Source organism: Lichenostomus cassidix, chromosome 15 (genome assembly GCF_008360975.1).
Source record: "Lichenostomus cassidix isolate B80296 chromosome 15, HeHo_3.0, whole genome shotgun sequence".
Taxonomy (NCBI): Eukaryota; Metazoa; Chordata; class Aves; order Passeriformes; family Meliphagidae; genus Lichenostomus; species Lichenostomus cassidix.
The window spans coordinates 4,411,852-4,541,058 of NC_139496.1; the positions used below are offsets into that span (position 1 = coordinate 4,411,852).

At 50.1% G+C, this 129,207-nt stretch overlaps 2 protein-coding genes across 4 annotated transcripts; both read left to right on the plus strand.

Annotated features, from left to right (window-relative positions):
- The first annotated feature begins 3,400 nt into the window (after positions 1-3,400).
- On the plus strand, positions 3,401-60,248 carry GRK3 (G protein-coupled receptor kinase 3). Its single transcript, XM_085075689.1, has 21 exons — positions 3,401-3,878; positions 16,473-16,549; positions 30,449-30,522; positions 32,568-32,669; positions 33,448-33,522; positions 34,486-34,547; positions 35,586-35,637; positions 36,256-36,347; positions 38,179-38,278; positions 42,862-42,940; positions 43,339-43,469; positions 44,099-44,193; positions 45,025-45,132; positions 47,134-47,200; positions 47,396-47,496; positions 49,001-49,067; positions 49,518-49,613; positions 51,794-51,956; positions 52,676-52,812; positions 53,695-53,808; positions 54,335-60,248. The coding sequence occupies exons 1-21, from the start codon at positions 3,766-3,768 to the stop codon at positions 54,494-54,496; spliced, it is 2,067 nt and encodes a 688-aa protein (XP_084931815.1). The 5' UTR covers positions 3,401-3,765; the 3' UTR covers positions 54,497-60,248.
- Positions 60,249-61,241: 993 nt separating this feature from the next.
- Positions 61,242-112,876, plus strand: MYO18B (myosin XVIIIB). Of its 3 annotated transcripts, none has more exons than XM_085075688.1 (43): positions 61,242-61,377; positions 62,404-62,461; positions 63,075-63,232; positions 63,325-64,536; positions 64,746-64,812; positions 64,958-65,070; positions 65,246-65,422; positions 66,155-66,353; positions 67,395-67,537; positions 68,118-68,218; positions 68,598-68,661; positions 69,934-70,078; positions 73,317-73,481; positions 74,281-74,371; positions 74,588-74,780; positions 75,822-75,902; positions 76,697-76,847; positions 76,962-77,121; positions 77,724-77,907; positions 78,723-78,915; positions 79,443-79,552; positions 81,096-81,161; positions 82,385-82,513; positions 82,764-82,907; positions 84,065-84,154; positions 85,198-85,317; positions 85,487-85,595; positions 86,037-86,161; positions 87,323-87,477; positions 87,672-87,795; positions 88,728-88,922; positions 89,021-89,131; positions 89,436-89,540; positions 91,073-91,219; positions 94,241-94,354; positions 94,711-94,827; positions 95,490-95,573; positions 96,560-96,697; positions 96,897-97,082; positions 103,639-103,772; positions 104,630-104,791; positions 110,104-111,377; positions 112,195-112,876. In XM_085075688.1, exons 2-42 carry the CDS (start codon positions 62,425-62,427, stop codon positions 111,374-111,376), a joined length of 7,572 nt encoding a protein of 2,523 aa, XP_084931814.1. In that variant the 5' UTR covers positions 61,242-61,377; positions 62,404-62,424; the 3' UTR covers position 111,377; positions 112,195-112,876. The 3 variants fall into 3 exon arrangements, with proteins under 3 accessions (XP_084931814.1, XP_084931812.1, XP_084931813.1); XM_085075686.1 differs by having other exon boundaries at positions 61,246-61,377; positions 112,156-112,876; XM_085075687.1 differs by having other exon boundaries at positions 61,246-61,377; positions 76,700-76,847.
- Positions 112,877-129,207: the final 16,331 nt, after the last annotated feature.

The following is a 129,207-nucleotide window of genomic DNA, read 5'->3' on the forward strand; positions in this document are numbered from 1 at the left end:
TTGTTTCCTAATTAAAACCCAACCTCCTCATCATGTCAGCCTATTTGCAAAAGGGAACATGATGATGATAAGCTACGTTGAGGCTTTACCTGTCTGAGGTGGCTGAAGTGCCTTTGTTAAGAGTATTCAGGGGGAAGCTGGAGAAATCCTGGAGATGCAGGGCTGTGGATCTCCCCCCACCCTGAGATTTGGGGTGCCAAATGCAAGGGCACTGCGAGGGCAGAGGCTGCCTTCTGTAAAACTGCTCCCTCTGGAACAGACAGTGAATAAAAGCAGCAGCAGCAGCCATGGCCATTAATTACTCTATTTGTTTTCCACATTGCCTCTCACCACTTATTAGTGCAGCATTAAGGAGATGGGTTGCAACCCCAGCGTGGGTGCAGATGCTGCAGAGGAATGAATTCCTGTGGGATTGGTGTGGATGTGCCTCCCACTGGAGGGGAGAGGGGCCAAAGCCACCCCAGGGCCTGGCAAAGTGCAGAATTTGGCAGGTAAAGGGGATGGAGTGAGGCTGTTTCCTTGGGATGCTGGAGGCAGTGAGGCTGTGGGATGGGGAGTGTTGGCATTGCCCTGCTTTCCCAGGAACAGTTTGTGTTTCTTTCTGTCCTACTGGCCTCCAGGCACTTCAGCACTGCTGCCTGATGAATCCTTATACTCCTTAATTCTCTTAATCTCAACCTACGTGCATTTACTGGCAGTATATTAGAAATATTAGTAAAAATAGAATTAAAAATAATATTTAATGATCTTGTGTGTGAACATTCCCCTCGAGAGATGTTGTTGGCATCAGCATAGAGCAGAAATCTTATCTGATATGGGATCTGGCACAGCTTGGAGGGCAACAGGACTGAAGTGGTTCTGTCCTGGGTAATGCAGGACCATTATTGTGATGGGATGGTGTCAGTGTGGGACACACTAATAAATCCACAACAGCCTTGTAGCTCCCTGTAATATCATCTGTCATCCTGTGAAGCAGAGCAGGGCAACATTAAACATTTAAATCTTACACAGATGGTAGGAGGAACTCGCTCCTCGGAAGGAAGGAGCAGCAGAGGCGACGTTGGGTTTCCTGGCTCTGCATCCACTGCAGCCCAGCCAGGCTGAAATTGATTGAGCACTATCCATCACCATCCACAGAAATGTCAGGAGATGCTTAAATGCATTCAGGGTGTATCGTGTTCTGACCTCTGCTAACCCTGGCATCGATTAGCTCCGGGTTTCCTTCACCTGGGGGAATCCCCAGAGCACTGTTTATAAACATTCACAAACACCAAACCCGACACACGTGGCATAAAACAAAACAAGAGCAACACAAACACCTGGGATGCAACACAGGCTAAGGAAAGCTGCAGGCTTGCACTTGGGGAATTGAACTTCCCTGCAAAAGAGGAGTATGGCACTGCCTGTTCTGCTCATGTTGGGGAAAAAATCACGTTTGATTCCACTCTGTTGTTAAAAAATACCCGTCCTAGCAACCTTTAAAATACCTGAATATAACAGATATAAATATACAGATATAAAATAATATATAAAAATGCCTGTGTTTTACACACTGCTAGAGGCGAGCATGAACAGCCTGACCTGGGCTGCCTCCCCAGATGTGCCACCATCTCTGACTGTGCTGCAGTCACACTTGGGACATCAACAGTGCAGAGAACACCTCTGCTTGTCCCCCACCACCACCCTGGTGCCAGCTGCTGCTGCCACACCAGCACCAGCTGAAACTCAAAAGCAGAAAGAAGGGAAAAAGTTCCTCAACTTGGCCTTCACCAGACCTCACTTCCTAGAAACTGTCACCAGGAACGTCTTTGACGTCTACACAACAACAATATCCAGCTAATAGCGGTGAAAACGTGGCACAGGAATAAGTAGGAGAGCATTAGGAATCCTAAGGGGTGTTTTGGTGGCTGCTTTTGCTGTCACCATTGCTGTAAAGCCATTCAAATATCTGACCAAGCTCATGCAGGCGATGGTTTCTGTTTGCTCGGGGTGTTTAGCAACACCCTCAGGTCAGAGTCAAGATCCTCCCCGTGTGCTGCTGCTTCATTTCAGGAAATGAAACCCAGCTCCTTCTGCGGAAATACTGGCCAGAGATGGGCAGAGGGGCTGCAGGAGCTAAAATTTGGGAGCCCCCCTGGGAAGAGCCAGCAAAAGGTACTCAGATTGCCAGGCTAAGGATGTGGTGAGAGGAATTTCTCTCCCATCACACCCCTGCAAATGGAAAACCCACGTAGAGGTTCTGGAATGAGCTTTGGAGTGAGGTATGGATTGAACCAAGGAGCCACTGGAACCACAGCAGCCCAGAGGATTTCAGGAGATAAAAAAACTCCTTTCCACGCTGCAGCTTGGATCAGTGAAACCTCTAAACAGGGCTGGTGGGAGATTTCACCCTGAACTTCCAGGAGGGATGTGCCTAAATCTTCCTCCACTTCATTCTACCCTTGCTTGGACATCCTGAGCCTCAGCTTTGCTCTGGGGCAACTGGTGGAGGAGAAACCTTCCCCAATGGATCTGTTCCGGCGAAAAGTGTTGGCTTAAATTAACATTTTCAAGAAAAAACAGGTTCTCAGACGGTTCATAATGAGGCACACGGTGAAATCCTCCCAGCTGTATACTCTACCTCGCTTTAATCAGATCATTAACTTTCATAAAGATGTAGGCAGGAGGAGTGGCGGCACTTGAAAAGAGCTCAAAACACGCTGAGTTTCAAACTTCAGACTTGTCATTGACTTAGCCTTTCATTGAGCCAATTATTTATGACATATTTGACGAAATTCAGCAAAGAAAGCACTTGAAATCTGCATATCTGCTTGGCTGCAGTGGAGCTACTACTACATGAAGGAGGAACATGAGCGGGGAGCTCTGCTCAGAGGACACCTGGGTGCCTTGTTTTGCATCATTATTTGCCAGCAAATGGTTCAACGGGGTGGCACACAGATGCTTGTATCGTGTTTTTGTTGTGCAGGCGTTTTAATAAATGATGAGGGAATTAATTCTGAATTTATGTGTCCAGCTGGGTGCTGCGGCTGGCAGGGAGCTCAGTGCTCCGTGGTTGGCTTTGGCTCTGGTGGAACCATTGAATCCCACAGCGATTTGGGTCGAAAGAACCTTAAATCCCATTTCTGCGAAGGGACACCTTCCACCATCGCAGGCTGCTCCAAACCCCGTCCAACCCGGCCTCGGACACTTCCAGAGTGTCCAAACCGCAGCTTCTCTGTGCCCCTCAGGGCCTCCCCGCCCTCACCGGGCAGCCCAGACCCCGAGCCGTGCCCGGGACAGCGAACCCCGCGGCTGCCCTCACAGCCATCCCGGCGGGCTCTCCCCGCTCCGGCCGCCGCCGATCCATGTCCGGATTTTCGGCGGCGCCGCGGGGCAGCCCGGTCCGCCCGCCCATGGCCGCCGCGCGCGCTCCGAGCTGCGGGCCCGGGGCGGCGGGGGCCGCGCAGGCTGCGAGCGGCGGGGGCGGACCGGCCGCCGCCATGGGCCCGGCGGGGGCGGGCGGGCGCTGAGGGGGCGCGGCGGGGGCTGCCTGCTTCCTTCCCTCCCTCCCTTCGCCGTCCGTCCGTCCGCCCGTCCGTCCCTCCTGCCGCCCGCCCGCCCGGGGCGCAGGGCGGGAGGCGGGAGCGGCCCCCCGCTCTCCGCACACGCGCACCGGGAGCCGCTCGGCCGCACCGGCGGAGCCGCCGCCGCCCGCCGCCAACCCCCGCCCCGGGGGCGGCTGCCCCGGCGGAGCCTCCATCTGCAGCCCGGCGGCGGAGCGGGAACATGGCGGACCTGGAGGCGGTGCTGGCCGATGTCAGCTACCTGATGGCGATGGAGAAGAGCAAGAGCACCCCGGCGGCCAGGGCCAGCAAGAAGATCACCCTGCCCGAGCCCAGGTACCGCCCGCCCCGCCGCGGCCCCGGCCCGGCCCCCGGCGCCCTCCCCGGGCCGGACATAACGGTCCGGCCGTGCCCCGGCTCCCGCGGCCTCCGCCGGCACCGGGTCCGGCCGTGCTGCATGTGTGGGATGTGTTGAATGCGTGTGTTTATTTGGCACAACTTGTGCGGGGTCCCTCGGCGGGTGAAGGGGGGACCCGGCTCCCCTCGGGGACGAGCCCCGGCAGCTCGGGGGTTTGTGGATCCCCAGCGCGGCGCTCCGTGCGGCGGGTGAGGAATTCCGTCCGGACCGAGCGGCTCTGGCCGTGCTGCTCTGCAGAGCGATTTTTCGGTGATGCTTCACGGGGTTTGACAGGGGATGCGGGAGGAGGACGGGGCCGGAGCTCGCCCTTAGCAGGCGGCTCACGGAGCAGAGGTGCTGGTGCTGCTCTGGGCTCCATCGCCCGACCTTTCCCGGTCCCACCGAGGGAGCACACACAGCCTTGGCACAGCCGGGGTTGTTTGCTTGGTGCTTGGTGCTAAAAGCAGCTTTCCTTCCGCAAAAACAGCTTTTTCCCCGTGGCTCTGTGTGTGTTATAAAATCACCTGTGCATCGCTTATTTATTGCTGAAATTAAAACCAAGCTTTTCCTTTTTTCCGTGGCTCTGGGTGTGCGTGTGTCAATGTATATGTATATGTTAAAAACGAAGATTCAGCCAGCGAACAAAATACTGCAACAGGAAAAATCTAAACCAAATTTTACTGCAGAATGTGTAGGCAGTTTGGAAGCCTGCTGGTGGCCTAGCCTAGCTGTCTTCTGTGAGCCAGGGATCGCTGGAGCCCTCTTCCCACTTCTTCACTCGTTTTCCTGCCTTTCTGCTGGAATGCTGAGCAGCACAGGGAGGCTGCAGAGCAGGGGAAGGTGAAGGTGCCCAGCCTGTGTTTATCCTCCTTGCAGGAGCAGTGAGACCTCAGGTGATGAAGTTTAGCTGCTGTGTTTAAGGTCTGGGTGAGGATGGTGTTGCTGGACAGACAGAGGTGCCTGCTTTTCTCGTGGTATGTGTTTACACTTTCAAAACCAGTACAATATCAACAGAATTTCACCTTCCCTATAAGCCTGATGTCCAGCTTTGCTGGTGGCTTCATGTGTCTCAGTGCTGTGGTGATGTCAGTCCTGTCCTCGATGATGTGCGGCGGTGCTGCTCCCTGTCCCCAGCAGGGATATGACCCCTGTGGGCAGGTGAAAGGTGGGACATGGAGGCTTGCAGGGCAGGATAAGTCCTCCTAACACCAGGAAAAATATCAGCACAGTCAGTGTTTGTGGAGAAGCTCCAAAGCTGCTGCCTGCACCGACATCCCTCGTGCCTGGCGTGGCGGAAGCCTCGTAGCAAGCACAGCACGAGGCCTGAGAAACCTGCTGTGCTTTGCTCTCCTGCTCCAGGATTTACCTGCTGTCAGGGTTTGGTGGTTTCCCTGAGCTGGGAGAGATGCTTCACCTGCTCCACGAGGTGGGAAAGGCAGCCAGGTGCCAGAGGAAGTTTTGTGCAGTAGGAGGAAAGGGGAAAGGTTCGGTGGCCAAAGCACCTTGGGCTGCCTGTGAAAGAACCTGGTGGCGTGGGATATTAAAGGAGAAGGATGGTTTGCCACCCTCCTCGGGCTGTGGGGCTGTGCAGGAGGTGAGAAGCCTTCAGTGTACATGGTGCTGTGGGACAGGGACATGCCAGGCCCTCAGCACAGAAGCAGGAGGAAGCACAGACATAACTGAGAACTGGGACTTACCTCAGCCTGGGACCACAAACGGCTCTAGGGTGCTTGAAATGACTGAACCTCTCAGCTTCTAACTGAAACCAGGGATTTCCTCATACAGTAGGAAATTGTGACCGTTATTTTGGTGTCAGATATCTTTGTGCTGGCTCCTGGCTGGGTTTTTTTGATCCCCCTCATTAGAGCAGACATGGTGTGCTGGGTATACTGAAATATTCTGAAATATCGCTGGCGAAGTGATTCATTTAAAATGACATAAATCGGCTGGTTAAAGGCAGGTTGATATAGTAACAGTAAAAAAATACAACACACAGAGTCCTCTCTTGTTTGAAATCAAACAATTTTTCCAGATATTCGTTATATCTGTGCCTGTGAGCAGCTCCTCGGAGGAGCACAAGCTCAGCTCTGAAACGCTGGATGCTCAGCCATCCCCGCCATCAGTCGTGGCTGTCACTGGGACAGAGAGCAGGAAGGTCACTGGAATATCACATCCACGTTTGAAAATAAATGTTCCTGCCTTATTGCAGCGCTCTGCTCACAGGGATGTGTTGATTTGTCTCTGGTGGGCAACCACAGCCCAGGGACAGGTCCTGTGCACCAGCCTTACCTCCTCGAGGAATATTACAAAGGTTTTTACCCCTTGTCTCCTTGCTGGAGTCCAATACACCTGTCGGCACCCTTTTATCTTTCCCAGATAAGGCTGAGGCTAAATGCAGCAAATGAGTTTACTGTAATGCAAATTTGAGGGGGCTTCCTGTTTACAAGGAAATAGCTGTAGTGCCGGCAGAATGAATTCCAAGGCTGCAGGCCAAGGCTTAGCAGCAAATAAACTATGAGGGTGAAGAGTTTATTGGCCGTAGGGCTGATTATTGCTGAGTTTACGTGAATTATCCTCAGACTGGTTTTGTCCTGAAATCGTTAAATGTCACAGTTTGGGGAGGAAGGAGAGAAAACCCTAATGAGCCGGGGAGTGCCTGAGGAAGAGGATTAGTGTGTTTTTGTTTTTTTTTTTTTAAGCACCAAAACAAAACAACCCTTTTTCCATCCTCTGTCATCTGCTTTTCCTTCCCTTCTGCATTTCCTCCTTTCGTTCCTAAGAGCCTTGCCAAGAGCTGTGAGAGCTGTGGTATCTTTGTGTTGTACATTGTTTCCTAAAAGCCTGTTTTTCAGGGAGATTCGCATGGGTGGGCAGAAAGGCTGTCAGAGGCAGAATATCCTGCTGAAATCAGGCCTGGAATGGGAAGGAAGACAGCCCTGTGGAAATATGAGCAAATGTGAAACCCAAACCTTATTCTGCAGAATGACTCTCAAATATCTTAAATGTTGGTGGGAAAGGAGTAAATTAACTGCACTCTGAATTTTTTTGGCTATTCAGCAGACTGCTGAGATTTTTCACTTTTCCATGTAAATTTTACATTTCCCTCATTTTGGTCGAAGGGAGTGGAAGAGCACTATAGAACAGCTGTCTTTATTTGCCAGCAGCTTGTTCTGCTTTGAGTAAAGGATTTGTGTAACGTGAAGCTGAGAAAAATGGTCCAAGAAATCAGGTAACAAATGGGAGAAGGTTCAGGGCTCGCAGGAGCCTCGTGTGCGCCACTGGAAAGTTGACATTAAACCTTTCTTACTATAAACATCACGTAAGCTTTGGGTGCTTTTGGTATCCAAATACCACGGGCATGGTAACAAAACACAGCATCCATCTGTCCAGGCTTCTCTCCCCGAGGTTGTGGATGTTTCTCATCTCTCCTTTTCTAACCTGCTTTCAGTAATTACCTCTGTTTCAAGTTAATTCTGATTTTTCTCCCAATCTTTTTCTTTGGTTTCCCGCGTTCCCCTGAACTGTGCTCTGCTGGGGGAAAAAAGACAATGTTGCAGTCACTTTTTTGTTAAAAATCATGCTTTTAATGTGACATTTTTCCTCAGCAATCATCCCATCTTCACTTGTACAGGTGCAGACTGGCCTTTGGTACCCAGCAGCTTTTCGTAGGGTGGTTGATGTGCCCTTTGCTTCCTTACCCAGTATTCAAACTAGCTTGTCTAGAACTCTGATTAAGGGTCATTGAAAACACAGAGGTTGATTTGCCTTCCCAATTCTATCCTGAGCTGTTTGTGATTTCTTTTCCTCCTCCGTTGGTGCTGAATATTATCAGAAATCCAAGCGACATCTCCTGCTCAGGGTTAAGCATCATCGCTCTGTTCTCTCTTGCTTCTGATTTTGTCATTCCGTTCTCCTGGCCTTACTTTGCTCTTTCTGTGGATTTCATTTCTTTATTTGAGGTGGCCTTCAGGGAGTTCTTGCACCTCTTGAAGCTTCTGTAAATCTCTTAAGTTGCAGGCTCACACTCGCCTGTCTCTGCTGTCAGTCTGGGTGACTTTGGCGGTGTTTTCTCTGGCATTGTTGAACGCCTCCGTCTTGTGTTTATTCATTTACCGTGCTGTCTCTGGGAAAATTTTCCCGACAATTGGGTGTGTAATTTTCATCTTTGTTGCTATTCCGCCCATGTCAGCCCTCTGTGTCTCTCTCTAGGTGCTTCTTTGTTGCTGCTAGAAAACTGTTTAGTTTTGGGCACCTTCCTGGGCAGCCCTTACAATGCTGGACCATCCTTTCCCTGAAGAAATTCTTCCTGATGTCCAAAATCTGAAGCTTAAATGAATAAACTGAAACTTATTTTACTACCTAGCACTGCTAGTGTGAAAATGCACACGTGAGGGTTCGTTGGGAGCTGCTTGAGGAAGGGGCAAGACTTGCTTTTTTCTGAACCAACAGTGCAAGAAAGGCCGAACACTTGTGTTCACAGTAGTGAAATTTTGGTTAGAAATTCAGCCTCCCTGCTTTGCTGTCCACAGAAGTTTGTGGTCGGGAAGGCAGTAAGAAATGGCTTTCTCAAAATAATTTGATGTGCACACAGAAGGCTGAGGCTGCTGACAACGTGCACTTGCTTTTTATCTCAAATTAGTTTTGTGCTGCAGCACTCTTTTTGGGAAGAATGCATGGCTAGGGATGGACATGGCCTGATATACCTTTGTTTGCATAAAGCACCTTGGGCAGGTGCAGGAGTTGAAGTTGGATTTTCTGTTGGATTTTTTTTCCTGGCCCTCGACTGTCTCAGCTCCTGAGCATCCGGTGCTTGGAGCATCTCTGGGCACAGGAAGGAGAGATCTGGAGAGAGATGCTCCAATTACTTCTCCCTGGGGATGCTGCAGGATTGCAGCGTTATGTTTTGAAGCATAGACCTTCCCTCGGGCATCGTTACCTTAATTAAGAAAAAAGGTAAATAAGGGTGATCTGGGGGGAGATCAGTGTGCAGCCTTCTGTTGCTGTGCTAAAAACGGAGGGAGGATTCTAGATGTGTTTTTGGGGAAAGCTCCCAAAATGTGGTGTTGTTTTACAGGTGTGATCTGGTGCAGGTGGGCAGATGTTTTTTCAGTAAAATTAATCAACTTTATAGCTCTTACTCCTTTTATAGCTGATGGCTTTTCAGTGCCCAGTCTTGCCTGTGTGAAATGGTTTCAGCCAACGCTGGAACTATAAGATCAGGACATGAGTGTGTGCAGCCCTTGCTTTCTGTTCTGGTGAAATCATGTGGAATGGCCTGGTTTAATCTTCTTATCAATAATAGCTTTATTTTGTTGGTGATTAATAAAATTAGTAAAAAGTCTATCAGGAGCCGTCAGGTCCAGGTGCATAAAGCAAATAACATAACTTAATTGAACTAAATTGGTGCAAAAGCAGCAGTTTCTAGCTTAGAAAATACAGCTGTTTTCCACAGGAGCTTCACCCCATGCTTATCCAATAAAATAATTCCTATATTGACTAAACACCTATATAAATGAATAAATAAATAACAATTTTTGAAAGCGTTTGAAGGAACACAGAGCCCCTCAGCCCCCTTCCACTGTGCTAGGAATTTGTCCTGTCAGCATGTGTCATGTCCTATTGAGGAGGGGAAAGGGAAAGGGTGGATTTTGGGGAATCTGGTGGGGCTGTGCAGATCAAAGCCATCATTAGGGACTTGGTCTGAGTTGTGTGACAGCAGACAGTCACCAGCTCTGCCAGGATCTCTGCACAGGAGCTGGGAATTGCTGGATGCTCTGGGGAGTTCTACCTCTGCACAAGGTGTGTGTGAGAAAAGAGCTCCCAGCAGCTTCTGCATCCTCCCGGGAAATTAAAAAGCTCCAGGGAAGCTGATAAAACACTCAGTGCTTCAGACCTTGGATAAAGACAGCCCTGTCCCGAGGGGCTAAGAGCAGAATGAGTGTGACAGCTCCAGGGATGTGGCTTGGCTGCTGTTGTTTGTTGAGTTTCTGCCTCAGTTTCAGCGGGGAAAAGGAGCTCTGTGAAACTGAGTTTTAAAGGGAGAAGAGGGGTGGTGGTGAATGGAGTTAGATCCAGCTGGTGCCCAGAGGATTCAAGTTGCATCAGGGGAGGTTTAGGTGGATATGAGGGGAAATTCCTTCATGGAAAAGGCTGCATAGGGCAGTGGTGGAATCCCCATCCCTGCAGGGATTTGGGAGTCGTGTGGATGTGGCACTTGGGGATGTGGGTCAGTGGTGGCCTTGGCACTGCTGGGGGACTTGGTCTCTGAGGGATTTTCCAACCTAAACAATCCCATAACTCAATTAAAAGAAGACAGAACGTGTGTGGATGTTTTACTTTGATGTCTCTGGGGATTGCCCGGGCAGCCATGGGAATGGGACACAGCTTTGGGAGTGACATTCCTTTTTGAGCATTCTTCAATCTGGCTTCTCCATTTCTTCTCTACCATCTTCTGCTCATTTTCATGTTTGAGGCAATTCTGTATTGTGCATCAGTCCTCTGATTTTTTTATTAAGTGTTTTGATTTTTTTTTGTTTTTTTTTTTTACCTGAGATTTTCCTAATTGTTCAAAATTACAAGAACATTCCTGTAGTTTTAACTTGTTGTTTAAAAGAGCTTTGAAAGATCTGATTCCTAGGCCAAATATTTCATCCCAGTTTTCACTTTTGATCAATCTTGCATTGCTAAACCTTTTAAATGCACTTGTACAAAGAGAAAAAAAACAACCCACTTTTGGCTGTGATGGCTCTGGGCCATTCTGCCATTGCTTTGAGTTGTACTTGTTGACCCTGTCATGCTTTCAGTTCAGAGGCCTTTGGGGCAGGATCTTTGGTCCAATTTTAGCAACTTTATGATGGATTTGGATAGTGGAAATAAACATTTAAGATCTCTGTAAAATTGCATCCTGAGCCTATAAATGAATAAATAAATCAAAGGCGTTTGTCAGTGTTGGCCGTAGTTCTTGGTCTCTCAGTGAAGGTTTATACTTGCTACTTGCAAAGAAAGTTCTAAACATTTGAGATTGAGAGAGATTAGAAAAAACTGGCACGTCTTCAGTAATTTTGTATTTGTTTAAAAAAAAAAGTAATTTATGATTGGCGAGTGCCTTAATTGCAGGCAGAGCGAGGAGATGTGATTTTCCTCTGATTTTCCTTTCTTGTAATTTCTCAGCAGCAGCAATCTGGTGGAAGGGCAAGTCCTTGACACTGCAATTTGGTGTAATTATTCCTGAAAAATTCATGTACTTAGAAGCTTTTCTATTAGTTTCAGATTTCAGCGCTGATAATGCCGGGCGATCCTCAAGGATCTCGGGGCTGCTTTGGAGCTACACAGCTCCTGCTTTTTGTAAACTTTCTCCATGAAAATCATTTGCATAAGTGAAGCTGCTGATGCTGGGACGGGAGGGAGGTGTAGGCAGGTTTTGCTGAGCTCTAATCCCTTCCATCCCACAGGGCTCTGGGGTGAAATATGTTGCTAATCACCCACGACAGTTCTAAGAGCATTAGTTCACCGCAGTGAAATGACTTGGCAGTGGCTTGGTGTGAACTTCAGGGGGTGTCAGGGCAGAAAATGGGGCAGAGATGGGTGGGCTTGGGACAGAAAATGGCAAGAGTGCTGTGGAGGTGGGGTGTGCATGTGGTGTGATGTGTTTGTGGAGGGAAAGCGAAATTTGGGGTCACTGATTGCTTTGTCAGCTGATGAGACCATGCACTAATTAATAACTGACTCAAAGAATGATTTGCATTGGGAAAGATCTCCAAGATCGAGTGTGATTCTGTGAGTGTACAAGTAATAGATAAATATATCAGTTTAGATGGTCTAATCATCCTTTCTGGCTCTCTGTGCTGCGAATTTGCCCCACGAACTGTGGGAAACCTCAGTGACAATGTGTGAAATAGCTTTTTACAGCGCTGAGAGCAGAGTCATTTGGAGAAGTATTGACTTCTGCTGAACTTTGAGCCGGGTGCAATCTGAGAGAGGAAGCAGAATGAAATGGGTTCAATGGTTTATGAGTGTTCAGTGTTTATTATCCCTGACACAGGAATAAATGGAGGTGGCTGTGGTGTGGAGATGAGATGTTGGGGGTGCAGAGAGTGGACAGGCACTGCCAAACCTTGGCAGTCAAAGCACTGACCGTGGAGTTGATGACTATCTGGCATTTTCTTGAAATAATTATTAATTTGGTCGTGCCAGGAACCATCAGGAGCTTAGTGTGCTGTTGGATAGAGGAGCCACACGTGGCAGAGGGATGGTACCTGCTCTGACGACAAAGAGGAGGGAAAAAATAAATCCAGCTTTATTTTACAGACTGGGGATCTGAGCAGATCAAGTTTATGACCTGCTTGTGGCGATACAGGAAACGTTGGTAGAGTTAAATCCTGAACTCTGCTCTCCTCAGTTGCTGTGAAGCTGCTGTTTCATTCTTAGTTTTGTTTTTCTGTTCTCCTGTTTCTGTTTCAGCCTGTTGGAGAATATATTAATGGCTGGAACTGCTTATTCTTAATGCAGGTGTAGCTCTCTAATGCTGGCTGTTGTTTTTCCAAGCTGTGGTGTGCACGTGTGCACCAGATAACATCCCACAAACCTGAACTCTTATTGATTTACAAGAAAAAAAATCATCTGCTCTGATGATAAATAATTCAAAGCTCTTCTAAGATCCAGTAGCAGGGAGGTCAGTAGTAAGGAGCTTCTTGACCTAGTTCCAATAGTAGGAGTATTGTATATATGGATACACCCTGTTGCCTCATTCTGTGCCCTTTTCTGAAGTGTGAGTTGCTTTCAGAGGAACTTCAGGGACAAAATCTGAGTGAAATGGATAGCAGAACTTTTATAGAATCAGGGAATAGTTTGGGTTAGGAATGACCTTTAAGCTCATCTTGTTCCAACCTCCCTGACACAGGCAGAGACACTTCCCACTCTCCCAGGTTGCTCCAAGCCCTGTCTAACCTGGCCTTGGACACATCCAGGGACAGCCACAGCTTCTCTGGGCAACTGTGCCAGGGCCTCAGCACCCTCACAGGGAAGAAATATTTCCTAATACCTAATTTAAACCTCCTCTTTGCCAGTTTGAAATCATTCCCCCTTGTCCTGTTGCTACATGCTCTTGGAAAAAGTCCCTCTCCATCTTTCTTGGAAGTATCAGAACGAGCGCTGTTTGTTTTCCTCTCCTCTGTAACTCCTGGTTTGTCCATATTCCTGCATTCAGTGGGGTTGTGCTCCAACCCCATGGATGGTTCCTCAGTTCCAGTGGCCATCCTTGGGCTCAGTGCTGGCAGAAGTTTCATTTCTCCTGCTTGGCATGCTTCTCCTTGCAGTCCCAGGCTGTCACTGCTCTGTTCTGGAGGAACAGCAGGAGTGGCTGTTGTTGTCCAGTGCTGCAGCCAAGGACGAGTCCTGGCTTTGGCTGAGCTCTTCCTGCTTTGCTGTTCCTGCTGGAACTCGTCTGGGGGGGAGAATCATGGATGCTCTAGCCATACATGGCCTTCTCTCTGTTAGAAAGGACATAATGTGTTTTCTTCTTCATTTTTCAGACGTGTTTTCAAGTAGACATTTTCCGCCTGCGCCGACCTTGGCACTGCCTGTGCCCTGCCAGGCTGCTTGCAGACAGCGAGAGCTGTTTAATTCCAGAATGGAGTTTAACCTTGAAGGCTGCTTTTCAGGGGGTTTCTTTGATCAAAGCTGGAGTAACTAGAGCTCCAAGGTGCAGCTTGAAGCCCCTTTTAACAGGCTTTTCAGGTCATGTTTGAAATAAATCCCTTTTCTGGGCAGGTGGAGGAGCTGATCAGGTTAGAGTGACCTGTGCTGCTGGCAGGGTTTATGGTTTGATGAGGATGCAGATAAGTCATCTTCTGCCTGCTCCACTTCTTTTCAGTGAAGATAAAGCTGCTCAGAAAGAGGTACTTGAGTCCACCTTGCATATCTCATCAAATTTTAGACCTGACTTTTGGCTTTTCCTGAGCATACTTGTCGTGGTGCTTCAGTTGACTTGTGATATGTGGACGGTAAACGGAGCATTTCTGAATTTTTTTTACTGTTTGCTGTTTTCTCCCTCTTTGAAATGACAAAAATGTATGAACAAAAGGTTTTGCTGCAGTCCAGTTGGATGTGCTTTCGCTTCTGAAGTCTCCCTGGATTTCGTTTTTAGCCAACTTTTGTTTCTGCTCCTTGTGAGTGCTGCTATTAAGGTGGATCATGCTGTGAACTGAGATGAACTCGTGCAGAAACGGCCACTTCTTGCATTAGTGCGTGGTTTGTGGTGATGGCATCTCTGGCCAGGGAAAGCTTTTCAGAAATGGCTGTGTTTCTGTGAAATGCAGCTTTTAATCCCAGATTGCTGACGTGTAGGGCAACTAATGAGTCGATAGACTAAAGCAGAGAGGGAACCTTTTTTTCCTGTTTGTGGAATGTGCTAAGTTCCATTTTAAAATTTTCCATCCTCATGAGGGATACATGGACTCTGCGTCAGTTCTTTGAACTCCAGAGGATTTCTACCTGTAACTTCCACGTAAGAATTAGGAGGTGATTATTCTAGATAGTCATAACCCACTCCATGTAATTTATTCCTATTTATTCCTATGGATAAATAGAAATTATTTCAAAGGGGCGTGAGCGTTGCTGAGGACCTGGAATGCAGCGTGGACTCCTGCAGCCTGTGATCATCTTACAGATTTGTTCAGATTCTGTGGCTGCAAAAGACATTTTGTTCCTTTGACGTTATCCATCAGACCAGAATGGGATGTCGGGAGAGGAGGAGGCGCTGGAGAGGTTTGCTCCTTACACAATCACTGTTTTCCTGGGCGCTTCAGTCACACGTTAAATTTTCATTATCTTCTCCCATTGTCTAGACCGAAGATCTGTTGATGTAATTTCTTGCAGTGCACCCGCTGGAGCAGAGGAAAGCTTTCTTGGTGTCATTATTATGAGAAAGGCTTATTCTGTTACTGCTGGTCTGGTGGGCAGTGGGAATGGGACGGTGCTGGGGGGTGATGGCAGTGCCAGGGGGCTCGGGGAGGAGGGGAGCTGTGGGAACTCGTGCCAGCCTTGTTCATCTCCAGTGGGTCTTCTGTAAGTACAGGGGGATGAGGTGAAGGGCTGTTTGGCAGAAGATTTAGGATATTAGGAAGGAATTGTTCCGTGTGAGGGTGGGGAGGTTGTGGCTTAGGTTGCCCAGAGAAGCTGTGGTTTCCCCATCTGTAAAGTGTCCAAGGCCAGGTTGGAAGGGGCTTGGAGCATATCTGGAAGGGGCTTGGAACAACCTAAGATAGTGGAAAGTGTCCCTGCCCATAGCAGGGGGTGGAACAAGGTATTCTTTAATATCCCTTCCAACCCAAACCATTCAGTGATTCCACGATCCCTTATTTACTTCTTCCTCTTCATTTAAAATCAGTATTTTGTTTAGATTGTTAAAAAACACAGAGAGCAGACCCGGTTCTTAATGAACAAATAAACAGCAAGTTCGTCACTGAATAATTTATGATCTCAAACCTGATTAACAGTGTTCAGCCCTCCCAGTTCTTGTCTGACTTGATGTGGTGTTTGGCCTCCAGAGCTCTTGCTTTGGATCACACTGTTCAGAGATCCATATTCCATGTGGGATTTGGAGATACACAGAAAACTATTAATAGGATATTTTCCTACATGGGGATTTAGGGCTTTCCAGCAAAGTCCTTGGCTTTATTACAGACTTCTTTTCTGGTCAAGTCATTCAGATTTCGTGCTTCAGGTCCTCCTGTGAGGAAGAGTGTGGATACTTTCTCCTTCATGGAGGAGATTTGGGAAGTTTCTCAGAATTTCTGATGCCGTGTGAGCACACGAGAGGGGACATCCCTGAGGCTGGCAAAGATTAGGTTCTCAGTCTTGCTACTGCAGAAATATGAGTGATATTTAATGGCCTTGTTTAGAGCATGAGTACTTTGCACAGGGTTATTTTTATAATAATAAATAGTGTCGTTATAATAATAAGTAGTATAATCATAGTAATAAATAGTATGCATGAAAATATTGATTTTAAAGTTGGAAACTGAGAAAGTCCAGTGGAATTTTGACTTGATGCTGTGACAAGAGTTGCTTTACCAAGGCCCAGCATTGACTTTAAAATTGATGTACTTGTATTGTTGCCCATATGAAATTTTTATAGGCATTATATTACAATGAATATTGAGGCTACTTGACACATAAAGGAAATCTTTGTTAATGTGGTTTAAGTGAGTGATTGTGACATTATAAATTAGGCAAAGTAGATGTGAAGTGCACTGCAGCCAAGCAGGGCCTAATGGAGCTGCTGTTGGCTGGTGGTGTGGTTAATCCCAGGCAGCTCGGGGTGCCTTGGGCAGTTATTTTACATTTCAAACTAAACCTGAGATGGGAATAAAGAACCCAAGTGGTGACCAGGGTGTCCCCTGGGAAGTGACCCCAGGGATCAGCTTGCTGGAGGCCAGCCAGGGCTCCACCTGACTTTTTTTCAAAAGTTTAAAAAAAGCAATTTCAAGTAACTTCTCTTTCCCCCTCTCCCTTTTTCTTTTTTTTTCTTTCAGTATCCGCAGTGTTATGCAGAAATACCTCGAGGAAAGGGGTGAATTAACCTTCGACAAGATCTTTCATCAGAAGATTGGTAAGTCGTGTCTCAATAAAACGTTACTTGTGTAGGTATTTTCAAGATCAATGTGGTTTTTGCATTTCTCTCTGATGCCTGCTGAGAAATCAGTGCTGTAGAGTGTCTGAAGAGCACTGCAGGATGTTCAGGACTTAGGGAAACGTGGGTCTTCAAGAAGATGAAATGTTGTGAAAGGGAAGAAGACGAAGCAAGGCAATCTTTCAACTTCAGGTTCTGGAAAACTACAGGGAAAATAATTAAATTATTTGGAAACACCGAGGAGAAAATTATATTACTTGGTATGGGCTTGTCAACAATATAATGTGTCACATCAGTTAAACTTATTTTTCTTTGCAGAGGTAATGAGCCTGTTGATCAGGGAGCAGGGGAAAAGATCCCAGATGTGTTGTCTTGACCCTCTGACATCATGTTCTTGCTCTCAACACGGGGGGATGTAGCCTGGGTGAAACTGCTGGGAAAATGGACTTGTGGAGCAGTTGGTCAATATTCCCTGGAAGGGTGGATCCAGGGAATTTGCATGGGAAAATCAGAGATCAGTGTTTAGCTAACTGTGAGTGCTGGAGTGAAAATTCTCCGTGTTCTGCTGTGACACGAGGACAAGGGCACGGAGACAAAAACTCCATAAACCAGGGGAGGGGGAAAATGCAGTGAAATCCAGCAGTGTCCCTCCTCTCCACCTGTGCCAGAGCAATCACCCAGGCACAGCGTGGGGACCCTGCAGCAGGGACTTGGCTGTGACATCCAGCCCTGGGCTGCGTTGGCTCAGCTGGATCACACGACTAAATATAAAATCAGTGTTGTAGCCAGTGAGGCATGTGAAATAATCCTCTGCTGGCAGAATGTTGTGTCCATCCTGGCACTGGATTAAAAAAATATACATGGACCTGCTGGGAAGAGTCCAGGAAAGAGCAGTGGGAATGAGCAGACCTTGGCTGAGCAGTCTGTTAAATCTGACCTACAGGGAAGTATTGAAATAGGGTGTGATGTGGGCAGTGCAAGGGAGAAGTGAGGTTGAACATGATTCAAAACCAGAAAAGCTGTTGCAGAAATGATGAGGTTACTCCGTTTTTCAGAGCTTTAATGTGTCAATGAAAAAGAAAAAGATCTGGATGTGAATAAAAATTAAAATTTTAGTGGTAGGGTGGGTGATAAAGCTGGGAATGGATTTTGTGAGGGGCTTGTGAGAGCTTTGTGCAGTAGATTTGAGGAGAGGGTTGGCTGGGATAGCACAGCTGCTGCTGTCTTGGAAAATGGGGAATGGGCTGGGAAGTCTTGAGGAGGTCAATGATTTTATTCCTGTCTGAAATGAGAGTCTAGTGAACAAAGTTTTCCTAGGAAAAACTGGTGCTGGAGGCATCTTTGGGCTGGTTGAGCTTTTACTGTCCTCTCTTCTGCTGCAGCAGAAATGACCCAAAGCCTTCCTGCTTGCCTGGCAGCGTGCAGCTCGCTGGAGTGGGAATTTTAGGTATTGCCAGCTTAAAATAATCAGTATTCTTGTGTCTCACAGTGTCATTAATGGCTCTCAGAGCCACTGGAAGTCTTGGGGAGCTTTCCAGTGGGTTTCAGCAACTGGAGCAGTCTGTACTTGTGCTTAAAACTTTTTATTGTGGCCCAAACTTTTGCCAGGTAAATGCAGAGATACCTTGTTTACTTGTTCTGACACCTCAGTGTGTGCTTCAGCTCCAGTGCCTGTGCTGAATCATTAATATTTTGCTGTAGCCTGGCAGTTGCAAAATAAGCGGAATTTTAAGCAACCAAACACAGCCTGATTTCAACCGAGTCTCTTTGGGGGCAGTGAAATGAAGAAGTCCTTTTTTTTTTTTTTTCCTCTATAAAAAAAGAAGTCAAACAGACCAACTTCTATGTAATGGATATTTCTATTTATGTAATTGAATACTTTTCATTACCAGTTACAGCGAGGACTGTTGCAGTTATTTTGATAAGTTACAGCAATTACAGTTAGGTAACTGGAACCTTGGAAGGATTAGATCTTTTTTTTTTTCCTCCCCATGGTGGTAGTAGCCATTAAACCTGGAATTTTAGAGCCCAGAATTTCATTAACATATTAGTTTCTGTGCACAGAGGAGAGGTTTCCTCCTCCTCTCCCCGGGTACAGTCAGAGCAGGACTTGCCTTGGGTTACCTGGAAATGAGGAGCAATTCTGTGAATGCTGTGCAGGAGTTTCAGTTAATTCTGAAGCTGAAGTAGGATTTAGAATGGAATTAAAAAAAAAGATTAAAGCTAAACACGGCTGTTTTTAACAGCAGACTTTGCCTTGCGCTGGAAAATACAGTATTTCCTTACTGTGGTTGTTCATTTAAATTTGATTGCCTTTTCTAGCGTGTTCTTTGCCATTCAATTAGCTCTGTTTCCAGACATTAGCATAATTGCTTGTGGTAAAGTACCTGCAATTTTAGGCAAGCCTTACGCAAAGGGCTGCGAGAAGAAGTACGAGGAGGTAATTAAAAGTCTAATCACCTTTTTGTTCTGCTCGTTGTCTCTTTGTGTGAGTTGGGATGTGGTGAGACCACAGGTGGGGCAGGTGTGGGGGGAAGCTTCTCCTGCTCCAAGGAGTTTCCATGAGCCTCGATTTCCAAATAATTCTGCTGGATCATCCCTTATTGCCAGTTCTCCTGGGCTGTTATTTCCTCAGCTAAGGAGCCATCCAGCCCTCCCTGCTTTATCCTTATAAAACTGCACTGAGCTCCCCAGTTTTTCCTTGGCAACTGCTCTAGATAAGAACTGTTGTTGTTTTTTTCTTTTTCTTTTTTTTTTTTTCCCAGACCTAAATTCTTCCTCACAGCTCCAGGTCACTGCTTTTTTTTTTTTTTTTTCTTCCCTGTTTTTCAGTATCCTTTCAAATGTAAACCCAGGCTTTGATCAGCTGTCTGATAGGAGGGCTCTGATGTCGGTGTGGAATTGTTCCTGTGGATGTTTCCCTGTGAATGTGTCTAAATACAGTGCTTGCTCTCATCACCTGCAAGTGTTTATTCTCAGTGAGCCCTAAAATCCTTTTAGGGTCAGTGCTTGCCAGAGGTTGGCCCAAATTCCCTTCCTGCCAGGTGTGCAACTGCAGGGAGTCACAGGGACAGCTCAGGCTTGGGAACCAAACCCTTCAGGATGAGAATAAGAGCAGGAAGCTCATCAGGGATGAAAACAACCCTGAGGCACCATCAGATTTGCATAAACAAGCGTCTGTCCCCTATTTACATCTCTTCCCTCAGCCAGGCAACCAGGCTGCTCTCATCCCTCGGTGCTGGCACTGCTGTTTGCCCCCTGAGTGATGCTCCAGCACCATCTCGAACTCTCTAAGAATGTCCTGGTGACTCAGAGGACGTGGAGCTCGCAGAAGCACCCAGAAGAGTGCTCTGGCAGCCCAGCCCAGCCGGCTGTTCCTGCAGAAGCTGCTTCCTCCACAGCAGAAGCCTCTTGGGGAAGTACAGGCTGTCTCGAAGCCGAGTGCGTAACCACCTTAGCCGGTTTGCTTTCACCACATCCTGTTTGCTACAACACCAGATCAGGAGTTTCTTTAGAAAAAGAGACGTTTTGGAAGTGTTGAAGGCCAGGTTGGATGGGGCTAGGAGCAGCCTGGACTGGTGGAAGGTGTGGGGGGTGGGATGAGATGGGTTATAAGGTCCCTTCAAACCAAACCATTCTGTTACTCAATATCCCAATATCCATAATCTCCATGTGGAATGCATTCTGCTTCACATCTGCGTTAAAACTGCACGTTGAGTCCTTGCCATGCTCCCTTGCCCTGTGGGGTGAGGACCTTTAGAGAGCCCCTGTCCTCAGAGGGTAGCTGGGGAAATGAGCAGATCAGGGGCTGCTGCAGCCAAGGTGCTGCCAGACCTTCAAGGGAGTCCATTAAATCATAATATTGCTTTAGAACAGGATTATCCTGGCTATTAAATGCTTTGGAGCAAACTTGCTGCCAGTTAGGGTTCATTGCCTCTTGTGTCTGACTCTGAACTTTCAGACAAACTGCATCTACCTGCGAGGCAGGGAATGCAGCTGGGTTAGAAATCCTGGGATGTGATGGTAAAGCATCCTATTGCTCCATGTCTGGCTTAGGTTCAGCCTTAGGTTCTCTGGTGACTGCCTGGGTCCCTTATGAAGGCAAACAGGCTGTTCTCATCTCCTGAAGCTGGTGGGACGTGGCAGTTCCTTCACACCCTTCTCAGTTTCTCATCTCTTGCAGAGCCGTTGGGTTTGGGTCTGGGGGAAGGATGAGAACAGGACGTGTTTTAGCTGTTTCAGCAGCTGGTCTTGCTGCAGTGTAAATTTTTCACCTTGCCTAGGAAGTAACTTGCAATTTTTTCCCCCCCGAAGGTGGTTCAGTTTTATTTTCATGAAATACAAGAACTAATTAAAACAACTTGTAGTTGACGTAAGAAGCTACAAACCTTTTCTTTCCCCTTATTTACCATCCACTTTTGCAGAGTGAGGGATGATCTTTCTGGGGTGATTCATTCCACTGTCTTCCATATCCTCCTCAACCAGCTCCAAGCTGGAGGTTTTCCCAGCCAGGGGAAGCATTTTGCCATCTGCATCAGTGCTGCTTTTCCTACCCACGGGGCTCCTGGGGGATTCTCAGCCCCTTCCCTGCTCCCATTGTCCTGATCCAGCTCAGCATGGATCATGTTTGTTCTGTAGCTCCTTAGCTGAGCTTCCAGAATGTTCAGTCAGATTTGTAGCTCCTGCACAGGAGATTTTCTGCCTGCCCTCCTCAGTTTGAGGGAAATGCGCTCAAACTGACCCTTCTGGCTGCTGTTTCCTCCAGCTTGGTCATGACAACTTTCTGTTGAACAAAAAAAAAATAAAAACCCAACCAAAACTAGAGTGAGAACAGCTACAGCGGTTTTTGGGGGTCAGTGAATCATGCTTTCTGTTGCTTCTGTCTCTAGTTATGGACTCATATTTCGTTACTTCAGAGCTTTGGTGCTAATCATTAGATAGGAGTTAAAATCTGTTGAGAAAAACATTCTTGTTCTTCCTCTTTCTGCTGGCACCGCGCTCCCCGAGCTGCCTAAAAATAACAGGCTGGGAAAAGTGCCTCCCTAGAGCATTATTTAAGCTATTGTTTAATTTAAGCAGAAGATCTATGTGCTGTTGGCATTCTGGACTAATTAAATAGTCCTCTGAGGAAATAACAATGAAGGCAATAAAACTTGGTCGGGAGTAAAGAAAAGCACCTGAGTTTTTGGCTGTGAAGCGAGCAGGGATGACTTTTCTGAGCTCTAGCATGAGCACTGTGATAATTTTGCTCTTGATGTTAAATAATGTGCAGCTAAGTAGCAAGGACATCGTTTCTTGGTGGGTTTTCTGTACAATCAGGGCCACAGGTCGTTAGTTCAGTGGTTTTGCTCTGGATTCTGGTTCTGACCTGGCAGCCACCACTCAGAAATAGGCACCACCAAAATTAGGAAGTTGCCTTCCGAACAGAAAATGGTATTTCAAATGCTGTTTGAAGACTGATCTTATTTTTCATGGCGTTTTTGATTTTCAGTACAAGACCAGCCTGGGCCATAGGTTGTGGACAAGGCTGCAGGAGGTTCTCAGGGGGCTGTGGGAGCATTTCTGTCCTTGCACAGCTCTGTGATCAGTTAAAAACAACCCAGAACCCAAACCACAAGGAGACCTCGGAAACGGTGTGGCTGCAAACTGAAACAGAAACCGTTAACGTGAGACATTTCACAGGGGATTTGCTCCTCACACCATTCTCTGCTTGTACCAAACGGGGGTGGGGGGGACAGTGAATGAGAAAATCCACATTCTGAGCCTTCTAGAAGTTGATCTGTTTTGCTGTTTGCAGTGTTTCTCACCAGATGTGTGTTAGGTTTAAGATCTCTTTATTATGTCATAATTTCAGTGTTACTGGAAGCTACATTTCTTTCAACATTTTGTGGTAAAATAAAGTGATATTTGGCGTGAATTACATCAAAGATCATTTCGAGGGATGTTGCTGAAACTCCCACTGTAGATTTTATGTGCATTGGAGTTGCCTGTCTTGCTGTCAGGGACAAAGAGTATCCAAAGGCCACTATCAAAGTGCATGTATTCATTTTGGATTTTCTTTCGATGATAAATAATTGAGCATTTCTTTGTTGGGCTGCAGCCTGATCCCCCTGCCTCCTTTTGTGGGGGGTTGAAGATGCTTACTTGTGTGATTTCCCAGGGGAGCTGCAGATTAAATCTGAGCTTTAAAATAGGAAAAATATATATCCTATCATCTGGAACGTCACATGATGGATAGTGTACACATCCTGGTAGATTAGCATTTATATGCAGTACAGTTCCTGGAAGATTTAAGGCTTGGGGAGAAAGTCTTTATCTCAGCAGAGCAGTGCAATTATACCGTTCTTGGGTTAAATTATCAATATTTCCAGGCAAACTGGCAATTTTGAACTGAAGTAGTATCATAGGAGAAGAGAGCATTAAGGAATATCACTCTATTATGGAGAGGACAAATTATAAATTATTTGAATGCCATTTCCCTTGGATGTTTCACACACAAACACAAATGCCTGCCCTGCTGTGCACCTGCCACAGGTGTGTTTGGTTTATCCCTGGAAGCCTGTAGGAAAATTCCTTCCTGTTGGATAAGAGGGACCCTGGGTGGTTGGTTCAGCTCTCTCCAGCTTTTCCTCGAGTTCCCTTTGCTGTGGCTTTAAACTGTGGCAGAGGGGTTTAGGTTGGATATCAGGGAAAATATATCAGGATATCACTGTGGGATTGTTGGGGTGTCTGTGCAGGGCCAACAGTTGGGTTGATGATCCCTGTGGGTTCCTTCCAACTCTGGATATTCTGTGATTAATACTGTGCAAAGTGACTTCCATCCCAAAGGTTTTCTATCTACTTATCCTCACCTGGGCTTTCTTTGCCTGTTCCTGGTGGAATCTTCTCCTTGTGTGAACCACTGGTATATGCAGTACAATTCTTGGAAGATATGAGGCTTGAACCACTGTTCACACACATCCTGATTTCCTCTTCTTCCCCCCCAGCAATTCCTCAGTCAATCTGAAACAGTTGCCCTCCCATGGAGTTTTTATCAATGTGTCTTGAAACAGCTCACGGACTAATTAAGCCTCTGAGCACAACTGTGAAATAGGGAAATATTAGTTTGCCCTGTGTGTAAGGTGGCATAATAGCAGCTTTAATGAGTTTTAACTGCATAGCTGTGTATTACTAATAAAGCAGATTCTCTGGGCCTTCCAGTGCTGCTCATTCCCCTCAGTGGGATCACTCAGCAGTAACAGAACAGCTCAGAGCCAGCACCAGGCAGAGTCTAAATTACTGGAGCTATTAAGTGTTCTCACTTTCAGCAGGGCATTTAAGGAGTGGAGTGGTCAGAGAGTTGCAGAGGAGCTGGAGAGCTCTGGCTATCAATTATTCCAGGGATTAATTTCCATATGCTTTTATTGATCCATGCCAACATCTGTCCTATAAAAGAGCAGACAGTGCCCTGTCCAGCCAGGGCCTCTGTGACATCCTGCTGGATAGGTGGGGTCAAAAATATGCAAACCAGTTTTTTTTAATGTTTCGAGATACTTCTGCCTATAATTGCTGTGATTAAAAGAGGAAGAGCAGCAGAACCATCTGTTTCTGAGCCTCCAGCTCACAGCAGCTTTCTCAGAGCGCCAGAATGAACCAGAGGAAGGCTCAGAAATTCCTGTAGGAGAATCAGCTGGGCTCTCTCACTGTTGTTTTAGTGGTTTTGCTGCTCTTTACCTAAGTGCTGTGTGTATTTACTAACTGGATAGTGCCGGCTTTGTGTTTTGATTTTGACCACAGCACAACAGCTCCTCAACGCTGTGGCTGAACAATTTGACTCTTCTCAGCGGTTCAGATACTGAGCAGAGCTTTGCTGAGGCAAACACTGGCAGCCAGGGACTTGAGAACACCCTTCTGTTGTGGAATTACTCCATGTCTTCATGAAATGCTCCTGTCACCTTGCTCCCACCTAAAAACCACAGCCGGATCTGGGCTCTTCCTGAGGAGCAGAACTGCAGCTCCCAGTGGAGTTGGTGTGTTCAGTAATTGGTAACAGTGAAGTTCACAGCTCAGAGCAGGGCAAAGAGAAAAGTGGGATTCTCAATAATAAAGGGGTATTGGCTTGTGGTGTGTAATGAATTTTAAAATGTTGTATAATGGAAAAATACAGATCGAGAAAATAACGACTTGTCACGTCCTTCAGAGGGCCTGAATTGTGGGGGAAGAACAGAGACAACAAACAACAATCCACCACTATGAGGTTTTTTAGCTGCTCCTGCTTGTTAGCTTGCTCATAGTTTGCTGGTACCTTTTGTTACCAGTTGCAAAGGGGTGGGAGTTTCTTCTATTTACAAGTGAAGAAAGAAGAAAACCTCAAGTGCTGTGTATTCCTTGATGAGATTTAGTGAAGGAATTGAATCCCATTCTTTGCAATAACTGATTGAAATGAAATGCTTCAATTCTGTGTTTAGTGGTCCTTTTAAAAACTAGAATCTTTTTGTGTATCTCTGTTTAGTGTTGTTACTCCTCCATCTTTCAGAGGAGCTTTTTCTTCTATAAAACCCTCTTTTTTCTTTCAACTTTGATACGTTGAATGCCTTTGATACTTGACTTCAATCAGCTGAAATCTGCATGTTGAGGGAGATGAGAACATGAAAGATAGGTTGTAAATATGGTTCAGAGATTACTTTTCCCTATTTTTTTCTCTCCATGGCTTAAAAAAATGATTTGTCACATGTTCAGTGTCCAGAGCTACTATTTCATGAGGATATTCAGAGAATCCCTGAGTGCCTTGGGTTGAAAGGGACCTTAAAGCTCATCCAGTTCCACCTTCCCCAAGCCATGTCCAGCCTGGCCTTGGACACTTCAGGGATGGGGCAACCACAGATTATTATTATTATTATTATTATTATTATTATTATTATTATTAGGCTGCTTTGGGCTTTCAATAAGTCTGTATATTCCCTGCTCTACCTGTGTCAAACCTCAGGCTTATGAGGTTTGACACAGAATTTGGGAATATTTCTCTACTGTGTCCCCAATATCAGTGCTGGAGGAGCAGCTCAGCTCTGCTCCTCTCCCTGCAGGAATTTCAGGCATGCACAAGTCTGGTGCTCACAAAGAGGGCTGATCAAGCTTGAACAATGATTTCCCTGGGTGAAAAGCTATTGGAAAATACGCCTGGAAATCAGAAGTTTCTTTGACAACACTTAAAACCTTTTAGCCAAAGCTTATTTTCGTATAATGATTTCTAGACGTCATTAAACAAGCTACCTGGCAACTTGCAGCCTAATTTTGAGCTCAATTTGGTTCTGTTCTGGGGAAATTGTTCTGTGCTCCTCACCATTGGATGTACATCCTCTTGTGAAATACAATTTGTTCTTTCCCCCTGCTTTCTATGCACAGGAATATGTTTCAGTCTGTTACAATGTATTATTTTTAATGCAAAGTGAATGAACATTAGGCTCAATTAGGAAAGAATAGATGAGGGAAAGTAAAGTAGTGAAATGTGTGGTGCTTTCTGGGCTGGGAGGGTTTTTGTGGCTTTGGACCTTGCCAGAGCACAATTCCTACACAGTTTTCCCTGGTAATAGCAAGTCTTTTTGTTCCTGGAGAAGGAAATTGGTGGTTCTCTCAGCTCTGGAGCTCTTAGGCGGCCTGAATTCTGCTGTGCAGTGGCAGCTCCGTGTGGGCACTGAATAGAACAGGAGTCTGAACCTGCAGTTGTTCTGGGACAATTGCAGGCTGCTGGGAATTCCAGTTTTAACGTGGTTGAATAGTAGATTCTGCCCCAATGTTTGTCTGTGAGCCAGATCTGATGGATCTGAAGGTCAGTGAGGGACATTTCAGAAGGTTGAACACATCCACAGCTGGATTTAAACACAGCAATGCTGTAATGTCACTGTGGTGTGGTGGCTGAGCTTTGCTGGCAGTTCTACATGAGAGACATTTCTGGGGAGGAGATGCCCCACAATCCCCAAATCATTTGGATCAGGAAAGCCCTCCAAGACTGTCGAGTCCAGCCTGTGATCAATCCCCACTCTGTCACCAGCCCAGAGCACTGAGTGCCACCTCCAGCCATTCCTTGGACACCTCCAGAGATGGGGACTCACCTGGGCAGCTCATTCCAGTGCCTGACCACCCTTTCCATGAAGAAATTCCTGCTGATGCACAGCTTGGAGCCTTTTCCTCTTGTCCTGTCCCTTGTTCCCTGGCAGCAAGAGAGAGAGAAGTCCCTTACTTCTTGCTGTTATCCCAGTTCACGCAGCAAAAAACATCAGGAGAAAAATCTTAGAGTGACTTGGAGACCTTTAAGTGCCTTAAAGAGGGCCAGCCCCTGTGCTGCAGACTTTGCAGAGAGCACCATCACACATTCCCAAAGCTTTTCCTGCCCGGGAGCTGTTGGCCAGAGCGCTGGGAAAGGAGTTTGTGTCTGGTGCAGATGTCACTGCTGCTTTGTTTGTCAGGATTCTGTATTTATACACAGCACGTTTCGGGAGGATTTGGAAGCAGCTTGATATTTTTGTTCTCTAATTTGCTATTTTGCCTACTAGAAAGAGGCTACATCAGCGTTTTGGACCATGTTCAGGCCTGCTGTAAATAGATGCAGCTTCCTTTCAATCAGTGACATTGTGAACACTTGTATTGGGGCTAAACCTGGCTATTTTTAGCACTGCTCTCTCACCTAGTCACTCCTGTTTGCTTTAATAAGATTTTTATTTACTCCTGTTAAAAGGTTACTTGAATGGGATGCTCATAAAATTCCGGTTAGAATTAGATAAGTCGTTTTCTCCGAGTGTTTTATGGTGGAGCTCCTCGTTGTTATTTTATTTTATTTCTTTTTTCCGTGCTCTCAGCTAATTGCCAGGGATGATGAGGTGGTGTTGTGGCTGCAGGTGACCTTTAGACTGCTGGAGGAGGCAGAGGCCAGTGCTAGCCCCTGTGGCATCCTGGGGGGACATTGGCAGAGCCACAGACTGGGAGCAGAGCAGGAAAATGCCACAGAAATGGGAAATGAGAAGGTGATTTTAATCCAGATGAGCAGCCCTAGTGAGGCCACATCTGGATTGAGGTGTTCAGTTCTGATCTCCAGTGTTCAAGAAAGACAAGGAGCTCCTGGAGGGGTCCAGTGGGGAGGAGTGTGGAGTGTGTGGCTGTTCACCAGCAGCATTTGTGTTCTCTGATTTTGGGAAGGGCTGAATTCTGGAGAGAAAAAAACAGGGGTAGAGGGATGCCATTGATCAGAGTCAGGATTTCATGCAAGATTCCTGAGGTCATGCTAGAAAAAACATAATTATTTGAAATTAATACTGGAGTAAACATTCATGCTCTTAATGGGTTTAACTTAGTTCCTCTCCTTGTGCCCTCCAAGATTGTGAAACAGACCTTGTGCAGTTGGGAATGAGCTCTAGGAATACCTGGTTGAGTGAAAAATGAGTTTCTGGCTGATCATTTTTCACTCAGGTCAATACCTGAGCTGCCTCACCTGAACCTGCTCTCCTCACCACCCCATCCCTACCTGCTCCTGAGCCTCTGGTGAACACCAAGCTGCAAACCTCAGAGGTGCCTTCATCCCTCCTTGACAGACATTTTGCTTTGGGAATTAGAGTCAGTGCAATTCGTGGCACTTGGCAAGTTTGTCTTAGGATTTTCCATGCAAAGATAAAGGGGAAAATGATTGTCCAAAGACAGGGAAGGAAGGAGGAGGCTGTGAGCTGGGTGCTGCCTTGTGCTCTGTGTGTATATTATCGATACCATCCATCACTTTGGTGTTACCAGAAGAAGCTCTTAAAAATATTTTTCATTTTCCCTTAACAACCAGTGATCTGGTTGTTGCAGAAATTATATAGTTATAGCAGAAGGAATCTGTAAAGCCAAAGCTGTCAGCATCTTTATTTCATAAATAATTGCTGGTTCTTTTTAGCTGTTACTTAACGCTATCATTTTATTAATTCCTGCTTTCTGTTCCCGGGCTTATTTTTCTGTGTGCTGTTAACTGTGCTTATTGTGCTCCTCGTCAGCTCTCCCTGAACTTCTTAAAACTCCTGTCACTTACTCAATGCTGCATCTGTCACTTCGTTGTGCCATTATGTGAGAGCTGCAGTTTCTGGCTGATCATTTTTCACTCAATCCAAGAGCGGCAGCAAAGGAGGAGATTTCCTTTGTGCTGCAGGGGAAGTGCAGGGTCTGTTGATAGAATGGGAGGTCGAAACAGAAACAATTCCAGTCTGGGGAGCATTAGGCTCTAATTGGATTCGTCTGAATCACAGAATCACAGAATGGTTTGGGTTGGAAGGGATCTTAAAGCTCATCCAGTCCCAGGGCAGGAACACCTTCTACTATCCCAGGCTGCTCCAAGCCCTGTCTAGCCTGGCCTTGGACACTTCCAGGGATCCAGGGGCAGCCACAGATTTGCTGGGCAACCTGTACCAGGGCCTCATCACCCTCACAGGAAAGGATTTCTTCCATGTATCTCACCTAAATTTCAATTTGAAGCCATTTCCCATTGTCCTGTCACTCCAGCTCCTGGTGCAGAATCCTCCTCCAGCTTTCCTGTAGCCACTTCAGATCCTGGAAGGTGCTTTGATGTCTCCACACAACCTTCTCTTCACCAGGCTGAAGAGCCCCAGCTCTCAGTCTGTATATTTTGGGTGTATCTGGGTTTTTGCAGTGCAGTGCCAAGGGGCCTTGGGGAGGAGCAGCCCATGTCCTGTGGCTGCATAAGCCTCTGATTGTTCCCTGTGCCATGGGCTTGGGAACCTCTTCTTTCTCTGCCATAATTAAATTGAAAAAGTTTGGAAAATACTAAGCAGGGCTGGAATGTTTGGCGTGGCATTGCTGGAAATGTGTGTTGGTATATTTTCACACTCCTCCCACAGTTGTCTTTGTGGTTTATTGTTGTGTTTTTTTGTTGTTTGTGGGTTTTTTTGGGCCCCGGCCAGGAGCTGGGACTAGGCCAGGGATTTTTCTTTCACTGCATTCAGCGCTGTTTGTGCCACTCTTCAGTCTCTTAATTACCCAATCTTTGGTTCATTGTCCTAGAAAAGTTCAGTCCATTCAGCAGGATTCTGCTCCGTGCTGCCACCGGTTCCGTCATGTGGGAAATAAGGAATTCGAGTCAGGGCCCCAAGTTTCACTTTTTGTCCTCAAAAAGCCAGGCTGGCAAGGAGAGGTGAAGCTGCACGGCCTGGCTGGGGAGATGGGGGGACTTTGGGTGGGTTTGGCAGTGATGGGGACATTTGTGACACAGATCCCTGTGTGAAATTCCAGGGTAGCAGGTGCCAGCTCAGAGGCAGGGAAAGACAGTGCTTCTGTGGGATGAGGCTTGTGACAGTGCATTAAAATGCTCCTAATGGAAGATTCTCATCTGCAGCCTGCTGGGGTCATGCTCTAAATTACTTGCAAAGGAACTGTAAAGACCCTGATGTAATTTATTGAGCAATAAAACCCATTAGAGGTAACACGAACCGGTAATTCTGAAATGGGAGTGCAGAAGAGGTTGTGCTGGATCAGTGAAATGTAGGTAAATCTCTTGCAAAAAAAAAAACCCAACCCAAAACGTGAATAGTGTCTAGTTTTTACTGGGGAAAAAAATAGGAAGAAAATACGGTCTGTGGAGAGGATCAGCATATTTTGGTGTATTATGGAAATGCCTCATAAAATCCTCAGCAGGTAGAAGAGAGAATGGGCTTAATACACCTGTGGGAGGTGAAGGAGGCTTGGGATCCTTTTGTGCTGGAAATGAAGAGCTGGATGGCAATCAGAATCCTAAACCTTGGCAATTGGGGATGTTCACACAAGTTTATACAGCCTGTGGTGAAACCTGGGTGGTTTCATGAGCCTTTTTACAAGTCATCGGTGCAATGAGACAGTTTTGAAGATTTTTCTGTTTTTTCTTTCCAGGATTTTTGCTCTTTAAAGACTATTGCATGAATGAGATCGATGAAGCTGTCCCTCAGCTGAAGTTCTACGAAGAGGTAAGTGCTGCTGGTGGAAGTTTAGGGCTGTGCAGGGAGTGAGGCTGAGGGATTCTGTCCCACTCCTGCTGCACCAGGGAATTCTGAGAGGGAAGGAGAGGCTGTGACTGCTCCAGGTGCTGCTTTCAGTGCAGATATGCACATGCCTGATGCTCAGGGTTATTTAGAGCTGGAATAGCCTTGGCTGCTTCACTCTTGAGATGATAATTTCACTTTTTTCTTGCTATCAGCACAGATAGCTGGTATCAATTTGGAGATCAGTCTTCAGTAATGCTCTGTTCCCCACTCAGATCAGATACCTGCTGTCAATAAAGAATCTTTTTCTATCATTTCCATCTCTTTATACACTGAAGATATCACTGTCATAAGTGATCCGAAAAGGCCTGTTGTACCAGATTATTTAGCAAGATATTTTTAGCTGCTTCTTTATCTCTGAAACAATTCGAAATTGTATTTTTAGGTTATTAGCAAAGTGTTGCCTCAAAAGAATTTCAGTGCTTTGTCATGTACTTCTGGAAAAATCCCATTAAAGATATTTAAAGAGAGGTTCATTGTGTTTTCCTCTGTGACATACCGGATCCAGGAGCTTTTCCTTTTTTTTTTTAATATATTTAATTTACTTGCTGCATTTATTTCACATAGAATAATCTGAGTACATTGCTACATTAAAAATCTCTTGATGTAGAAGAGCTCAGTACTCCAGGGATTTCATATCACTGCAGCTGGAGTCACGATCAGGCATTTAACAGGATGAGTGATTCATCCCGATCGGTTTCAGGAGGAAAAGAAAAGGAATTTAAAAAGGGGGAAAAAAGGAAAAAAATAGCTTCTAAATACTTGAAAACAAATGCATTCTGATCCTAATTTTTGAGGAGATCCTCAAGGCTTCCAGGGAAGTACCTGATGATGGGGATGCTCTGCTGAGACCCCTGAGCACTGGCTGCAGATTTGAATCCTTTACCAACCAAATATTGAGGGGCAGGAGGTTGTACTCGAGTAAGACAATCAGATATCTATCAGGCTTCCTCCTGCACTGCTAATTATTTTGTGTCGTTGCATTAATTAAAAGTGTTTCTTGGGCAAAGATGGTTTGAGTCATTTTAATTATAAATTGGTATCAAGGGGGAAGCGGCACAGATGGCAAATTGGGGTGGGATTGGTGCCTTATCATGTCAGCAAACAAGAGCAGTACAGCTAGAAAGATACTGAGTTTAATTAATGTTCCACCTCCAGAGGTAGGTTGGTCCCAGTTTGTCTCTTGGTAATTGGACTTGATGATCTTGGAGAGTTTTTTCCCCCAACCTAAGCAATCCTAGGATTCTGTGGCACAGAGCAGATCTGCTCACTGAGGGTGTTTGGATCCCAGGAAGTCAGAGCTGAGTCTTTTCCCCTAAAAATCTTGCATGTTTTTCTACATTTTGTCACTCCTGGAAGAACTCTTTCCCTAAATATGCTCCAGAGGACCTTTGGACCTTGGTGAACTTTTTGTTCTGGAACTGGTTGTCAGGTTTTGTTCTGTAAATGAACCGTCTGGGATTGCTGTTGTTTCACCTGGAACACTCTGATCTCCTACAGCACACCTGAGGAAACTTGATATATTTTGTAAAACTGTCTTTTAGGCACCTTTAGGGTTCAAATCCACAACGCAGCTGAACTATGTGAACATTTTGAAATGTGCTTTATATTCTTTCTTGGACGTCTGTACCTGACGTGCTGTGATCACAGAATCAGGGAATTGTTTGGGTTGGAAGAGCTCTCTTGGCTTATTGAGTCCCAATGTTCACTGAGTGCTCAGCATGTCCCCAAGTGCCATATCCTCTTAAATCCCTGCAGGGATGGAGACTCCACCTCTGCCTGGGCAGCTGTGCCAGGGTTGGAAAATTCTAATATTAAAGAGAAATCTCATCTGCAACTGTGCTGTTGCGGGTGATTTTCCATTAATAAAAAAAACCCAGTAAAATAAAACTTCAGCCCAAGTCCTGTTTTGTTCCAATGAGTGAGAAATCATCAGAAAACGTTTGCTGTGTCCTTGCCTTGTGCTGCAGATCAAGGAGTACGAGAAGCTGGACTCGGAGGAGGAGCGGCTGTCGCGGAGCCGGCAGATCTACGACACCTACATCATGAAGGAGCTGCTCTCCTGTTCCCACGTGGGTATCCTGCCCTTTTTCCCCTGCCTAGCAGCTCTTCCATCCATTTCCCTTTCAAATCCGGGCTCTGGGTTTGGCCAAATTCAGAATTTTTTTATTTTTTGGAGGTGTAAAGGTTGGTGCCGTGCTGCAGTTTTTATTGAACTTAGTGGCGCGCAAAGGAAGTATCAGGAGATTTATCTGGTTTGTGTTTCTTTAGACTAAATCTCTGTTTCCAAAAGGATGAAATAAGTGCAGGGTGTGTGTACAGAGATGTGCCACATCTTTATACTCTGAAAAATACCTGTTTCCTCCAGCTGAAGTTTGGGCCTATTGATCTGTTCTTCTTGTGCTCTCATTTGAAAGAAGGATTTGCATGATGTTGTACCCTGGTGGTATCATGTTTTGGGTGCAGGGTTTAAGCTTTTTTTTTCTTCTTCTTCTTTTTCAAAAAGGCATGATTTTGTTAGTAAAAAATCCGTGTCAGCTTCTGGCTCTGGAGCTGTCCCAGTAAATGAGATTTTTCATGGATCTGTTAAAGGAGGATCATCACCCCCTTTGATTTTTACCTTCCTCCTCATCTTCCCCTCTCCTACCTTTCTGCTTTAGAATAATCCTGTTACTGGATCATTCTGCACATTTCACACTCACATTCACTCTAATATACCTGTGGGAGGCCCTATTGATTCCCCCTGGGGTTGGTGTTTCCATGTGGGGGAAAGAACAACAGTGCTGTGACCTGAAAAGAAACTCCTGACAGTTCCAACTGTTTGAAATCTTTCTTTTTCTTTTCCAAAAGCCTTTCTCAAAACAAGCTGTAGATCATGTACAAACACATTTAGCCAAGAAACAAGTGCCAGCCAGCCTTTTCCAGGTGAGCTTTCACAGTCTGAACATTCAGCTTCTCTGACAGAAAGTGACTTTGTAGATGTTATTTAAAGAGACAGAATAAATGGGACTGGTATATATTCTGTGCTGTAAGTGGGATTGAAATGCTTTTTTCCAAGTCAAAATCACAATTTGCTCTTCTTATCGATAACATTTTAAAGCACATTTAGAAAAGCAAACTGTGCCTTGGTGTGCGAACAGAAGAGTTGTTATAGTTGTGTAATTTTAAGCCATTAAATGATTTAGAGTAAATCACTTTCCATCAGGAAGATGCTCATCCTGTCAGGGTGAACTGAGCTGCAGCAGTGGAGAAATTGTCTTATCCATCATGGGGGTGTTTGGAAGCTCGAATGTCTTTTATCTAAATCTGGTGTATTTTTATATGCTGGAAAAATGTGGAGGTTGCCCCTGCCTGATCTCTCCTGTGCTCCTGAGCTGTTCTGGCTCTTTCATGAGCTGGAAAGTGGTGCCTGCAGTGCTGGGTGATGTCTGAGCACTAAATGGGGGGAGGTTTGGCCATCAGAAACCCAGGGGAGGGATTTCCTTGGAAAAACTCACCTGTGAATGGAAGGTGCTGATCTCTCAGCAAGGACAGAGAGGAGAGAAGCACCACAAAGATGAGGGAGCAGCTTTGGGAAGATTGGATTCCACAGGGGTGACAATGTGTTGTTTAAATACATTTGAAAAAATAATTTTTTGCCCCAACACCCCTTTCCCTGGCAAACCCTTAAGGTTTTCTAGCTCGTGAAAATATTTTATATTTGACTTCAGGGCACCTGCTCAGATTCCAAAAGCCAAATAAAGCTAAAATGCTTCCTTGAGGCTTCTTAAGGACAAGGCAGTGTGTGCTGGAGCTATGTGGGGCCAACGAGAGTTCTCTGTAATGGATGGGATTGAAAAAAAGCCATTTATCATCTAAATACTAATTGTGTTTCCTCACCCTTTTTAGCCATATATAGAAGAAATTTGTGATAGTCTCCGAGGAAAAATATTTCAAAAATTTATGGAAAGGTATGAATGTGGAATATTACCTGAATTACCTGCCTAATGTAGTGGGAAGCCAGGTCCCTTCAGTGCTGCTGTAAATAAGGCTAAAAATATGTATTAACACACTATTAATCAAATGGAAGCTTTGTGAATAGCCAGCTTTGTGGGATATCCTGATTAATGTCAGAATTTATGACTGGAACAGCTGGAAAGTTGAGGGATTTCTCAGTCACACCAGGGAGAGCTTGGAGTTTGGGCTTCAAGGTGTGAAAAGGCAGAACTGGGGGTTTGGGGATTTCTGTGAGTGCTCATCACTGGTGTGGAACTGGGAGAGCCAATCCTGGGGGTTTGGGACTGAAACCTCTGGAAATGAAGGTGGAATAAGGAATTCCTGCTCCTGTGTCAGGCTCTGGAAAGCTCAGCTACCACCCAGGAACATCCAAATCCACTCTTGAAACTGGTTTGATGCCATTCTGTGGTAATTATAAAAATGCCTCCATAAAGCTGTTATTTCTTCCTTTGAAAATAAATACTTAATTATTCATGTAGGAATAAGCAACTATTTTATTTTTTTTTTCCCCCAAAAGCCTGTGGTATTACTGATGTTTTTCCTATTTTAAGATAAAATGAGTTTAAAATGTTCCTTGGAGTATCTGGAGGTTCATTAACATAAATCCAGCTGCCTCTGTTTTCTTATAATTATCTTTCTCTGGCTGTAATTTAAATCTTCGTTAACTCCGAACGCAGTTGTTTAAAATTTGAAAACCATCTGCAAGAGAAATGTGAGGACACACTGAGCCCTCACAGAGAGAAGGTTATCTGCTCTTTTTCTCTCCCAAGGATGTAAAACACAGAGTGTGCTCTGCCTAGGAATTGTTTTTCTTGGTGGGGGTAAGATTACAGTTGGTGAAAGGAAGGCTGTCATTTATTAAATACCACCCCACGCCCTAGCTCAGACTAGATTTTTAAATATCAGACTCTTGACATTTCCTGTAATACTCAACACAATAGTCTCAGACAACTTTTAAACTTTTTTCTTTTTTTTTTTTTTTTCTTTTGCAGTGACAAGTTTACTAGATTTTGTCAATGGAAAAATGTAGAGCTAAATATTCATGTAAGTACTTACAAGTATATTTATCTTGTCAGAGGCTGATACAGGAAAGAGAATGTTCAGTTTTGAATCCTTGCTCTGCAAAGGCCTCATTAAGGAGGGTGGTGGATGTCACTGCTCTGCTATTCTTAGGCACAGCCCTGATGATTCCTGTCTGGACGTCCCCTCTGCCTTCCTCAGTTAATAGAATTGTGATTTTTTTAATGGCTGAAAGAGCTGAACTGCCAGAATTGCTGCTCTTTATCACTCCCAGTCTATCTCCCTTTCCCACTCCAGTCCTGCTGTGATCCCAACACCCTCTGAGCCCCTTCCCTTGGCCTCTGCTTTTGTCCCTCTGCACCTCTCTGTGACAGCTTGGGCTGCAAAAATAGCCCTGAATGAGACTGGCAGTTTTTGGGAACAACAACTTCATTCCCCTTATTCCTACTTCACACTGTAGTGCTTGCAAGGACACTGAAATATCAGCCATTAAGGGGCTCCTTTTCCAACACAATAAATGCTGTTGAATTACAGTCGAGAATCTCAACACATTCACAGATCATTTAGATGTTTTCACAGTAAGTTTTTTTTAATGCTGGAAAAATGAAGGTTTTGTTTTGTCGTTTTTCTTTCCATTTGCAGCTGACCATGAATGATTTTAGTGTACATAGAATAATAGGAAGAGGGGGATTTGGTGAAGTGTACGGCTGCAGAAAAGCAGACACTGGAAAAATGTGAGTATCACACACTGGATGGCAGAGGTGATTGTAAACTCTGGACTAGTGAGGAAATCCTTCCAATCATTCCTTAGGAAATCACTGTGAAGTGATTTCCTAAGAAATGATTTTACATTACGAAGAACTTTACAGTGTCACATTGCTGTAAAGTTCTTTGTAATGAAGTTTTATCCCCAGAGATTCTCATTCCAGACTAACTTGAGGCTCACTTTGCTCTTGGATCCTTTTCCATGGGGTTATGGATTTAACCAGTTGTTCTCAATATCAATCCATTTCTTTATTTACACCCCACTCTTTCATCTTGCTTTTCTCTGAACAGTTTTAGCCCATCCTTAAACATTTCCCTTCCCTTTTCAGGGCATGTGTGTGCTTGACATCCCTGATAATAATAAATGGAAGACATCTTCATGTTGCTATTATTACATTCAGTATTTCTGCAGTGACTTCAAGTATTTGTATTAATCCTCTTACCAACAACGCTGGCTTTATTCCTGCTTCGCTGCTTTTTGTCCATGTACAATTCTTTCATTTGTCCATGTACAAAAATAAACATTTTATTTAGCTTGAAGCACACTCAGCAGGCAGTTCTCAGAGTCCCAGCCATCTCCATCTCTGATCTGGGCTCTGGCAGGAGGTGGATAAACCTTGGGAAGTGAGAAGGACAGGAGAAGTGAAGCAAAGGACAGGTTTTATCAGATATAAATAGAGCAAGGGAAAGTGAAATGTGGCAAAACCAACCTTTTTTTTTTCAAATTTGAAGCAAAACTTTAGATGATGCTCAGCTTCTGGGTGCAGGTTTGGTTTAGTTCTTTCTTGATCCAAACCCATCAGCCCATGAATTTAAGATCCCTTCCCACCCAAGTAATTCTGTGATTTCCATCAGCCTTGAACATCCCCAGTCCCTCCCTCTGCTCAGGGCAGAGCAGGGCTTATTTTTACTCACCTTTCACAGGCTCCTCAGCAGGAACACATGAATATATTCCCAGTGTGGAAACCTAAAATTCACCCTCACTCCCCCACTGCCAACACATTGATGTCAGGAATGACGTGGCTGTTTTTGGGAGCTGGAGCCAAGGTGAGGCTCCAAAGCTGGATGGGGCTGGCACAGTGAGGCAGGGGATGGTGGTGTTTTCCTAAAAATCCATGGATCCCCATGGTTTTGGAGTCTTCAGGGGAGGAACACACATGTCCTTCTCACTGTTGTCTATTAATGAACTCACCCAACATCTTGGAAAAATACCCAGCCTGTATCATATCCTCCCGTGGTTGGTGGTTGTTAGGGTAACATCCTTTGTGAGCAAAATTTTATTAATTTGTATAGCACAGATGGTGGAAGACTAAAAAAGCTTTCTTGTGTGTATCTGACCTTTTTCTGAGTAGAAAGAAAATTAAGAAAAAAGAAATATATATAAAACACGCAGCGTGTGTTCAAGATATTGCTTTCCTGGTTGAGCTGAAGGTGTTGGAATTAAATGGAACCATGACAGGGTCTCTGTTATTTAATTCCTGTGGCAGATTCTTGCTTGTAGGTATGAGAAAATGAATATATGTTGTGTAATTCCTATCTCACTGTGATGGTTTGGACATGGAATTATTTGTTAAAGCGCATTTCTCTGTTAGGAGGCCTCTGCTGGAAATGTTTTCATTCTGGGAGATTTTGGAGCTTTTGTATTTAGCCTGAAATGATGTTTTTAGTCCTGGTTTAAGTCATTCAAGAGCTTTCTTACAGGAACCTGTAAATGTACATGGCCTGACTGCCAGTGAATAGTACTGATAGAGGAGTTTTTTGGTGCTTTTCCTGAATGGTTGTTTGTTTTTTTTTTTTCAGGTATGCAATGAAGTGTTTAGATAAGAAGAGAATCAAGATGAAGCAAGGAGAAACATTAGCCTTAAATGAAAGAATTATGCTGTCTCTTGTCAGTACAGGAGTAAGTATCACCATTTGTTATTCTTTCTTTCTTCCCTATAATATAAAAGCTGTTACATGTAATGCATATTCCATCAATTCAGTTGTGTGACATGCAAAAATGAACCCCCACTGGAGCCTCCCCCTGATTCTTGCAATGTGTCTGAAATGAGAAGGGAAAACCAAACTTGCTTTATCAGTTTGGGTCCTACAGAATGAGCATCTTTGCTGCAGAGGCTTGAGGGGGTGCCCATTTCTGAGGTAATTCATCCTCCCCCCACTCCTGGCTTTTTAAATACCCTTTTTTTAAGTATTTCTGTTTGAAACTTTTCCAAAACACGATTCTGCCTTGTAGAAAAGATTCCTCTTTCGCTATAGTTACACAGTACTTTTCTAGAATCTGAAATGCTGCTGCAGAGAAAACTCCATCCTCCCTTTCCTGTTACTCTGACATCCAGTTTTTCCCTTTTGCTTTTTTATGGACTTTAACTGAGTCAAGGTGTACCGAGCCAGTCTGCCCATCTAGTCTATATATAAATTGCATTAAAATTGGATTAATTAAAATCTAGTTAAAGTTGAAACCATCACCAATGCGTGCAAAAAGCCAGCACCTGCCTGGTGTTAGCCCTGGGTGGTGGCTGAGGTGTGTTGGGCTCAGAGAAATCCCAGGCAGGGTTGGAGGTGGCTCTGCCCTCCTTGCAGTGACACCATGGTTGCCATGGCTACGGGTGATGCTGGCAGGAAGGTTCATTTCCCTCACCTCGTGGTGCATGAATTAAACACTCAGTGTGGGAACAGATCCCCCGTTCCCAGCAGACAGGGAAGGAGTGAGGGGGAATGAGGAGGAATCGTGTGTGGTTTTGTTCCAGGCTCGTAGCTGAGGTGTGCAAAGAGCAGAATTCCCTGCAGGATCCCAGAATTCCCTGGGCTTTCAGGATTCCAGAATTCCCTGGGCTTTGTTTTCAGGGACCAGGGCTGTGTCCCCAGAGATCAGAGGATCTTTTCTGTGGGAGACACCTTGAAGATCCTGGAGTCCAGGCATTATCCCACCACTAAGCCAAGGCTCCAGGGAGACCTTAGAGCCCCTTCCAGTGCCTAAAGGGCCTCCAGGAGAGCTGGAGAGGGACAGAATTCCTTTAATCCCTGAACAGAAGTTGTGAATCTGGAGTGGCACGTGCCCAAGGACAAGAATTCTGCACTGCCCGGAGCAGAATGGAACTGGAAGTTCATCACAGTGCAGTTAGTCATTTAACTGGGAATCCAGCTGTCTCTGCAAAAGGCACAATAACAGCTGTGCAGATGACACAGCTGGTTGTGTAATCAGTTCTGTTAATCCACCTAAAGTTCTGGCATTCCTCAGCACTCCTGGAGCTCAGAGCTCCCATGCTGGAGTCGGCCGTGGCTGCGTGGTGAGAACAGCTTCCCATGGCTGCATTTCCAGTGGGTTCAGGAGCACAAAAGGCACCTCTGCAGAGCATCTGGGGACTCCTGGATGGGGCTGATGGCACCAAACTGGGCTCTGCAGGGCTCAGTCCCCGTTGGTGTGTTTGCTGTGTCACTGTGGTGTAACGGGGACAAACTGTCACTGAGCTTTGGGTTTCCTCTTCTGCAAGACACAGGCTCCTGTCTTCCCCTCCCACAGAGACCTTCAGGCTGCAGAGGCATTGTGAAATCCTCTGGAAGGTCACAGAGTAGGGAAAAAGATTTTACTTTCTGTTAAAATAGATTTAATTTCTGAAATAGCCAACATTTGCCTGATTTCTGTTCAAAAACTTGTGGGAATCACCAAGCTGGTGGTGAACCCTATGAAGAGATTCAGCCCCAAGGTGCTGTTTGTGGAAGGAAGTGGTTATTCCATCAATCTTTTCCTGAGGGTAGGAGGGCATCATTCCATCTGGCTGTTGCAAGACCAGGGGCCTTGCAGGGTTTTGCCTCCTCTCTGTTGTGGCTCCCAGTTTTTTCCTTCTGAAAAACCTCAAGCACTTCAGCTGCCTTACCCAGATCTTCTGAGATAATTTTACAAATGGCTGAATTTGAGATTCCCTCCAAGGGATGAGAAATACAATCACAAAATCCTAGGATATCCTCAGTTGGAGGTCACCCCAGCAATCCCACCCACCATGAGGAGGGAACAATAACCCTCTGAGATCAATAATCTCTTTTTTTGGGAGGAGAACAGGTTTTCATGTGTTTCAAGCAATGACTGGCATATCTTTGAGTGACAAGATATGTCAGGTCTGAGCTGCCCTCCAGTTAAAATGGGACCCAGCTGCTCTGTGCTCTGAAAACCTTTGTCCCCTGCTTGCTGTCACTTTGTGCCCCAAAGCTGAGTGCTTGGATTTCAGGGAAGAGTCAAAACCAAAGGTTTCCTCCTAGAGCACTTTTTAATGTGCTAATGTCTTTAAAATATCACATTTCTACATTTTTTTATGGCTGCTGTAATATTTTTTTTCCCTTCCACATGATTTATTACCACGAATTTGACTTCAGCAGTTCTCTGGACTCAATCCAGGATTGTTTGGATGTAAGGAACTCTTTCCAAACTGGTCTTAATTCACACATTAATGTCATTATGTTGCTTATTTTCATCAGAGCAGAAACTTGACTGCGATGAAAAATTGCTCTCCTGGGAAATTCGTTTTACTGCTTTATGTGTCCTTTAAAAAATAACTGTAGGGTGTTTTTTGTTTTTTGGTTTTTTTTTTTATTTTTGTGCTGTAAAATACTCTTTTGCTGTGGTTTTTGTGTCAGGAAAATACTGCAGTACAGCTTTTCTCCCTGTTAAACAGGGAGAGGGTAATGATGAAATTAGGAATGCTTGCACAAAAATGAGTTATGCATCACATTTACACTTCCAGATAACTTTTATTTTTAAAACCCATAAAAATACAGGCAGGCTATGTTCTGGTGTAGAAAAACGCTTTTATTTGTCTATGTGTGGTGCTTAAATTCTACCACTAAATCCTTCTGGGTAATTAGATTGCTCTAGAATTTTAGGAGCCCTGCTTGGGGACACTTCCGAATTACCCAGTCGATGCAGGAAATTAAGTTAATAATTCTGCTAAAGCTGTTGTTGTGAAGTTAAGTGACAGCTACAACAGTCCCCAGCACAGAATTCATAACCAGAGGTGGTACCTTGTGTTAGACACCACATCAGGCTCCTTATTTTGAGGGCCATTTAGGAATTTGGCATTTCTCCTGGACGTTTTGCAGGTGTTTCACACCCATCCCTCCCCTCTGCAGGGAGTGTTTGGGGTGAGCAAAACATAAAGTGCAGTTGGGTTGGAGCAGGGCAGGATGTACCCAAGCACTGTGGGGATCCCTGGGATTACAGTCAGGTCTATAAACCTTATTATTTCAACCTCATGGAAGGATGAAGGGGCTCTGAAGTGTCTCTGTCCCTCCCTTTCCTCTCTCCGGAGCCCAAGGCCACCGTGTTTTGCTGTTTCTAAATTGGGAAGGGAGGGAGTTCCTGCCAGAGATTCCCAGAGCTTTCCCTGTCCATCCTGCAATGCTGAGAGCATTGGTGGAATCACATGAGGCTCTGCATCCTGCAGGGTGTCCTGGGCTTCTCTGGGATCATCTGGGATCATCTCCCTGCCCCCTTGGAGCTTTGGGATCAGACAGGGCAGCCATTCCTGAAGGGCTCACTGCAGACTCACCAAACAGCCCTGCTTTGGTTCCACATCTTTCCATGGAAGGTGTCCCTGCCCGTGGCAAGGGATTGGAACGAGATGAGCTTTAGGGTTCCTCTCAACCCAGAGCATTCCATGATTCCATTCCATGAAGAAGAAGCTGATGAGGTGATAGCCACTGCCTGTTGATTAGCCAAGAGCCTGGTGGCTTGGATCAGCAATGGTGTGGCCAGCAGGAGCAGTTCCATTCTTCGTGGAAAGGGTTCTCCTGCCCAGGGCAGTGGTGGAGTCACATCTGGGAAGGCTTTAACATGTGGCACTTGGGGACATGGGTTGGTGGTGGCCTTGGCAGTGCTGGGGGATGGACTCGATGATCTCAGATGGCTTTTCCAACCTCAGCAATTCCAGTGGCCACCTGCAGCCAGCACAGGCCCAGGGCAGAGGAAGATCTGCCAGCTGCTGCTGTGGGGTTTTGAATGTATTTCATGGAGGTACCAGCATGTGAGCAGACCTGGGCAGTAAAGAGCTGTTTTTCCAGTGGGATTTTTATGGCTGCTTGTCTTAAACATGGGGTGACTTGAGGTTCAGGTGCATGTAACCCATCCCTGCCCTGGCTGTTCTGCTCTGTCCTCCTAAAGCTGCACCCACCACCCTCATGTTGAGGGTTTTGCACAATCTGGATGTTTCTGTTGCTGCTTCCTGAGCATTGTAACACTCCAGAATCCCAACTTCCTGCCTGGTGTGTTCACATTCCTTCACTCCTCTGTTGGAAATGCTGATGGGAGCCAAACACCTTCACTGTCACCTCATGGAGGGACAGTGTTTACCAGTGCAGCTACATTTCATGAGTGAGGATAGAACTTGGGAATACTGGCAAATAGCACAGGAAAAATATCAGATGTATTTTTAGCTTTTCTAAGTCACACTTTGCTTATTGCTCAAGGTGAGGCTCTTTGCTCTTCCCTTGCAGGACTGTCCTTTTATAGTCTGTATGACCTATGCCTTCCACACCCCTGACAAGCTCTGCTTCATTCTGGACCTCATGAATGGTAAGCAAGACTCATGGAGATGATGATGATGATTTTTACAAGAATTTTATCAGGAGGATTGTTGAGATGGTTGGTCTCTCAAGCCTGGGCTGCTCTATGAGCTGATTTACTCAGCTCTCCACAAACCAATGTGTGGCACAGCCTTGTGTGGAAATCCTCTGCTGGATTAGTCACTGAATGCAAATGTTTATGAAATCAATGCAGTTTAAAACAGAGTTTCAGGCTGACCAAATCTCTGTATGAGCTTTCTCAGCTATTTTGGTGGGGCTCTGTGCTCCACAGGTGATAAGAACCTACAAAAGTTCCCCCACAATGTCACCCTGTCCACCTGTAAGATTTTACTTACAGGGTAAGATTTTACTGTTTATTTAATTCCATCTCAATCCTTCTCATTTCAGGAGGAGATTTGCACTACCACCTCTCCCAGCACGGAGTGTTTTCTGAAAAAGAGATGAGGTTTTATGCTACTGAAATCATCCTGGGGTTAGAGCACATGCACAATCGCTTCGTGGTGTACAGAGACCTGAAGGTAAGGTTGCTGGGTGCCTCATCCACACAGGCAATCAGATACCTTCCATGGATTACCCTCCCTGAAACCTTTTCTTGGCAGGATTATTTCTTTATCTGCCTGTTTTTTGTAATAAGTTTTCAAAGTCGTTCTAATCTGTGCCATTATCCAGTTTAACCAGCTTGGGAGAGGCTTCCTTGGGGTTGCAGTAAATCCTGTGCAGTGTTGCTTATCTCCTCAGCTCCCTGATGGGAATAATTTAGAATATTCCCAGATATTCTGCCCAGAATATTCTGCCCAGAGACTTGAGGATAAAGGGTGTAAAAGCCTCACACAGACCCTGCTGTGAAGGAACCAAAAGCAACTTGAGACCAGAATGGATTATTCATTTATTGCCTGTTTTGTGTTTCAAACCTTGCCTGGTTGTTCTGTTATTCAGTATTCCATAACCCGTGGAGTTGATCGTAGTGCTCTGTGAGAAGGTAGATTTTTATCTAGAAAGTGCCTGGAATATTGATGTTAAATAAAAAAAAATAAAGCCAATTACCAGTTAGCAGGGAGTATTGATGCTCAAATTGCTGTGTTGTGAGAATTTGCAGTTGTGTCAGCTGGGGAATACAAAGCACTCACCTCCCTGTGTTGTTTTCCAGCCTGCAAATATCCTGCTGGATGAACATGGACACGTGAGGATATCAGACCTTGGGCTGGCTTGTGACTTTTCCAAAAAGAAGCCACATGCCAGTGTGTAAGTATTACATCTGGGAGCTTTGCTGCACATACAGGTAGTGCTAAATACATCCTGAATTTGTCTTTCTAACTTCACTTTGTCTGAAGGGGAGGAATGACACTTGTGTGTGGCCCAGGCTTGCTGAGCTGGAGGCTCTAATGAGGTTTTTTGGGCTCCTCTCCCTGTTTTCCTGCACAGTTGTAGCAGCTGATGTGTAGGCATGGCTGGGAGATGACACATTATTTCGGGATGATTCACTGCTCAGAGAAGAACCTGACTGAGTTAAAGTACCAGATTGCTTTAATTGTCCCAACCGGATAATTAAATATTCCCAAACTGCCTAAAATCCTGCCTTTATTGTGTCTTTCTGGATCTTTGTAGAACTGGAGGCAAATTATGTTCCTTTCTGCTTCTTGCCATCGGGGCTTAACTAGGATCTGAATTCCCAGAGTTGGGTGTGGATTCACATCTTACCTGGCACGTTTTATTCTTAGGTCCTCATTTGCCCTGATTTTGTCTCGGAATTTATGCAAAAAGGGAAACTCCAGCCTGTCACACCTTGAAAAATTTGCAATTCAGTAGCTTCTTGAAAAAAGTCCATATGTTTTGGTTATGTCAAGGGTAAAAGCAATACCTGCTGGCTGCTTCTCATGGTGCCCAGGGGGGAATTTAGGAGGGTCCTGTACTCACACAAGTGACACATGAGACCCACTGGAATCAAAATAAAAATGCTTAAAATGAATTCTTTTCAAACTGGGCTGTCTTATTAAGAAAACACTGATTTTGATTGGTTTTTTTTCCATGCTGGTGTTGGCTGTAATGACTGTTTTGTGCTGTTGTGCTCTGCAGAGGAACCCACGGGTACATGGCCCCCGAGGTGCTGCAGAAGGGCACAGCCTACGACAGCAGTGCCGACTGGTTCTCCCTGGGCTGCATGCTCTTCAAGCTGCTGAGGGGGTGAGTGGGACTCCTGGGGGGCTCTGTGGGTGTCTCTTGGAACAGCAGGACATCCTGTGTCTCAGATTGTCTGGAATGATCCCTCCGTGCTGACCCACGTCTGCTCTCCAGGCTAAACCAGCCTTTTTCTTGCAAATCTAATCAAACCAAACCCAATCCCTGCTTCCTGTAGTAGCTGCAGATGTGGGCTGTGAGGAAGGCAGGTCCTCTGTCTGCCCTTTGAACTGCTGCTGACAGCAATTTACTCCTCTTTGGCAGCTGGTAGTGTTTTAAATGCTGTGATGTTATTCCTTGGAGTGCACTAAGCAGCCCTGGTAAATCATGGGCTTCATGTTAAGAGGAGAAGCTCTTGGCTGCTCTGGTTCCTTTCTTTTTGCCCTTCAGCCTTCCCTCCTGCAGGGTTTGTGTTAGGTACAAAGTGTGGATCCTTCCATTTCCCTGTTACCTTATCAGTGTCCAAAGGTACATGGTAATTACAGCTTTGTCAGCAATTACCTTCTCATTAAACTTATGTGTGTAGAATTGATTAATACCATGGCATTGTCTGAGCAGTCAGCAAGCACTGGTGGGCAAGTGCTTGTTGAAAATGGCATCCTCGCTGGTAATGGCAAACCAGAAGAAATTTAAAGCTTTTCACAGTGCTTCTCTGTAAAGATTGATCATTAGGTCATCCTGTGTCCTCACACATAATTAATTATAAGCTTTTAGCTCCACTCCGACGCTGTACAAAGGAAGGTCAGGATGTGACTTGTGAATTGACCTCCAGAACTGTATCAATTTAACATTAATTGTGCACAAAACAGACTGTAAATGTGCAAATAAAGAAAGAAGGTTTAAATTGCCAGCCTTTGGGCTGTGATTCTCCCTGGCAGAGATGTTCAGGGTGGGATCAGTGCTCAGCCAGAAGCCAGAGCATTATTCACGGTGAGCTCTCGTTCCTCATCTGCTCTGAAGCCAATTAAACACATCCCAAAACAAGGGCTGGGCACATGGTGCCATTTCTGGGTGTTTGGTAAATTTAGTCTGGCACAGAATCTGCCCATGAGTCCCCAGTGAATCATTAGCTTCCCTGATCTACTCAGAGCCTCCTTGTCAGAGTACATGAGGCTGTGTGGGAATCATTTACCTGTCATGCTAAAAAGAGAAGAACTGAAGTCCTGGTCTGTCCATTGCACTCATCAATCAATTTATTTTTGAGGATAGAAGGAAAATAACTTGGGAGTAGCAGGTCTCCAGTTGAAACATGCTGGTACACTCTGCCATGTGGCAAGCCAGAATGCTTTAGAATTGCTAATTAATGGATTGATAACTGGATAACATTTTGATTTTGAAAAATATCATCCCCTCCAGGTTTTGAAGAAAAGAAGCAGGGAATATATCCTAAATGTAATTAAAATATACTACAATGCTGCTTCTTTCTTTCATGAAGGACTGTGTGATAAATCTCTAATGTGCCACGGTCTTCCTTAGCTTAAAGGAAAATTCAAATTCAAACCAGAATTATAAAGCAGGAAAGGGATAAAGCTGATAATTTACCAGATACCATCAGATATCTTCCCAGGGGCTGATGCTGTGGGATCTGGGATTACCTTCCCTCTCATGTCCTTACTCAAAAATGGTTTGCTTCATTCTCCCATGATGGGGAGTGGTGAGTTCAGTGGGTCATGCTCAGCTTCCCTAGAGAAATCCGTGGATTTAAATCCCTGAGGGTGATGGCTGCTTGGGGTTTCCTTCTTACTTGAAAAGTGTTCATGTTTTTAGGAGTCAGATGTAGTTGGTGAGGCATTTGAAACACATCTTTAAGGCCAGATCACTGTTTAGGAATTATCCAGATTTCTGCTCACCTTGCTGTGGATCAAATTGTTCTCCAGGATAGGATTAATGAGGGGGAAGGATGGGACTAACAGGATGCTCCACTCATTCCTGAGATTGGCACAGCTGAAATACTCTGATAATTCTGTGGCTTTACATTTATTAGTGTTTTTATTCTTCTTCCCACAGGCACAGCCCTTTCAGGCAGCACAAAACCAAAGATAAGCACGAGATCGACCGGATGACTCTCACCGTGGTAAGACCTGACCTCAATCACATCCCCACCTTCCCTGAGCTCCCATATCCCCCAAAACCTGCAGCTGCACCCCCTGCTCTCCCAGAGAGCTGTGTTTTCACATGGCAGAGCTGTTCACAAACAGTGTCAGAGCAGAGAAAGCAGAGCACACCACTTCCATCATGGAATATCTCTTTATACTTCCTTTCCCCACAGAATGTGGAGCTCCCGGATTCCTTTTCTCCCGAGCTGAAGTCCCTTCTGGAAGGACTTCTGCAGCGGGATGTGAGCAAGAGACTTGGATGCCAAGGAAGAAGGTAGGTGTTGTCTTCTCCTTGGACCTCTGCCTTGAAAAATTTCCACTTCTTCTGTCAATGAGTGAATTCATTTCGAGTGAAAATCTGCTTCCTGTTGTGAGGATTTTAATTTTGGAAAGAGAACATTCAAAAGTGCTGCCGCATGGAATTACATTTCAGCTTCCTTTGGTTTGGACATGTTTTTTGGACAATTTCTGTCCTTAAAACCTTTCCCTGAGTTCCCTGCAGTCATACTTGCATTGGGTGGTGTTCCTGCTTCTCATCCCTCGTTGTTTTTCTGGTTTTGCCTGATCTGTTTTGGCATGAAATCATATGACTTGACTCAGACATACTGATAGGGAAAAATTTATTGCTTATATTGTATCTGTAATGATAGGAGCATATCACACACACCAAAAAAAAAAATAAATTCCAAAACCACCAAGCAAAAAGCTGTGAATATTGCTGGTGCTGCCTGCGTCATTTCATTATTCTAAGGCAAAGAGCTTTTGTTTTGTTTCTTGACTACAAAACACTCCTTGCTTCTGCCAAGCTCACCTTGCTTGTAGCTCTTCATGGAATTATCTCCCGTTTACAAATTCAGTGTGAGACTGAGAGAGAAAACAAGGAGAGGAGTAAACAACTGTTGAGAAACCATTGGGATGTGTGATAACAGGTAACTGATGGTCACACCTGAGCCTGAGGCTTGCTCCAATTCCACTGGGAGATTCAGAGGGTTTTTGTCTCTTTGATAATGACCTGAGATTGCTTTTCCCTGGGGCCTAAGGAGTAGTTGATTATTTTCCCATAAAATTTGTGTAATGCGAAAAGGTGTGGAGTAATGTGGTTATTTGCAAGCAGTGATTGGGATCTGCCGAAGAATCGGTGTTTGGGATCTGACCCAGAGTGGTTTTTGGGATCTAACCCAGAGTGGTTTTTGGGATCTGACATAGATCAGTGTTTTGGATGTGACACAGAGCAGTGTTTGGGATCTGACACAGGACAGAGTAGTGTTTGGGATCTGACACAAGACAAGTGTTTGGGATCTGACCCAGGGCAGTGTTTGAGATCTGACCCAGATCCATGTTTGGGATCTGACACAGAACAATTTTTGGGAATTGACACAGAGCAATGTTCGGATCTGACTCAGATCCCTTTTTGGGATCTGACCCAGAGCAGTGTTTGGGATCTGACCCACATCTGTGTTTGGGATCTGACACAGAGCAGTTTTTGGGAACTGACAGAGAACAATTTTTGGGAGCTGACAGCAGAAGAATATTGTTTCCTGTTGGAAATGATGGAGTGCCATCAGGAGTTTTCGCCTGCCAGCCCTACAGTGTTTCCAAGTGTTTCCATGTGAAAATCTTCTCTCCTTTACTTAGAAATTCTTATGTTTTTCTTGCAAGAAGGAGCATTTTCACGATGTTCTCAAGTGATAGAAACGTGACCTTTGAAGGCTTTGTATTTCTTGAATACACTTGAAAATCCCCTTCATTTGTTGACTTCAGTCACTTCTCTTTTGCAGCGCACAAGAAGTAAAGGAACATCCTTTCTTCAAAGGCATTGATTGGCAGCAAGTCTATTTGCAGAAGGTAAAGGATGAAGACAGTAATTCTAGCTTACTTGGTAAAGCAGTAGAGGGAAAATAAACCCAAACAGGTACTTAACAGAAAACTTGAGGGTCACAGTGTCCAACTCATGTGCTCATTCACACAAATACAGGGAGGGTTGTTGATGAATATTCATTACTGCAGATCTTGCTGATTGTTAGGAGTGAGTTACTACATTTTCAGGGTTAAATCACTGTATGGTTTCCTCTGCTGTGCTGTCTCCAAACTGGGGAGTTTTATCCCCAGATTTTTGAAGGAGCTTTGATGAAAAGAAATGACAACAACTTTGCACTGAAGTTTAATTCCGGGGGGGACACCCTGGCACAGTCCAGTGTAATCTGTGCAAAAAATAAAAAGGTTGCACATAACTACAGAATGGAGTTAAATAATGCCTGTTAATTTATCTCTAATAATGCTGCTTTTAATTTCTAGTACCCTCCCCCCCTGATTCCTCCCCGGGGAGAAGTCAATGCAGCAGATGCTTTTGATATTGGCTCGTTTGATGAAGAGGACACTAAAGGCATTAAGGTACCCAACTCTCAGTGCTGGAGGGTGGCATTGGGGCTGCTGTGCTTGGCTTTCCATGTGTGTGTGGCATTCCTGTGCTTCAGGGCTCTTGATGTGCAAGGAATTCCTTCAGGAATCTTGGAGGTACCTTGGGCTGCTTCCCTGTTCGTTGTTGCTTGCCAAGTCCTTGTGTTTTTAGATTAACTGAAATCTACTTTCTTACCAAAAGTTTTGTGTGATAAAGGAAATGTTTCAAATGGTCGGAAAACAATTGGGAAAGCCTCAGATTTGCAAGAATACTTAATGGTTTGTGTGTTTAAAAGTTGTGATTTATTTCTGATAGCTTGGAGAAATTGAGCTAAACATTATTTTAATAGTTGTGTGGTCAGAGACTGCCAGGGGGAACCCTTAAAAATGCCAAACTATGTCATTGTCATAAGTTAGAAAAGTGGTAAAAGAAATCTTCAGGTTCTGATATTATCCAAATAAAATAATACAAATGAAATAATATAATGAAAATAATATAAATTTAAAAAATAAAAAAGGAGAGAAGTTAGAGCTGCTGGCCCCTTTGGGACTCACATGAAGGGGTGACCCCCCTGTGAATTCCTCCACTCTCTGAAGCTTCCCTGGAGCTTTGGGACAGCAGGGTTTGGTCAGTGCCCTTCATTGTTTTCATCACCCATTTCTGCAATAGATCAGACCTTATTCTTGTTATTACACGAGTGAGTCAGGAGGGAAACTAATTGTTCTTAACTTTATAAGCAAAAAGCTCCATTAAGTGCTCACTGAGCCTAAAAGGGAGCTCGTCTGTCAGTGTCACCTGCTGTGGTGACAGAAGTTGGCACAGGGAAGTGCAGAGAGCCCAGGTTGTTCTTTGTACCAGAAAATTCCACATTTTCAGCATCAATGCTACCCTAGCAGGATTCCAGTCTCCTGTAATCCTGCATTGCCAGAATTCAGAGGAACATTTTGCAAGGAGGAGCCTGGTGGTCTTTTTTATTCATTTAGGGGATCAGATATTCTCAATAACATGATTTAGTGGGAAGTCCTGTCACTGAATGTGAATCATCATCAGGTCAGTGCAGTGTCATCTCCAGTTTGATCTCAGAATCTCACAGCTCAGGCTGCCTGTAGGATAAATTTACCCTTGGGGTGAGTCAGGGAGGGATAGCACAGCCTCCCTGGGTTTCCCAGACTTCCAGAGGGGACAGGGGATGGGATGATTCCTGCCTGAGTCAGCTGGAGCTGCCAGCGAGGTGCCAGAAGCCCTCTCTGCCCTGAGCACCATAATTTGAACACCTTGCTCTCCTCCCTGGCCCTTGGGATTATATTTATCCTGCAGAGTGTCCTGCAGCCCTGAGAAGAGCATGTGAGCTGTGGGGTTTCTATGGGGAGCCAGCAGTGGATCCCTGTGGCTTTTCCCCTTCCTCAAGCCCCTGCAATTGCAGAGAGGTCTCTGGGTGTGTATTTTCCTGCTGGGATGTGGCCATGGATGTCTGAGAAGGAGGAGAATATCTATTCCAGCAGTGTCTGGCCTGACTGCAGTGGGAGAATTAAGCCAGTGCTGCATCCACATGGCTTTAAATGGATGGACACTCCACCACTGCCCTGCTCAGTGCTGGACAACCCTTTTTGGTTTGGAATTTTTTCCTAATTTCCTTCAGTGCAATTCAATTTAAGTGCTCAAAGGATTAGTGGAGAAAATAATCCTTACACCAGGAAAATTGGGGTCTGCAGCACATGCTGGTGAATTCTGAAGGTTAATTTTTGAGAATATAAAGCCAAGCTGTGGAAGTATGGAAGGAATTGCTGTGGAAAAGGTATCTTTTCAGTTTTTCATGGAATTTTCATGCTGAGGAAGTTTTTGTGCAACGAATTTAAGAACACTGCTGCTTACATTGGAGTAATTATTCGAATGTGAAGTCTAGAGAACATTATGGGACAACGTTGAGTGAGGATTTTAGAGCTATCCATCCAAATGAGTTTTGAGCAGGTGGCCTGTTCTCTGCACATAAATTAATATCTTTGCTTCAATTAGTGTCTGTGCTTCTCTTGCTTGCATCTGTTTGTTTTGTGAAGGTTTGAGTTCGATCCATCTTGTAAAATAATACTGTTGCATGGGTAACTATTAACTGTTGGGGATAAGAATAGTGAAAGTTATTAAAATGTTGGGTTTTTTGTTGTTTTTCTCTTGCAAGTTGCTTGATAGTGACCAGGAGTTATATAAGAACTTCCCTCTGGTAATATCGGAGCGTTGGCAGCAAGAAGTAGCAGAAACTGTTTATGATGCAGTAAATGCAGACACAGATAAAATTGAGGCCAGAAAAAGGGCTAAAAATAAGCAGCTTGGCCACGAGGAAGGTAATCTGTCCTTACACTTCTCTCCTCTTTTGCTGCTAGGTAGTAATTCCTGGGTTTGGAGTTGCACAGACTCCTGTTACTGTCATTCCTGAGAATCATTAGGATTCATTTAATCACTGTCGTGTTGCTTAAGATGTTTCTTAATGTTTTGAAATGCTGAATGATGACATCAGGCTTTGGAAAGAGATTCATGGAGTCAGAGTCCTGCAATGGTTTGGGTTGGAAAGGAACTTAAAGCCCATGAAGTGCCACCCCTGCCATGGGCAGGGACACCTTCCACTGCCCCAGCTTGCTCCAAGCCCTGTCCAGCCTGGCCTTGGACACTTCCAGGGATGGTGCAGCCATCCTTTGCCAGATCCTCACCACCTTCCCAGTCTGTGGGGTTTGATTTCCTGCCCAGGAGGTTTTGCACAGCAGCTTGCTTGGGGGTGTTGCATCAAACCCCCAAACTCTGGAGAGCAACATTCACTTCTTTTAATAACCTCCTCCAGTGAGATCCTTCTTTAAGAGCCAACTCCTGTCCTCGATCCCTGCACTGCAGCCACACCAGCTATGTATTTAGGGCAGAATTTTGGGCTCTGTGTGTGTGATGTGAACGTGCTGAGAGCACGGCAGCTCCTGTGCTCCATCCCCTCTGCACTCAGGCTGCACTCAGAGCTCACTCACAACACTTCAGGCTGCACCTCCTGTGGCTCTGCTAACCTCTGCTCTTGGTTTAGATTACGCCCTGGGGAAGGACTGCATCATGCATGGCTACATGCTCAAGCTGGGGAATCCCTTCCTGACGCAGTGGCAGCGGCGTTACTTTTACCTCTTCCCAAACCGGCTGGAGTGGCGAGGAGAAGGAGAATCCCGGGTGAGTGAGGTGCCCTGGGGAGCAGTGGAAAACACACCTGGAATGCCCAGGAGTTGAAGTTTTCTCTCAGTAAAAGCCCAGTGGATTTATGTAACCTGCCTGTGTGGCTTACACCACACAGGAGGAGACATAAAGTTGACTTGAGAAACCTGTTTGCTCTGTTTTGTTGTGTTTTTAAAGGATTTTTGGTAGTTGATGGTGTTGTTTTTCATTTAGGACCTCTGGACTATTTATACAAAAAAACACAAACTGGTAAGGTGGCAAATGCTATATAGCATTTTATTTCCAAGAAAATGCTATAGTGGCTGTAGTGTAGCCCAGCTGTGCTCACGTGCAGGGCAGATAATTTAATATAATTTAATATTTCGTTAAGGAAGGGTCTGGAATTTAAGACATTGTGTCCTCTGCAGTCCATAGGGAGAGTTTTCCTGCACACTGCTATGTGTGTTCTCTTTGTAAGTATTCAGTGCTGAAATATTTCCTCTCAGCTCTTTGAAATAGCAATATTGGCTTTTTTTTTTTTGCAATAACAGTAATGCTTGAAAAATGTATCAAATTATATGCAACTCTTGGGGGAAAATAGTGAATATTCTGTTTGCAGACACACCTATTTGTAGATTCTTATTTGATGCTGTCATTACTGGCTTTTAGAGTTGATATTTCGTTGTCACTATTGAAACAACCAAGCCCCTTGTAAATCTCTCTTACCTTACTATCTATCTTTAGTTCATGACCCAGCCTTCAGAAATAAATGTTTGTGTAATGACTCTTAATGTTCATAATTTAATTCATGTGGGTAGTCCAGGAAAATAAGATAGTAGCTTTATTTGATGGGCAACAGGGTTTTTTTTCAATTAATTGTCTACTCTCTTGCAAATGCAGCAAAACCTGCTGACCATGGAACAAATAGTATCTGTTGAAGAAACACAAATTAAAGATAAGAAATGCATCTTACTGAGAATTAAAGGAGGAAAACAGTTTGTCCTACAGTGTGAGGTAAGACTTGTTTTTTTGATAACTTGATCAGATTGCTTTGCATATGATAAACAATTGACAAGTTTTTCAGGTCGTCCTGTTGCGCGTTAACTAGGGCGCTTGGTGAAGCAGAGCTGACGTGTTTATCACACTCGAGTTTTGAAAGCAGGAAACCTGCAGCTATGCCAGTTCCTTTCATAGATTTCAGTGGTATTTTGGGCCAAAATGAGTTTGGTTTATTAGATAGCTGAAACCTCCCAAACGTCTCGAGCTCCTTGTGCTCCTTGTTGGCTCGTGTCTATCTGTGGCGAGTTGCTGGAGCTCATGTGTGGAAGGGGGAAGTGCTCAAATCCTCAAAAAATCCTCAAAAAGGCACCAGCTGTTATTGGGGTGTTGGAGAATCCAAGGGTTCCACATGGGCAATACCCAAAGTCGCTCATTCCCTCGGAAAATTAAAAGGAAAATTAAAATTAAAGCGCCACGTGAGAGAGAAGACGCTGTTGGCCGCGTACGATGAAGTGCCAAACTGCTTCTGTGTCTCTTGCAGAGCGACCCCGAGTTTGTTCAGTGGAAAAAAGAGCTGACAGAGGCTTTCACCGAGGCCCAGAGGTTGCTGCGCCGGGCTCCCAAATTCCTCAACAAATCCCGCTCCACGGTCGTAGAGCTCTCGAAGCCGCCACTCAGCCACAGGAACAGCAACGGGCTGTAGGACACACCGACCACGTCCCCACAGGGAGAGCTGCTTGGTGAACCTGCAGAGCGCCCCAGAATCCTTGTGAATGAATGACTTTGTGCAGTCCTGGAGGCGGGATGTGCTCGGGGGAGAGGAGGAATGCCGTGTTTACAGCGTGGGATCACGTCAGGACTCTGTCTCTGGAAGGGCGGCGGGGTGGACTCTGTCCCCTGGCAGCGCTGGAGGTCACCGGGAGGAGAGGCTGCTCCTTGCTCCCACGTGTCCCCACCCCCGGCGGGGAGCTCCGTCCCTCTGGAATACTGCTGGAAGGAAGAGGCTGTTTCCCTGCCGTGCCCCCCGGGCTGGGGGGTGGCACGGGTGCTGCTGGCCGGGTGACACTCCAGCTCCGGGTGACACTCCCGCGGTGACACCGGCCGGCCGCGGTGGGTGCCCCTCGCTCTGTCGTGTTGCCGTGTCCTTCCCGACCATTACTGCTGACTCTCTGATAACCTTGCTCCATACTGCTGATGATCAACAGTGTGTGACTCTGATGCACTTCAAAGTACTGAATTCTAACTGTCCTGTGGTTTAAATGTTATTGCTACTTCATGGGAGCGTTGAACTCGAATTATTCCCTGGGTTTGTTGTACTCACTAATAGTAGCTACCACCGTTTTGCTTCTTCTACGTATATGCAGTACTATAACTGACACAATAGAGTAATAATTGGTGAAGAGGAATTTATGGTAGCTTCATCTAGTGCTCTGTTGTATAAATTGACTATTTTAGCACAGTTTTTAAAAGAGCAGATTCCTTTTGACAAGTTTACAGTGAACATAAAAGACAGTTCTTTTTCCATTTCAGGTCAACTGCACTTTTTAAAAAATTCAAAAGAAACGAATTCAAATCCAGTGCATTCTAGAGCATGTGCTGGGTTGCAGTGTGTGTGGGTACCTCGGTACGTATTCCGGATCACTCCTCACTCCTGGAACTCGGGATCCTCCTCTGCTGTGTTCCCATAGCATAGAAATCCCCAGTTCCCTCTGGAGCACATATCACAGCTCAGCCTGGGAAAGGATCTCTCATTTTTCTGTCCTGAAGAGTTCAAAGTGTGCCCACAGTGAAACCAGTGTGAGAAAAACTGAGCATGGAGCTGAGAGGACGAGCTGATGGAATGCCAGGTTGATGTTAATTGTTTGTGTTAATTCTTACCTGAGGCATCAGGTGTGTTGTGTGGAAAGTCCTGCTGAAGGAAAGTTCTAATCCTGAGCTGTCCCACCCTTCAAGCTGGGCCTTGCCCTGGGTGCTGTGGTGGTTTGTAAGAGAGAGGTCAGGGCTGAACTTAAACCTTTTTTTTTTTTTTTTTCCCAATTCAGTGAACACCTTAGAGAAGATTTTTTCTTCCCAGCTACAGAGGTACAACTCTCACAGTCCCTGAAGACAGTGGGAATTGTGCCTGTGCAAGTGGGAGCACAAGTTGTGTGTGGCTGTCAGATCACCACAGAGTTCCTTGGAGAAAAGTAGTAAAAGTGGCTTTATTTCCTTCTACACGTGGGGCTGGGTTTGCTGCAGAGCTTGTGCAAACCCTGGCTGACCACCTGGGGCTACACCAGAAGGAAAATGCATTCTGGAAAATACCCCCTGTGAGTCAGTGGTTCCTTTCCATGTTTTTTTTTTTTTTTCTCCCCTCCATTTATTTTCCAAATTATTCCACATAAAGAGCACCAACCTCTCTGTAATTCCTGCTGAGCATCTCAAGAAGCATTGTCAGAGGTGATTGGTCAAAGGTTGGACTCGATAATCATGGAGGTCTTTTCCAACCTAAATGATTCCATGATTCTGTGTGTGGTATTTAATGGTGTTTGGGATAGAAAATGTCTCATCCTGCTGGCTGTTGTCCAGCTTTCCCTACAATACCTTGCAGTGCTCATATTTTTCTCCTTGATTTAGCAAAAAGCCCTCAGATGGTGTTAAAACCTGCTCACAGCTCTTGTGTAACTTGTTTTTACTTTCCTAGTCCTTGATCAGTTCCATTTTTCTCCTTCAGTTATTTTCCATGGCTGGATTTCACTCTCACTCCCTGTCAGCAACCTCTGGTCAGCAGATTCTGGTGCCAATGTCAGTGAGAGAGGAACAGGTCATCAGCTGGGAAATTGTGCCTCAAACCCAGAGATTTTATATGAAATGAAGGCTGTGTATTGATTTAGGGAAATACATATATTTTGGGATGTGATGGAGTTGGGATGGCCCTGGAATATCCTCATTATCATGCTTCTTGCTGCCCCATCCAACCTCTGATGGGAGCAGGGCAGGAAAAGATTTGGATTTCTTTAGCTAGCTGATTTATCAACAATTTAAAATATCTTTATTTTTGTGGCTTTTGTGCAGTTAGGAGGGATTATCACAGTGGCAAACTCCTGAAGGAGGTTGGGATCCCAGTAAGAAATGGAGCTCTGTTTGGAAGTGACTGGATGTGCTGGTGTGGAGCTGCTGGAATTGTTCCCTCCAAACCAAAAAATCCTGGATACTGCCTCAGTCTGCTCCTTCCTGGTGTAGGAACCAGAGTCTCTGAAATTATTGTTCTGGACAAAGATTCCTGGTGGTGTTATTTTGCAGGAAGGTCTTTGGCTGTGTGTTCAGGAATTCTCGTTTATTTGGTAATTATTTTGCAAATCCGTGAAACTGTTAAAGGAACATTTACTGTAGGGTTTTTTATGTTGTTTTTTTTTTCCAAATCTTCATCCAGGTGTTTGCCATCCCCTTCTCCAAGTGTAAAACTTCTTCCTCTTAGCTGTATTTGAGCTTTTTGTGTTTTTTCTCCCTGGTCCAGCAGATCCTCAGCCGCAGGCTCACGGGTTCTTCCCAAAGTGCTGCTGTGAGAGAAGCTGCTGTAGTGCTGGAGTGGATCCAGCTGGGATTGACATTCCTGGTATGTTCCCTCACCCCCCAGCAGGCTTCAAAAAATCTTGGAGCAGGCTAATAATAGCTGGAAGTGTGTCTGGGAAGGGAAGCCTGGCAGGTAGGGAGTGCAGCTCCAGGGAGAGACCTTGGCTTAGTCACGTTTGAGTTTTCCTTAATTTCTTTGGACTTTGATGATCCTTGTGGGTTCCTTCCAGCTCAGGATATTCCATGATTTCTGTGATTCAACACCTCCCCTTTAGAAACCCAGCAGAAATTGTTCCTCTCCCACTTCTATCAAGGGGGAAAAACCCAGAAATTGGATGGTGAGGTTGGGTTTGGCTTTGAGATAAATCAGGAATTCGCAGACCAGTGTGGTGTAAATACTGGTTTGTGCTAAAAAAGACTTGTTTTGGTTGTGATGTCCACAGTGGGCACTGCTGGTGCCCAGAGGATCTCTGGGGGTCAATATTCCCTGAACAGGACCAACCCCAGCCCTGGAGTGACTCTGCATTGTCCTTCCTTGGATTTCCAGTGAATCAGAGTGAAATCCCTGGAGCCCTGAGTTGCTCTTTCCCTGGCAGCTGGTCAGCTTTAGGAGCAGATTCCTCGATTCCACCTCCATATCCATGTCCTGCAGCCCTTGGCACGTGGCTCCTCCGCCTCTGAGGTGTTTGCACCCGAAATATCCCCTGGAGGAAGGACTGTTTGAAGTGTACAGTAGACAATAAATAATTCTAGTTGTGCTGATTCATGTAAGGAACGAGTCGGTTCTGCAAATTAAAGAGAAAAAAAGTAATCTGAAGAGCGTATTTTGACAAAGCATAGTATTAATTTTAATATTGTAAAGAAAGAAGAAAAAAGGAAAATATCTAAAATATACAGAGAAAATATGTATATCCAAATGTCTGAGGAGTTTCAAGATAATCTACTTTTGTTTCCTGTTGGTTTCTATTCCATGGTGTACATATTGTGTGGATGGAACATTGGCTGTTTTAATACTGTTGTTAAATTGTATTTTTATTTTGTGTTAAACTAATCATCACAGACTCAGCTTTATTTTGTTTATGTAAAGGTTGCTATGCTCTGTAGGTATAAACCCGAGAATTCTATTTTAACAGAAAAAAGCATTTTATATTATTTATTAAATACATGTTTCTCCAACTTCTGACATTCCACAGAATTTCTGAAAGCTCCTTATGCGTATGGAAGTAGCATCTCCTTTCAAGCAGGATCAGCCAGCTTTATTCTGTTTTTCATGATAAATTGGGGATAGATTCCCTGAGCCTGTGCAGCCTTTCTCTCCACACAGGGACTCCAGGCTCTGTCAGGAGCATCTCAGGTGAATCCTGAACTCAGAAACACCTGGAAAGCTCCTGCAAATCCACCCCTGGATGTGATAATTTCTAAATTTCCCCTTTATCCCTCAGCGTTCCCAGAGCAAATGTGTATTCTGTGCTGATTTAATGAGAATTAATGACTTAAACTGGGGGAAGGAGTGAGCTTGATGTTTGATCCAGCTCAGGCATCAGGGATTGCAGAGCTCTGTCATTCCGAGGGGCAGGAGTGAGCAGAGGGAGAGCCTGGAGGACCCAAAAATATCTTTACTTGAGATGGGATTGGTGTTTGAGGGGAATCACTTAAATACAGGATCCCAAGGTAGGAGCAGTGTCTGTCCTAAGGCTAGAGGAGGACCCTGCTTAGTGTCACATCCCAGGAGGGGAGTGACCACCCCAGGACCCTGCAGGGACTGTCCCTGGGGGTGTGGGGACAGTGACCCCCAGGCAGGACCCCCCTGTGGTGCCATTGCTCCAGGAGCTGCTGCTGGGCACATCTGGGCACATCTGCAGAGCCAGCCCCAGCACCTCCCTGCCCAGCGAGGTACAGAAATAGCCCTAAATTTATCAGGTCCCAGCTGCTAAAAATAATTCCAGTTATGAGTGTTGCAGTGCAGTTTGAGGAGCACTCGAGGTGTAACATTGTGTGCTCTGAATTCCCACCGTGGTGGGGCTGGAGGTCTGTGCTGGTCAGGGCTGATCCCCGTGGCATTTTTGGGGTGAAATGTGGCATTTTCCTGCTGCTGAAGTTCTGTCTTTGCTGAGAGGCTACCTGCGGTGGGGAGAGATCCCTGCCTCACCCCAAAGCAGTCTCTGCCTTCTTTCCCATTTCCCCCTCTGATCCCACTGGGTTTTGGGGTGAGCTGTTCCTAGAGGTGGGGAGGGAGCTGGTGGTGGGTGAGGCTGTGCCAGTGGCATTAGTGTCACCCCTGGAAAGGTGCTGTGGTGGGGACAGGTGCAGGAAGGTGGCTTTGTCCAGGCTTGGTCCGAGTTTGTGTGGCACAATGGGTTTCCAGGCTGGCTTTCCTGTTGGCATCTCCTCAAGGCACGAGCAAAGAGTAGCTGAGAAGACACAAAAAATACACATGAAAAACAGAATAAAGCAGGAGCATCCTCGGAGAGGGGATTTGTGAGCACTTCCAGTGCCTCCCTAGGTCCTTTAAATCAAAAAGGAGCAGATTCACACGAACAGCGACTCGCGATGAAGGAAACGATCGAAAGAGAACCTGTCCAAAAAATGTGTAATTAATGGTAAGCAAAGCCAGGATCTGTAAATAACTCTAGATATTGTATCGATGAGATCATTCCTTGTTTTCTGTACTTGGCTCTTTCCATATTTATTGTGGGGAGGAGGGTCCCTGGGAGCTGTGGCCTCGCTCCTCACGGACTGTCCCGGAGTTTACAGCCCCGTCGTGGGTGGTGTGCCACACTCGGTTCTTGCCGCCAGTATTTTTTTAACGGATTATTTTGGCACAGCTAAGCTGCTTCTGTGTGTTGGTCAGTACAACTGCTCTCCTACGCCCAGACCCCAATAAAAACCGTCCTTTGCGTGTGTGCCAGCGCCTCGTTCTTTCCGTGTCACCTGTCCCCTTCCTGCACGGACTGGGGTGCACTGGGCTGGACTGGGATGTCCCATTTGCCCAGCTGTCCCATGCACAGGTAAGTCCCTTCACTCCCCCCATCCCTGTGCATGGTGTTTGTCCTGGTTTTTCTGAGGGACACGCCAGCTGTGTCCTGCTGGCTGTGCCAGGGGCTGTGTGCTAGCTAGGTCACCGTGGCTGCGGTGCCACCTGGGAAGGATCATGGAAGCCACATCCTCGTGCTGTTGGGGTAGGTGAGATGCTTTGGGCAACCCTCAGTCTCCTGCCAGGTGACTCCAGACTGACCATCCTGTTTCATTTCTTACTGCCAGAGCTGGGCTTGCTGTGGTTGCCGATGCCCTGGGTGTGTCCCTGGACATTTTGGGTCAGTTTTGGGGACATTGCACCTCTGCAGCTGGAGATGCCCTAATCTGGTGCCCTGCACCCTGACTGAGTGTTGGGTGCTGGGGCATGTGGGACACAGGTCCTGCTAGTCCCCATGTGGTCACCACGTGTCCACTGTGCTGCTCCCCTCCCACCTGCCCTGGCCGGGTGCTGACCACGCTGGTGTTGCTGCCAGGGGCTATTTTGAGCTCTGCTCCCAGGTCCTTCTCCAGCTCGGCCCCATCTCGGGGCTGCTGGGGTAAACTGGGGTGCTCTGGGGTGTCCCGTGCTGTGCTCCCATCCCAAGGTATCCCCTCGGGCAGTGCCAGAGCGCCCTGGCCAGGCTCACACCAAACCAGAGCCGTTCCCCCATTTCTTTGGGGTGCAGAGGTGTCCACCGAGGAGGGCACAACCCGCGTGTGACCGGGGTGCCACACGTGTGCTGGGGAGGGCACGGGTGACACACGTGTCCCAGCCGGTGCAGGGGCCAAGCAACAGGAGGGCCCCGCGGTGCCACCTCCTCTCCCCAGCCGAGGCCCCGGTGCCACCGCCGCGGCTATTTTTAGCAGTGACATGTGTCACCTCAGCTGCCACCGCGGCGGGGGCGGGGGGAGGCGGCTGCTGACCCTCTCCGCGCTGCCGCCGCCGCTCGGGGCTCGCCGGGGTCCCGGTGCCGGTGTGGGACATCACATCACCCCCCGAGCCCACCGCCCCGCCAGGTACGGCTCTCGGGGGGCTGGGGGTGCGGGTCAGGGTCCGGACGGGCTGTCCGGGGGCCCCTCGGCCGGGAGGGTTATTTTTAGCTGGGAATGGATGGCGATAGCGGCAGCCCCGGCTTTGGGGTGGCTTCAGGCGCTGGGGAAAGGGACACGGCAGGAATGGGAATGGGGACTGCGCTCCCTGCGCTCTGCGGGATGGTGGCCTGGGACCCCTCAACGGCCTCGGCTCTTGGTGGCCCTGGGTGGCAGCAGGAGCGAGCCCCAAGCAGTGCCCAGACCCAAATGCCCGCTGGGGTCACATCCTGAGCGGAGGGAGCGCGGTGCCGGTGATGGTGGCCCTGGTCCCCGCTGGTGTCACCCTGGGTGCTCGCTCCGCGCCTCAGTTTCCCCTCCGGGCGAGCAGGACCGAGGGTCCCGCTCCAGCCGGGGGGTGACAATGCTCTGTCGCTCGTCCCCGCCGGGCTCTGCGGTGCCATCGGGGCCAGCTCTCCCGGGACAGCAGGGAGCGGCTGTGGGGACAACGCGGGGGCAGTTGGTCCCCGAGGGCACGTGGCGCTCGGGGCAGCCGCCCGGGAAGGCAAGTGACATTCCCCAGCCCGCTGCTGGCCGCTCGGGCGCTCCTGCCCTTTACTGTACAAGGAGATGAGGCTGCCGGAGAGCCGGGCGAGCCCCGGCGCGCTCGGTGCATGAATGATCCCGACAGGTGAAGCCGGGCTCAGCCCCGAGTGGGGCACCGCCGGGCTCCTGCGGCCACCCAGCCTGGGGCCACGGGGTCCCAACATCACCCCCGTGCCACCCATCCGCTGTGCCACCACCTCCTCGCCACGCCTGGTGGCTGCCAGGGCTGGAGGTGGCCGCTGGTGGCCGTGTCGTCCCCAGCAGTGCCACACCACCCATCCCCTGTTGGTGCTGTGGGCTCAGGTGGGCAATGCCCGGCAAGGTCACGGTGCTGTGGGGCCAGCAGCAGCCCCTGGCTAACTCTCTCCTCTCTCTCTGCCCGCCGTGTCCCCACGTGTGTCCCTGCAGCACCGTCCTGTCGCCGCCACCATGGCCATCTCCTCGCGCCTGGCGCTCTGGGAGCAGAAGGAAAGTCTCTGTCCAGGCTGGCACTGCTGGTGTTTCGGGGTTGGGGTCTGGGGCTGCCCGGGGGCTCAGCGCTGGGGAGGTCTGACTGCAGCAGCTCCCGGGGTTGCATCCCCACAGCTCCCTGTGCATTTCTTCATGCTGTGTCCGACCGGCTGGCTCTGGGCTCCTTCACAGCCTGAGTGTGCTGGTTTGAGTGGTGTTTGCCTGCCTGGGTGAGGCTGGCAGGCTGCAGGGTTTGCTGCTGGCGCTGCTGCTGGGAAAGCTGCGGGAAGCAAGGCTGGTTTTGGGACCTGCAGGGCTGCATGTGGCTGCGGTGATGCTGGAGCTGCTTCTCGCCTCGCCGCAGCCAGGGTGGTTCCTCCCGTGGCTGTGCCAGGCTGCTGGCACAGAGCAGAGCTGGCAGCACACGTTGGCTCCTGTGGCACCAACCTGGGCGCTTTTCTTCTCGGTGCTTCTGCTCCCACAGCATCCCCGACCCAGCCTGGTGGCCACGGCTGCCCCGTGGCCTCGCCAGGAGCCTGAGCAGGGTGATGCTGCTCAGCCCTGCTGCCACTAGCGAGCTGGGCTGCCTCCTGTCCCTGTCCCTGTGACCCAGCTCTGCTCCCCCGAACAGATCCGTGACGAGGACAGGGGGCCACCACCCTCTGCACCCCCCCTGCTCCTGTCGGTCATCCCTGGGGGGTTCATCAAGCAGCTGGTGAGAGAAACAGAGCAGGAAGCCAAGGCGGCGCGGCGGAGGAAGGAGAGCAGGGTGGGAACCAAGGAGGAGGTGAGCGCTGGGGGATGTCACACAGTGCCAGGGGGCTGGATGTCCCTGAGCGTCCCCAGGGGTCACAGCCGGCTCCTCTCCTTTGCTTGCAGCCTGTAGGGAAGGACGGAGACAGGGAAGGGGACAGCCCTGGTGGCCGAGGAAAGGGAGCCAGCAAGGGGTCACTGCGGAACGGGCTGAAGGCAGAGGGACAGGGGGACAAGGGGGTCGCAGCCCCCCCTGAGAAAGCTGTGCAGGGGACAATCCCCAGCAAAACCCCAGCTCCTGCACCTGGCTCAGCAGTGCCTGCACCCAAACCAGCAGAAACACCCCCAAAAAAAGCGGAGACCCCTGGCAAACCAGCAGAGACAACCCGAAAAGGAGCAGAAACATCCCTCAAAACAGCAGCACCTGTTCCCAAAGCAGCAGAGACACCCCCAAAAAGAGCAGAGACCCCCAAACCAGCAGAGACATCCTCCAAAGCAGCAGAGACATCCTCCAAAACGACAGAAACATCTCCCAAAATAGCAGAGGCTTCCTCCAAACCAGTGCAGACCACTCCCAAACCAGCAGAGACCCCTCGCCCAGGGGCTCCCAAGGTGGCAAAGCTGCTGTCCCCCTGGAGGAGCCCCAAGGAGCCCTTTCTGGGGGGCAGCCCCCCAGCTGCAGCCCCTGCATCCAGCCAGGGCCTCCAGGGCAGCAGCAAAGTCCCAGTGAAGGAAGGGGACACGCCCAAGGGGACAGTCCTTGAAGGCAACAAGAAGAAGGGGACAGTCCCTGAGAACACCAAGAAGGAGAAGGGGACAGTCCTTGAAAGCACCAGGAAGGAGAAGGGGACAGTCACTGAGAGCACCAAGGAGAAGGGGACAGTCCTTGAAAGCACCAAGAAGGGGACAGTCCCTGAGAGCACCAAGGAGAAGGTGACACCCTCGAGGCAAGAGGAGCCCCCAGCCAAGGGGAAAGCCCAGAGAGAGCTGTTATTAGCCAGGAAAGAGCCAGAGAAGATGAAGAAAGATGTTGGAGGTGGCAAGAAGGAGCCAAGGGAGATCAAAAAGCCTGAAAAATCCACAAACAAGTCAGAGGGGCTCAAGGGGGAGCCAGGAGGAACCCAAGGGAAGTCCACAGATGTGGGAAAAGAGGTGGGGAAGGTGAAAGAAGAGCTGGGAAAGGGTCGAGAGATGCTGAAAGAGAGCAAAGGGATTGGCAAGAGCACAGACAAGGACCTGGCTAAAGAAACCCCAGAAAAGAGCAAAGAGAAGAAGAGGGAGAGCACAGAGAAGGACCAGGATGAAGAGACATTGGGTGAGAGCATGGACAAGGACCAGGTAATGTGTTGGGGTGCTACCTGGGGTTTTGGGACGCTTTTCTGGTTTCATTCTCCTCTTCCCATACCTGTGGGTTTGGAACCCATCCTGGACCTGGATGGGTGGGCAGAAGAGGGACAGAAGTGTGGAAGTGTCCATGGGGCAAAAGCAACCTGTCCAGCTCAGTTTCCCTCCTGCTGCTGCCCAATTCCCCTTCCTCCTCCCCGCAGGCTCCGAGGGATGTTTGGTACGAAGCAGAGAAGGTCTGGCTGATCCAGCAGGATGGCTTCACTCTCGGTAACTCTCCCTCCTCTGCCCTGCCTTTCCAGCTCCGGGGATGAGACGTGTCAGGAGCAGGGTGGGCTCTGGGTGGGGTGGGATTTGCCCCCTTGGCATCTCCCCATGTCACAGCCCCTGGGGACACTCACAGCCTCTCGTTCAGCCACACAGCTGAAGCCAGACGTGGGGACACCCGAGCTGCCGGCGGGGAGGGTGAGGGTGCGGCGGGACGAGGATGGCACTGTCACCGAGGTGGATGAGGACAGCGTGCAGAGGGTGAGTCACCTCCCCAGGCTGGGCTGGTGCAGTGATGGTGGTCCCAGTGCAGGACACTGCCTGGGCACGGTGATGCTTCTGAAGCCACCGCGCCGGGCTGGCTGTCCCCGAGGTGTCGGGGGTTTGGCACAGCCCTGGTGTGACAGCAGAGCTCGAGGGGTCTCTGTCCCCGCAGACCAACCCCCCCAGCCTGGACCAGGCCGAGGATCTGGCAGCTCTCACCAGCCTCAACGAGTGCAGCGTCATGAACACGCTGCGGCAGCGCTACCGCGCCCGCCTGCCCTGCACCTACGCGGGACACAGCCTGGTGGCCATCGCCACCCGCCCTGAGCCCGCCGCCGCCGCCGCCAAGGTGAGACAGGGGACCCGGAGTGGTGGCATCTCCCTGGGGACAGTGGCGGAGGGCGCCGGGCGCGGCGGGGCCGGCAGGTGGCATCGTGGGACTGTCACAGCGCGGGGACACTCGGGACCGGGAATGGTCTGGGGACAATCGGGATCAGGGTTGCTCTGGGGACATTTAGGATCATGGTTGCTCTGGGACACTGTGGGCGCTCAGGGGACATTCCAGACCAGGGATGCTGTAAGGACATTTGAGACCAGGGATGCTCTGGGGACACTCAGGACCGGGGATGCTCTGGGGACACGTGGGACCAAGGTTGCTCTGGGGACATTCAGGACCACAGTTGCCCTGGGACACTGGGGGTGCTCAGGGGACATTCCAGACCAGGGATGCTCTAGGGACACTCGGGACTGGGGATGCTCTTGAGACACTCAGGACAACAGTTGCTCTGGGACACTGGGGACTAGGGATGCTCAGGGGACATTTGAGACCAAGGATGCTGTAGGGACATTTGGGACTAAGGATGCTCTGGGCACACTCAGGACTGGGAATGCTTTGAAAATCCTGATGGCCAGGAATTCTCTGTGGCTGCTTGATCTTGGGGCTGAGGGGGCTCTGAGGACACAGCCTTGGGGGTTTCTGCACGCTGGAGAAAAATCATCACCCTGGGTGTGAACACCTCCAGGATTTTCTCCACCAGAAGCCTGTCTGGGATGTGCTCTGCCATTCCCTCCCTCCCCACAGGCTCCCAGGGGCAAGAAGGACAACCTCCCCCCCCACATCTGCTCGCTGGCACACAGAGCCTACAGGAAGCTGCTGATGCAGCGGCAGGACCAGGCCATTGTCCCCCTGGGGCACAGCGGGGCTGGCAGGACCCAGTGCTGCCAGAGAGCTCTGGAGTACCTGGTGGGCACTGCAGGCAGCCTGGATGGCAGAGTCTCAGGTAGGGGAAGCATCCCAGGTAGGGGTGATGCCTTAAAGCTGGTGAAAATACGAAGCAGGCACAGCAGTGAAAGGAAAAAGGGTATTACTTTGGTTTTAATAGGATTTTAGGTGCACAGCTCATCAAAGGTGGAAACCCCCTGTACAATGTGTATACAAATTTATGGACTTCACATTTTAGCATATCTACCTAAAATCCCCCAATAAGAAACTTAACAAATGAAGTAATTGTCCCCCTATTCTAATTATCCCCCTCGTCAAGTGAGACTACAGCCTAGTTTACAAAAATATGCTCTGTCCAAGGTTGGAGCCTCTAGTTCTGAGATAGTTATGAATGTTTTACCTTCCCCCTTGGAGAATCCCCAAACTAAGCTAAGTATCAGACTGCAAGAGTTATAAACATGGAGGGCTAAGGCACAAGGAGCGTTTGTGAAGGGCACAAAGAAAGAGAAGGGTGTAAAAATGTATAAAAAGGGGTATAAAAAGAAAAGACAAAAATCATCAGGCATCAGGGGCAGAGTCCCAGGTAGGGACAGGGATGGATCTGGGTGCTGGGCAGGGGCAGCACACGGATCCTGTGCAAGCTGGGAGCACACAAAACCACACAAATCTACCTGATTTGAGCCCCTTAGGGTGGCTCCTGAGTGGTCAGTGTGGCTGTGAGTGCCACTGTTGCCGTCCCAGACTTAACAGATTTGCTGATTTGATAAACAGCAGGAGGGGATTACTCGAGTGACCACAGTGCTTGGGGCAGCTCTTTCCCACCTGCTCAGGTTTCTGGCTCTGCTCGGCAGGCAGCAGTTTCAGAGGGCAGGGTTGGGTTTCAGAGCTCTCTGTGCTCTCGCACAGGGCTGAGGGGTGGCCTGGAACAGGGTGGGCAGGATGTCCCTGGTGTCCCCCGTGGTGTGGGATGCTGACCCCATGCCTGGCCAGTCCCCAGTGCTGGGACAAACCCCAGGAGGAGCAGGCAGGGTGAGGCAGGAGGAGATGCCTCCTCCGGAGCTGCAGGGAGGCTCAGAAAGCTGAACTGCTGGTTTTGCAGTGGAGAAGATCCAGGCGATGTTCACAGTCCTGGCAGCCTTTGGGTCGGTGACCACCAGCCACAGCAGCAGCTCCACACGCTTCTCCATGGTCCTGTCGCTGGATTTCAGTGCCACTGGCCACATCACTGCTGCTCACCTCCAGGTACTGTCACCTGGTGAGACAGGAGGGCTGAAACTGGGGGTCCTTGGGGTGGGGATGTGCCAGGAGGAGTGATGCTGCACTCCCTGCTCCCCTCCCTGCTCCTCCTAAACCAGAGATACCCAAATGACCCCGTGGCAGGAGCTCTGTGACAGCACGGCAGAGTCCCCCAGCCTGTCCCCATCCCCGGCAGGGAGCTCAGAGCAGCGCTGGGATGAAACGTTGACGAGGAAATGTATAATTCAGCATTTCATTAGCAGCACCTCCCGGCCGCCCGGAGCTGAGCCTCGGAGGGCTTTTATCACCGTCAGGGCTCTTATCAAAGGCTCTTTAATCAGAGCTGCCCGTGGCCCTGAGCCTTGTCTGAGGGAGGAGAGGACTGGAGCTTTGTCTGCTCCTGGGGAGCACCAGGGCTTCCCACTGCTGCCCCTGCCCTGCCCAGGCACTGAAATGTTGCCTGGGACATGATTCAGCTTGCACAGCCCCCAAATCCAGCTGTGTCCCTGCGAGGAGAAGCCCAGCCTCTCCCTGGCAGCTCCCAGAGCATGTCCCCATGTCGCTGTCCCCTGTGTTTGCTCCCCAGACCATGCTGCTGGAGAGAGCCCGAGTTGCCCAGCAGCCCGATGGAGAGAGCAGCTTCAACATCTTCCCGCTGCTGCTGGCGGGGCTGGATGTGGCAGAGAGGTGGGTGTGGGGATTTCCCATCCTTTATTCCCAAATTCCCTCCTCCCATGGGGTTTTGAGACTCCCTGGTTAGAGATTGTGACAGCAATTGCATTAGTGGGTCTGCAGGGATCTTTATGCACAGAGATTTTCTATGAAATGGGGGAATTTCCTCATTCTTTTTTTGCCCCTAAAGGCAAAATTGTGGTGATAAATGAGGCAGAGATCCCTTTCCCTCTCACTTCTCCAGGCAAAGGTGTGCCAGCTCATGTGGCTGCATGGGACAGTGCTGGGGTGACCTGTCCCACCCATGTCCCTCAGATGGGGCTTTAAAGGGAGCTGGGGGTGCTGGGGTCAGCCAGGGAGGGAGTTTGACTCTCATTTTCTGTGACTGCCCCAGGACGATGCTGCACCTGCACCAGGTGGCTGAGAGCAATTCCTTCGGGATCAAACCCTTCACAAAGGTAGGGAGAGGGGGAAAGGCTGGAGCCTTGTCCCAGCTGCAGTGGGATGCTGCAGGGCACTGCTTTGTCACCCCCAGAGAAAGGATGACCTGGCTGCTGGGTGACTTGTGATGATGTCACTGTGCTGGGAGCACGGAGGGGAGGGAGGGAATGTTGGGATGTGAGGAATGATCTGCCCAAACAGCCCCCAGCACCCTCTGACAGCCACAGGGGAGATGCTGGGACTGGGGCTGCCCTGCCTGGGACCTCTGCTTGGGTTTTCACACCCACAGCCACCCTGGGGACAGATCCTGCCACTCCAGGGTCACCTACCCCTGATGTTCCCCTGCTGCAGCAACTCCCAGGGGCAAGAGCATCCTTTGGACAGCCCAGAAGGTGGAATTTAGGGGTTAAACCTCCACAGCTGATTCGCAGCTCCAACCCCTCATTAGTCTGAGCTGTTTGCAGGGTCCCAGCAGGTTGTCCCCGAGCCAAAGCGCTGGGATGAATTGCAGCAATTTGCAGTTACATCATCTATCGATGAATCCAATATTCCATCTTCATTAGGGAGCTCCTGCTCTGCTTCAGCGGCCAAAGGAATCAGCTGCTGGAGCAGCAGCTCCGGGCAGGGCACAGAGATGTGCTCACCCTGCTGATGCAGCAGGTTTGGGTTCAGAGATGGGGTTTTAGCCTCCTTTCTCAGCTCTGATTCCTGGGGATTTGCCATCCCAGCTGGGAGGGTTTTCTCGCTGATCCTTGCCGAGGAGGGATGTTCCCCTCTGGAGCTGGTGACCCCACAGAGCATCCCCAGCTCAGGGACTGCAGCAGGAGGTGGCCATGGTGGGAGGAGAGGTCCTGCTGCTGGCTGGGAGCTGCTCAGCCCTGGGCAGGTGTGTCTGGTGAGGAGTGAGGGGACAGGGTTGGATGGACATACTGGGCTGTGGAACGTGTCCCTGCCATGGCAGAGCTTGGAAGGAGATGACCTTTAAGGACCCTTCAAACCCAAACCCTTTGATGATTCCTTGATATAAAACACCCATCTCCAGCTGTGGACACTCCTGAAGTGCTAATTACCTGTACAAGGTGATGTACCCAGCTTGCTCCTCACACCAGGCACCTCAGGAACCTGCCAGGGGCTTCTCCACTTTGTCCAAACTTTTCTGAGAAATAGGAAAAATCTCCTTCTCCCATCTTTGCTGTCTTTCCTTGCTGTCCCAATGGCTTCACTCCCCCTCCTGTTGGGGACAGTGCCCAGCAGAGGCAGTGACATCCCCTGGCTGTCTCCCCCTGCAGCCTGAGGACAAGCAGAGAGCCTCGGTGGCCTTCTCCCAGCTCCGGGCTGCCATGGCCACCCTGGGCATCACCACCGAGGAGCAGGCAGCTGTGTGGCGCATCCTGGCTGGAATTTACCACCTGGGAGCTGCTGGGGCTTGCAAAGGTAAGGAGGTTCTGCTTCCCTGGGAGCTGGGAGGGAGAACATCCTGGCAGGGATCAGAGTTTGGGGCTGTGGGGATGATGTGTTTCCATTTGTGGTGGATCCAAGCTCTTTGTTGCTCTTCCTCCACGGTGGGATGTTGGTGTCCTGCCATGTGGGGGCTTCTGGAGAAGTTCTGACCTTGCCCCATGTGGACAGGACAGGCTGCTGGGTGTCACCTCATGCCAGCTCCTCAGGAAGGACCGGGGTGGGTGACTCCTTGTCCCCAATGACACCACGGAGGGATGGCTTGAGGTAGCACTAATTCCATCATCTCTTGAGTGTCTACCACAATAACTGAATTACAATAGGCTGAGTCTGGATGAAGATTGTATTTATAGAGACTTTGTTAATACAGACAAGCAGGAATTGCCTGATCCCTTACAAATTATTTTAGGACGTGCTCTAACCCGTTTTAGAGGCAGCCACATTGATTTACACACTTGAATTTATGAGGGCTGCATAAAGGCTGCCATAAACTCAGCCACAGACATTTATAAATGTCTCTGCAACATGTCATAACACATCTTATGGTAATTTATGCCATTAATCATTTATTAATTATTTTAAAAGGATAGATGCTGTCATGAGTTCTCTTTACAGTGAGTTCTCTTTTCTCCTTCTTTCTGGTGTTCTCTTTCCTCATCTCCATCTATACTAATGTCCTTCCAGCTTCTAAAGGCGACTCTATGGTCTCAGGCTGATGAGTGTCAGAAGGCTCTTGGCCAAAAAATTTGAAAGTCTTTTTGCCCTGTGAGTTTTCAGGAGAGCAGATTTTGGAGATGTGTCTCATTTTGGGAGTGCCCAGCTCAAGGGCAGGTGGAGGGATGGTCTCAGGGAGCTTTGATTTTCTCAGACTTCCTGCACATTGTGCCCTAAGCCCTCTGTGAATCAATCTGGGAGGGGATTGAGTGCTGTACCCAACAAATCCTGCTCGATTCTTTCAGCAGGAGCAGGACTGGGAATTGTGGATCCAGGCAGGGCTGTGGCTCAAGAGCACTCGGGTGTGGGATTAACAAGCAGAGCATGTCTCAGTGTCGCTCACTCTGGTATTGATTCCCCCACCGTGTGTCAACAAAAGGGGAGAAATGAAAGGAAATATGGATAAAAAATGGATCAAAGCTGGATGGAGCAAAAGTCTCAGTGGGGGCGACGACTCTTTTAATGTGGTTAAACCTGTCTCCCGATAGCCATCTCTTCCCTTCCCCTTTCATGCCCTTTGATGTTGTGTATTCCAAATCCTCTCCTTGAAATCTCGCCGAAGGGAGCCTCGGCGCTGCTTTTCCAGGGCAGTCAGAGCTCAGCCGGGCGCCTCCTCCATCCCCATCCGCAGCCACGGCCCTGGCACATGTCAAACGGGTCCCCAGCGTGGGCTAAAAGCACCTTTTCCCCTTCCCTCCTCACCCATTCGGTTTGTGCAGGAATAAACCAGGAGGGAACAGCACCACCTCTCCCTGGCTGGGGGTGGAAAACGCGTTTGCAGCTACAAAAAAAAAAACCGCCGAGAAGAAAAGGCTGAATTTCAAAAGCTCGTTCTGCTCCATCCCCGCTGCCTTTGAAACATATTAGAGCAGTTCTTTCAGTGGGAAAGCAGCCTGGCAGCTGGAGGCCAGCGGGGCACCCCGGGCACCATTCACCTGAGAGCTCCAATCCCTTTGTGGGCTGCAGAAAATCCCCTGCTTGCATTTATTTGCTGCCTTCGTGAGCTGGAGGGAGGTTTGGGGCGCAGTGGGGGTCGAGTTCAGCTCTGTCCTTTTGCTGGTTGATATAAAAACAAAGCCTTGTGGCTCCCCAGCTCCCTGTGGCCTTTCCAAAAAACACCTATAGTGGAGGTGGCTGTGATTCCAGCCCTCCTGGTGTGTCAGGAGTCACTCCAAACCCTCTGGCATCCCTGTGGAATCACATCCTGGGAACCCAGGAAACTGGGCATTGAGCACTTTGAAAATTGGGGATTGAGTTGGAGTTGAGCCAGGGCTGTAGCAGGAGGGGCTGAGATCTCCATGACTGGTGCTGACCCTGTGTTTTCCTTCTGCATCTCTCAAATATTACCTGGGTTGAAGTAATTCCCTGCAGGTGTTAAAGTCAGCGAGTTTTCCACTGTCACATCACACCCAGGAGGGCCATGTGGAGCTGCTGCTGCTTATAGTTCATGGAGGGAGAAATGGTGCCTGGGGGCTGAGTGGACCCTCTTGTTTATCCCAGGGATGCTGGAATGGGCAGTGTGGGATGCTGGAATTATAGTTTGGAATGCCAGCCAGGTCTGTGCAGCCCTGAGCCCCCAGAACTCCCTGGCAGGCAGAGCTTTTGTGTCTGACAGGAATCAGCATCTGTCCAGCCAGCTCAGACAAGAACAAGTGAGAACAGAATAAATCAAAGCCTGGAGTGTTGAGGCAATTCCTCTGCCTGCTCCAGCACAGCCCTTGATGTTGGAGTCCTTCAGTCAGCATAGGAAATGCTGGGAGAGGATCAAAGGGGAAGGGAGAGGGGGGCTGACTCTCGTGGGTGTGCTGTGAAGCACCCACAGCCCTCAAATCCTGCTTTGTGCATTCCCTTGGCCAGGTGAGGGTCCCCCATGGGGCTTCCCAGGATGTGGCCACCTTTCTCTCTCCATCCCAAACCATCTCCCCTTCCACCAGCCGTGTTTTAATGCTTATTTTAATTTTGAGCTCCCTGTGCTCCTCATCCACCACCCAAAAGTGCCACCCTGAGCTCTCTGGGTGACATTGGCTTCTCCTATTTCTGCTCATCCCTCCTGTTCCTGAGCTGTGCTGCCCAGCTGCCTGCACAGCACCTTCCTGGCCTGGATTTGTAAAAGGGTTAACCCTGCAGATTACTTCCCTATTGATTTTGATGGTTGAGCTGGAATTGTTATTGCAGAATGGCAGTGATGTGTGGAGCTCTGCTCGAGGGGAGGAACTGCTGCTCCTGGGATGCTGGGACAGCAAACACTGCTGGGACCTGGAAAGGTGATCCTGGATTTCCAGGGATTGGTTTGTAATCCCATCAGCTCCCATCAGCACATCTGCTGCTTTGCTCCACTGAAACTCTTGAAACACTGATGTTACCAATGCCAAGTTTTCTGCCTGTTCCCCGATTTGCCTTGGATCATTTTGATTTTTGGGTGCACGAGGGAGGGAATGGGAGCTTGTTGGTGATGCTGAGGCAGAGCTGGCCCTGGCTGAGCCCCTGTGTCCCTCCCCAGTTGGCAGGAAGCAGTTCCTGAAGTTCGAGAGTGCCAGCCGTGCCGCCGAGGTGCTGGGCTGCGATGTGGAGGAGCTCAGCACTGCTGTCTTCAAGCACCACCTGAGGCACATCCTGGCACAGGTGACAGCACGGGGACAGCCCCAGGCAGAGGAGAGCCCACCAGGTACTGGGATGCTCCATCCCTTTTTCCTTTATTTCTTGGGGAGAGGGAATGGTGAGGCAACACATCCTGTTCTTCTCGGTGAGCCGCAGTTAGGTCTGTTAATGTTAATTAAATCATGAAGTGTTCTGTGTCACATCACTGGCCTCAGCTCTCCAGCTGCCCCTGCCTGACCCTACTTAGGGACACGTGAAATCAGGTGAATTCAGATAAATGATGTGGCTTAAACACTGTGAGAGCTCTGCCTAGAAAAACAGGGAAAATCCCCAAACTCCACGAATGGAGCTGGGCTGGTGTTGTGCTCCCAACACCTGCATCCTGCATGGAGATCTGGATCAGGGATTGTGCTGCTGAGCCACTGTAAACCTTAAATTAATGTATGGATCTCATTCATGGAGGCAGATCCAGCAGGTGCATGGTGGGAGGGTGAGATATCATCTGGATTTCAGGTCAGCCTTCCCACACTCCTTAAAGGTTGGGCTTGATGATCCTGGAGGTCTTTTCCAACATTGATGATGATTATTCCAGGGTCCTCAGCAGCAGAATTCCAGCTGGGCCCTGCCAGTTATTCTGATAAAAGCCAGAACCCAAGGAAGTAGCCTTTGAAATGGCAATGATTGTATTCCTTAAACCCGCAAGAGGTGGGGGTGATGTGCAGGGCTGTCCCTGGAGTGATGCTGTGAGTTCTCCAGCACAGAGATCCAGGGAATCCCAGGCACCACCTCAGCTCTTTGAGGGCTAAACTTGGCTGGAAATAAATCAATAAATACCTTGTGTGTGTGCCTGCTCTTCCCTCCTGCAGGGCCAAAGATGACTGGAGCAGAGTGTGTGGAGGGAATGGCCTCGGGGCTCTATGAGGAGCTCTTTGCTGCTGTGGTCTCCCTCATCAACAGGTATTAAAGAGTGCTGGGGTTGGGAGTGAGGAGAGAGGCAAGGGGCAGGTGAGAGATTCCTGCTGGAAAAACAGGAAATGTGAAAATCTTTATATTGGGACTCCTGTGTCCTGCCCTGCTGTGCCACAGACACAGAGACCTGGCACTGAGAGTGCCCAGCTGGCCCTGCTTTGCTGCCTGTGGGTAAACCCTGGTGGTGTGTGTGGCTCTTCCCAGGTCCTTCTCCTCCCAGCACCTCTCCATGGCCTCCATCGCCGTGGTGGACACGCCTGGCTTCCAGAGCCCACGGCAGAGGAGCAGAGAGAGAGCAGCCACCTTCGAGGAGCTGTGCCACAACTACGTCCAGGAGAGGCTGCAGGGGCTGTTCTATGAGAAAACCTTCCTGGGGGAGGTGGAGAGGTACAAAGAGGTGAGGAGAAGGGGCTGAGAGGAGCTCAAAGCACCTTGGAGTGTTGTCTTTGCAACCCCCTATCCTGCTGTGGTGTGAGTGAATAATTCAGGAGCTTTACAGGTAGGGGTGCAGCAGAAGCTGGGGGTTCTGCATGGAGCAGGAAGCTTGAGCTGCCTCCCTCTTCACCCCCTGCCTTACTTCTGAATCCTCTTGGCTGTTTCTGATGTGCCAGAGATGTTCTCTTGGCGTTTTTGTAGAACCTGCGGTGGAGTGGGGGTTGGAATGAGATGATTTTTAAGGTCTCTCCCAACCCAAACCATTCTGGAATTCTATGATATACTCACTCCATCTCAGGAGACTTCATGCCCTTCCGTTGGCGCGGCTGGCTTTTTCTTCAGGGGATGAATAATAGAGAATAGAAAGGAAAAATGATAAATTATCACAGAAATAAGCTGCTGGGAAACCTACGGGCAGAGATGAACTTATTATAGGCTTGAAGGAGTTACCATAATGCCTCCAGCACTGGGAAAATAGCTGAATTCCCATGGTTTAACACTCACTCATCACTGAGTGAGGACAGACGTGCCCTTCCCTAGTGATGAAGATGTAATTGAATTGCTGCCTGGAATGCTGGAGGAGTTTTGCTGGGCATCTCTGGTTCAGGGTGAGGGAGGACCAGCTGTGTTCCCCCTGCCCTTCCTGGGGGGCTCCTGGTGCTGGGGATGAGCCCTGCAGCCCCTGGTGGGGAGGGACAAACCCCTGCAAGCTGCAAATTAAATAATGGGTCGCTTTCTTGCCGAGAAATTCTTACCAATTATACCATATCAATTACTGTCATATGATTTATGACAGTGACATATGTGACACCTTGAAGCAGCATTCCATGGGGAATTCTGCAGGGACAGCCATGGCCATGCCTCTGTGTCATGGCTCTGGTGGCTGCACCTCTCCCCTGGTGCTGGATCCCTGCCTTCCTCCCCACCCCTGCCAGAAGGATCTTCTCTTGGCTTCCAGATGCCACCCCATGACTGAAGCAAGCTTTTCAACCATGTTTTCCAGGAAAATGTTGAGGTGTCTTTTGATCTTCCAGAGCGCTCTCCACTGGCCACGCTGTCCATCATCGACCTGAGCTGCTCCCAGGTACCCTCTGCATCCACCTTGGGGTGTCCCAGAGCAACCTGAGGTGTCACAGGGGAGGGCAAAGCATCCTCCAGGACCTTTTTAAAATATTAGGACCCTTCCTGACTGAGCTCTGCACTCTATCATCCCTCCCAGGCTGGGATGTTGGGCTCATTTTGGGGCACTGTCACTGTGGAGGGTGATGTCCCAAGCTGGATAAGATCTCCTGGCTCTGCTCTGGGGTGGAGGACACAGCTGGGCAGTGGGAGCAGGCTGGAGGTGATGCCTAAAACAGGGCTTAGCTGAAACAGAGGCCAAGATAAAGTTAGGGGAATAAAAAGCAGACAAATTTGTTAAAGGTCTTTAGGTGCATTTAGGGCAGACAGAGCCTACTCAAGAGGTTACTCCCAAAATGGACCCCAAATCACGAGTTTTTCCCATTTTATAAGTTCTGTCTATTTAACATATCAAGCCCCCATTCTCCAATTACCCCTTCAGATGATGATGGCAACCACCCCAAACTTTCTCCCCCTGATTCACTGTTATTTACATATTTTGAGGCTCTGAGGCAGCCCCAAAATCCTTGGATTTTCCAACTGAGAGCAATATTTTCTCTACAACGCTTGGAACAGAGGTTTTCAGCACTTTGTATGAAGCCTAGAGCTACGCAGCAAAGCTACAGATACACGAAAAATAGAAGCTAAAAATCCTTAAGGCATCAGAGGGAGCAGGACAGAGGGAACAGGACAGAGGGAGCAGGACAGAGGGAGCAGAGCATGGCTGTGGTTGGATCCCAGAGCCCTCGTGTCTCTCAGCAGCCAAAGGTGCTCCCAGGCAGCCCCAGGGCAGCTCGCCAGGGGCTGCTGTGGATCCTGGATGAGGAGGTGCTGATCCCAGGCTCCGGGGATGGCACTGCCTTCGAGCGCCTCTGCTCCTACTTCGCCACAAAGGGACCTGACCAGGAGGGTGAGTTTGGCTCGGCTTGGCTACCCACCCTCTGCCATCACTGCCTGGCTTTGGGAATCTGGGCGATGTGGGTGATTAAACCCCTCAGCGGGCTGTTTGCTGTCACTGTCACAGGGGAGGGGCACCTGCGCAGGTGTGAGCAGACGCTGCACTTTGAGATCTGCCACCAGCTGGGCACAGTGCCCGTGCGCTACGACCTGACGGGCTGGGTCAGCAAGGCCAAGTTCAACCTCTCGGCCCACAACGCCATCCAGGTGCTGCAGAATTCCACGGTGTAAGTAGCAGGGAGGTGCCACAGTGCTAGAGGGTGGGGAGAGGTGGGATAGTGGGGAGGAGGGTGGGGAGAGGTGGGATAGTGGGGAGGAATTCCTGGTTGTGAGGGTGGGGAGGCCCTGGCACAGAGAAGCTGTGGCTGCTGCATGCCTGGAAGTGTCCAAGGCCAGGCTGGACAGGGCTTGGAGCAATCTAGGACAGTGGAAGGTGTCCCTGCTTTTTGGGGGGTCCAGCACAAGTCAGAGCCATGAGGTTTCACCAGCAGCTGCCCAGGTTTTCCCATTGCTTTGTGCAGCCTTGTAAACTAAATTGGAATTGAAAAGGAACTGAAGTGCTGCAGGTGTCTGTGCACACGGGGGGATTTGAACCTTCTGTTTGCAAGTTCTTGGCTCATTTGGTTTGGGCTTCAACCCAGAGAAGCTTTAACAGCAGTGAACAGCTCCGTGCTCAGACCAGAGAGCGTGGAGTGGGTGAGGATGTCCCAGCATCCTGGTGCACTTCGCAGAGCAGCACAAATCCCAAATTCGGGGCTCTGGGTGTTGCATCCCTGTGGAAGAAGCTGGGAAAGCCACCCTAGCGCCCCATCCCGTGTCTGTCCGGCAGAGCCGCGGTTCGGGAGCTGGTGCAGCCGCGGGCGAGAGCTCCTCTGTCCTGCCGCGCCCTGGCCGGGCTGGACGGGCGTTCCCAGGCTGCCCTGCACCGCAACGCCTGCCTGAGGAAAACCTTCGCCAGCAGCTTCGCCGCCGTGAGGAAGAGGTCGGTGTGCGCCCAGATCAAGCTGCAGGCGGTGAGTGGTGGCACTGGGACACTGGGGTTGAGGGTCGGGGGGGTTGTGACACAGAGCATCGTGTCCTCATGATGGTCCCTACCTACTGGGGAGCACCAAATCCCCCAGCAGTGACTTTCTGCCTGTCCCCATTGTGACTGTGGCCACCTGGGATGCTGTGCCGGCACTGCTGTCATTCAGGGAGAGCCTCCCAGGCAAACAGATCAGACAGAGTTCATACACAGATCACTCACAGATTGCACACAGATCAGGCACAGATCAGGCACAGATCACACACAGATCACACACAGATCGCACACAGATCACACACAGATCACACACAGATCGCACACAGATCACTCACAGATCACACACATTACACACACACCTCGCTGCTTTAATCCTCTTAAGTGCTCAGACGGTCACCAGCCCTCTGTGCTGGGCACATGCCAGGCTCCTGCTGCTCTCACACCTAATTAGGTGTCCAAACTCTCTCGAGGAGATGGGGCTCAGGCTCTGCTGATGCCCTGACCAGACCGTTTTGGGGTCTCACCTGTCCCTGGCAAGCCCCATGCCCAGCATCCCTCAGCCACGATGATCTCTAACCCTTCCAATCCAAACCATTCCATGATTCTGTGAATCCTGCTGATTTTTGTGGCCATGAACTGAAAACATGGGGCATTAGGAGGAAGGTCCTGCTCACCACCTCTGTTCACCCTCTGGCTGGATGAGCTGACCCCTCCACCTGCCCAGACACCCTGCAGGTGCACAGGGAGCATTTCCCACCCGTGCTGACCCTTTGTCCCTCCATCCCCCCGATCTCTGCTGCCCTCCAGGATGCCCTCACCAACCTCCTCCGACGGTCCCAGCTGCACTTTGTCCACTGCCTCCTCCCAGGAATGGGTGGGGAAGGGCCAGTCCCTCGTCCCCTGGGGCCACCGGATGCAGCCCCGGAGCTGGATGTGGTGGCCCTGCGGACACAGCTGGAGGGGACTCAACTCCTGGATGCCCTGCGTCTCCATCGTGTCGGTATGTCCAGACCCTGCCCTGGGCTGTGTCCATCCCACCCACTGCTCCCTTTGCTCACCACCTGCTTCTCAGCAGCAGGCAAGGAATCCCCTCAATCAGAAATTCCCCCATGCAGAAATCCCCTCCATTTTTTTCCCTGCTTTTTGCAGGGGTTCTGAGCCCCTCTCCCACCTGAGCTCGGTGGCTGCAATTCCAGTGGCAGAGCTATTCCAGCTCCCTGCTCCCCTTGGAGCATCCCTGCATCAGGCTGGACCTGCACTGACCACAACCACAGTCCATGCCACGGGGAGAGGGAGCTGTGCAGGAGGTGCTGGGCTGTGTCCTTCCTGACATGAGGTGCTGGGGTGGCATCTAGCTACCTTCAGCTCATCTCAATGCCCTCTCCCTGCTGGGGTTTCTCTTTCATGGCAGCTCCCCCGGTCCCCTCCATGCCCAGTGCCCCTTGCAGAGCACAGGATGTCCCAGCAGGTCCCTCCCCAGCGTGCCAGTGCCCTGCTGCAGCCCCCAACTCGTCTCTGTGCCCCCAGGGTATTCGGATCGGCTGCTCCTCACCCAGTTCCGCAGGCGCTTCCAGGTGTTGGCTCCGGAGGTGATGAAGAAGCACAACTCTGCCTACGAGGTGCCAGATGAGAGCAAGGTGTGTGCTGGGCTGGGGGACACGAGTTGAGACCCCCCGTGTGGGGCTGTGACAATGGCAGAGCTGTTCCAGCAATCCTCAGTGCTGCCAGGGCTGTCTTTGCAAAGTGAAGCAACTCCTGGAGCTCTTAGATTGGCTATTAGGAACAATTCCTTCACTCAAAGGATTGTCCAGCCCTGGAACAGGATGCCCAGAGCAGTGGTGGAGTCACCATCACTGGAAGTGTTCAGAAATCATGTAGTTGTGGCACTTGGGGACATGGTGGTGGCCTTGGCAGTGCTGGGGGAATGACTGGACTCAGTGATCCTCGAGGGCTTTTCCAACCTAATTGATTCCAGGACTCTAAACCCAAGACTACCCTCAGGAGCTCGGGATGAAGGAGAAAACCCTCATCCCACGATGCCTAAAAGCCCAAAGATCTCAGGAGGGAATGCAAGCATGTGCCAGTTTTATTTTTTTTATTATTTTTTTCCCAGTCAATTTGTAGCAGAACCAGGGCAAAGCCATCCCTGGAATAAGGCTGTGGACGAGCTGCGCAGAGCTGAGAGGAGCTGAATTAAAGCTGGGCACGTGCTGCGTTGAGCAAACTGCAGCCAGCATGTGCAAAGGCAGTTAAGACCTCGGGATTTAATAAGACAAGTCTGACAATCGGGAAAGGTCAATATTGCTATGAAACGCTGTCAGAGGCAGAGGGTGCCGTGTCAGCAGCGTGTAAGCAGGGGATTTGGAAAATCCCATCCTCCCCGGAGCTTGCTGCCACGGGGTTTTTGTCAGCTGGGAAATGCTTCCCGGGACGCAGCGTTAACCCTGCTGCTGCTGGCTCCACGGTGGAGTATTCCTTGGAATATTTCTTCCGTGGGTTTGTCCTTTGGGGAGGAGCTGAGTGAGGCTGACAAGGGATGTTGTCTGGAGTGAGGTATTAGCAGAGGATTTTTGTTACAATTTCTGGGGTTTTCAAACCATCCATCCTTCCATCCAGTGTTGCTGTCCCCGGGGGAATGGCTGGTGTTATGTTCGTGTGCTGGTGCAAAGCTCGGAGTAATTGAGTTCAGGCTTCTCCTTGGGATAATCTGCTGCTCAGATCCTCCAGGGAGATCTGTGCTGGTGGGCTTAGGGGAGAACTCATCCATTCCTCTTGCTTTTGGTTCTGTGGGATGAGCTGTTGGTGAGGTTGGCAGGAGGGGAGCACCGAGTGCAGTGTCACCTGTGTCACCTCCTGCCCACCCACCAAGGCCCTGCCAGAGCAGGGATGGCAGCAAAAAGGGGAAAATCTTGCCTGCAGCTCCAGATCTCTACTCCCCATCCTGCTAAAAGCCTCAAGGGAGGAAAGTCCTTGCGTTGGGATTTGGGGCTGGGCAGATGGGCTTTGGCAAGGGGAGGAGGAAAGCAGGGCAGAGCTGGATCTCCCTTATGGGCTGCCAGTGCTGGATGAACCCTTTCTGGTTTTCCGTGAGGACTGGGGGTCTCTGCACCCCATTTCAGCAGCTCCCAGCAGGCTGTGGGTGTTTCCTGAGCAATCCCATGATGTGTCCCTTCTCTGCAGGCTATCGAGGAGCTGTTCCAGGCGCTGGATCTGGAGAAGAAGAGCATTGCCATAGGACGTACCCAGGTAGGGTGACTGGGTGATGACTGGCACAACCAGCCCCATGCCAGGCTCCCCGAACTGGGGAGAAAGCCTCCCTTCACTGCTGCCTGTGGCACCAGGCAGGTTGGGAAACAACCTTGCTAAAAATCAGGGGAAAAAGACTCCTAAATCCCATTTGAAAGCAGTACCCAGGGTAAATCCTGTACCTAATTACCAAAATCCAGCCAGCCCCTGGTGGTATTTAAGTTCCTAATTACCACTGATGTCTCCTGGAACTGAAGGGGGCTTGGGCAGCTCGTGGGTTTGCTGCAGAGCAGGAACTGTCACAGCAAAAACATTTGAACTTCGATGTGACGATCTCAAAAGAAAAATTAATTTCACGTGCATGCTCGCCTTCAGCTCTGGAGTCTGTAAAGAAAGAATTCACTGAACGGTTCTGTGGAGCAAAATGACTTTCTTTTATCCTGCACTGTGCAGTTTGTAATTATCTCCTCCCTGGAACCCTCGTCCTTAATCAATAGCACGGTGGCAGCCCCGGTCACATCTCGTTAGGGACGAGTTCGCTTTGCCATCGCTTTGAGCATTGATTTTGTACCAACCGCGAAACTTGCGGGGCTGGGGAGTTAATTCAGACATTAACGAGGCAATCGAATGGGTGGTGGAGCAATCACTGCATCGGCTAGGGAGAGAAACTTTCCTCGGGATTGTGCTTTGATTCAATTTAGCATCGTTAAAATGCAGCTCTCAGCACAGCCCTGGCCTTGGCTGTGTTGCTCAGGGGTTATTAAAGCTGGGCAATGTGAATAGTTGGGGGATCCTGGTCCTGAGAGCTTCTCCCAGCAGTGACCCAGAGACACCTCAAACACTCAGAGATCCACACTGGCCTGGATTTGATGGCATCAGCAAATCTGTGTCATTTCTGAGGTGTTCCTGACCGGTTCAGAGAAACAAAACAATGTGGTTCATTTTGGTTTTGCTCTTGTCACACATCTTTGCTGTCACCTGTGTGTCACCTGTGTCAGAACTGTCAGAACCCACTTCAAGTGGAGGTATCCATCCATCCTTCCTTCCATCCATCCATCCAGCCATCCATCCATCCATCCATCCATCCCACACTGGGGAGAACAAGCAGCATCCCAAAGGAAAATTTTGAGGAACTGCACCTTGTGATGGTTGATCTGTCAAGCAGGAACAGGGAGAGGTTTCAGCCCCCAGCCTGGGGTGTGTAACCTGTTTCTCTCTGCCAGGTGTTCCTGAAGCCAGGGGTCATGTCCAGGCTGGAGAAGCAGCGGGACAAGCTGATAGCCCAGAAGATGACTCTGCTCCAGGCTGCCTGCAAGGGCTTCCTGAGCCGCCAGAAGTTCAAGAGGTTGAAGGTACTTGATCCTCATAACCAAATCTCACAGAATTAAATCCTACAGGTACTCATCCCACGGGTTGGGGGTTAGCTGAGCCCACCCAGGTCAGCACTGCTGGGATGTGACCAGAGCACCCAAAACTCTTTGGAGCTCCTTTTTGGGCACCAGCTTTACCAGGAGATGCTGTGCTGCCATTCCTGAGCTCCACTGCCACCGTCCCACCTCTGCTCCTTCCCGGCTGGGTGTCACTGCTGCTGTGTCCCCACAGATCCAGCGCCTTGCTGTTCGTTGCATCCAGAAGAACCTGGTGGTGTTCCAGACAGTCAGGCACTGGCCCTGGTGGCAGCTCCTGAGCCATTTGAGGCCTCTGCTCAGTGTTAACCTCGCTGAGGAGCAGCTCCGTGCTAAGGAAGTGAGTGCCAAGGGCTGGGATGGGATGGGTGGGACAGGACAGGACAGGACAGGACAGGACAGAACAGGCTTTTTTAGGGGCTCTGCCTGGTGGGTTGGTCAAATTGGAAGTCACTTCTGCCCAGGCAAAGATATTTTTCTGACCACCCTGATGTTGCCATTTTTTTCTTAGCATAGCATTTTTTGCCCTGTGTCATGAGTTTTGCAGAGTTCTGTGGAGGGAGAAGGGATTTCTTTTTCCTTAGAGGGACAGTAGCAAGCACACCACATCCCCCACAGTCAAACCCTATCCCAGGGTTCCACCTCTGCCCTCTGCAAGCTCCAGGGAATGTCTTTCCTGGACCAAACCCCTGCAGATGGGCTTGTCAGCCTGTGGGATGCTGGAAGATGAGCACTCAAACACATCTGTGACAGAGGCAGCTCCACTCTGTACTGTCCCCAGTGCTGTGCTGGCTTTCATCTGTGTTGTCCTGGGTGATGGGAGATGCTAATGGACATTTTTTGTCCCAGGAAAGGCTCCTTTCACCCCTCTGCACCCTCTGAGACCTGTGCTAAATTCCTAGTCCATCTTCCCTGGAGTCTTGCTCCTCCTCTTGCCTTAGGGAGGTTTCAACAAGATGTTTTCAGGCTGGTTCAGACAAAATAAAAGCTGCCCAAGCCTCTGTTTTTGCCTCCAAACCCACCTGGGATCCATCAGGCCTCATCATCTGTTAACCTGTGTTTTGATCACAACTCTGCACGTTCTGCTCCTGCTCAGAGTTGGACATCAAAGCAGGACAAGGCTGCACGGAGCAGCTCCTGCTGCCTGGGAAGGAATCACAGCCAGCACTGTGCCTTTGCACTGTGCTGTGATACCTGCCAGGGCCCTGGGACACTCCCTGGGCACAATCCAGGCTGTTCATCCCAGGCTTTTGAGGTTTGCTGCTCTCATAAAACATGCTCTACACACACCAAAGCTGACATTCCCTCCGATGGAATTCATGTCAGGAGCTGCAGCCCCAGCAATTTGCAGTGAGCAGCCTTCAAAGTTGCCTGGTAAATTTTATTAATAGGGCAGCTATGTCTCTTCCACTTATTTTGAACAGAAAACAAGGTTTTCATAAATAAACTGAGGATGCTGGAACTCTCCCTGTGTGCTTTCTTCTCAATCTTCCCTAGGAGGAGCTGGCGGCGCTGAGAAGGAAGCTGGAAAAATCTGAGCAGGCGTGCAGCGAGCTCAGACAGAACACAGAGCGTCTGGAGAGCAAGGTACAGCCCCAAAACCTTTGGTAGAGACCCCAGAATCTCTGGTACAGACCCCCAAACTGCAGAATTCCAGGCTGGCACCACTCCAGGTTGCCCAGAGAAGCTGTGGCTGCCCCTGGATCCCTGGAAGTGTCCAAGGCCAGGCTGGACAGGGCTTGGAGCAACCTGGGACAGTGGAAGGTGTCACTGCCCATGGCTGAGGTGGAACTGGATGAGCTTTAAGATCCTTTCCAACTCAAGCCATTCTGGAATTCCATGATCCCAGCTGGCTGCTGGTCCTCTGTGGGTTTTGCTCCTGGATCCACAGCTCCTTGTGACTGTGCCTGGGATTTTGCCAGGCATCATGAGGAGAAGGAGCTCCCGAGGTTTCTATAAATACTCTGGGTTTTCCCAGCTCCCTTGGCTGCAGCAGGGCCTGGCTGGGGCTAAGCTGCAGCTCTGCCTCACAGTGCCAGGACCCTCCTTGTCAGTGGGAAAGGGGTGAAGATGATTTAGTTTTAGCTCTTTGTTGAAGGTGAAATCAACCCCACGAGGCTGGGGATGCTGAGCAGGGTGACTGCCTCAGGGCAAACCTAGGAATATTCTGTCTCCCCAGGGAGATAAAGCCTGTGGGATTTGCTCACTGAGTTAAACTTGTGGGACACCCTAAGGAGCCTGCAAAATCTGAGGTGCCTTAAAATGCTGTCAGATGCAGGAAAGGAGTGTTGGAATGCTGTGTTTTCCCCTGGCCCTGCTGGCTCTGCAGCCCCTCACTGCACTGGCTGAGCAGCAAGGACCCCGTGCCTGTCTGCTCTGAGGAAAATAGAATTGATTTTCTGGATTAATAATTCTCCCCTTCACTCATCTGCTCCTGGTTTCAAAGGAGATTTAGCACAATCAAGTAGAACAATGGAGAGATGTGATGAGCTCCAGGCAGGTGGCACAGGGAGCCGGGGTGACACTGGTGACACCTCCCTAAACACAGGCAGAGCTGTCAGCACTGTGGGTGGCTGTGGGATGGCAGAACCCCACCCAGACACACCCAGAGTGACCCCCTGCTCCCCCAGATCATCGATCTGACCACGGAGCTGTCGGATGAGCGGTACAAGGGTGATGTCACCTGCCAGGCCCTGGATGGGGAGCGGGCAGAGAGGCTGCGGGGCACCCGGGAGCTGCAGGAGCTGCAGGTACCACAGCTGTGACAGTGGCAGTGCCACCCCCCCGACACAGCCCTCCTGAGTGCCCCAGAGCCAGATAGAGCTGCTCCCTTCCTTTCTCCCTTCCTTTCTCCCTTCCTTTCTCCCTTCCTTTCTCCCTTCCTTTCTCCCTTCCTTTCTCCCTTCCTCCCTTCCCCAGAGCAAACACGACCAAGTGCAGAAGAAGCTGGAGTCGGTGGAAAAGCAGCTGGAAGAGGCCCAGCAGCTGGTGCAGCTGCGGGAGATGAAGATAAGTGGCTCTGGAGGAGGTAGGGCTGTCCCTCCGGAGGCAGTGCATGCTCTGGGCATCCAGCCTGACCAGTAGGGCCACAGGGAAGAGGGCAGAGGTTTGTCATCCCCCCCAGCCAGTGCCACTCTGCAGCCCCTGGTCACCCCAGGGTGTTCTGTCATCATGCATTGCTTGTCCAGGGGGAGCTGGCAGTGACAGCTGGGTCACACTCAGCTCTGGCTGTGGTATGGGGCTGGGATTGTGTCTCGGGGTGCTGCTGGGGTGGGATGGGATGGGATGGGATGTGTACATGTTCTATGGGAGTGGGGCAGCTGTGGGCGCACAAAGCACAGTTGTGCCCCATGACCTCTGTGCTGCTGTCAGTGCCCTGTGCACTCCCCATGCCTGCCCCCAGCAGGGCCACAGGGGCTGGTCAAGCCCCAGCACCCACCCTGCACCCCTGGGTGTGTCTCGTTGGCAGAGGACGAGTGGCAGGTGAGGTTTGACTGTGCCCAGACCGAGATCGTGTTCCTGCGGAAGCGGCTGGCGCAGCTGGAGGAGCGGCTGGAGGCAGAGCTGGGCACCAGGACAGGGCTCGAGCAAAAGGCAAGTGCTGCCACCTGGGAGGGGACAGGGACACCCAAGGCAGACTGGGGACGGGGCTATTCCTGGAGCTGCTTGACCTCTCCCTGCTCCCAGGGCAGGTGAAGCTTCCAGAACTGAGGCTCAGCATCTCATCCGCTTCTTGTTGCTCCCACTGATCAGGGAAAACCAGACATTTTCTACTGGTCTGAGCTTCAGAAATCACTTTTCTCTAGCAAAATTCCACCTTGGTCAAGTATGGGTGAAGGCAGAGAGTGGGGAGGAGGAGTTTTGGGGGTAGTCTTTGTGCTGCCCTGGTTTTGGGAGCTAGACAGGGCTGTGCTCCCCTCATCTGTCACACAAAGAGCTGGCAGCTCCCGAGCTTTGCCCCGAGGAGGGAAAAAGCCAAAATGCTTCCCTGAGCAATGCCTGGGGACCAGGTCACTTCCCATGAGGATAAACCAAAGAAATAAAGATTTCTCATGGTACATTAAATAGTAATAAGAAAGAAGCTGAGTCTGAGGAGCTTGGGTAAAGCGAAGCAGCCCATTTGCTCTCAGTTAGTTTGGAATTACAGGCTCCATTAATGCAAGATTTTGCTTATTTAAAGCCATTCCTTAATGACTCCATTCCCTGGTGTGGGAGAGCTCTGCGTGCCTGTCCCAAACACAATGGGAATCCTTGGAGATTTTGGAGATTCCAGTCCAGATGCTGCTTTTTGCAGAGAAATGGGATCAGGCATTGCCCTGGGGCAGCTCTGCTGATTTAGCAGTGGGGGATTGGATGCTGCAGGCACTTGGAGGGTGCCTGGAGCTGGAGGGGTCACAGCACCTCAGGTTGTCCTTATTTAGTGAAAAATCTCCGGGTGAAACTGGGGACCGAAGTGAGGCTGAGCCCTGGTGGGGATTTTATCCAGGGAGTGTGTTCTGTGGGGTTTCTTCTCTGGGGGTTGTGTGGTGTCCATGTGACCCTCCTTTGTGGGACCATGGGTCCATGTGTCTCTTTCTTCAGGCTGCAGTGCCATGGGGTCTCTGGGGATCCTCTGTAGGTTCCCTCCTCCATGGGGTGCATGTGCTGTGGGGTCCATGGGGTGCACATGTCCATCTCCTGCGGGGTCTGTGTTGTCCCTATGTCCCTCCCTGTGGTCCATGTGCATGTCACAGCCTCTCTCCCCCCATCCCACAGCTGGCTGAGGCTCAGGCTGCATGCCAGGCTGCCCGGGACGCTGCCCAGCGGCTGAAGCGGCGCTGCCAACGCCTGGCCTGCGAGCTGGAGGATGCCAAGGTGCTGGCTGAGAACCAGCAGAGCCGCAGCCACGAGCTGGAGAAGAGGCAGAAAAAGTAAGGCTGGGGGAGTGCAGGGAGGGTTGGTGGTGCTGGAGTCACTGGGGGTTATTTTTCCATTCTTTTTCCATTATTTTCCCATTATTTTTCCATTCTTTTTCCATCCCGTTGCTGTGTGAGTGACACACGGTCTGATCCCAGCCTGGTTGGGGTTGGAAGGGAGTTCCATCCATGGATTTGCTCCCCTCCAGGTTTGACCTGCAGTTAGCCCAAGCCCTGGGGCAATCTGCCTTTGAGCAGAGCCTCCGGGAGAAGCTGTCCCAGGAGAACACGAGCATCCGCTGGGAGATGGGCAAACTCCAGCAGAGCCTGGAGGTAAGAGGAGACCCCACTTTGCTGCCTTAGACCCAGTTTTGGGAGCAGATTCAGAAGCAAAGCCATTGCTTTTGCAATTAAAGCAATTAGGAAGCTTGATTCCAATTTCTTTTAGCACAGTTCAGTGTTTAAATAACTTTCTCCTTCCAGAAGAAGGGCTGTTGCTATGTATAAGTGATTCCCATCCCGTGATTCAGCTGATCAGGGCCACCCCCATTTTCACAGGAGACACTTGGGCTCTTCCTCACATTCCTACCCCCAATCCTACCCATCTGTGCCCCATGGGATGGAGGCACAGATCAGATGCCACCAAGCCCCCCATGGTGGCAGTGATGCCTGAGACAGGCTACATGAAAAAGAGGCCAAGACAAGTTAGGAGAATAAAAAATGGACAAATTTACTAAATGCCTTCAAGGTACATTCAGGGCAAGAAAAGCCCATGGTGGGGCTACACCCCTAAATGGACACTGGGTCATGAGCTCCTCACCTTTTATAAGTTCTGCCCTATTAGCAAATAGGTTCCTAATTCTCCAATCACACCCTTAGGTGATGATGTTAATCACTCCAACCCTGCTCCCCCCATTTCACTGTTTACATATTTTGAGGCTCTAGGGCAACGAATGTGTCCTCGGATTTCCATTCAGAGAAATTGTTTTGACTAAAGGTGCTGGGAGCAGAGGATTTAGCATTTTATACTACACCAAAGCTAGAGATACATGAAGAATAAAAACTAGAAATTCTTAAGGCATTAGCAGGGGCACAGCTGCTGGGGTGAGGGGAACTTTTTAACTGCAGGGAACCCCCAGGGGACACAGCCATGGGAGTGGGAGGATGAGGATCAAGAGGGAAAAGCAGGGATGTGGCTCTTGGTGTGGGACAGGGACTGCCCAAGGTTCTGGGAGTGTCCAGGCTCTGATTGCCACGCTGCCCAGCACAAGGAGGCCGAGGTGGCCAGGCTGGAGCAGCAGGTGGCCGTGCTGGCCGGTCGAGTGCAGGAGCTCAGCACCCCTGGGGACAAGGACATGGTGCCAGCGCTCAAGAAGAAGCTCTGGGACCTGGAGGGCAGCGCTGCTGATCAGAAGAAAGAGCTGGAGAGGCAAACAGCAGCTGTTGATCATCTGGAGCAGGTAATGTGGGGCTGGAGGTGGCTGTCCCCACTGGGCACATCAAACCCAGGCCAGCACCTCATCCCCTCAGGGCTGGGCATCACCTCTGGGTGTTTCAGGTCCACGAGAGGCTGGAGCTGGAGATCGAGAGGATGAAGCAGATCCACCAGAAGGAGCTGGAGGACAAGGAGGAGGAGCTGGAGGACATGCAGAAGTCCTGCCAGAAGAGGGTGGGTCCTCCCCAGAGCTTCCCATGTCCCCAGTGCAGAGCAGGAACTCTTCCAGGGGTCCATATTCCCAGGGAAATGCTGGGGTTTTGCTTTCCCACCATCACCCCCATATAGCCTCAGTCCCACCTTGGGGGTCACAGCACCTCCAGAGCTTTGTGTTTGGGGATGATTTGCAGGAAATACCCTTTCCACAAGGTCATGAGGTTGGTGGGAGCAAACAGGAATTCCAGTGGCTCTGCCTTGCTGGGCTCTGGGGTTTTGAGGGGTGGCAGGCACTGAGCATGGCTGGGTTTCTCCCCCACAGCTCAGGCAGCTGGAGATGCAGCTGGAGCAGCAGCACGAGGAGAAGCAGATGGTGCTGCACGAGAAGCAGGACCTGGAAGGGCTCATTGGCACCTTGTGTGAGCAGGTGAGGGGACAGTGACCTCCCTTTGTGGGCCATGTCCTGGCTGAAAACACTGCCCTAAAAGTGTAAAAAAGGGATAAATAAGTTTAGCTGGAGCAGCAGCCTGGTGTTGGTGCATGTGCTCCCTTTTGTAAGGGAGAATTATCCAAGCAGGGGGAGGAATTTGCTCTTTGCTGGTGTTTCATGGGAGTCAGACTAACCAGGTCTAGCACTGGAGTGCATCCAACTCCCTAGAAAAGCATTTTATCCAATCCTTCTTGTTGCAGAGGAATTCTATCCCAGGCACATTTGGTGAACAAATCCTTTTTCCCCTCATGCTGCCTTGTCTCAGTGCCACTCACCCTGGCATGGAAATGAAGCACTGTGTCCTCTGGCCATTGGCACAAGCTGGATTTCACAATTTCACAATTTCACCAGTGCTGGAATGGGGAATGGGGAGCATATTTCAAGTAGACACAAAATTTTCTGATGAGGCTTTTCTGTAATAACCCTCCTGCTCCTGGCTTAAAAAATGTTTTGGGAACTGTCACAGGAAGTTGTGCTGTATCAAAGCAGGGGATTATTACATGTCCTGCTTGTTTGGTGAAGGAGAGCTGAGATGGATGAGGAGGCAGCAGGAGCTTGGGGGGCTCATGAGGAAAAGCCCATTTTTCCCTCCACCACAGTCCCTGTCATGGACAGAAGCTGAGTGACAGGAAAATGATGTGAGCAGGATCCACCTGATGGGATGGCAGGAGAGATGGTGGTGCTGCAAACACCCTCTGGTTTGCAGAGGACAGTTCATTAAAAAAGGGAAAAAAAACCAGCCAACCCAGAAAACTAATTAAGGAAATGGAGATGCCAATGATTTCTGGTTCCAGCAAATTCCAGCCAGCTCTAAACCAGGCTACGAGGTCAAATCCACACATGATTTTAGCCAGTGAACAGAAAATAGGAGAAGCGAGGGGGTTGAAATGAGAGCTGTGGAAAACCACCTAAATGGAAAATGTTCTTATACCTCAATTACGCTGAAAGCAAGCACTGCAACCACGTCCCTGTTTATTTGGTGGCTTTCTAATTCCTTTATCCCTGTAACCATGGTTGCTCTCCCTCTCTCCAGGGGGGAGCATGGAGGGTGGATTTTTTTAAGGTGCTCCTTGCAGTTGTGTGGCCAGGCTGTCCCTCTGGCCACAGGGGTGGCCAGTGGGGAGGATGTGGCTGATGGAGAGCAGAGGTGGGAACATTTTTCCCTTTGGTGGGGAAAAATCTGGAGCACCCTGGAGGTATTCAAGGAAAAGCTGGACGTGGCACTGAGTGCAGTGCTGTAGATGACAAGGTGGTGATCAAAGCCTGAACTCGATGACCTTGGAGATCGTTTGCGACCTGAATGATTCCGTGATTCTGTGAAAAAGGCAATATTTACTCATTGTTATTAAATATCGCCTTGCATTGGTCACAGCCTGGGGGGTCACAGCATCACCAAAACATCCCTAAATTGTGCGGGGAGCTCCTTGGGGTGGGTGGGAAGGCTCAGCCTCCCCCTGTCCCCTCTCCAGATCGGCCACCGCGACTTCGACGTGGAGAAGCGGCTGCGGCGGGACCTGCGGAGGACCCGAGCCCTCCTGGCCGATGTGCAGCTGCTCCTGGCGGCCCCAGCAGAGCCCGGAGCCAGCGGCCAGGAGCTGAAGAACCTGCGCAAACAGGTAGGGAGGGACCTGTGGAGGAGCGGGGAAGCTGCAGGGAACATTTCCAGCTCTCCCGGTTGGGCTGAGCACTGACACCCAGGCGGGCGCGTCTTTGTAAGGAGCATTTCTCTGTGATTAAGCCAACGGTGGTGGAGTGGTTTTTCCCCTTTTTTCCCGTTAATTACCTGCCGTTCGGTGCATTTCTCTGTGTCTCGTTCGGCCGGGCTGGGGCGGCGTTCCATAGGGATGCTGGAAGCGGGAGAGCGTTCTGGGGGATTTGCCGGATCGGCGGGGCTGAGTGACCTGGGGAGCTGCTGCAGCTCTGTGCCGGCTTGTGCCACCAGGCTGGGGACAACCTCGGCCTCAGGGTGACCTCTGGGTGCCCTGCCATGGGACAGGAGTGCCACGAGTGGGCCAGGTATCCCACAGTGCCAGCTAACGATGCTGGTCCTCTGAAACCACTCAGGAATTAATCTGCACTGTACATTTCCCCTGGAAATGAACGAATGGGGAAGCACGAGCGATTCCAGCAACATCCAAATGTAATTGGGAGGGTCGTTCTGCATAAATAACAGCTGTGAGCAGCAGCTGTTCCCAGCCTGTGCTGAGGGGCAAAGGGAAGGTGAGGTGGGCCTGATGGAGCCAGTGGTGTGGCTGTGCCCATTCCCGTGTCCATTGGGATGTCCAGGGGATGGCCATGGCTGGGACAGGCAGTGGGAATGGCCTTTTTTTGCACTCATGTGTTTTCTCTTTTATAATATTGACTCAGTGCTGTAGTGCTGCCATTTCATTAATCCCTCCATATTTCCAAAATCCCACTTTGGGGCTGCAGAGGTTGCACTGTCCCTGCTTTTCCCCAGCCCCTGGTGCTCTTGCAATGCTAGGGTGCTCCCTCTGCCCATCCTGTGGTGTCCAGTCTCATCTTACTGGGGAATAATGCCCAGTTTGTTTGGAGAACAGAGCTGGGGAAAGCTTTACCCTAGAGAGTAAAGTCATAGGAGGAATGGCTGAGGGATCTGGTGGGGCTCAGCCTGGAGAAAAAGAGGCTTAGGGGAACCTTCTGGCTCTGCACAGCTCCTGACAGGAGGGGCAGCCAGGTGGGGTTGGATTCTTCTCCCAGGAACAGGGAGAGGATGAGAGGAAATGGCCTCAAGCTGTGCCAGGGGAGGGTCAGGTTGGATATCAGCATCATTTCCTCATGGAAAGGGTGGTCAGGCATTGGAAGGAGCTGCTCAGGGAGGTTTGGAGTCTCAATCCATGGAGGTGGCACTCTGGGCTGGTGACAAGGTGGGGATCAGGCACAGATTGGACTTAATGACCTTGGAGGTCTTTCCCAACTTGAATGGCTCTGAAATTCTGGGATTCTTTCTCCCTGCACAGCCCAGTCCCCACAGCAAGGCAGGAGGTCACTCTCTCTCCCTGTGGCGCCATTCAGTCCCTCCTTGGCTCCCTCACTCCACAGCCTGTGCTCAGCTGCCTCATGTTTGGAGAGGAGCAAACATCCTGAATTTTGGGAATTTTTTTTTTTAAATTTTGCTGTGCCCACCAACACTGAGACTCTGCATGTGCTTAAAATGCCACATGATTTTTTCCGTCCTTTAAACTGCAACGATTTCTAATGGCATTCATGACGACATTCTCAAAAGCCAATGCATCCTACCAGCAACCCACGGACCTGCACCAGAAGAAAAACTTCTCTAAAATGCTACATTTCCGTTAATCAAAATCCATATGGCTGGAAGTGCAGCATTGTTTCTTAATAAGGCTGAGGCATCCATTTTATGCAGGTATTTAACAGATGGTGTTCACAGCAAACTAATGTTTTTCCACAGTTCATACATTATGCATTTTTTGGGGGGGGGGAATTTCAATTTATTCTTCCCAAGTGGGAAAATTCCATTACACAAAGTGAATTGGAAGCTGATGTTTAATGAGAGGTCCTGGAGATGCTTTTCTGTCCCAATGAACTACCAGGAGTTTGGTGGGAATTGTGGCAGGGGAGAGGCCAATCCGAGGGCTGGTTGAGGATTCAGCTCTTTCTGGAGCAGCTGGGTAGGTGGGAAAGTCCTCAGCCATAAATGCATGAGTGGCATCTTCAACTCATTCCAGCAAAACAAAGTTCTTCCTTCTCTACTCAAAGGTCTCAATCTCTCCAAACAGTGGAGGGAAATGAGCCGAGGATTTCTCCAATTATAATATTCCATTATTTCTTTTTTCTTTTTTTTTTTTTTTTTTTTGAGGGAGAGAGATAAAAAAAATAAGTAAACCCTGAGAAAACAGCCTAAAATCCCTAAAATTCTCAAACTCTCGCCATGGTGTGCAGAGCTTTCTATTGCTCCGGGGAACTCCACAGGGAAACCAGGAGTGGCACAGGAAATGAGCAGTGAACGGAGGGGTTTAGTTTTCTTTTCCATAAAGAAAAAGAAAGAAACCCCAGCGAGCAGGGGAAGGAACTGGATGTTCAGGTACAACCCACGACAACTCCTCCGCCCGGGCAGGAGGGAGTTTTTGGGATGATGCCGCAGCTTCCAGATGTTTGCAGCCCATTGAAGATCGCTGCGATCTTAATGGCTGAGCTGTAAAACCTGAGAGCGAATTAGCGCTTGTAAATGGGATCTTCCGCGTGTATTTGCAAATGCAATTTACGCCACGTGAAAAGCCCATTTGCAAACCCCCGAATCATGAATTGCTCTAATCAGGAATTACATGTAATTCACATAATTTTGCAAATTAATGATCCCGGCTCTGCCTCACCGAGGAAGAGGGAGGATGTGCCATCCAGGCACTGCACTCACCAGGGCAGTCAGTGATGTTGGGATCTGTGCTGGGAGCTGCCAAGGAAGCTTTGCTTGCCCTGTAAACCAGAAACAGACAGGCTGAGCAGCAGCACAGCTATAAATGGTCGAAATTCTGTGTTCCTTAGCAGGAAAAAGTGCTCTGTGGAAGTGGAAATAAACGTGGCTGTGTGGCATGGGGACAGAGCCACCAGCACGTGGTTTCTGCTCCTTTAATGATGTTCCTCTGCAATTTTTTTCCCAGTTGGAAGAGAGTGAAGCAAAGTGTGCAGAGGCCCAGAAATCCCAGCAGACACTGGCCCAGGAGCTGGAGAATCTGCACACGGAGATGGAGACCCTCAGCAGGAACAAGACCCTGGTGGGTTCCTGGAGATGTGGCCAGGAGAGGTTGGAGGGCACAGCCCCATCTCCATGGGTTTGGCAGCAATCAGCAGCTGCTTTGCTAAATCAGCCTCTACCAGGGTGTTTAATAAACCACCTCGGAGTGTTTACTACACCACGGAGTGTATTTACAAAACATCCAAAAGTATTTACTCACTGTCCAAGGATATTCACTAAATCACCCCGACTGTTTGGGGTGGATAAAATTCCTACAAGGGAGCAGCAACCCACAGTCCTGCTCTGCCTCTCCTGTGGGTTGGAGACATAATCTGGGGGGTTTGGTGGGTTCCCTGTGGGATGCAGGAATCAGTGGTGCTGTGGACCTTCCTGCAGGTGGACGAGCAGCTGTTCCAGCTGCAGCACGAGAGAGCTGACCTGCTGAAACGCATCGACGAGGACCAGGAAGACCTGAACGAGCTCATGGAAAAGCACAAGGCTCTGATCGCCCAGGTAGGAGCTGGGACAGCTCTCAGAAAGCCCTGCAGGCTGGCACAGAACAGGTTGGGGGTGCCCAGCAGGGTGGGGACAGCAGGACACAGATGCTGTGATGAGGAAGGGAAGGCTCATGGCTCCGGCTCCTCTCACCTGTACTTTTGAGTCTTCTTTCAAGAGGTGTTTTGCCTTTCATTTCAATACTTGGAGATTCATACAGCTACCTTCCTGGGTCCTTTTTTCATTTTTTCTTCCACCGTTTTCTCATGCAGAGGATAAAAAGTGCTGCCAGACAGCCCTGAGGCTTTCAGTGCCACATCCAAACTATGTCAGGCTCTCCCAAAGGATTGTACTGGGAGCTGAGGGACCAAAATCTCCCATGGGAGAGGGGCAGGCAGGCTGGCCAGACTGACAATTCACAGTCTGGTGCCCCTTGCAGTGCTGTTATGGATCTGAAAGGGTCCTGAGGACAGAGATGACAACATGATTTCTGTCCTGATCCACAAATTGTTTCAAAAATTAGGGAAGCTGCACTGAGTTGGGAGGATTAAACCCCACCAGGGCAGTCCAGAAGCAGCTCAGTGTCTCAGTGGCAGGAGGTGCAGGCAGGAACCATCCCTCTGCTCCGAGCCCTTGGCTCTGATCCTGCTGCTCCCACTCCCAAATTTCTTCTTCCTCAGTCAGCCACAGACATCGCTCAGATCCGGGAGCTGCAGACGCAGGTGGAGGATGTGAAGAAAGAAAAGCAGAGCCTGCAGGAGAAGGTAATTCCTGCAGGAGAAGGTAATTCCTACCCAGCCTGTGGCACCTCTGCTGAGGAGTGGGAGCTCTTTGGGCTGGAGAAAGCTTTTCCTGGCAGAGTTTTTGGGATTTACAGCTTCTTCCTCCTCCCCTGCTGAACTGCCATGGTTGGGATGGGATGACCCCAGGGCTACCCTGGGGTGGGGGCTGCACCCCCTTGCCTCTGTGGCTGTGCCAGCCCTCCTGGAGTGATGGATTTAATTTTGCACACATGAGTAATCCCATTAAGTTAAGTGCTTTATTGGAGCGTGGCTAAGCTGCCCAGGAATCAGAAGCAGGACTCGCTCCCTTCCAGGCAGAGTGGGTGGTGCTTTGGAGATAGGGCAGATAAAGGGAGACAAATTCCCCTAGTTCTAGGTCAAATTCAAAATCTGAACCCGAGCTGTACAGGGATCACTAAAAGGGCAGTTTCCTCCGGAGATCTTGGTGTAAGAACCGAGGAAACAGCTTGGTCCAGGCAGCTTTCCACAAAGGCTGTGAATTTTTACACCTGCTGTCCTCAAAGAATCTGTGAGGAGAGAAAAGCAAAAGAGCCCTGGCCACGTGTCCCTTGCCAGCAGGTTCTCCATTCAAAGCCACACAAATCTGGTGTCAGGCCTGTGAATTCGGAAAGCCACACGGAATTCATAGGCCTGGCATTTAAATTTGTGTGGCTTTGACAGCAGGGAAACCTTTGGGAAGTGAAGGCAACGCTTGGCCCATCACCTCAGGGGCAAGGAGAGGGCAATGCATTCGAGGGGCTCAGCAGAGGGGCTGGGGGTGTTTGTGGGATTGGGGTGGGGGATGTTTTTGAGATTGGTGCTGGGGGTGCTTGTGGGATTGGGGCTGGGCATGGTTGTGGGATTGGGGCTGGGGGTGTTTGTGGGGCCAGGGCTGTTTTTGGGATCAGGGCTGGGGGTGTTTGTGGGATCAGGGCAGAGGGATGCTCACACAGCCCCTGCTCTCCCAGCTGCAGGCTGCTCAGGCCAGGGCGGCCCAGCTGGAGCAATGTCCGGCCGAGCGCTCCATCGTCAGCCGGCAGGAAGCTCGGATCCGTGACCTGGAGAGCCAGCTGGACTTCCAAGCTGTGCAGATGAAGCGCTTCGAGGTACCTCCACCTCACCCCTGGTGTCACCACCTCTGCCATGGGGACAGGAACACCTGGGGATGGCTGGGAGGGACAGCTGGGGGCTGAGGCAGCCCAGATGGTTCGTGGCGCTGCTGTTACCTCTCCATAGGGATTTTTGACAGCCAACACGGCTTGGTGCTCATAGAGAGCTTCCTAACACCTTCCCCTCACACCCCAGGTGCTGGTGCTGCGCCTGAGAGACAGCATCATCCAGATGGGAGAGGAGCTGGAGAAGGCGGCCGAGTCGGAGGCACGGGAGAGGGAGAACACCAGGTACTACCAGAGGAGGATGGAGGAGATGAAGGCTGACATGGACGAGCTGGTGCAGAGGGAGCTGGAGTCCAGCCGCCGGCACATGGAGCTGGTGAGGGGTGCTGCTCCTGGGGTTTGGGTGGTCCTGTGGCCACCTGTGGGGGGTTTGGTGCAGCTGGAGGTGACCTCTCATAACCCATGGGTTGGTCTGAGGGCACCAAAAAGTCATTTTCTGTGTGTTGTGGGTCTGGGGATGGAGCTGATCCATATGTAGGTACTGTCTGGGTCCTGGATTGCTCCTGGAATTGCTTTGTATTCCTCTGCAGCCCCAAGCCATCGAACCAAAGCTGTCCTTGGGGACCCTCATGTTCCCTTTCTCCATGGCTGGGCTGGGAACCTCAGCAATCCCTCAGCTCCACGTTTTTTTTTGTGGGAAGGAGGTGGCTTTGCCTGCTCCGCTCATAGAAATGCAGTTCACACGTGGATGTGGCTCCTGGGGACATGGTGGGTTTGGCAGTGCTGGGGTAACAGTTGGACTGGATGATCTTAGAGGTATTTCCATCCTAGATGAGTCTATGATTCCAACCTCAGGTCTCTCCTGCAGCTCCTCATGCTGGTTCTCCTCATTTTGGGCAGAGCCACAGTGGGTGGGAAATGCCCTGGTCCTGCAGCAGCCCCTGAGTGGTGCCTGCTGGTCACAGGGCTGGGTGTGCCAGGGCTGGGTGTGCCAGGGCTCAGCCCAAGCACTGGATCCTCCTGGAGCTCCTAGCTTTGCCAAACCACCCCCATGGCTGCAGCTCAGATGGTGCCAACCAGCAGCTAAACTCGCTAAACCAGCGAGCAGAGCCCCAGCTGGGTTTGAAGAGCAGCAAAAATAGATTCACCTTCACTTTCCAGCCCTTTCCCAGTGCTGTTTCTTCCAGTAATCCGAGGGAAAGCCTCGCTCCTGAGTGGTAATTGAAAGATATTGCAGTTCTGCTGGCAGCAGGGCTGAATTAGGAGCAGTTATTTTATCAATAATCTTTTATTTAGCAATCAAGGAGATCTCAGCATTTGTTCTGCCCCGAGGCTGCCAGCCTTCCCGAGGGGAATGGTGTGAATGATTCCCCATCCTCTGCCTGCACCATTGTCAGGCTTTGTCCTTGCTCTGCCAGGCTGAGCCCAGCGTGCTCAGGCTGCCAGGACAGCCTCCCCTGGGCATGGAATGAGGTCGGAGCACAGCCTCTGATGCTCTGCAGAGCTGTGAGATGGTGGAGTGAGAGGTGCTGTGGGCTTGTAGGGCTCCCTGATCCTGCTGCTTTTGCTGTGGGATTGAGGGAGCCATGGCTGTGGTTGCTGTGATGATATTGGGTGTTTGTTCCAGCTCTGCTAGAAGGGTAGTGTTTTGAACATGGATGCTCTGGCTGTTGGGGTATTTCTTTTCACTGTGTTTTTGGGGTTGTGCTTTTGTTTTTAGAAGCTTTTTGAATGTTTCATACAGGGCTGTGAGCGATGGGTGAAGGAAATACAGGGACTTCTTGGCAATCTTGTGATCTCCCAAGGAAAGTGTGCAAAGAGGCCTGAAAGGGATTTTAGAGTCACTTCACTCAAATAAGACACAAACCCCCATAAACAGCTGAACTTGCAAGGCGGAACTGAGGGGTCTGGGGTTATCCAGACACTCAGATATTTGGGGTTTTCTGGCATCTGCAGGAGGAAGGAGCCAATGGGCTCCCCCAGACACACCTCCCCATCCCAGCTTCTCCATGGTGGTTGCTCCATGGGAATGGCTCCATGTGCACAGCCACAGCCAGGGACTGCTGTGCCATTCCTGGGAGCAGAGGCATCCCCCAGACTTCGTGTCCTCTTAAGAGTATTAAATAAACCATGGGGCAGAGCTGTGATCGAGGAGCCTGGCTGAGCTTGTGGGAGCCTGGTGGGGAACATCAATAGTTAATGGAAAGCCACTTATGGCTCTGCTCCTGCTAAATCCCCCATCAATTATAAATCCAGCGTGAATTATTCACTTGACATTACTTAAGTCATGCTCTGCTCCTAACAATTTTTTTTTTTTAATTTATTTAAATACATGGTGGTGAGGTTGTGGACTTGCTACACACTGTCGAGGTTTAAGGTGGGATGTTGAAGGGACAAATTTCTTTCACAGGCTGGGTTAGAAATCCTGTCTTGTTTCAGAGGTGCTGCCTGTATATGTAGATATATATGGCAGATATATGCAATATACAAAATAGAAGGCATTTTGTTCTCACAACTCATACTTATCAGTGGTGGAGGCACTGGAAAATCCCATGCCACCATCCCCAGCCAGGCTCAGGGCAGCTCTTTCCATACTTTCCTCATTTTCCACCTGGTTTAGGGCAGTTGGGAGGCAACCTTGTGCCATTCAGCAGGGAATATCCAGTGAGGAGCAGGGATGGGAGAGCTGGCTGCCAGGCAGATGGCTCTGCCTTATGAATTTTGTAAGAAGGATGGGTTTTGAACACTTTCCAAGCATGTTTGGTAATGGTGGGGGCAGGACTTGGCCTTGCTGGTCTCTCTTTGCTCTGGCTGCACATCCTGGGTTTCCTCCTTGGAGCTGGAGCTCTTCTTCCAACAAAATCTGGATCCCAGCCTGCAGCAGCTCCTTGTTTCTCAGCTGCTGTGCTGACACCCAGAGCTCCACAGGCCAGACCCTGGTGTCCTCAGGCTATGGCAGACTCCGAGTCATGGTGAGGAGTGAGGGATGGATTTCCAGCTTGGAATTAATCCTGGAGAGCTTCAAACCGAGCTCTGCTCTCTGTGTTCATCCTGTGTGCACTTATGTTCGTGCTTGTCCCCTACACCTGTCCCCTGGTGAGGCTGCAGTGCAGGGAAGGAGGGAACAGGGGCTGGAAAAGAGGGAACAGAGTCTGGGAAGGCTGGAGAAGTGCTGGGAGCAGGCAGGGATGTGGGATGATGAGTGGCTGTCATGGACAAGGCACCATCTGGGATTTCCCTCCTGAGGCTGCACTTAGAGAAGGATGATACTGCTGCTGGCTGAACTGCCTGGACAGCTTGGATTTCATGGGAGAAATCAAGCTTCTGGTTGAGGTTCTGTGATGGAACTCTGGGATAAGAACTCTGGAATGGGGTCCAGCTATGGGCAGGAGCCCCTTGGGTCCCTCCTTCCTGGAGAGCCGTGTGCTTCCTTCATGGAATTCTCAGGGAAAAGCAGGGGCTGATCCTGCTGGGATGAAGCCCTGGCTGGCTGATGCACAATTCAGGGACTTGCTAGGTCTCCTCCTGCCCCTCTGTACTCAGCACAGCTCTTTTGACCCACCCTGAACACACCATGGGTGCTATCCTAAATTCAGCTTTCTTTAATGAAGCGATGAAACTCATCAGCGTAATAATTAACTAATTTTACAGCAAACTGAAGTACAGGTGTGAAGAGATTCTTCACAAGTTTTTCTTGTGAGAGCCTCGGTGTAAATAACCTTTTTTCCCCTGTTTTTTTGCTGGCAGATCTTTGTGCCCCAGCCCCTCTATGGCCACGTTGTGTAACACAACACAGCCTGAACTCTGGGATTAGAGGTTTTTGCTCATTTGCAAACTTTAAAGCTTTTTGGGGTTTTGTTTTTTGGCCCTCCCAGTGAACTTGAGAAGCGAAGTGGGAGCTGTTTGTGCCTCCAGCCGGGAATGCCACGCTCCCACCCAGGCAAACACTCAGCTCCCAGCAGGGTCCCAGCAAACCCTCTGATGTTTCCACAGCTCTTGTCCCCATCCCCGCCTGCTCCTGGGTCTTTCCAGCTGCTCATCCCTTCAGAAGCGAATGTTTTTGAGGAAGTGTAACGACAATTATCATCAAAGGCAGCCAGTCCTTAGAGGTGAGGCTGGGTGATGGAGAAGCCAGGAGTGAAAGCTCGGCTGTGTACTCGCTAATTAGGGCTGTTTTGATTCTGCTTTGCCATGAAAGGAGTAAATTCCTCAGGAATCCATCAGCACCGGTGGCTGCTCACACACCAATTACACGGCGCTCGCCCCATCTCGCTCCAGCCTTCCACTGCGCAAATTTGGTCACTTCAAACTTCCTGAGAGCCCCGCGAGCTAACGGCTTAATTAAAAATAATAATGACGGATGAATTCCGCAGGTGCGCGCTAAGTTACGCGGAGAAAAGCGATCCAGATTGGGCTAATTAGATTACACTTCACTTGAGGTGGATGGGAGCGAGAAGAGGGTGTGTTGTCACAGCAGAAGCACAAACAGAAATACGAGGTGGTGACAAGGACGTGGTGCTGGATGCTCCGCAGTGCCAGCCTGGGTGTCCCTTGGAGTCCCACAGATCATCTCACTGCTTTTCTTCATCTCCTTTTAACTTCTCTTCAAATGCTTCTGAGGCAAAACGAGTTGGAAGAACACCCTCTTAAGGGAAAGAATGTTTAGAAATCCCATTCCATAAGAGATGTGCAGAACCCACCCCTGAGTGAGGGCAGGATTTTGGCTGTGAGCAGCAGCAGCAGCAGCAGCAGCTCCCTGTGGGTTTGCTGTTCCAGCCACCACTGAGTGAGCCCCTGTCCCCTTGTCTCGGGGAAACATTTAATCCAGGCTCCCTGTCAGCAGGGATCAACCTCAGCCTTCTAAAATCTTGATTTCTGACCCACCAGCAGACCCAGTCCTGTGCTCCGGGGTGATCTCTCTCTCAGTGTGAATGGGAGAATCCGGTTTGGAAATGTACTCAGAACCAGGCAGGACGTATATTTTATTTATTGGTGATAAAAGATACATCAGCCAGAGGTTCTGAGCTGGTCAGGCTGGTCCTGCTGTGCATGTCTGACTGGTTTGCTGGAAGCAGCCAGATATGCTGTGCCAAGAGGGATTTAACAGCAGAGGATGCTTCTTTCAGCCCTTCAAGTCCAGCCATGCCTCAGTTTGCCCAATAATATGAGTTTTCTCAACTGATATATTTTCCCCTTTATTTCTCCCCTTTTTCTGCTCAGAGGAAACCAAAAAAAGCAGCTCATCCCACCATGAGGATATCAGTGTTCAGCCCAGGAACTGTGTGAAAAGGGAAATGCTTCTTGGATTTACATTTAGATAGGAACAACACGTGTCAAAGTTGTCCAACAGCTCCCTGGGTGCCAGGGGCTTGGTGCTGGGATGGGCCTTGTCAGTTTGTGTTGTGCAGACAGCATTTTTCCATCTGAAATTGGATTATATTGGCAAAATTATTCCTTTCCTTGAGACAGTTGTAGGGTATGGAGTAAAACATGAGGTGGCTCTGTGGATGAGATTTGGGACAGCAAGGTCAGGGGGACCCCACAAGTCAGGGGGACCTGTCCAGCCCCCAGGACATTCTGTTTGCTGCTGCCACAGCCATCCCAGGGGATTTCTGTGTCCGTGACCAGAGGAAGCAGGGTTGGGGTGCTGCTGGGGAGCTGCTGCTCTGTGCCATCCCTGTTAATAACAGCAGAACAGAGGAGTGGAATTAAATGCAGCCACTGAGCTATATTTAATTGGTGCCATATCCTGCAGCCAAGGAGCTGGGTCAATGGAGGTTTTTATCAGCCTGTGGAAGGGCTCAGCTCTTTATCAGGCAGTGCTTTCTGCTCCTGCAGTCCCAAGGAGCTGAACACAGGCATGTAGGTACTCAGAGCTTGGGGCTCTTTTCTCCTCTCAGAGGTTGGTGTTTCACCCTGTGCCTTGCTCTGAGCACCTGAGCTCCTTTATAAAACACTTCCTTGATGAAACAAGTCCTTTCCACCTTCTGCAAGAGCCAGGAGGGAAGCAGAGGCCTCAGAAACACCAAGGTTCAGAAAACTTCTCAGCAGCACTGAGCTTTTCACCAATTCCAGCGCGTTCCTGTGACACCGTGCGACCCAAACAGGGCTGTTTCTCTGCATGTTTTGATGAACTGAGATGCTCTTCCCCTGGGGCCTGAGTGCCCGGTGATTCCAGGCCTGCCATTATTTACTGTGACAGTGTGCCAGCTCCTGTGCCTTGGCCTGTCGCTGATCATCCCTCACCTTGTCACTGCCGCCATGGCGATTTCACGGCTGGCAGCTTCAATCACTGCGGATCTGCTGCTCCCTCCTCTCTGCCCTGTGGTGGCTTAGGAACAGCGGGAAGGGTTCCTTCCTGGCTGGAAGGGTTTGGAATGTGATGGAGAGGGGTGCAGGGTTGAGTTGGTGTTGTTGGTGTTCTTGGTGTGCAAGGCTGGCGATGCTTGTGGGTTGTGTCAGATTGTAAATCCTGGTGTGGTTTGGGTTTCAGGGACCTTGAAGATCATTCAGTTCCACCCCTGCCATGGGCAGGGACACCTTCCACTATCCCAGGTTGCTCCAAGTCCTGTCCAGCCAGGCCTTGGACAGATGGGGCAGCCACAGATTCTCTGGGAATTTCATCCCAGCCCCTCAGCACCCTCCCAGGGAAGAATTCCTTCCCAATATCCCATCCAACCCTTCCCTCTGGCAGTGGGCAGCCATTCCCCTTTATGCTGTGACTCCATGCCCTTATCCAAAATCCCTCTCCTGCTCTCTTGAAGTCCCATCAAGCACTGGAAGGTGCTGGAATTCTGCAGTTTATATTCACAGGGTGCAGATAACCAGCACTGGGAGCACTGGGGTGGGCCGGGTGGTTTAACAGTCACCTCACTGGCAGTCCAGGTGCCACGTTAGGTGTCACCTGGTGTCACCTGGTGTCCTCTGTGCAGGAGCAGCAGCTGGCAGAGCTGGCAGAGGTGAGGCAGGTGCTGCAGGCTGACCTGGGCACCTCCATCCGCCGCATCGCAGACCTGCAGGTGGCCCTGGAGGGGCTGCGTGACAGTGATGACAGCGATGGTGACAGGTGAGGGACAGGGGGGTTGGGGGAAGCTGGGGGGGCTCAGCTGCTCTATGGTGGGCAATGCCAGGGTGGCTGTAGTTTAATGTCCTCCCTGTGTGTATGAGCCAAAAATTTGGTGTTAATGGAAGGTTTTGTGAAAAATGTCACCCTTGAAATCATCCTGTGTGGCCCAGCTTAGAGTGAGAAAAAAGGGTGGGAATAGCCCAATTTGAAGCACAGGTCGCTGGCAGAAATTTGTTGGTGCTCCAGTGCTGGGTTCACTGAGTGAAAATCCTGCTTTGATTATCTCCAGGAGCTGGAGGAGCCAGTGAAACTGGGTGGTTGGGTAGAGGGTTTTACTAGGAAAAAAAGGAGGAAAAAATCCCGGTGTGTTTTTCAGGTGTTATTTCTAAAGCCCTTCAATTTTCCCCTCTGCCAGGCAGCTAAAGGGGCGTCATGACAAATGGAGACAAAACAGATAAATGAGTTTAAAAAAAATAAAAAAAAAGAGAGGTATGCTTGTCACCATTCTCTCTGTGTGGTGATTAAACCAGAGAAGGATGAGATAGAAACCCAGTGGGGTACCCAGAGTCACAGCAGCTCTGTCACTGCAGCCAGGGTGGGGTTTTCCTGTCCCCCAAGGGCTACAGGGCACTTGGAAAAGCTTGATGAAATAGTGAATGGCAGCAGCAATGGCACAAGGACTGCCTGGAAAGGTGTTTTCTGGTGCCACAAACCAGCCAGAGCAAAGCCCACCAGCTGGTGGAGGTGTGAGGAACCCCCACTCTGTGCCCTCTGTCACCACCACAGTGACCCAGGGCCCCTCTCCAGTGTCCTCCTGCTGCACCTGCAGAGCTGACAGGTCCCTCCTGTCCCCTCAGGGATGCCTGCTCCACTGTTGGCTCCGTGCTCAGCCTGGAGCCCGCAGAGAGCGTCAAGTCCTGGCCGAGTTCCTCCACAGGCTGGACATCCCTGGCGAGCACCAGCATGGCCGGGAGCATCTCAGCACTGTCCGTCGGCAACCGCAGCACCCAGAGCCTGAAGTAAGTGACCCCCAGCCCATCCTGGGTGTGTTTTGGGGTGCTGAGATGTGAGAGCTTCCTTTGGGGTCCCTCAGGATGCAGTGCAGAACAGAGACCTGTGGTGTTTTAAGGTCAAAACATCAAATCGAGGAAGGCAGTGACTGCCATGCCAGGATCAGTGAAACACCAGATGAAAGTCACTACATCAAAAACATGCTTCAAGCAGGGAAATATCCCTTGATGTATTCTCTGGAGATAATTTAAAGAGGCAAGGCAGCCTATTTGAGGATTTGAATGCCATATGCTCGCTGCTCGCTGCTGAGGGAGAGGGATGCGTTTCTGCTGTTCTAATATCAAATATGTTAATTTTTGATGGTGATGCTGACAGGCTGGGAGAGAGCTGGAGCGGGGTCTGAGCAGTTGGACAGCCCAAATGTCCCTGCTTGGCTCTGTGGGTGCCCAGCCTCAATTGGTGCCCATCAGAGGGACCCCCCAGTCAGGTGAAAAACCCCAGTTCTGGATCACAGAGAAACTGGTTCTTTGTGTTTCATGTGTGAAGCAATCACATGGATTGAGTTTGGGAAAGCCCTATAAATCAGGATCTGGGGCTGCATTGTGGAGGGAGGTGGTGGGGACTGGGGAGGACGTCAGATCCCCTTGGGGAGGACGGAGATGGAGCAGGGATGGAGCTTTGAGTCCTGGGGCAGGGAGCAGAGTGGGGCTGGAGTGGTTTCAGAGAGCATCATCCCACTGTAGGGAAGGTGGAAAAGGTGCCAACCATCCAAACTCAGGGTGGGCAGGGCTGGCAGTGCCCCTGCTTGCAGCCCCTGTGACCTGAGGCCTCCTCACCCTGCTGCTTTCCCAGGCATGGTGTCTCAGGACATACATCACTCTTTTTCCATTTTTTCTCCCTGTAACCAGGGCAGGTGCCAGGTGGAGACTGTGCACAGCTCGCTGCAGCTCCCAGCTGCTCTGTACACTTGTTCAGGTGTGCAGGTAGATGCTCCAAGGCGATGGAATTTGTCAGGATTGTGGAGCACAGCTTCACTGCAGATATTAGTATTAATCTCCCTGCTCCGATTCTGGCGAGATCTGTCCCCACGGTCTCCACCTGCCTTGTACAGGAGAATCACTGTTGTCAGAACTGATGTTCTGAAGAGCAGTTCCCTGGCAGAAAACACCCTGGGTGAGCTGGAGCAGTCTGGGGAGGTACAAGGCAGAGTTTAAGAGCACTCAGGCAAGGCGGAGACCTGTGGGGAGATCACAGAATCCTGGAATGATTTGGGTTGGAAAAGACCCTAAAGATCATCTTATTCCAATTCTCTGACATGGGCAAGGACACCTTCCACAGACCAGTGAGGGGTTGGAGCCTTGAGGGCAGTTGGCTGAGCTCACTAGAACCCTGCACAATAAATAAGGTCCTTCCTCAGTGCTGCTGAGGAGACTTTTGTCCAAATGACCCAGCTCTGATGATTAATGAAAGGCAGAAAAGCAGGCATTGTGGTTAATACCTTATTTCTGAGTTGAAACACCTTGGATTTATAGTAAAAGATATGCAGGCTTTTAGATTGGACATCAGGAGGAATTTCCTCATGGAAAGGGTGGTCAGGCATTGGAAGGAGCTGTCCAGGGAGGTTTGGAAAAGCATCCCATCCCTGGAGGTGTCCAAGGAGTGGCTGGAGGTGGCACTCAGTGCTCTGGGCTGGTGACAATTGAACTCGATGATCTTGGAGGGTTTTTCCAACCTCTGGGATTCTGAAATTTGCTGCCTACCCATGGCCCTTGTAAAAATGCAAATTGTCCCAAGGCCTGGCCACAGGGTGGCCATCACCCTCCATCCTGGGGCTTGTGAAGGGGCAAATTGCAAATGCTGGTGTGGGAGCTGCGTCTGGCTGCAGCTCATCTAAGATGGAAATAGAGCGAGGAGGGGATGAAATGCAAACAAACAGGAGACGAGACTGGAGGTAATAAAAATGAGATCAGGGAAACGAGCTCTTCCTTATTAAGATTCCTTTGTCTTGCACAAGCACCCAGTAATGAAAAACGAGTCTTGCCCGTGTTGGCTGCTCAGCACCACATCTGGGGTGTTTGCTGAACAAACAGCTGCCAAGAGCCAGAAGAGAGCGAGGAGCTCTTATCACCCGGCTGCTTACAGGAGGGAGAGCTTTGATTAACGTTTCCTTTAATTCTCTGCTATTTAAATGCCTGTACAAAATGCTGGCCAGAAGAGCTAAGCCTCCATAAATATGCCACAGTGCAGGGTTGGAATAAATGTAATTTTTTTTTTATTAAGAAGCCAATTAAAAATTTTATGTATTTATTTTGCCCCTTTCCAGGGAGGTCAGGGTCATGACTTGATGGGGGTTTATCCAGAGGTGCAGTTAGGGAGTGGATCCACAGCCAAGGATCTGCCTCTCCATCCTGCATCCCGCAGGATTTTGGCATCCCCAGCCCTGGCATCACCCTGGGATCACCCTGACAGCAATTCCCCTCACAAAACCAGGAGCCCTGGTCCCAAGGCTGCTGGGGATCCGACACGTTTATTTTTAACCACGATTGTGTCAAAAGCAAATCATTACGTGGGAAACCGGGAGCTCTTGTGTAGATGACGGTGTGACAAGAAAATCCTCTTCTGACAGAAATGAGGCCAATGTCTCTTCCCTCCCTGAAATGGAGCTGTCTTGCCTTTATTTATGAGCTCTCAGGAAAAGCATCTCAGCCACACTTTCGGCCCTGGTCGTGTGTTGCAAAGCATGTGTGGATTTTATTGTATAAATGATTTCAACTAGTATAATTGTAATCACGCTAATTGCTATGTAATCTGCACTAATTATTGTTGTATGTCATTTGCTTTGGTGTGAATGGCAGATTGCAGAGCTCCGTTGGCTTCCAGGCACCTCCTGGGCTCAGCATCAGGCCCTGCTTTTGCCTTTTGCTGGGAAAATCATCTTCCCTGAGGATGATGGAGGAGCAGGGCTCTGCTCAGGGCTGGAGGAGGCTCATGGTCATTCCTCCTGCAGCTTCACCTTCCTTTGGGGCTGCCTGTGGTCATTCTGAGCTCTGGGAATTCTTGCTGGCGCATCAGCCATTTGCCAGGGATTTAGGGATGAGCAGGATGCAGGATGGGGTGTGACCAACTGGCTCTTGTGTCCTGCCTTGTGAGGAGGATGAGGAAAGCTAGCCATGATTTTGGGGCAGGGTTTTGGGGAATAGCCATAAGGGAACAGTCAAAGAAACAAATCATGGAATGGTTGGGGTGGGAAGGAACCTTCAAAACCATCCAGTGCCACCCCTGCCATGGGCAGGGGCACCTTCCACTAGCCCAGGGTGCTCCAAGTCCTGTCAAACCTGGCCTTGGGCACTTCCAGGGATGTGGCAGTCACAGCCCTGGGCAACCCCTGCCAGGGCCTCTCCACCCTCCCAGGTAAAAATTCCTTCCCAATATCTCATCTAACCCTGTCCTCTGGTAGATTAATTAGTGCAGAAAATGGGGGCTGTTGGGAGAGACAAGGAAGGATGGGGAAGTCTTGGCCTTTGGCTCTTCTGCTGGAAACCAGGGCATGGAGAGTGTGAGGATTGGATTCCAGGATTCCAGGGCTGTGTGGCTCTTGCCAGCCATGGAAGGTGGGACAATCCCACCTTTGCAGCTTTCATTCCACTGCAGACTCCAAAGATTTTCATAAAAGCAATACTTGTCCGTCATGCTGAACTGAACAATAAATACAGCATGTTCAGTCCTCGTTCACAGCCCATTAGTGGTTCTCACCTCTCCACTCACTTTTATCTCAGCCTTAAAATCCAAATAAAAACACTGACGCCGGTGTTTAATTTATAAAAGCCATTCATGCAGCACGCGGGTTACAACGTTATTTGGGAACGTGCAGAGTGAATGGAGCAATTTCTGTACAAATTCTCACCGAAGGATTACACCAGCTATTTAAATGAGATGCAATTTAGGATCCTAAAATCCAGCATTATTGAAATGTCTTAAACTATTAATCAGCTGCGGTGCTTCGGCAGAGTTGGCGTGAGATGGCCCTGAAGGGTGCAGTGATTCAGGGAGATGAAATCTCTGGTTAATTCCTTTTGTATTGAAAAATCAAATGATTTAGGCTGGTTTAATGAGCAGGGAAAGGTGGTGGATGCCAGGACTGGTGGGTACCAGGACTTGTGGACACGTCTGTGCCCAGGCTGTGCCAGTGGGGTCCAGGAAGCTGGAGCTGCTCCATTGCCCCTTCCCTTCTGCAGTCACACATTTCCCAGCTCTGGAGTTTGTCTTCAGCCCCATCTTGGCATGTAAATTATTTCACGGGTCAGCAGAGCCTGGTCCAAGCATCCCTCGTGGTGCCTGCATTCCCCGCTCCCACCCCATTCCCATGGCAACAGCAGCATTCCCAGGGCAAGAAGCTTCATTACTGCCATGAACAACTTGAGAACTTGAGTCCTGCTCCCTCCCAGAGATGGGTTTGTTATTTGGGTTTTGCTGCTTTGGTCTGCTCTGTTCCCTCTTTTTGCCCTCCACCTTTCTTTCCCAAATTCACATCCTCGCAGAATTCCCAGTCAGGCCGGTTCTGAGTTCTCTCAGCTGAGCAGGGATGTGGTACCTGGCAGTGGGGACACTGCCAGCAAGCAAATGGAGGTGTTTGGAGGGCTTGTAAAGTGTCCCATCAGGCCTTGGTGACACCAGTGACCCCAAACCTACTGGTGACTGCAATCCTTCCCACCTCTGTCCATCAGACAGGGACAGGCTGGGTGCTTGGCGTTAGCAGTGTGGATCCTCAGGGCTGAGCAGAGGTGGATCCCATGTGGTTCCTGCCCCAATCCTTGTCCAGGATGAGGTCCCACATGGCTGTCCCGCCTTTCTGTGCATCCCCTGCCCAGGTGTTTCAGGGCTCCTGAAGTTCAGAACTGTTTGAGCAGCAGCCTGGGTGAAACATGCCCAGCAATAACATTGAGATGCGTCGGGGGTGTGCTGCGAGCTGGTTTCATAAAATTTTAGTGAATAATCTTTGGCTTTGACAGAAATAAAATAAATCCTACATATTGCTGTAATCTGTCAAGAAAAAGGATATTTGGAGGTAAGTGTTGGCTTGGCAGGGCTGAAGCCGGTCACACCACACGCTCTGCATTGGGAATTACCCAGCCTGTCTGACCTGGGCTTCTTTAAGATAAAATCCCTGGGCATTGCCCAACTGCTGGCTGCAGCAGTGAGTTTATCCCGAGATTCCCATGCCAATGCTGAGCTTTTCTCTGCTCAGCCTTGTCCTTGCTGAATGACATCCAGGTCACTGGGAATCCCACAGTCTAAACTCACACCAATTTCTGTTGTCCAGGGTGAGCAGAGACACCAAGGACCCTGCTCCGAGCCGGCCGCTGTCCTCCCGGAGTGCTGCTGTGGATCCGGGGAGGACAGTCAGTCCTCTGCTGGGGGCTAGAAGATATGGAAAACCTCCGGCAGAAGAAGAGGAGCTGGAGAGCCCAAAAAAGCCCGCGGATAGGATAGGAGAGACCTCCCCATCGGTGCTGCGGCGGGGCAGCTCCCCGGCTCAGGACGGGAGGTTCCCCAGCGCGGTGTCGCCGCCGGTGCCCAGCAGGAGGAGGCTCTCGGTGGCATCGGTGGCATCGGGGCCGGTGCCCAGCTCGGCCGCTCTCTCCGAGTACGTGGAGGAGCTGCGGCGGCAGCGGGAGCCGGGGCTGCCGGCGCTGGGGGACACCTCTCCGCTCCCCATTTACCGCACCACCGGCGCCGCGGCCCTGCGGCGATGCAGGGCTGTGCCGGCGGCCGAGGAGCCCCCGGGGAGGCTGGAGGGAGATCCGGCAGGGGAAGGGGAGGGAGCAGGCGCCAGCCTCACCCGCTCCTCCAGCCTGCGGAGCATGGCCTCGGAGCCACCGGAGCCCCCGCGCTCCCCGGCGCTGAAAAGAGCAGCGAAATTCGGCTCCTACGACTCCCTCCTGCCAGCCCTCGACGGCTCCGGCCGCCGGCCGAGCTCCCCGGCTGCCGGGATGGAGGGGTTGGGTGTGCCGCGGCTGAGCTCCTGGAGGAGCTGCCTGGAGCCGTCGCTGGAGGATGTGGAGCTGGGGAAGGAGCCGGAGGGATTTCTGAGCTCCCTGTCGGGCGATGGGCTGGGTGAGGGGAAGGGGAGTGACCCCTTCAGCTGGCGAATACCCACCCTCAACTACGAGAGGAGAACCAAGGTTGACTTCGACGATTTCCTGCCGGCCATCCGCAAGTCCCGCTCCACCAGCAGCCTGGCCAAACCCCGCAGGGACAGGAGGGACGGCCACCGGCCCCTCACCGTGCGCTTCGAGGATGAGGCCATTGCGGGCACTCCGGAGCCCTCCGAGACCAAGGGCGCGGCAAAGTGCAGCCCGAACCCCCGGGAACAGCCTGGGGAGCTCTCTGACTCCTCGTCGTCCTCTGGCTCCCACCTCTCCTCGCGGAGTGCCGACAGCATCAAGCGCCGGCCGCAGCCCCCGAGAGGGGACGGCGAGGGGTCCAGCGGCAGAAGCAGCAGCCAGGGCAGCGCGATGAGCCGCCGTGCCGAGGCCGAAGGGAAGGAGGATGATGTCAGCAGCATCATGAAGAAATACCTGGGCAAAGATTAAGGTAACTGTGCTGAGCCGCTGGTGGCTGTGGGGACACGTTTGGGATGCTGGCCCTGAGCTGCTGGCCCTGAGCTGCTGCCTGTCCTCAGTGCCTGTGGTGATGCTGGGGAGTGTGTGGGGACAGGGTAACCCAGGACAGCAGGAGTTCCAGTGCTCCTCCTGGCATGTCAGAGCATCCCAGGGCTGCCATAGTGTCCCTCGGGGTGTGTGGCACTGGGACTGGGCCCTCCATACCTTTGCACTTTCAGAGCTGTGATGGGGAGTCAGTGGGGACACTGCTGGTGGAGGGACAGCCCCAGAACTGTCCACAGCACCAGCTCAGAATTCACTAGGGTTTCCTAAAATAGCATCCCTCAGCTCCCACCTCAGCACACATCCTCCCGAGACCTTCAAGTGCTCTCTCCTCAGGGGCCCAAGTTTCCCTTGGTGATTGGAAATCAGCTTGGGCTGGACACAGGGGGTTCCCTCTCTGGAGGACAGGGCTCCTGCCTGGCCCAGATATCCTTCCCCCAATCATCACCAGCCTCTGACACCCACTTGGGTGCCATGTCTGGATTGCAACTGACACTTGGAGAATTAGGATTTATTGCTGCAATCCAGGTTTGAAAGCAGAGTCCCTAATGAATGCGCCACAACTGTAATTAAGTGTTTAAAATAGATTAGAAAAACATTTTGTAAAACCATTGCCTTTAGAGTAACTTATTGGATGTCAAGCTGTGACCAAATTGACTAAGCCAACACACGAAGGGAGCGCGTGTTAATAAAACATTTCTTTCCAGGAAGCAAATTTGCATAATGCAACGTCCCACTTTCTGCAGGATTTGTTTCGATCAAGCACATCAGCCAGCCCTGACCTGCAGTGATGAGGAGCCACGTTGGGCACACGGCTTCCCTGCTCCTGGCAGATCCACCTCACGTGAGCAGAGACTGTAGATGGCTCCACAAAAGTCATGGGATGGTTCTACAAACTTTTTTGGTCTTGGACATACTGTGGTTTCCTTATGCTCCCACCCCATTCCCCAGCGCTGCAGCTTTGCTCAGGGCCAGCCGCGGGGACAAGGACTTTCCTGTTCTCCTGCAGTTGTTTGACTTGGGAGTTGGTGCTTTAATTAAAACCCAGCGGCTGCCACAGATGCTGAGGACATGCCATGGCTGGGGAAAGGCCATGCTGAGAGGAGCTGGAGGAACACCAAACCCCTCCTTTGTAATCCAGAGCTGCAGCCCGGCTGTCTCATCCCACATTGCACTGCTCAAAAATCACTGCTGAGCTTCGAGGATGCTCTTGGGTCTCAGTGAGGCACCCAGCAACAGCATAGCTCTGAAGATTTTATAGTTCCACAGGTATTTGAAGATGGATCCATGTGTGCTTCCATGGCTCCAGCCTGTGGGGGACACCTGGGCACATCCCAGTGGCATGCAAGGCACGTGGTGGGGGGGCAATGGGGGGGCTCTATTTAATGTCTGCTTGGTTTTTACACAATAAAATATTTGCTTCTTTGACACACAGGTCCCTTGTTATTCCTTTCCCCACAGTGGGAGCAGGTCCCTGGGAGCTGTGCAGTGCAGAGCCAAGCCCATCCTTCCACATGCACAAAATACTCTTTTCTCAGCCTCACCCTTCTTTCCTAGAAGAGATCCAAACTTATTCCTTGATCAGAAGTTTGGAGCAAAAAGATACAGCTCCATGCACAAACCTGTCCTTTCCATCAGGGATTTCCAAGCCATTTGCTTGAGTGGGAAACTTGCACCAATTTGCACAACCTCCTGGGACCCCCGGGGACAGCCACAGGGCAGTGGCAGCTTGAAAGGCCAATTGGACACTGTTCAGCATTTTGTTTTGCCTGTTGGATTCTTCACCTTCACTTTTAATTTAAAGCAAAGCCTTGCAGCAAGCAGCATTTTCCTTGTCAGCGATGGATGAGAAGCCCGGCGATGAGGGCTCACATCAGCACTTTGCTCGGCCGCCTGTCAGCAATTCCCGACAATTCCTCGGTCCCGGCAGCTCTGCAGGGCCAGCAGCCTGGCAGGAGGCAGCTCTGCTCAGGGTGACATTCCCTGTGCTCCCACGTGTCCCTGTCACGACGTGTGCCTCATGCGGGAAGGCAGCAAATGAAGAAATTGCCTCTAATTAGTTTCAAATTGGTCTTTTTTAATGATTCTGCTGTTTCTGGGAGGAAAAAAAAAAAGAGTGCTTTTCTCTTTGCAGCGAGTCTTGCTCCCCAGAGGGATTTCATAGAACCAGGGAATTACAGAAGGGTTTGGGTGGGAAGGGAACATTAAAGGTCATCTAGTGCCACCCTTGCCATGGCCAGGGACACCTTCCACCATCCTAGGCTGCTCCAAGCACTGTCCAGCCTGGTCTTGGACACTTCCAGGGATCCAGGGGCAGCCACAGCTTCTCTGGGCAACCTCTGCCTGAGCCTCTTCACCCTCCCAGGGAAGAATTTATTTACAATATCTCATCTATCATCTATCCTCTGTCATTTCCCCTTGTCCTGTCCCTCCATCCCTTGTCCCAAGTTCCTCTCCAGCTCCCCTGGAGCCCCTTTGGGCACTGGAAGGGGCTCTAAGGTCTCTCTAGACCCTTCTCCAGATGAACACCCCCAGCTTTCCCAGCCTGGCTCCAGAGAAAAGGGCCTCCAGCCCTCAGGACTCTGGTGGCACCTGAGTGGAGGGACACCAGTGGCACCAGGAGGAGGGACACCCAGGGCCAGGAGTCCAGTGCTGCCCCACCTTCGGCCTCTGAAGTCTGACCTACAATCACTGCTGGCCGAGGTGTTGCTTTGAAGCTCGTTTTTAATCTAATCTCCAAACGTGACATAAATTGCTCATTATTTGTGGCTGTAGGAAAATTATTCTTTTGACACAAAGCCTTTGATTTGGAATTACTACAGCGTCGGGTTTGCTGGAAATTAAGCTGTTCCTATTTCAACTTGCAGGAGAAAAGCAGATTTGTGTGTAATACGCTGACTTCTTTCTTTTCCCTTTGCTTTGCAGGACACAAAGGAAATTGCTCTGTCACTTGGAATGGCTGTGCACATCCTTTAATGACAAACCAGGACAAAACGATGCTTGGCCTGGAGCGTTTCAGGCTGAGTCCAGAGAATTGTTTGCCCTTGCAGCAGCCAGAGAGCAAAGCTCATTGACGGTGAGCCCAAGCCATCCATCAGCACTGGCCAGTAGAAAATACAGCATGTGAACAGCACAGGAGGGAAAGCTTCTGTCCCCTGCTCCCCCCCGGAATCCTCAGGAGACACAAAACTGATGGCCAAGCCAGCCAGGAGCAGCACCACGGCCATTTATAGCCTGGAGTGGGAGGACAGGAATTATTCCCCTTGCCCCTGTGTTTTAGCACATTCACCCGCTTTCAGCACAAGAGCTTTGCCCTGTGCTGCTGGGAGGGATGGAGACCATGGGGAGGGAAGTGTGGAGGCTCCATGTCACCCCTGGAGATGGGAGAGTGCTGCCTGTCAGCCAGAATCCTTCACCTGAGGGCATCCCTGAGCTGGGATCAGCAGGAGTGTGAGGGTAACACCCCTGTGCCCACAGCAACCATCCCTCCTCTCCAGGAAGGGCAGACCTTGGTGAAGAGAAATGTCTCCACATCAAATGCAAAAGCATCAAGCAACGAGACTGCCAAGTCTCTAATTAGCATAATTAAAGCGTGCTCTTCTCTTCCAGCGGCTGTGCCTGTGGAAAGCCTGCCTCAGAGGAGTGATCTCTGTAAGAGCTCCTTTTTTGCATGATGCCCATTGCTCAGGATCGAGTGTCCAGAGCCATCCTGCAGCACTCCTGGAGCTGGGATCGGCTGTTTCCCTGCTGGCAGAGCTTCCTTGGGCTCATCCATCTCTCAAGGAGAGTCCAGAGGCTGTGAAGGTGAGCTGGGCAGGCTTGGGGGCAATTCCCAATCCCTGCTGAGATGGGTACTGGGGCTGGAGACCCCCCCGGTCTCCCCATCACCCCCTTGAACCACAACGCCTTTACAGGAGCCGAGCATCAGGGAGATCACAAAATTCCTGAGTTGGAAGGGACACACAGGGGTCATCGATCCAACATCTAGTCCTGCACCAGACCACCCCCAAAACCCCACCATGTGCCTGAGGTGCTCTGTGGCACCCTCCAGTGCCCTCAGAGTAATGAGGGAACTCAATTTACTGCACTTCCAAAGGATTAGCCAGCTCTGTGACTAATAAAAACCAACAAAGAAGCTGTTTTTTCCCAGCACCCATCTCTGTGAACACTTGGCTTTGACTCCTAACTCTGCTTAGGCAGATGGGAAGCACCCAGAGCTGCACATCCTCACCTGGTAGGGCATCCAGGGTTGTCCTGAAGGGTTGATGGCTCTGGCAGGACGATGGGGACGTGGGACCCCCACCTCTCCTGCGGCGTGTTCAGCTCCTGCCTGCACTGACAGGATTCAATTTCACGGCACTTGGACGCAGGGAGTTAATTCCTGATTGCTGTCATGCACGGAGCCTCTCTGCCATTAAACGTGCCCCTTCCAAAAGGGAGATAGAATTGAAATTATTCTTCCTGCGGGCAGCTCAGCAGGCGTGGCAGCTCAGCAGCCTCCTCTGCTCACTGTTTGCTGTTGTGCCTGGGCTCGTGCTCTGGCAGTGGCCAAGCCCATCCCAGGCACAGTGACTTCCAAATGGGTTTGGAATGGGGAAATTCGACTGTGAAGAGATTAGCCAAGTCTCCATCATGGCGTGGTATGGCAGGGATGGATGGAAAGTGAAAATGGACTGGATTTGACACAGCGGTGCAGCCTTGGCCACCCTCCTCCTCTCTGTCTGGATGGAGAGCAGGAATTGTGTCCCTGTCCTGTGCAGGAGCACAGAGGGTGACCCCAAATCCCCTGTCCCCATCCAAATCAGGATCTTACCCCTGCCCAGGGTGCCCTCCCACAGCCCATCGCCCATCCCGATGTCGAGAAGGAAGGCAGGATGTGCTCCCTGCCCAGCTCCCTCCTTTCCCTGTCGCTCAGGGCCATCTGTCAGGCTGCGGCTCGGTTTTATCAGGCTGAGCTTTATCCTTATTGAAGCCCCGCTGGGATTCCTGCCTCGGTGCCAGCCAGCCCACACCCTCCTGCCGCGCTGGTGACAGGCGCGTGCTGAGCTCCAGCGAGGCTCCCGGCAATCCCGGCGGATCCCAGAGCATCCCGGATAATCTGGGGAATATTAACCACCCCACACTCACACGTGTCAGCGCCTTACGCTCTCCGAGGGGGGAAAATCCCTAAAATCGGGACAAGGAGTCAGAGGAAAGAGCTGAGGCTCTGCTGGGCTCGACTTCAGGTGATGCTGATCCTGCTGTTCCGGGGGCTTGGAAAAGCTGAGATGCAGATGGCAAAGGTGGATGTGGTGGGGCTGTTCAGTGACCACCCCAGGCTGGGATCTGCCCAGGAGATTTTATATATAATCCCTGAATATATTTTATATATAATACATATATTTATATATGTATCTATTGTCTATATATTGCATACTATATATTCATACCTCTTATAGTTATATTGCATATAGTATGTTATATAATCTCTAATATGTTCTCTGTTCTGTGTTCTGTACTCTGTATGATGTATTTTATTGATGTATTCTATATTTATAGAGGAGCTTGCTATGTCATCAAATGGCTGATACAGTAGGGAAAAACCACTATAATTATCCTCATTCTATTTTCCACTTTCACTAAATGTACTTTTGAACTGTTATAATGGCTATAATTAATTTTTGGTTGTTATTTTGGAGTGCAGGCCCACGCAGGCCTCTCCCACCTGTATCCAAGAGATCACTTTTACCACACACCCACAGAATGCCACCCTGGCCATTAAGGAAAATTGCTGCCAAATGAACTTAATACAAATTAGATTTTTCTGGACAGCCAGTGAACATTCCCAGTAATTTGTATTGTGCTAAATAATTTATAAGAGGACTGAGGGCAGGAGCTGAGTCCTCATTTGCTCACCCGGGTGATGGAGAGGGAGCAGTGCCACTGCTGGGCACGAACCTCCCCACACTGGCCATGGCTTTGGGGAAAAAGTGTTGTTTTTCCCTCAACTCCCAGTCAAGCTGCTCATTCTGAGTGATGAATTTCTCTGAATCCAAGTCCTGAAAGAACAGCGAGAGCTTAATTGCAGTGCAAGGTCTTTGTGCTCATGCGGCACATTGCAAACCAGCTGGGGGGAGAATTCTGGCAGCAGGAACCCTTCCAGTGCAGGAACCCAACCTGTGCTGCCACTGGGGCATCAGGAGCAGAGGGAGGGCTTTAAAGGGAATAAAACCCACCCAGCAGAAGCAAATTCTGGATCTGAGGCTCATTTGCATTCCCATTGCAGAGCTCCAGGCTGGCACTGACTCCAACCCACCCAGGCATCACCTACAGCAAAAATCCAAAACTGGGGCAAACTGGTGCTGCTGAAAATGCTTTTCCTGAGGAATATTCATGTTTTCATCTGCTGGCCGGGGCACCATGGCTGTGCCTTGGAGAAAAAGGTCCCTCCGAGCTGGCTGTGACCCTGTGCTTGTCACGCTGCTGCCACTTTTTGCTGCTGTGTCAAAAACAGCTCAGGGTCTCGGGGGCTTTAAGACAAAGGTTTGGTACCTGTCCATTTTAATTACTCTCCAACAGCACAGCCTTTGTCAGCTGCCATCCTGAAGGATAAAACCATCCTGCTTTGCCAGAGTTTCCCAGCAGTGGTGGGTGGGATTTCACTGGGATTTTGCCTGCCTGGGGCTGTGCAAACAGCCCCAGGAGAGGTGCCAGGGAAGGGGAGAAGGGTTTGGTGCTGCGGTGCCCTGGGCAGGCATCAGGACCAGCATCAGGATGTGGCAGCTCAGCCGAGCACGGGGAGCGTGGGCAGGGATCCAGGGAAACAGGACTCTGAGCTGGAAACGTGAACATGTGCTTTCTGGGAAGTGCCAAGAAAGCAACATTTGGAGGTTAAGAAATGGCAGAAAACAGACAGATTTTTCCATGCGAAATTCGGAGAAACGACGACTGCGAGTTTGGCGGAGCTCGAGCTGTGTGGTTTGGATGATTAATTCATTAATACTTGCAGGGGGCTTTGGGGTCCTCAGGTGAAAGGTGCCTCAGGGCACACCTGGAGGGCTCTGTGCCCAGGTCCCTGACCCCAGCTGGAACACAGCCTGCTCCCCTGCCCCAGCTCTGCACCCCTCAATATTTTTGATTTGTGGTTTTGAGCCCGAAAACCCCTACAGATTAAATTATTTATTCCTATGAAATGTGCTTACAACTGCAGAAGGAATCCACTTAATTGAGAGTGCAGCCAGCATTTTAATAAAACTATAAAAGGGTGAAACGTGCATAAACAGAAGAAAAGTGTTTAATCTCGGCACAATCACTTGATGTTCATGAGAGCATTTAGCTTCCAATATAGCAAAGCAAATAATACCAAGATCCCACGAGCAAAGAGATATTTTTATCCTTTTGCACAAGCCCTGGGTTTAAATCTGACATTATAATTGTGAATTATGGTAGTCCATTACCATAGCTACAGGAGGCTCTGACCAGCCAGGGGATCACATTACTAATGGCTGTCACAGGTTGGCTGTGGTGACAGCAACCCCTTGGGACTGCTGTGCCCTGGGTGACATTGGTGACATCGAAGCACATGGCACTGTGGGCACAGCATGGGTGCAAAGTCAATGTGGCAAACTTGGGTTGAAGCCACTCCTGCTTGCACCCTCCTGTGCATTGGATATGGGATCAGCACCCTCCTGTGCATTGGATATGGGATCAGCACCCTCCTGTGCACTGGATATGGGATCAGCACCTTCCTGTGCACTGGAAATGGGATCAGCACCTTCCTGGGCTTCCCTGGAAGTGCTGGGTGAGTGCTGAAGGTCTCTGAACCCCACACTTCTCCCCATATCCTCACACCAGATACCACAGGCAGCACATCCTTTGTTCGGTCTTGTTAATAACTGGGAGCAGCTTGTCCAGGCTTTGGGATTTGGGATTGCACAGAGTGCATTGGATCTGCTCTGGCTGCAGCATTCAGACACCTCTGCAAAACCAGCATGAGCTCTTGCCCCTCCTGTGCTTGAGCATCCTCCCAGTGCCAGGGAGATGGGAAACCTCTCAAATCTGGGATTCAAACTCTCTGCTCGCAGCCTGCTTTCCGAGAAAAGGCATTTGTGTGGCGTACTGTAACCAAGGAGACTGGAAACTCAGGGAATGGCCAGTCCCACTTATCAGGAGCTTTTCTTCATCTCTGCTGGTGCACAGGATTGTGCTTGGTTTAATAAAGAGGTTGAAACCACTTCGCCCTTTGCAGGGAGAGACAATTCCTCACCAGGCACTGACGTCCCAGCTGGCATCTGCCGATAGGAAAAGATGGGCAGCTCGGAAATCAGTGCAGCCAGCGGCTGGAATTCTCTGCAATCCTCCAGGCATCAAACTTCCATCTGAATTGCAGGAATTACTGGGCAGGTTCCAGGCCCTGGGAAGCCTCCTCATGCCAGCTGGGGTGGGGGATTTGGGGGGCTGCACCCACAGGCTCTGCCTGAGGTACCCCTGGGTTGCATGCAGAGGACATGGAGATCACAGGGAAAATCCCAGTGGATGCTGCACTGAGCCCCCTGTGGCCCCCAGCAAGGTGTTGCTCCTTCCATCCGTGGGACAGAGCATTAATATATTCCTGCCTATCTCAGAGCCTGCTCCTGGGGAGGAAAGCCATTATTTAAACATTAATTCCTTGTGTGGGCTCTCCTGCAATAAAGCAGGAGTGCGGAGGTGTTGAAGGAATTACGTTTTTATTTAATCACGGAGTAATTACAGGACCAGAGCTCCACAGAGCAGCTGTGATTGACTTCCCAGCTCAGCCCCAGCTCAGAGGAAGGGCCAAACAGTCTGACATGAAACACACAGGGACAACCTCACCTCAGGCATGGCCACTGTGACAGCAACACTGTTGGAGGCCTGTCAGTGTGCCATAGAAATGTGAATAAATAAATATAAATATCTATATCTGTGTGTATGTATACAGCGTCCTGCAAGGAGAGCCCCGGATCAGACAAGGCTCTGCTTCCAGGGTGGTTTTGGCTCCAGAGATCTGCAGCCCCATGACCCATAGCAGGTTCCTGGGCCCACATCCAGACCATTCTCCAACTCCAAATTTTGTGCAGACACCATTTAGCAAAGGCCAAAGGAATTACTCCAGTGGTGAAAAGTGTTAAAGCACAGCCTGTGGCAGGACTAGTGGTTCTGGCTTCACTGGGAATAGGAATATGCTGGAAAATGTCTCCTCTTCCCATTCCATGGCAATTACTTGAGCTTGGGTTTGCCTTAAAAAATTCCACTGGTTTGATCAAAAAGCTGATTTTGAGGCCGAAGAGTTCTGCAGGGTCTGGGCAGACTTTTGAGCACAGACAGTAAATTCCTCCAGTTGTTTTTGCTCAAGTAAAGCTTTTTTCTCAGAAAAAAACATCCTGACTTAATTTGAAAACTTCAAGAGACTGAGAAAGCACCACTTCCCCTTGATAATTCGTTCCAGTGGTTAATTACCTCACTATTAGAAATGTGTCTTTTGTTCTAATTTAAATGCGTCTGGCTCTGGCTTCCAGTTGTTGGCTCTCATGTGCTTTCCCTGTTGGATTAAAGGGTCTTTTCAGAGCCTGCTGTATCCCAGGAACATTTTTGAACAGCGGATTCAAGGCACCTCTGGATCCTCCTTTGGCTAAACCCCAAGGACCTCACTCCCTCCTCGCCTTTCAGTAGTGTTTTTTCAGCTCTCAAAGAATTTTCCTCCCTCTTTTATTCACCCTCTCCTGTTTGCCAAACCCCTCCTTAATTAACCACATTTCCCAGCCCTGCATGGAATATTCCCCTTGGTCCCACAGGTTCATCAGGACCATGCCAACCCCTTAAACATCACCAGGGCTGTGCTGGGGCCACTGGCTCCAGCCTTGGAGGGTGTTACAGCCCTTAGAATGCCTGTGGAGCTGCTTTTGCTCCTCCAGCCTCCAAATTATTTTCACATTTGATATTTTCTGGGACGCAGCCTCCCAGTTTGTGAGCGTGGCCTATATTTCCTGTGTCTAGATCGTGAGATTGCCTTGGATTTGATTAAAACGTGTTTTTTTCTTGGATGGCAGTAGATTTATCAAGGAGCCCAGATCGCCCCGCTCCTGAGGGACACCAGCTTGCCAGCAGTCCTAGAAAACAGGGCTCTTTTCCCAAACTTTCTGGGAAGGGAAAACTGTTTCTTAATCACAGAAAATCACCCTCAGCATGGAGTTATCAGCCCCTGGCGCTGCTGCCAGCATGAACAGGTTCAGCATCAGCCCCATGGCTTAAGCTCCTTAGTGGGAGCAGTGCTGGGTTCGTGAGAAGATCAGGGCTCAGGGATCCCCATTCCCATCCCAGCAGCCTGGGAAGCACTAAGGGAACTCCCTGCCCTGCCCAGTCCTTGTGGCTCTCCCACAGTTGCTGTCACAGCCACCCTGGCCACCTTCTGAGGGACAAAAGGGTGACAATGCACCCCAAGGCTCTGGCTTGGCAACTAGGCCGCAAGCGAGGGCCTAGCCCCATGGAGATACTCCCCGTGGTGATACTTTAATGTCCCTTCTAACCCAAAGTATTTGGCAGCAAATGGTCCCAAAGAGGCTGTGGGAGAGTATAGGCTCCTGGGAAGTGCAGGTGGGAAAACAGAGGGTGGATTTTCCATCCCAGCTCCATCCCAGGCCTGGCTGTGGCACCCGGAGCTGGCACTGGCCCAGCGCTGCTTGCAGGCACCGGCTGTGAGCCCGAGGTGTTCTCAGCAATCAGATGTCACCTCTAACGATGTCCCCAGTCAGCAGCAGCGGCATTCCAGCTCTGTGCAGTGCGGGAGCAGGACAGCTCTGCTCCCAGAGCGCTGACAGCAGCAGTGTCCAAGCCCCAACCCTGGGGACACTGCCAGCACTGCAGTCAGTGCTGCACAGGCTAATTAATGGTGATGGCATCTCTCAGCCTTCAGGACCACATCCCAGAGGCATCCCTCTCGCCCAGCACAGCCCTGGACACACTTCCTTCATTGGCACATCGTGTGGGACTTTGTGTCACCACCTGGTGACACCGGGCACAGCACAGGGCTGCGGTTTGGCAGTGGCTTTAACATCTGCGGTGTCCATCCCCCCTGGGGACAGTTTCCAGCTCAGGGGACACTGCAGCAAGCTCACTGGGGATACTCATGGTTTAATCCTTGCAGACATGGCCCTGCTCCCTCTTGGGTGGGTGACAAGGTGACAAACAGGAAGGGACCACGCAACACCCACCACCACACAGGAGGAGATATGGGGGCGTTTCCTAGGCTAAAAGAAAATCTCTGGCAGCTTCTTTGAGCCAGGCTGGGGCTGTTTCCCTCCTTCAACAAGAGCAGTGCCCCTGTGCAAGGCAAAACAGGACCTCTGCCCTGCATGGGAGAGTTCATAAATCATCAGTGACTTGCTGAGCATCCTCTCACCACAGCCAGGCTGGAAGTGCTCCTTGTAGACCTGCCCCTCCTCCTCCGAGGTCTTCCACAGCGCCGGCACGAAACCATCGAGTAAATAAAGATAAGACTCTTACTCACCGCTGCCCACGTGAATCCTTGCTGGGTCCCGTTAGGGCAGCCAAGGAAAAACGCTGGTTTTTTCCCAGACCTCTGCAAACTAAAAAAAGCAATCCTGGCTGTCCCCTCGCCCTTGCTCTGGGCTGTGCCGGCGGCACTGAGCTGCCAGAGCCCAGCACAAGGAGCCTTTGCCAAGCAGCTGCAGCCGGCACAGAACAGAGCCTGGGCTGTGCTCTCGCAGCCTTTGCTGCTTTTCTGCAGCTCTCTTCCTCTGCCAAGGCACACAGAGGAACAGCAAGAGTGGGAAAGGCACCGAGGAGAGGCTGGTGGAGGGGGGACAACAGGGATGTGACCGCAATGCCACCAGCTCCAGGATCTGCTGGGGGCTCGGGGGGATCCAAATCCCAGCCAGAGCCTTTGCTCAGTGCTGTGAGGCAGCAGCTGCAGCCTGCACACTGCAGGGAGCATGGCAGGGGGCTGGAATGCTGCTCCAGGACCTGTGGGTTGTTCTGGGGGATTCAAGGAACTGCTCCGGGAGCTAAGCACCCAACACCAGTACAACACCTCGCTGGGGGAGCAGGTCACAGTGGTCAGCTGGGCTCCTGGGTGACACCTGGGCAGGTTTTATGGCTGAACAAATGGACAATTCCCCATCCCTGGAAGTGTCCAAAGCCAGGTGGAGCAGGCTGTGGAGCAGCTTGCTCTAGTGGAAGGTGCATGGCAGGGGGTGGGACAAGATGGGTTTTAAAGTCCCTTCCAACCCAAACCGTTCTGGGGTTCCATGACAATGAGAGCTCCTGCCGGGAGCAGGAGGAGAGGCAGAGCAGGGCATACGTGTTGCTGCATGATGGATGTTTGCTCTGTACCAACCCAGGAGCCGAAATAAATTGCAGCTATACAATGAAGAGGCACTTTATTGCTCAGGCATTAGGCAAAGCTAATGTAATCCGAACCGATATTGAATACAAATCCTTGGCTGTGACTCACCCTGCTATTACATTGTGTTCTGCAGAGCAGCCGCGTGCCATCAGAGTCAGGCTTTAGGGAAAAATAAGAAAGGAACAGGCTTTTCTCTCTCCCTGTGAAAGGCAGCAATGACGGCCAAATCACCCAATCATTGCCTTAATTAATAATTATTTGGAGCCTCCTGGGATTGATTGGATCATTATGACACCAAGTGAAGCCTGAAGAAGAACTCCAGGGGGGAAGATGGTGCTGATTCCATGTTCCTTTTGGCTCTCTCACTTGCAGAAAGAGCATATCAAAGCTTCAGGAGCCCACAGGGGGAGAGAACCTGCATTTTTCCTGGAATAACTCATTCCTGCGAGCAACATGAGACTTTACAACCATCACCTGCTCTTTCTGCCTGAAGCCCAGCATGAGGCCTTTCTGCTCTGCCAGGGCAAAGCTGCTGCAGAAGGACAAGGGGATAGAGGAGCTTTATTCCCCCAGATTTCCTCAATCATCTCCCTCCCTCCCCAAGACCATGAGTCCCACTGCCAGACCATCTTTCCCCTCTGGGAATGGGGGTGTTGAGGAGGTGCTGATGAAAGAAGACCCCAAACACTCCTGCAAGGCAGTGGCTATCGCTGCCCAATGCTCTGTGAGGTTTAGAGTCGAGCACAGCCTTGTGCTGAGCTAGGAAATCTCGTCACACCTGAGGTCAATATTAATGCAGTCCTTGATCCCACAGCCAGCACTGCAAATCTTCCCAATAATACAGCCAGGAACCTTCCCCTGCTCAGACTCTCACTCTCCCTTTAACTGTCAGCTTCAAGAGCAAACAAACTTGGATAAACCAAATTGTGTCCCCCAGGGCATGCCAGCACCTTCAGCAGTGCTGTAGGGCAGAGTCCATCTCCACTTAGTTCCTATATCCCTGATCCCCTGCCAAAACTGCACCCAGGCACCCCTGGGGAGAGCCTGTTCATCCTCTACGCCCCTGCACAGAACTCCTTGAAGCGTGTCAAGAAAATAACCATGATCCCTGAAAGAACAATCAAAATACCTCCCACTCCTGTGTTGGATCATCGCCCTGTTGGATATCCACGCTGGAGCACATGGGGATGAACTAACCATGAGTGGCGAGCATGGAGATGGCTCTCCAGCACAGTGAGGTGGCTTCCCTGGCTGCAGGCACATTTCCAGCCCCGTGACATCCTTGGCTGCTTTGGATCATCTCACTGTCTCCTTCTGGGCATGAGAGCTGGAAATGGAGCATTGCTCTGTCTGCAGCAGGGTAGGGACCTGCAGGGAGCACCCCAAACTCTGTGTGGCATCTGCTCCCACAGCCTCAGGGACCTCCCAGGCTCTGAGGCTGTGTTGCAATGATGGACACACCTGCTGCTTCCCTGGTTTTGGGAAAAAGGGAATGAACCATCCTCATGCTGCCAGCAAACCTCCCAGTGAAGGCAAGAAGTCATTTTCTCCTCTCCCTCCCTCGCGGTGCGTCTCTGGTTAATGAGACCATCCATCACCGGGATTTTTGGAAGCTGTCAGCTTGGTTCAGGGTGAAAGACTCAGCCATCAGTCACAGGGATCCATCTGGGCCTGAGGAAAAGGCAGAGGCACTGACTGCTTCCCAGAGCATCACTGCCCTGACCCCCCAAGCACTGTCCCACCACCAGCACTTCCGATCCCACAAAGGCATTGCTGCCATGCCATGATGCTCGAGGCTTTCTGAGCACTTTCTGGGCACAGAGCACTGATCCAGATGCAGGGATGGGCCCATTCCCTGGCTGTGCTGCTGCTGTGGCACAGGGAAAGCTGCGTGCAGAAGGAGCAGCCCTACCCAGGCTGCTCCCTGGAAAGGTCAGGCTGGCAGAGCGCAGTCGCTGAGAAAACACTCCCAGCACTGCCAGCCCTGGGCCATCCCTCAGCTGCTTTATTCACCCTCTGACAAACACGGGAAGCAGAGCAGAACCAGGGAGGTGCAGGGGCAGTGGGATGAAAGGGGATGAAAGCAGATGGCAAGACTGGGAGGGACCAGAAATACCTGGAAGGCTTGAACTTCAGAGAATCGGTCTAATATGCGAATAAGTGCATTTTCCACAGTGCTGTGCATGGCAGGAGGACAGGCAGGGGCTGCTGCTGAGTGGCTTCTGCACCGTGAAATCAATCCCACCCAGCATACACAAGCTTGTTCTGCCAGGAATCCGTCCTGGGTCTCCTGGCCCACCTCTTGTTGACACCCACAGCTCGCAAATGGAATTAGTGATGAGTAAATGGAGAGCTTTTTTCTCAGAGTGGTAAAAAAGCTTGTGAAAGTGAGGAAAATGACAGGGGTTTAGGGAGGTGTGGGACAGGGCTGTGAGCAGAGAGGCAGCTTGCACAGAACAGCCCTGGAACCCAGGGGGCTCAGAACTGGAAATCCCAAATGAGAGACAGACTGCCCTGGACGGGGCAGTCATGTGTTTATTCCAAATTTGAGCCCTTTGCCTAATCCTTTTTGCCCACTCACCTCTATCCCAACCAGGTCTAACCCTACAGCATCCCCTGAAGAATCCCCATTGCCTTCCCACCAGGATAACCCAGAGATGTGGCTCATCAGGAGCTGCCACCCTCCCTCTCTCCATCCCCATGTACCAACACAGTGCCACACTCACTGCTCTGCTTATCTGCTGCCAGGCTGACCAGCTCTGGCTGTAATTTCATGCTGTTATAAGCAATCACACTTGTAAAGCAAAAATCACGGCTGTGTTTCGTGGCACAGAATGTGAAGGAGGCTTTTAAGCTCTGGAGAAGTCCCAGCTGATGGCTCATCCCTCTATCCCTCCTCTGGCACTGCTTCATCCCAATGCCCTGACACCCCCAGAGCTGCACCCTCACCCACAGCTTTCTGAGCAGTCACAGAAAGTAATTTTTTCCTAAGTTAATCTAAACATACCCTCCTTCATCTTGAAGCCATTCTCACTTACCCCAGCACTGCACACCTTTGTAAAAGTCCTCCCCATCCTCAACCTCCTCCACACCAGCAGCCCCTGGAAGGGACAGCTCTGCCTTTTTTAGCAGCTCTCTGGAATAAGTCCAAGGTGGAAACAAGAATCTCCAAGCTGGCTGTGTCCCCCACCTGCCCTCAGCTCCCAAACCTCCTCTGTGCTGCCCTGTGACAAGGAGTGGGGTGGCTCAGTGGCGGCCACAGTCCAGGAACTCTGCTCCCCTGGGTGTGGGGGGACAGAGCTGCCCTGTGTCCCCCTCGCTCCCTGCCGCAGGGACGTGGATGATCCCTGGTTGTGCCTCTCACCGTGTCACCCAGCCAGGCACAGACACCTTGTTAGACAGGCAGGGAACGTGCCGTGTGTTTTGGGAAGGAAACAAAACTCCGTATGGCGCTCTCCATCTGGGCTGAAAGGCTGCCTGGAAGGAAGGAAGGACAGCCAAGAGTGCAGACCGCTGTCCCAGGGTGACAAAAACCTGTCCTGCTTCCAGCCCGGCCCCCCTACGCGGCTCTGCTCCCCTTCCCACGTGCCATTGTCCCCACCAGGATCGGGAAGAGGGACTGGGAGCCGCGGTTCTACCAGCCGGGTGACACAGGGAGGACACATCGCGGAGGGCAGCCAGGAAAAGGAGGGAGGGAGGATGTCAGGCTGCAGTGACGCAGCTCTTTGGCCAGGCAGGAGGGGAATGAGAGCAGCTCGGCTGAGCCCTGGGGCTCTCAGGGAGAGCGGGGGAAGAGTTTCTCCGCCGGCCAGTGGCGATTCTCAGCAATGAGCTGGACAGGGAGTGTTCAGCCTGCGATTCTCTGGCTGCAAACGCTGTAGGTCAGCTCCAGGCTGTGAGGTGGCTCTGACACCCTGCCCAGGAGCAGCTCAAACACCCTTGAGTTCTGCTCTTGCATCTCTTCAGATGGGGAAATACAATGAAAAATCTTCTTTGAGAGCAATGACTCTCCCCAGTTATGTCATTTAGATCAACACAGGACAAGTCTGTGGGGAAAGGGTTGTGGTGAGAGGTGAGAAGCTCTGTAGTCTGTCAGCATGGCTGGCCCTTGACTAGCTCCTGAGACCCCAGAAACCCCCAGATCCAGCTGGGCTCAGTCATCCATGGGCACCCAGCCTGGGCAGACCCTGCTACCGTCCTCACCTGACCCCATCCTTCATCTACTGCCGGGAGGGATGGGACTGCCACAGACCCGCAGCTTTTGGCAGCTTTCTGCCCTCCCAGTCTCTCACCAAAGCCTCCTGCAGATCCTTCCCTGCTCCGGCATCTCCCCAGCCCTGTGAGTTTCCTCCTCCTGCAGTGACTGATGATAAACCTGAAGAGTTTTCAGGCAGGAGAACGTGTGGCTTCCATCCCTGCAAGCCCTGAGGGGAATTCCTGCTTTCCACCTTATTTATATTTATGAATCCAGGCTCTGGCGAGCAAGGCTCCCCTCTGGGAGGAGATTTACAACCCGTGCTCACTGCATGGGCTCCTCCCAACGGTGGCACTTGGTGTTGTGTCCAAAGCTCCAAGTCAACAGCTTGTCCTGGGGCTGTGAGGATCAGGAGGAGCTGGTTGGCACTTCCCTTCTCCCATCTGTCTCCAACAGCAGGTGAGCAAAGCCTTTGGAGGGTGCGGAAGAGCTGGCAGCACTCAGGACCCTCCTGAGCTCGGTTAAGGCTTGGACTCGAAGATCTTAGAGAAATTCTATGATTCTCACCCATGAGCTTTCCATGCCCTCATCCTCCACCTTCCCTAGGCAGCCTGGGCACCCCAGGGCTCGGACACCACCCTGCTGGGTGAGCCCTGTGCTGGCAGGACTGTGATGCTCAGAGCCAGCCTGGTCCCAGGAGAGGGATTATTGATCTGCATCCGGCAGCGGGGCCAAAGCCTGCTGCAAAGTGTAATTAATTGATCACTAAGTGCTCCGAGATCCCAGATGAAAGAGCCACGTAATTACTGAGTATCATCCAGTGGCCCTGGGAGTAACTGTGATAACAGCTCAGGGTTAGCACTCGGAGGCAGAATTACCTCGGTGCTTAGTGTCACCCTCCAGGGACAGACCGTGTCCTCCTTGTGCCATATGGAGGGGACTGGAGAGCTTGGGCTAGGGACACAAAACTCCTCGGTGCATTCCCTGGGATGCTGGTCCCTGTGGAGAGGCTGGGGACAGTGGGAAGGTGGTCAGGAGGGTGCAGGTCAGGGAGCTTCTCCCCAGAGGGAGAGCAGAGAAGGGATCTCTGGCTCCCAAAATCACTGAAATTGGGGGAAAAAATCACTCCAGGAGCACTGGAGATCTCCAATCATCACCAGGACTGCGGGAGCCTGGTGAACACCTCAGAGTTTCCAGAGGAAG

Excerpts from the sequence above, each read along its gene's own strand:
- MYO18B (XM_085075688.1), top strand. The coding sequence starts at position 62,425 with ATGGCCATCTCCTCGCGCCTGGCGCTCTGGGAGCAGA. Across the intron at positions 62,462-63,074 it reads CCTGGCGCTCTGGGAGCAGA|AGATCCGTGACGAGGACAGG; the intron begins AGGAAAGTCTCT and ends GCTCCCCCGAAC. Across the intron at positions 81,162-82,384 it reads TTGCCATAGGACGTACCCAG|GTGTTCCTGAAGCCAGGGGT; the intron begins GTAGGGTGACTG and ends TCTCTCTGCCAG.
- GRK3 (XM_085075689.1), top strand. The coding sequence starts at position 3,766 with ATGGCGGACCTGGAGGCGGTGCTGGCCGATGTCAGCTACCTGATGGCG. Across the intron at positions 36,348-38,178 it reads AAAGCAGACACTGGAAAAAT|GTATGCAATGAAGTGTTTAG; the intron begins GTGAGTATCACA and ends TTTTTTTTTCAG. Across the intron at positions 43,470-44,098 it reads TGGTGTACAGAGACCTGAAG|CCTGCAAATATCCTGCTGGA; the intron begins GTAAGGTTGCTG and ends GTTGTTTTCCAG.